The sequence below is a fragment of the Amblyomma americanum genome, chromosome 1, assembly GCF_052857255.1.
Source record: "Amblyomma americanum isolate KBUSLIRL-KWMA chromosome 1, ASM5285725v1, whole genome shotgun sequence".
Lineage (NCBI taxonomy): Eukaryota > Metazoa > Arthropoda > Arachnida > Ixodida > Ixodidae > Amblyomma > Amblyomma americanum.
The window spans coordinates 556362244-556506422 of NC_135497.1; the positions used below are offsets into that span (position 1 = coordinate 556362244).

At 47.2% G+C, this 144179-nt stretch overlaps 2 protein-coding genes and 1 pseudogene across 17 annotated transcripts; all 3 read right to left on the reverse strand.

Annotated features, from left to right (window-relative positions):
- Window positions 1-5411: 5411 nt before the first annotated feature.
- On the reverse strand, window positions 5412-115305 carry LOC144116354 (uncharacterized). 16 transcript variants are annotated; one of them, XM_077651114.1, is made up of 19 exons: window positions 115057-115258; window positions 114810-114923; window positions 114418-114565; window positions 101417-101560; window positions 100121-100178; window positions 97971-98099; window positions 94023-94155; window positions 87629-87824; window positions 76240-76263; window positions 76138-76170; window positions 71235-71331; window positions 68998-69160; window positions 50028-50141; window positions 34548-34702; window positions 30114-30406; window positions 28886-29080; window positions 18216-18304; window positions 6486-6841; window positions 5412-5955 (listed from the first exon to the last, which is right to left on the reverse strand). In XM_077651114.1, exons 3-19 carry the CDS (start codon window positions 114536-114538, stop codon window positions 5820-5822), a joined length of 2436 nt encoding a protein of 811 aa, XP_077507240.1. In that variant the 5' UTR covers window positions 114539-114565; window positions 114810-114923; window positions 115057-115258; the 3' UTR covers window positions 5412-5819. The 16 variants fall into 16 exon arrangements, with proteins under 16 accessions (XP_077507240.1, XP_077507235.1, XP_077507238.1 ...); XM_077651109.1 differs by having other exon boundaries at window positions 28886-29113; window positions 115057-115165; XM_077651112.1 differs by having other exon boundaries at window positions 114810-115305.
- Window positions 19938-21271, reverse strand: LOC144116355 (uncharacterized). Its single transcript, XM_077651125.1, has one exon. The coding sequence runs from the start codon at window positions 21204-21206 to the stop codon at window positions 20043-20045; it is 1164 nt and encodes a 387-aa protein (XP_077507251.1). The 5' UTR covers window positions 21207-21271; the 3' UTR covers window positions 19938-20042.
- On the reverse strand, window positions 43628-44310 carry LOC144116356 (uncharacterized; annotated as a pseudogene).
- Window positions 115306-144179: the final 28874 nt, after the last annotated feature.

The window sequence follows — 144179 nt, forward strand, 5'->3', positions numbered from 1 at the left end:
TTAAACAACCTTTTGGTCGGCGTTCCTTTTTCTTCATACAGGAAGTGCATAGAGCAGGCTTTGGCAGAGGCTTTACCCAAGATGGCATCCATTTCAGTGGAAGGCTAGGAGCAGGTATCGACTGGCACCAGGCAGGCTGGGCAGTAGCTTTTTTAGGGGGTCCACAGCAGCACAGGGTGTAGGGGTAGGTAGAAACGAAGTAGAAACTCTAACAATGGCGGCTGAGTCCAACAAAATGACCAGTAGGAGGTCCAGGAAGAAAACTACTAAAAAATTTAACACCAGGATCACATACATCAACATGCAAGGCGGTAGAAAGAGTGAAATCGTTATAAATAGAACAGCAGTTAAAAGGACAAAGAATTAGGTGCTTATGCATCATGCAAGACATCTCCGGGATCTAGAAGATCCACCATTTATTGATGGCTACATCTGGGAAGGAAGCAACAGAACAACAATGGAGAAGGAAAGAGGGGCAGGTATGTGATATATCAAGGAACAAACTGGCAAAGAATAAAGTCAACTTGCAAAGAACATGTCTGCGTATCAGGTACAATTGCCGGTAAAAGGACATGGCTAGGAGTAGTTTGTTTAGGGACAGGGCACAAATGCTGGCAAGAGAACGCGGATCTATTTGTGTCTCAGTGACGATATAAAGCAATTTGGACACTGTTCCGATATTATTCTGCTGGGCGACATGAATGTCCACATCGAGGATCTAGATGGATACACAGATTGTAACGGGAAGTTAATGCTAGATTTCTGTGAGCGACACAACCTAGTTATTGTAAATAGAGAAACTAAATGTAAGGGACAAATCATGGGGAAATCCCGTAACAGGCAGACAAACATGGACTACTGCCTAAAGTCACAGGGGATCTATAGCAAACCTGCAATAATGGAAATAGACGAAGAGGGGAAGTACAGCCTACGAAGTGATCATATGCAATTAGCCTACAGTTGGGAGCCCTGATCAAAAGAGAAATGCAGAAAAGTCAAAAATAGAACACGAAATGAAATGAACAAATAGCGCCAATAGCGGCCGGCATAGAGGAAGCAATAGAGACACATCCCATGGAAAAGTGGGATTATAATCACTTAGAATTATTCATTAGCACAAAAATAAAACAATTAAAAGGAGAGGAAAGACTGGAGAGGAAAGAGGAAGCCACGAAGATGGTGGAATAAGAAAATTAGGGAGGCCATCGAACGACGACGGTTGGCTTCAAGGGAACACAGAGAAGCAAAGAGGGCACAGTTAACTAAAGAGGAAACAGGCCAAAAATGGAAATTTTATTGACGAAAGAAACAGCAAGTGCAGGTCTTCGTCCAGGCTGAAATAAAGCAGTCCTCTGATCGCTGGCTGGCTGAAGTTCCCGATGCAACTAAAGGGAGCCACGAAAATTCTGGAGCCATATAAGCTGGCTGGGTAAAACAAATCAAAGAAAGCAGGAACAGATTCAAGATGCAAGGGGGAAATGTTTAGAGGGAGACGACGTTGTGAACTACATTGCATCAGTTATAGTTGTCATTTAGGAACGATAGGGTAATCTCCCCAAATGGGGGAGCAACGCAGGACAGCACAATAGAAAACAGCTTAGAACTGACCAGTCTTAACTGGAAAAAGGCAGAAGCAAATCTTCCAAAATGCACATCCACAGGAGGGATAGATAAAATTACAATCTAACTGATTAATGAACTTTGCCCAAGAGGCAAGGAAACGCTGATAAAAGCATTAGAGACAGTCATAACAAATAAGCAAATTCCACACAGCTGGAAATAGAGTAAAATGAATTTGATTTATAAAATAAAAGGTGAACATAAAATCCTTCCGACCGATTATGATACCAGTTATATACAGACTGGCGATGCAGGCGGTGAAATTAAAAATGCAGTCATGGGTAGAAGTAATAGAATACTCTGAGAACTTCAGAACGGGTTCAGAAGGGGTAGGCGCTTAGATGATAGCCTGTTCGTGCTTACCCAATGCATAGAAATAACTAAGGCGGAAAACAGATCTCTGTATTTAGCCTTCCTGGACATAAGCGGTGCATACAACAACGTGAACAGGGAACTCCTGTGGCACATATTAAAAGATGAAGGAATTGGTCATGTGGCAATTGATATTTCGTGGTATAGGTAAACGAAGGGCAGATGTACACGGAAAAGCCCGAACAGTCTCTTATAGCAAAAGAGCAAAGAGATGCTGGGGTAATGAAACGTAGGGCATTATGGGGTGCAACAAATATGAAGTACTTGGAGGTACTTGGAAAGGAATAATGGTGATGGGGCTTTTAGGGAAGTTAGGTTGGGTTTTTTTTTAATGTGGTTCTGTGCTTAAGGGCAGAAATTCAGTCGGGATTAAAAGTAAATCAGAGAGCTGTTGAAAAATTAGTACTAGGTGCCCACGGGAAAACCCGAAACGAGGCAGTACAGGGGGATATGGGCTGGGCATCGTTCGAAGCACGCGAAGCTCGGAGTAAAATACTATATGAAAAATGCCTGAGGAAATTGGACGATAACAGGTGGGCAGCTAAGTTATTTAAACACTATACAGAAAGAGCGTTGACACACAGTGGCGGAAACGAACTAGAAAGCTGGCCAGTAAGTTTGCCAGAGACGAGGAAGGAGAAAGAAAGAGCATTAAACAACAGGTTAAAAACGTCGAAGGTAAAAATTGGATAGATTCAATGGAAAACAAGCATAGTGTAGAACTATATCGATGCTGGAAAAGGCAGATCAGGAAGGAAACGTTTTATGATAACTCAAGAGGCAGTGCCCTCCTCTTTGAAGCTAGGTCAGGGCAACATTAATGGAACTAACTTCAGTTGCCAAACTGAGAGCGGTTTCGCGGCGCTGCCACCATTGGCTGCTTTGAGTGGCGCTGCAGTCGTATCAGGCTTCAGCCGGTCCGATCAGTTGCAGTACTCGTACTGTGCGCGCATGTCGTAGAGTGCTTTCGCGGCGTGGTATAGTTCGAACATTTGGTGGCAACGAAGGCCATTCAACAATCACGAACTTCACCCAGATATTCCATCTCCTAAGCTTGCATGCACCACTGAAGATGGCTGTGAGGAGCAACAACTGCACAGGTGTGGCCGATCCTGTGCCGATAGCACTCGAAGAGACACTGACGATCGAGAAGACGTCAGCTCTAGTTGACAAGGAAACAAGAAATCAAGAACTTCACAGCTTGCTAAAGGCAGTAACACTTGTAGAGCCGTCTGAAAATCCCCGCAATCATGGCTACAGCCGCCCTTCCGCTAAATTTACGGTCATCTACTATCTTGCTGGCTATGTTGCAAAGAAGGCTGACAAATTTTCCAAGTGCACAGATTGCAAAGAAACCATGACAGATGTTGAGAATGTGCCTGCAGCAGCTCTTCTTATTGAAAAGCGCTCATATGTTCGTGGATCACTAAAGCACCCTTCAAGTCACCTTACTGAACTTCTGAGTGGCATCGAGTCAGTGATCAAGCAAGAAACTAAGACTGGAAAAGTTTTTGGAAATCTGTTCTGGTTATTTGTGGATCTTCTTTCGAGCAGGAAGCTACAACGGGTGGGTTGTAGCCTGCTCTCTGAATATTTCACAGTGCAGGTAATGAAGTTCTACTTGGTAATGCGGATGCATTTTTATTCAACACTCCTGGCAGAGAGGAGTAATGTCAGCCAGCAAGTGAAGAATGCAAGGAAAATGTCTCGCCTGCTGTAATGAAGTGTGCACGTGGGAAAAAGTGCAAAATGTGTTGTGAATAAAATGCAGAAGTGTCTGCATTTGTGTCTAGCTGTAGCGCACTGCATGAAGTATCACAAAATACTTGTTGGAACGGTAGCGCACACTATAAGAACGTTACACGGAGAGCGGTAAACTCAAATACTGAAATGTCTGGAGTTGGCGTCGGGCATCCTCACTATTGCGGAGAAAGAGAAACTGACGACTCAGGGACCCGAGAAAGTTCGTCTTCGCGCGCTCGGGTTGTGAGCTGCACGCGGATTCATTCTTGAAGTGAGCGCTGTGCATAAAATCCGCTTATTTCGGAAAACTTCACAGAAATCGTAGGTACTTGTGGTCTGCTTTCGAGTACCATAAATGTGGGACTATGCACTCTGAAGCTATTGCTAATTAATGTTTAAAACACGCTGCACCAATGCCTACCAGACATTCGGGTTTACGTAAGCTGATAAGTGGACTTACGATGATCCTTGCAATGATCCGATTTCCATCTTTAAAGTGGATGTCTAATATGCTACTTTGGTGAAGAAACTCTCATAACCACATTCCTTTCAAAAATTATGACCGCCCGCAATTTCGGCCAACAGTGGCATTGGCTATGCAGTGATGATCTGTATCACTCGAGTTGCTGCAGTAAAGATTTGTGCAATACTCTCCGCACAAGGTTCAGAACTGACTGGTGGTTTTACGATAAACACGGTAAGTGCGATATTTGGGACACCAGTTACTCAACATTCCCGAAGGCAGCATGTTAAGACGCTGGGCGGCCGCGAAGCTGCGGCGTCTGCTACGTGGCCAGCGGGAGCGTTTCGACGGCAGCGCCTCCGCGCTCGAAAATTTGCGGGCCGCTGCAGCCGCATGGAGAAGGCGGAGAGTTTGGCAACTGAAGTTGGTTCCATTAACGTTGGGTCAGAGTGTCTTAGAACGCGCAGCTACAAAAAGAAATTTAACGAAGAAGATGACACATGTGCTGTGTGTGGTAAATCTGTAGAAACCATAGAACACCTCATTCTAAAATGTGATGGTATCCATCCCGATGTCGATGCGGCACAGTCACTCTTCCCGAGGCCCTAGGGTTTGGAGATTACAATGGTCATGTATATAAATCTGCAGTGGAAATGAGCAAAAAGCGATTGGAAGACTGGTGGCTCAAAAGCATGGTGGCAACTGCCATCACCTAGTTTCAAAGCGAGACGCTCCTATCTTCTATCCATTCATCCAGCCGCACAGGTGCCTAATCGCTCGAACAAGCAGCGCAAGGAACTCCACCTTGCCTTCAGGCCCTTCGAAAAGGCACTCCCTGCCTACTCCCAAGCAGCAACCTGGTAACGCCAAAAACCAAAGCCCAGCCACCTTTCTCAACTGCCCACAAAAAATGGTTGCAGTTTAGCTCAGCTAAGCGTGGTTTAGCGAAATTGTCCAGACGACATAGACTGCTCCGTGCAATGTGAATGCTGCGAGAGTGGCGCCGGCTCTTTTTGCCAGCAAACAGCAAGTCACGCGGTTAGTCATGTGGCCACAGCTGCAAAGGCGGCAGTGCACGGTTGCAGCTGTGGCGTGTGACGTGGCTGCCACACCTCCACCGCTCCTTGTGGAGCAACAAGACATGGTTCACAATCAGCATCCCAAGGCCACTAGGCACAAGCATACACACAAAGGATGAGAGGGACTTGAAATATCCAGACGCACTACAATTTATTGAGATAGAATTTCAAAAAAATTAGTCCTAGTCATAAAAGAACTGGGAGGTGATTAGGCCAGATGGAAAGAGAAGCAGCCTTTTGTGGCAACCGGAAGGAAGAGTACAAAATGCAGTGCCTTGCTGAGTGCCTTCTGATCAAGAAAGCACCCAAGCCACACAAAGGAAAGAAAAAAAAAAAAGCTGCATGGTCTCAGCTGCCCACTCATCACTGGTCTGTCCACCCACAGCTGCTCTGGCTGGAAATCACCAGCGAAAAAAAAAAGATGGTCTGGCATGACGAATCAAAAACTAGGCAAAAAGAAAATGCTGGAAATGGTTGCACACAGCCCACTGCTTCTGAGTGAGGCGCAGTCGTCCACTTTCTATCCATCGGGCAGGCAGGAACTAGATCTTGGGCAACTTGGCCGCTTTGACAACAGGGTTGTTCCGCTGGAGGATGTAGCGCCCTTCCGTCTTGTAGTCATGTGAGCAGGCGTGCTCCTCGGCATAACGGTGAGTGGCGCAGAAAATGCTTCCACACCTGCAGGGAAGAGAAACCTTAATAAGAGCAAAGCGGCACCCAAGCTCTTGAAACCTTCTTGGGCGCACTCCGGCAGCCCACCTGGATGACATTCTAACCAGACTGCAGGAAAACCAAGTGCCACACTTCAGCACTCCCCTGCTGAACTGCAGCAAAAGTGATACCCAAGAGGAATTCGACTGCACATACAGGGCAGAGAGAGGGGGCAGGAATGTGGGACAACAGAAAAGGAAGTGAACAAGGGTTGAAGGGGAGCCTCAATCCGCTAGAAACATTTCAACAAGAGTCTCTGTCAGGCCCCGATGATGACAAGTCCTGGCCTCAACCTTTGTTCCTTCTGTTTTGTGCTGGCATGCAATTTAGCAGCTTTGTTATCGGCTGGTGGTTTAGAACCACACTTGAGGAGGTAAAAGTCACGCTTGTCTTCTCTGATGCATGCCAGTGGCATCACAGGAACCTTCTCGTGCCCCAACGCACCCACTCTGGACACTGAGCAGAAACAAGAGGCGCAGCAGCGAGAGCTCCCTCACCTGCACACATAGGTGGAAGCAAGCCCAGTCTTCTTGTTACACCAGGAGCAACGCTTGCCCTTCTTCTTAGCCTTGCCCGGCGATGGGTGCAGTGGGTCGGATATTGCGTCATCAGTCTTCGACTCAGATGTGCTGCTTGAATCTTCATCCAGTTGGATGGGCACCATTCCGTTGCCACTGCTCATTTCCGTAGCAGACACAGTGCCCACGTCCACTGACAGCGCCAAATTGCTGCCACTGCTGGCCGTTGGCCCCGTCAGGCTGCTAGATGTCTCGGCCACCAGTGTACTACTGGCTGCCCCACCCCCCGTTGAGCTCACTGTGGTCGTGCTGCCTTCAGGGGGCACTGCAGCACCCTGCAAGAAGCGGCCACCACACACAAATCGGCATTGCATGGTACAGCCGGACATAAAAGCAATCACTGTGCCTTGGCTGGTCCTGCAGGGTCGAGCGGCACAAAAGCCAATATGGATACCGTATTTACTCGCGTAATGCTCGCACCCCCCACATTGGCTATCAAAAGTTTTTTTTCCCTCGCATAATCATCGCACCCCCAAACTTACTGCCGCAAGCCGTCTGCTTGTCGTAGCGATCGCCATCTATTGACTGCGGCCACAACTAACTGCCATGGTTGGGCGCGCGTGCTGATAGGCGGCGGTACTGTGCTATCATCCGCTGCCACCGCCTTTACCGCTCATCCACTCACCACCGCTACGCCATTTTGCGAAGGTGTCTCCAGCTCTCCGGTGTCTCGTAGGCCTCGTTTGCCTTGTTTGCGTGTTGCACCGTGCTCTTTGTGCCGCTTCGCCATGGGAAGCTACGCAAGCTACACAGCTGCTTTTAAGCTAAAAGCTATTGAGTATGCGTTGGAACATGGCAACCGCGCCGCCAGCAGACACTTCGGCGTCAACGAGTTTTGCGTCCGGTATTGGAGACGGCAGCACGACGAACTCAAGAAGACTGGTAAGACGCGCCGGGCCTTCCGTGGACCGAAGACTGGGAAATTTCCTGCCGTCGAATCCTCTTTACTGGAATATATCAAGGCTCAACGAGCGGATGGGTGTGCTGTGTCGATTGATTTGATACGGAACCAGGCGCTCGTAATCGCAAGAAAGGAGGGCATCCCGGTGCAAGACTTCCGCGCTAGTAACGGGTGGGCCACACGATTTATGCGGCGCAATGGACTCTCGCTCAGGAGGCGAACGACGCTTTGCCAGCGCCTGCCCGCAGCCTATGAAGAGAAAATATAGTGGACTTCCATCAATTTGTTATCAGGATCCGGCAGGAGAAAAACTTCTTGCTCTCCCAGATAGGGAACGCGGACCAAACTCCGCTGAATTTCGATATGCCCAGCAGCAGGACAGTCGAACAGACAGGCGCTCGGACTGTGCACGTCAGGACTTCAGGTGCCGAAAAACAGAGGTGCACGGTCATGCTAGGCGTGACGGCGGACGGGTGGAAGCTCCCACCGTACGTCATTTTCAAGCGGAAGACCCTCCCGAAAGGAAAGCTCCCCCCTGGTATACACGTGCGCGTCCAAGAAAAGGGGTGGATGACCACGGACCTTATGGTGGACTGGGTGAAGATTGTGTGGGGGCGGTGACAGGGAGCGCTTCTTTTTCCGTCGCTCCTTGTGCTTGATAGCTTTCGGGGCCATCTTCAAGAGTTGGTTCGGGCGAAGTTCAAGGAACTGCGCACGGACCTGGCTGTTATACCCGGCGGCCTCACATCAATGCTACAGCCTCTTGACGTATCTTTGAACAAGCCATTTAAAGATAACGTCCGGAGGCTGTATGCAGAATGGATGACCGAAGGTGAACATGCTCTGACGCCGGGCAGCAAGATCAAAAGACCGTCCGTGGAGCTGCTGTGCAGCTGGGTATCAGAGGCATGGGGGATGATTGATGTAAACATGGTGGCCAGAAGCTTCAAGAAAACAGGAATTTTGAACGCCCTGGATGCGACCGAGGACCACTTGGTGTGGGACGACGAAGAAGCATCGGAAGATGAAGAAACCATCGATTCCAGTGTCGACACGGACTCTGATGAAGAGTAGAATTGCCTGCAGGACGTACGCAACGCGAGTAGTGACGGGGAGGCTGCGCGCGGCAAATAAAGTGCTTTAGCAGCTTGAGCTTATGTTCACCCCGTACTTTCATAACGAAGGTAAGTTACGCTTGAAAGTAATGTTTTCGTTATATTTACAATTGCGGACCTGACAATCCTGATCTTGCACCCATTCATCTTTGCATTTAACACTCCGAAACATTTGCTTGAAAATTTTCCCCGCATAATTATCGCACCCCCAAACTTCGCATTGATTTTCAGGGAAAAAAAGTGCCAGGATTACGCGAGTAAATACGGTATATACTTGCTAGATGTCTTTTTTCCACCAGGTAACTGATCACAAATTAAACTTGGGCATTTAAGGTAGACCCATTCCGCACCAACTGATTCAGACTTTACACTCGACCATTTTCGATTTCTTTGGCATAGTAACGTAATAAACCATGATACAGCAGAACCTCGATTATAAGACTTTTAGGGGACCGCATGAAACTGTCATACAATTGAAAATCTCAGACAACTGACTCATTCACGTAATAAATGCGTCCGCTGCTCTGGCTTGCAAAAATTTATTAAAATTCTTTCCCCGCACGTTATAAGAGTGCCAGTTTTCGTTTTGCAAGAACTAGTTCCGAGGCCACGCAAAGTCAGGCTTTTCGGCATCAAGAAAGCATCTGTAACAAGGCGCGCGGTCGCTTCAGTCATTGCACACCAAGTAGATGTCACATGCACCTCGAAAACGATAATTTGTACGATGCGGCAAAAATTTGTACAAGAAATTTTGAAATTCTTACAGTAGCCATTCCAACTATTTTCTGAAGCTGTCCAGAAAGCAAAGAAACCAATACAATTATTTTAGACATTATAAAACTTAAGCTATGCGAGAAAAAAAAAAGATTCTAAATTTGAGAAAAACCAGCTTTCTGTGGCATATTCAGCCGTGAATTGCATAGTGAGGTGGTCCTAGTAAAAATATGAAAGGCAGTACATTCCACTGTACCATTTAATAGCATTTATTTCAGTACGTTTAACCCCAACACTCCTTGTTTTAAGCGAAAAAATAACTTTGCAAGTTGCAGCAAGCGACAGCTTCATGCAGGCCAACTAGATCGCATGCAAAGACACTTCGCATTCTTGCAATGCAGCAGCACTCACTATGCTGCTTCCCTCCCATTTAAAATAGTGTGCACAAAAATGGTGACTCAATTATGGTCAGCAAGGGATCCACTTGACAGGACATAACTACAATGATCCGTGAGGGGCATCGCACACGTTTTACACAACTTTTATAGATTACTGAAGCAATGTTCTCATTACAAATGACAAATTGTGTTCACATGAACGGTAGTGTGACCATGAATACAAGGAATGAATGAGACTGCAGTATACTGAAAGTTGTGTAATACCTACAAAAACTGACAGTTCTATGCCTCGACTTCATTCTGACTATCACCACAAACAGTGAATCTCTTGTAACTGGTTTCAATGGCCAGAAGAATTGCTTTATGTCTGAAAACAGTTGTATAGTGAGCTTAACGTGACAGCCAGCCCACACTACACAACTCTTGCACAGCATCTTAATTTATATGTTATGAAAGGACATTGCAATATATAAAATCAAAGCATATTTTATTACATTAGGTGACAACAAGTATTTGCTGTGCTTATTTTCAGTCCTAACATCAGGGTCTACGCAAGAATGAATTGAAACATGAGGTCACACTAATCTCTCCGTTCCACTAGACTAATATAGAAAGAACTTTGATAAACAGTGCCCCACATAAAAAATACAAAAATACAGGGCTCTGCTATGCATGCATTTTAAGCAGAGATTCTTATACAGCGCATGCATGTTGTACATTGCAACACAGCACAGCTATGCAGAGCTTGACTTACCTGCCACTTGGTTCTATTTTCCTCAATTGAGTGAAACTGATTTCTACTATGCAACGTTAACACTGTTGCAATGCGCAATTAGAACCCACAGTGGAGATTTCATTTGCACCAAGTGACAGTCACTGTCATATGACTAATATATGTTGAGGTGAAAAATCATGTCGCACCGGATAATACATAATATGAGACTAATGCATTAGCCTCATGAAGCTGCAATAGAATCGATTCTGATAATCCGATTTTAAAGGCACAAGGACAGCTTGCCTTATGGCTAATGTGTCGTGCATTCTGGAAGGTAGGTAGAAGCCGGGTAGAAGATAGTACTGGGAATCGAACCCCCCTTACCTATTGTTTATTAGTGGTGCATCCAGGGGGAGGGGGGGATCACTATCTTTCTATGAAAGTTGTACTCGAGTAACTCAACTCATCCACTACAAACTTGGAAGACTCCATCATATCCGATCATGAGTAAAGGTCCATTGCATCCTGTACAGATTTACCGCGTTAAGGCAGACACTTGGGGCAAGTTGGTCTGTACCAAACAATAGAAAACAACGCAGCACAAGGGAAGAGAAAAAAATCAATGTTTTTACCTCGTCCCGTGTGTAGTGCCAAGTTTTCTATTCTTTTGTACCAACCTTCCCGACAGTTCAGCACCAGGATGACCTCTACACTGCAGTGCTAATGCTAGATGCAACGGCTCATCGTGTTGAAATCCTACAAATCTAGGGGAGGAATTGCAAATGTAAGCAAGGTTTAGCTGAGCACACAGTATTCATCGCCTTTAACCAATTGTATATATACATATATGATGGGCTCAGCAGCACTAGTGTTACCGCTAAACTGGTGTCTGACCTCATTCCGTTCGCCTGTACTGTTATTACGCTCTACTACACTGTATTACACTCTAAAAACTCAACTGTTCTCAAGCGCGCCAATCCATCTTTGTTCATGAATGCTCTGCAGTGCATTCACATGGCCGCTTTTCTACCACTTTGTGCATGCCCGCTTCGTGATGCTGCTCCACAGTGTGATGCGAGCATGTCAGCACTAGCGGCGGCTTGCTCAGTCATCCCAATTGATGGTGGCAGCCATCACAGGCGATCTAAACCAGCGCTTTTGGGAAGCTGCGGCCCGGTCAACAAAAAGTCAAAAGCCACTGCTGCCTCTGCAGAAATTATCAGACATGTCATTCTTAGTCGGCACACCCTGTGATGCCAGAAATGCGTAAACACTGAAAGAGGTATGACGGCGGCTCTGCCAGTGATGACCGCACGTGGTGGGGGCAAAATACAAGAGCCCTGTCCTTTGCCACCAACGTTTTTCACATGCAGTGGTCTCCACTGCATGCAGTGGGAACCCTTTCTTTATCTCGGTGGGGTAGTAGTCTTTACTTTTGGGTTCCGTCTCCACGGGAGGGACATATGCAACGGGATTTTGGAAGATCTGCGGAAAAGCCCTATAAACCCATGAAAAGGATAGTCAATGCGAAATCTCATCAGTCAAAGTAAGGAAATGGAGGAAGCGAAATATGAAGAGTGGGAAAGAGTATTCAGTACATAAAGCATATCAGAGGTCCGACCACATTGCACGAAACATATCCAGCACATTTTTTGCAGAGTATGCTGGGTGAATTCCCGTATATTAAAGAATAACAATTAGTTTTGGTCTAGAAATAAATAACCATGAAAGTTAAAAAAAACTGATCACAAGGAAATAGGCATGTGCCTTTCGTGTACTCGTACTGCTGTGAAGTATATGTCGTGATGAGGTATCTGAACATTTTAAGGGTGATTACAGCTGTTACTTTATTTCTGAAATTTATTAGTGTTTGTAAAATTTGTCAAACCTGGCACGCAGAACGGTGTTTTGTTAACTGTACTAGTCTATATCTGAGCAAAATGAAAGGAGCTAGAACCACCAAAATTTTATCCTACATTCTAGGCAAAGTTAGTACAGTGAAAGCTCGTTAATTCGACCCCCGTTAATTCGGACAATCGGATAATTCGACCTGCACGCATGGTCCCTACAATTATATATAGGAGTCTATGGGGCAAAACTCTTGTTAATTCGGACAAATTTTACCGCCCATCGGTTAATTCGCCCTAGTTCCACGGCCCGCCAAGAGCGGCGCTACTGTAAAGTTGGAAAAAAAAGAATGTAGCGTAGGCCATCCGTACGGTCATCGTCATCAGCAGTGCGAGAGAGGGCGAGGAAAGCAAGGTTAGCAATGGCCGAAGCGCCCGGTGTCTTTCTTTGTGCTTCGTTGCCTCTTGCAGTCGTGCTCAGTCGTCGTGTTAACCCTATCTTCAGCAAGTCTCGTTTTGGCGTGTGTCGTCGTTGCCCAGTGTTTCTTGCTGCTACGACCGCGGTTATTGAACCCTAACACGCCTTTTCTGGATATTGCGTGCTTTGCCAGCGTGTTTACTGTGCTGTTTTCGAGTGCGTAGCGCGCCGTGCCTGCGCGCCTCGCCATCGCGTCCTGCTCCGATGGCGACACCGACAAAGCGGCCGAAGTACAACCAGGTGAAGGACCTAGCCACGAAAGTGGAAATATTGATGGTGCTGAAGGATGGTGTTTCACGCTCTGACGTGATGGTCAAGTATGATGTTAAAAGAACCACCTTGGCCACTTACGTGAAGAATGAAAACAGCATAATGGAGGCGTTTGACAGTGAAGCCTACGGTGACAAAAGGAAACGACTGCGGACTGCGGCCCACCCGGAACTCGAAGAAGCCGTAATGCGATGGATTAGAAACGCACGTGAGGCCTACCTCCCTGTGAGTGGGCCATTAATTTGTGCCCAGGCTGAAAGGTTCACCACAAAAATGAACCTTGAAGAGTTCAAAGCTTCTGAAGGTTGGCTTGCTCGCTTCAGAAGCCGTCACAATCTGACTTTTAAGAGTGTGTGTGGCGAAAGAGCATCCGTGGACGAAGACAGGATCGAGGAGTGGCGGATCACCGGGCTTCGTGAACACCTAGCTGCGTACGACGCTCCGAATATATTTAACGCCGACGAAACAGCGCTTTTCTTTAAAGCACTCCCGGATAAGACGATCACCTTTAAAGGTGACCCCTGCACAGCAGGGAAAAGAAGCAAAGAAAGGGTCACTGTGCTACTTGCCGCCAACATGACGGGAACAGAGCGTCTGCCTCTCCTAGTTATTGGAAAGGCTCAGAAGCCGAGGTGCTTCAAGAACGCGCGGCGCCTTCCGGTTGAATACCAAGCCAACAGGAAGGCTTGGATGACGTCCAGCATATTTCAGTCCTGGCTTCATCAAATGGATCTGCGTTTTCGAGCCGAGAAACGGAAGGTCCTCATGGTTGTGGACAATTGCAGTGCTCACTGCAAGGTGTCGGGCCTGGAATGGATTAAGCTTGTGTTCCTCCCGCCGAATACAACCGCAGCCCTTCAGCCCATAGACCAGGGCATAATCCAGCATATAAAATGCAAGTACAGAAAGCATGTATTGCAGCGCATGCTTCTCTGTATGGAAGCTGGGAAGAAGTACGACCTTACGCTCCTCAGCGCTTTGAATATTCTGGCGCACGAATGGGCCAACACGCCTACAGCAGTTATTGCGAACTGCTTTCGGCACAGCGGTTTTGTGCAACCGAACTGCGGTGTGGGGGAACTGCCGACAGAAGCAGCTGACGCAACCACAGAAGACGACAGCTGTTTCGACAGCGTTTTGCCTCCTGCCGTGCGGCTCGCGGATTACGTGTCCATCGATGATGGTGTCGCCATTGCCGGTCAGCTGACCGAGGACGAAATCATCCAAGAAGTGACAGGCGCCGACAACGACGATTCGTCGGAAGATGACAATTGTGAGCACCTGCCCCAAACGCCGAAGCGCACGGTGAAAGAAGCCGCAGAAGCCTTGTCCGTGCTGGAAGACTTCTGTGAACAAATTCCGGATGGTTCGCATGCCGCGGAGCATCTGGCAGCTGTTAGAGCTACTGTAGCCGCTCAAATTCGCCCGAAAAAGCAGACGACGATAACAAACTTCTTTGCCAAATAAAGGTATGTCATGCTGGGGCAAATTTCATGTTTTTTGTGGTTCATTCGATATTTCGACATTCGGTTAATTCGACTATTTTTCGCGGTCCCGTTAGTGTCGAATTAACGAGCTTTTACTGTAACAATTAAGCGATAAAGAGGTCAAGATATATTTTACAGATTAAGAAATATTCCTGCAAACACTGCTGAGAAGTTAGAACTTCTCTACCGGATTTACTGCAATGAAACTGCGATTAGCTCTAAAATTTATTTGCTTCCACCACATTTTATATCAAGAAGATGCGACCACGAATGGAAGATACGTGAAATGGTGTGTCGTACTGATGCCTACAAACGCTCTTTTTTTCCACATACCATCAATGAATGGAACAAGCTGCCTGACTCTGATCGAATGCCAGTCCGAGACAAAGTTTCATGCAATGTTGTCAGACCTCTGATGTGCTTTATGTACTTGGATACTCTTTCCTGCTCTTCATATTTCGCTTTCTCCATTTTCTTACTTTGACTGATGAGATTTCACACTGACGATCCTTTTCATTTTACATAACTTTTTGTACCAGAAGTTTAGCCCATGTCGCATGCTGTAAGATGTATCTTTAAAAATTGTATGTTTGTATCCCCCCTGCAATTATGCCTTCACAGCACTGCAGGAAATGTGAATAAATAAATAAATAAATAAATAAATAAATAAATAAATAAATAAATAAATAAATAAAGGAAACATAAAACATTTAGTTTAGATGGTGATCAAAAATGCTTTGCCATTTTTACGTTCTGTTCGCGTGTTGCACTTGACTTTAGATATCACTCATTAAATATGAAGTTATGCGTATGACGGAATCCCATCTGGCCGGGAGAGTACATTTGAAAAATATGACGCCGACCAGTGCAAAAAGGTTCGTTCTTGACGTTTCGGCTTCCACACGGAAGCCTTGTTCACAATGAATTCATCACTAAACACGGGTCGTTTAAATATGGTTGAACAATGGGCGCAAAGAATGTGAGTATATCGGGTTTAGATTTCTGTCGTTCCGGTTTAACGTGTGTGATGTGGTTTGTATGATTAGGGATTCCAAATGTAGCCATGATGCTGTTGCTTTTTCAGTTGCGATCATCCTTGCCTTGTCACAGTCAATATTGTGGCCATTCACGACTGAGTGCTCCGCTAAGGCGTTGTTGCGAATGTTTTCATTCTTTACGTCCTGAGCGTGCTGCTGTAATCACTTCCGGTAGTTTCCTGTTTCCCGATATACACACCGTTGCAGTCCACGCCGGGAATTTCGTAAACAACTCCGGGGAATCTTTCCTTCAGCATCCAGTTGCATGCGAATCACAAGTCGGACCTTCAACGCAAGAAAGGTGAGCTCGCCCGTGAAAATAAGCTGACCAAGCTTCTTTCAGAGCAATCAGTCAACTTCAATAACCACAGTGCATAACTTATCGTTGTACAGACCGAGCCAAGCTGAAAAGAATGTTCTGAATCATGGGTTGAATGTCAACTTAGGACCCGCACCGGACAAGAAGAAATTAGTGTGCGTGGTGGAATATGCTGCCAGCCAGGTCGAAAACACTTGCCGCGAAGAGGCCCGCACCCGCGTTGTCATGTGTTGAACGTGACGCTATCAAGAGTCTCCATGAAAATGAACACATTGCGATTCTACCAGCAGATACAGGCAATGCGACTTTTCTCCTGGACAAGTCTGACTATGAAAAGAAGATGCTACCTCTTCTGGAAGACGGTGAGACCTATGTCCGCCTCAAGAAGGATCCAACACTAAAGCTGGAAAGAGAATTCCAAAAGTTGCTGTCCGACGTTTTTCTGGCCATTCCTCCGAACCATAAAGCACTCTACTACAAACTGCTTAGCCACAACGGATCTGCACCTGCTTTCTATAGATTGCCCAAAATTCTTAAGCCAGACGTTCCTTTGCGTCCCATCGTGGATTACACTCGCTCCCCCCTGCGTAATGTCTCAAAGTTCTTGCACCGGGTCCTTTCTCCGCTCGTTGGTCAGAGTCCCAGTCACATCCGCAATTTGTACGCCTTTGTCGAGAAGGACCGCAGCACCTGAATTGACGAAGATGAGGTGATGGTGTCATTTGACGTTAAGTCCCTGTTCACGAGTGTCCCGATAGACCTTGCTGTCAGCGTTTGCACCACTGCCCTCGAGGCTGATGTAACTTTGCCAGAGAGATCACCGATAGACGTACCTGACCTGCGCAGGCTTCTAGACTTCTGCCTTAAGAACATGTACTTCGGTTTCATGGGCAATTTTTACAAACAGGTGCATGGGACCCCCATGGGCGCCTCAGTTTCAGTTACAGCTGCCAATCTCACCATGGAAAAGCTGGAACAGCGGGTGTTGGCCTCCTTTGTCCCTTGCCCGAAGGTGTTTTTCCGCTACATCGATGATTGGTTTTGCATCATCCAAAAAGGTGTGGTGAGCAAGTTTCTGACCCATCTTAACAGCCTGGAAAGAGCCATTCAGTTCACTATAGAAGAAGAATTGGACGGCAAACTACCATTCCTTGATGTCCTTGTTTCACGTAAAGGCCAGGGTCTATCTTTCAGCGTATACCGAAAGGAGACGCACACTGGCCGCTACCTCAGTTTCAACTCAGTGCACCCTGTCAGCCATAAGAAGGCCATTGTTAGCACGTTACTGCAGCGTGCGAAAAGGTTGTGCACAAGGCCTGAGGATGTGACCCTGGACGCGACAAAGGTACAGGATGACCTCAGAAACTGGATACCCAGGCGCTTCATCGACGCAGTGGAACGTCAGCTGTCAAAACTAGGACAACCGGACGCCCGCCCTCTGCTCAAAAAACGGGCTTCTGTGCCGTATATCCCGGGAACTAGTGAATGCCTAGCACGTGTCCTACGGGAGTAGGACGTGTAGGTGGCACATGTCCCGGCCAGAAAGATGCGCCATCAGCTTGTTAAGGTGAAAGACACACTGCCAAAGGAAAGATTCCCCGGAGTTGTTTACAAAATTCCCTGCGCGGACTGCAACGGTGTGTATATTGGGGAAACAGGAAACTACCGGAAGCGATTACAGCAGCACGCTCAGGACATAAAGAACGAAAACATTCGCAACAGCCCCTTAGCGGAGCACGCAGTCGTGGATGGCCACAAAATTGACTAAGACAAGGCAAGGATCATCGCAACGGAAAAAGTAGAAGCATCACAGCTACATTTGGAATCCCTAATTATACAAACCACATCACACACGTTAAACCAGAACGATGGAAATCTAAACCCGATATACGCGTGCTCCATGCACCGATTATTCAACCATATTTAAACGACCCCTGTTTCGTGATTAATTCATTGTGACCAAGGCTTCCGCGTGGAAGCTGAAACGTCAAGAATAAGCCTTTTTTCACTGGTCGGCGTCTCTTATATTTCAAACTCATTAAAGATGAGCTGCATAATATGGATGGGATGAATACCTACATATTGGCACGGTTTTCTTGTCAAGTCACAGGCTACATAATAAGAATAAACTAATAATTAATAATTACCTAATAATAAGGGATGCACTTGAGAATAAACCATAAATACTTGTCCCCAAAATGTGCTCCTGGATCCGCCCCTGCCGCATAAGAAGCAGATGCTCAACCTGCCAGTGGTGCAAGAGTCCACTCTAAGCCTAAACAACACTTATCTCTCTGGTAAACAACATGCTGTGGCCAAAAAAAAACTGCGATAGCATTCCCATTCACCAAAGAAGAAGTGCACCCACCGTGGCTGCTGGGTCAGCTTCAGTCGACGAGCCTGCAGCCTTTTCTGAGCCACCACTTGAAGGTCCGTTAGAGGTGGGCACAGCTCCACCTGCACATGACAGCCTAATGTAAGGAATAGTGCATGCTTCCCATAGCAAAGAAGTGCATATAGCAAAAAAGTGCATGCTTCCCATAGCAAAGAAGAGTCCACTGCCGTTTCTCTCTGATGAACTGAACGCTGTGGCCAAAAAACTACAGCACCACATACTAAAGAGGCAGCTGTAAGGGCCTCGTTCTGCAGAAAAATTGGCACCATCCGTTGCTGTTGCGAGCGAAAAGTACGGTATGGTCGAAAAGGTGTGGCTACGTCACACATGAAGCATCAGATTTGAAAAGTGATTAAAGCATTAGAGAACTGGTGATTAGAAGGTTGCAACAAGAATAAATGTCATTAGGACATCAGGGTTCGTAGCAGTTTTAGTTGAAAAAATTCAAGGGTTTTCAAGGACTTTCAAGGCCCTGGCATAGCAATTTCAAGGACCTCAAACTATGTTGTGTTTAGCAGCTCGGACCAAAAAAGAAATTCTTCAACAACAAAATCATTCATTTTATTGAAAAAGAAAAAAAGGAAAGAGGCATATACCACCTTAAAACACATATCAGTAAACACACACACATTTCCTTGAAGCACACACTCGTTAAGCATATCAAGAAAGCGCTTGAAGTTTTTCTGCAATCGCGCAATCAATTGCTTGAAGGTCCTGCATCTTTTCTTTCGCAGTTTTTCTAAGACTGATTTCACAATATATGTGATGTCATTTGCTGCTTCAGCTTTTTCGGAGTAACTGTCTGCAGCTGCCGTCAAGTCGACAATAGTTTTTTCTAGTTTCTTTTTCTTGTGTCTGTTGGCTTCAATTTCATTTTCAATAAGGCTTCTCTTTGACTGCCTCAACTGCTGAGCTTCTTGCTGCTTCTGCTCCTCTAGGTACGCTTGGTGCCGGTTCCAAGCAGCTGAAGTAGATGTCCGCAGCTCCTTTGTTATTGCAACTTTAAGGATGCCTCCCGCCTTATCTATGGCATCGCACACAATTCTTTGCGACACGTAAGACATTTCCTTCATGTTTTCAATGGTGATGTGGCAATTAATGCTAAATCCTCTTTCTACAGTAGCTTGACCATGACTTAATATAAGCAGAACTTTGACCACACCCCAGAGGTTTGAGCACGAAGAACGGAACTTCAAAAGATTGCAAAAAAACTCATTCAAACTTTTGGAATGCTTCTCGAATGATCCAAGGATGTGCTTTTCTTCCTGGAGCAACTCTGTGTACTCGGCGAGAACTGCATCTCGCTGGTGCTCGCACAACCGGTTTGCTTCAATGAGGGCACCCAAAACTTTCCTGAAGCCTGTAAGGCACTCATCCGGCCTTGAACACATCCGCACAGGATCTAAAGAGAGCGCCCTAACAAGATGGTATCTTAGTGGGCTTTTATCCAATATCTTCTTTGTTGCACTAATCAGAAACTGTTCGCACTCCATCTTAAATGCAAACACATCCTTTGCACTTATCTTGACAGCTTTCACAACTTGTTCTGCTGCATGACCAATGTCTACTTTTTCAAGGGGAGCATGGTTCTTTGGATCATCGATGTCAATCTTCAAGAGGCTCAAGATTCCAGCAGACGCTGCTACCACAGAGCACTTTACAAACCTTGTCATTAGTTTTCTCACAACACTTTCAAGGTCCTTTGCTAAAAAGAACACCAGAGGTTTGTCACCTTGGTATTCAGTCAAAAATGGCTTGAATATCATTGCAATTCCCAGAGCAATTGAAGCTTTGCCGGCGTCAGCGGATCAGAGCAGGCATCACACACACACGTTGGAATGCAATACACTTAGGCAAACTTACTTGTTTCACTCTGGTACATTGCACATACTTGTTCACATGGGGCCACAAAAGAATGGCGCGCTCAATAACAGGTACATTTTCAACCCAGCGATGCGAGACAAAGTTGAGAGGGTATGTTGTCTGGCCAGTAACAGAGGCAAAGTCATCTCTCCGTGCAGGTGCATCGTGAAACAGGCCACTTAGGCTTGAAAGGAGGGTATCCAGGCACCACTTGCTAGCACCAATACCTGCTCTGTACGCATTGTGCAGAGTGTGAAGACCACAAGTCCCCAACTCCAGGCACTGAACTTGATAGTTGTTCTGAAGGTGACTTTGCAAATTTTTGAAACATTTCAAATTCACATTTGGCCCATCCATAGACAAGTGAACTATTTTTGAAAATGGCAAACAATCCAAGGCATTCAAAAGCTTTTCCTGGATGTCTTCTGCCGTACTGTGTCCCATGAAGACTGATGTGTAGTACCTGGTAGTTACACGTTCAGAAACGGCGTCCCAGTACCACACGTGGATATCCATCTGCTTCCGCTGAAGGTAGTCGTTCAATGACTCATCGAACAGGACAGCGTAAGAGCCGCACTGCTCTATTTCGCGCTGCAAACACGAGAGAAAATACGGCCGCAGGCCGTGACAAAGGACGTACGCGCATTTCTTTTCACCGCAGGAGAAGGCTTTCGAGATTTCGCTGTCGGGAAACATCTTTTGGAACAGTTCCCCTTTGTGCGAAGACGAATTGTATGAGTAGTGGGAAGCTGCCACTTTCAAAGTCCACAGTACCTCGGCATCGGTCACAAGTTCGTTCATACAGCATGCATGACGCAAGTCTGATGACACTGAAGGCATGACGCTTTCCGGTCGCTCACTGACGGTAGCCGCCACGTAGTTCCGAATCGAGTTTCCTTGCGCTCCATTTTTTACGTTTGCAATGTGCTTTGCGCTTCTCATGTGGCTTATAATTGCCGACTCGCCCATGGAGGAAACGTCAAATGCTTTACAACACGCCCTACACTTTGCGCGATGACAGTCCGAGGGATCCTGAACAATCCACTGGTTATAAACATCATGGTCTAGCCAGGACCACTGAAACTTGCACCTTCCTGGCATAGCGGAAAAACTTGGGGCCGATGATTGTGTTATTTATGCCCCGATTACTAATACCGCTGATCAAGAATCCCTCCAGGACAATCTTAACCGCATTCAATCATGGTGCAATCGCTGGTTGATGATTGTTAATCCCAATAACTGCAAGCTCATGTCTTTCCATCGTCGTCGCAACCCGCATTTATTTACTTATAAGATTTCTTATTCTCCTGTCGAACTTGTCCCGTCCTATACTTACCTCGGCATCACTATTAGTAATGACTTATCATGGCGCGAGCACGTAACAAAGCTAATATCACCTGCGAATAAAAAACTAGGCTTTTTTAAACGCCACCTTCACGGCGCCCCTCAAAATGTAAAGCTACTTGCTTACAAATCATTAATCAGGCCAAAACTTGAGTATGCATCCACCATCTGGAATCCACAGCAAGCTTACCTCATTGATTCATTAGAAGCCGTGCAAAACAGCCGCCCGTTTCATTCACCGCTCATACTCATCCTATATTAGTGTTTCATCTCTCAAGCTACAGTCCCAATTATACAGTCTTTCCCTCCGTCGCCATATTTCTAGCCCGTGCCTATTTCACTAATTTTATTATTCCCACCTCAAACAACCGCCATACATCTGCGCACCGCCATCACGCACGTCTCACCGCATTGGTCATCCGCTGAAAGTTTCACGCCAACGTGCCCGTACGACTACATTTTGCAAATCATTTTTCCTCCAAACAGCAAGCGACTGGAACGACCTTCCCCATGAAATTGCAGCCATCACCTGTCCATCAACCTTTGTAGAAAAAATTACATCCCACCTGTCATCATGAAAAATGTTTGCTTCCTCATGTTAACCCCACCCCTTATGTAAAACCCCCGACAGGGGGTCTTTAAGGAAATAAAAATGAAATGAAATGAAGTATGAAAGTAGGCTATTTTCTCTCCTTGAGGAGCACCAATTTCTGTCTCGACAACTTCAACCACAGCTGGTCTCGCATGACGGCGGCAGAACCGTGCAGTCGTAGGTGTGCAGATATGTGCTATTTGGCGTCCATCGCTAGAGCTTGACAAGATGTTAAAGGACAGAACAATTTATTCCGCGGTAATCTGTGGTGTTGCATGAGAGTTGGTTTAGAAGAACTTTTTGTTGGGCTAGATGGTGCATTTTGTAACAAGTTGCATGAGAGTTGCTCGAATTCAGCGCTAACATTCAGGCCGATGCGATCGCAACCATCAGCTGCCGAAACGGCGACACCGGCCATGGCGGGGTCCCGTTGCAGACCAGTCGAGATGTGCACACAGCAGGTAGGAAAAATTATAAGCGAGCTGTTACGTTCTGCCTTATTATAAGTTCCCTGTTTGCGTAGACCCGAATGTTGCAGTTATGCTTCTTCATTCCTGTGTGCGGAGAGGGAGGGTGACAGACAAAGTGATCGCATTACAAAGTGATAAGAATTATTCACCACCATTCTTTTCATACTCTGAGGCATTAATGTTATGAGAAGCTTCAGTTCAGGTTAACTGAACTTAAAAAAATATACAGCAGCCAACATAGGCTAGCTGTTTTTCACCTTTCATTGTACAACACGCAGGAGAATTGGCATCTGAGACAAATGTTATAATACTGAACTGTCGCTGCGCAGCGAAGCATCATTTGAAAACTGTCTAGGTGCTGAACATTCATGTGAAGTAGATAAATGTCTGCGTCTCTAGCTTACATGTGATGCATTGCATGCTTGAATATAGGAATATTGCACTGAATGGTTGTCTTAATAATTGAGAGGGACTTCGGTGATTTCAAGAAGTGCTAAATGCTGCTGCACGGACGGCAGAGGCCGGTTTGGTGGTCGTTGGGTCAATTATCCATAAGGGTAAAGAGTAATAAACATGCTATAAAATTGGTAGTTTTAAAAGGCCAGGGGACACATTGTGTTCCCCGACATCCCAGTCTTTTTTCGTATCACCAGTGTCTTAGGGACGGTTTACTAAAGTCAGTTAACATACAAGCTATGCCGCAGTGCTCATGCCAAACTAAAACTATATCGGAATGCCTTTCGTGCACACGATTAGTCAAAGAAACTTGTAGAAAATGCTGAAAACTCGGATTAAGCTTGTGTGTGCTGGAAAAGCCGAAGCATGATTGTTTTACGCTCTAGCATGTCATTTATTATAATTTACTATTTGTCACTCACATCTGCATTAAACTCATTTATTACATGCTGCGCTGTATAAAATGTGCCTGCTAAAGTTTTTGCAAGCCAAAGGTTATACCACCTGCATTACCCACACGACAAGAAGAGTATCTAATTAACAGCCAATGAACATTCTCATTTTGCAGTTCAGCAGTAAAACTGCCTATGTGAAGAGTTCTGCTTTTGGCTGCGGTCTGCTTTCTGCTTTGTCTTTGTGCCCGGCTTTGTTTATGTTGTGGTGCCTGTAGCGAAACTGTGCAGCTGGCTTTGATGCTTTGCTTTCACTTGATGTTTTCATTAAGAAAAACACAAGGCAAGCTAATCTTCTGCCTAGCTGTTTGTGTTATTACTTACCTACCTTACCTTGAACACTTTGCATATAATGCATAAGTTTTATATTTCCACATTTCTGCACATATGATATGCATCAACAGCAGGACATCTGTCCATACATTGGCTGGTGGTTCTTCTTTGACTAGGCTCCGAGCACTAAGTACATGACAGCAAAATGGCTCCAGGCTGTCCTGCGCCTTGATGGGAAGCCACATTGATTTACCGTATTTACGCGCATAATTTGCGCACTTTTTATTCAGAAATTAGGGCTCAAAGAAGGGGGTGCGCAAATTACGCGGGGATTTCGCGAGCACGACTTAAACAACTCCACAAAGGTCATAACGCGCAATATAGGTATAGTGTATGTTGCTGCGTATACGTCAGCACCCGGACCCGCACCCCACGCTATACGGTTACAGTTATATGTAAATGGCATGTGATGTCCCACACCACCATGCAGGCCGTGAAATGCATTGCAGTGCGTAACTGTGCGTGGTTAATTTTGTGTGTGAGTGAGGTCCTTATGCACGTACCAAAGCCTCAGTAAATGGGTGCACCTCTCGCACTGCTGGAATAGCTGCTATATCACTTGCCTACCCATGCCCTTGACACACATTAGTAGAGGTGTTCAGTCACAAAGTCTCTGCGCATGCTCGGTGCAATTCCGACTGGCAGAAAGAATACAGTAGTGTTGAAAATGCAACACATTTTGCATGCAGTTGCATTTTTGCCTTACAGACAAGCTGAAATTCAGTTTCTAGAGGCAGTTGTTACAGGGGTGGAGACACCAAATTTTTGGTTGGCGTGTTCTTTGCTTCAAACGTTGCGTATTGCCCCAGGACGCGTGATACACGCTGCGCAATTCATATATGTGCGGTAAATAATTTTTATTTCATTATTTTACTGAGCGATTTCGGTTTCGGTTTCTGAGCGCCGGGGTGTGCTGCGACGTCACGATCAGGGAAGTGCAGCAACCCTGGTCACATGGGCCCCAAAAGTTGTGACGCACGCATTGCTGTGTCGTCTGCTCTCGTACACATGCTGTGCATAGCAGCGCCTTTCAAAATCATGTGCCGACAAACTTGGTCGATGCTGCGATATGCTGAGAAAAGCCAAGCGAGCGAGGAACGGCACTGAGTCCTGAAACCAAGCGGCTCGCTTAGGCCGATCTCAATACAGCGTATGCCAATGCAGTTTCTGCATTGTATTTCGCTTTGCCATGTCAACGCCGATGCTCGGCGGATGTCTGTGTCGGTGGCCTGTAGCAGACCCTGGTCACATTACAGCGACACGATGCCTCACTTTTCCTACCGACCATTAGCCGTCTCTGTCTTCACTTCGCGCCGCGCTGCGAGACTGCTCAGGGTCCCGTGGCTGCTGATTGTGATATCTGTAGCTAGTTGAGCAAAAAGTCCATGTATTCGTTAAATGGATGCTTCCAGACAATTGTACAGGGTTCAGAATTAACCGCACGGGTACGTACCTCCTCCAGGAATGCGCCCATGACGACGACTGCATCTCGGCGTTACTTTTGTTTACATATCTGCATCTGTATACAGGCACCAACTGCGGGTTAGTTCTCAAGAATTGCAAGCTGCGCTCTACTTAGGTTAAGCAAGCTCATCTCTTTTGCGCCGGTTGCGGGTTTACTTGTTTGTGCAGTGCGATAACTTTGCAAGAATCGCCGAAGAATGCGAGCGCCAGCCTGGGGAATGCTTCATGGCCAGGTTGTTGACAGCGCGTAGGACAGGCGTTTCTCACCTGTTGTAACTGCTTTTTTGCTTTTTTCGATGCGTCCACTACATGAATTTAAATTGGTTTATCTAGAGACACATTCAGCACCCATTTGAGATAAACAAAATGGCTTAAATTGTTGCCCTCAAGCGACACCATTGACTGCTAGCTGCCGCCGCAGGCGCCTGCATCATTGACCGACAGACTGGGTCACACCGCCTACCAGCGGCGCTTCCCGCTTGATGTATTTGCGTCCTAAGATGTAAACAATCCTTGATTTCAGGTTGCTGTTGTCAAAACTATGCTCAATGACCATTTGTATTTGCTAAAACTTGTGAAATCGCCATCCACAATCACTGACATTGAACATACAAACCTGGCGGACTCGCCAGGCCTATTCGTATTGCAGATGAGCCGAAGGGTGAACGTATGAAATGTTGTCGCTCGTTTCGCTTATTCGTATTACGGGGAAGGTGCATACAAGAGAGTCATCGTCTCATCGACGCGAAGGTTTCGCTCAGTTGCTGATATGAGGTGCCGGCTCGTGCGTGAGTAACGACATACATGCCGATCAGCACACCAACAGCTGAGTCGCCGAAGCAGCGCCTCGCCGATGTCGCGCGTCGCCGTTCATAGTACGTCACGTTACTGTGTTCTGTGTCACTGCTATTCACTGATATCGTTCCCACGGCTCTACGTCATCACCTATAGCGCTAGCGATGGTCATCCGTCGTGAGAAAGAGCACTTAGAGACTCTTTGGATCTCAATTAAAATATACTTTAAGCCCTTGTTGCGTCCAATACTTCGCCGTGGGTGACCTTACATACAGAGGAAGCCCATAACAAGCTTACTATAGCCTCAAAATTTGATGTCCCAACCCCTTTAAGCATGCCAGCTTATGCAGTAATTTTCCATAGCCATAGCAAATATTTGACAAAAGCAGTTGAGCTGACAAGAACATTAATCGACACCAAAACAGATTGTGCACATTTGCTAAGGTTGTGAAGCATTGTTAAGTACAGACTTTTGGGAGGAGCTCAACATGCCGCATGTGCCAATTTTAGTGCAGCAAATAAAACGCGGTCAACTTTGCTTGCAGGCAACGACAGCTCCGGTGCTACCGCGTGGCAAGAAACCCTCCGATGCAGTGTACGTGAAAGCTTTGTAAAGGCTACAAAATCACAAAATATTCTAAATTGCATGGTGCTACGTCTAGAAGCAATGAGGGACACCGTAGTGAAAGGCTCCGGATTAGTTTAGACGGGCTCTATCGCACAGCACACGGGCGCCTTTCGCGCTTTGCCTCCTTCGAAACGCGGCCGCCACGTCCCAAATTTAACCCAGGTCCTCAGATTCGGTAGCCGACCGCCCTAGCTACTAGGCCCCCATGGCTGGTGTAGAAAAAGCACTGCAAATACTCCGAGGATTTGCATGATGCAAGCTCTTCGCCGTCGCAGCCACTTTGCTACAATGTGCGCAGCAGTGCGTTCGTATGTAATGCTAGGCTACGTTTGCTGGTAGTCCATATATTCAGCGCCTGGTAGAGTGAAGCCTCTCGGAAATATGTAGCCTAACATATATTAGAGATCAATGTAACAGCCGCAAGATAATAGTAACAACAGGAGAACTTTTTAGCCAGTGAATGAAGCGTTCTGTGTGAACAGACGACGCACGCAGAAACGTTCGCACTTGCAACACTTTTTCGCCATTAATTCAAATACAGAACATCGAGCCCGGACATAATAATGCACGTACAGCATCCTGACCTTTTTTACGGCTTCATTCGCACGTATTAACGCATGAAGAGCCAAATTCAAGTTGGTCAGTTCTGCATTTCAAGCAAAGCACAGTACACACGCATGACACTCATCACGCCGAACGACCCGGAAGTCAGTACCCAGCATGCCCTGCGGCCGTCCAGGCAAGCCATCGCTTATTTTGGGCAAACTTTACATTTACATGCTTTTTTGCCCGTTTGTTGCAATTTACAGACAGGATATTGAATGCTTGAAGCTTTGCCGTCGGGTATTATTGTGCGCATTAATGTAAAGGGGTACATGGAAGAGGCCATGATGATTGAATGGATCCGTGTGATGTGGAATCGCAAGCCGGTGCACTGCTGCATCGTTAGAGCATGCTGGTCCTGGACGCATTTCGCGGTCACCTGACCGGAGCAGTAAAGCGTGCGCTTAGCGAAGTTGGGATGGACCTAGTCATCATGCCACCAGAGCCACTCTTCAGCCCCTCGACGTCGTACTCAAAAAGCCCTTTAAGGACAGAGTGCAGCTGTCTGGTGAAAACCTGAAGATGCCAACGGGCTGCCTGCAAAGTCCTCTGCTTGCGACAGTCTGCAGCTGGGTGTTGTCGGCCTGGTGTTCTTTGCCAGATCCCATGGTCCAGAGGGCTTAACGTCCCAAAGCAACTCAGGCTATGAGGGGTGCCATAGTGGAGGACTCCAAATAGTTTCGACCACCTGGGGCTCTTAACGTGTACCGACATCGCACAGTACATGGGCCTCTTATCCTGCATCGAAATGCGACTGCTGCGGCCTGGATCGAACCCACATCTTTTGGGGTAGCAGCCGAGCACCATAACCCCTGAGCCACTGCGGCAGCTAGAGAAAGTTTCTGCACACAAAGTTTGGAATTTTTTAAAAAGAATGATTGGGAGCACTCTAAAGCAGTCACAGATTTACTCTAAATTTTCATGCAAATCTCAAATATATTTCCAGCATTTGCAAGCAAAGGTGGTAAAAGCGGCAATGCATGCAAGCGTGGGAGCCCAGCTCATCGTGATCAAAAATATACCGTATTTATGCACATAATTTGCGCACTTTTTATTCAGAAATTAGGGCTCCAAGAAGGGGGTGCGCAAATTACGCGGGGATTTCGCCAGCGTGACTTAAAAAACTCCACAAAGGTCATAACGTGCAATATAGGTATAGTTTATGTTGCTGCGTATACGTCAACACCCGGACCCGCACCCCTCGCTGGCCGCCCCCCGAAAAAAAGTTCACTCTAAATGAAAAGCCGTGCATCCCCCCCCCCCCCCCTCCCCGCGTAAATACGGTACTTGCTTCAAAATATGTTTCTGGACAAAAACAACTGCAAGCTCCTCCTTTCAAGACAGACAATGACGTACAAAAATACTATGCAAATCCAACATGTTGACCAGCCATCCAGTGCACTGATCTTATCTGAAATTGCTCAGCAACTAAACAAAAAATAGTGAGCTATGATTGAAGTAGCATTACAAGCGGAGACAATGAGTACCAATCAGCACCCATTACTAAAGAAATTTACAAACTGAACCAACACACCACATCTGTGGAAAAAACAGCTGTCCAAAAACAAGTTTGTAGCCTTGATTGGCCTTGTGTCTGCAGAAGCAGCCCATGCATACATATGACACAGTGTGTGGCCACTCACTGGGTGGAGGTGTCTTTCGGTCATCACCCTCATTGTCAGCTGCTGCACGTGCCCAACAAGACAGGTTGGGATGCTCAGGCCACAGCTCTGGGCGCACTCGACGCAGCAAAGGTGAAGCGCGCAGCCTGGTCGGCGACGGCACTGCCGCACGACGTCCACCATCACCCAGGGCCCACCGGATGCCTTCTGCACCTCCTGGGTGACAGTCACACCACCCACCCAGCATATCTGTTTGTATAACCTTAGAAGGCAAATCAGCACATCCACGAGCCAACTGCATAGACCTTCAAGGCACCATTAGAGGACTGACGCAGAGTGCTGCCCACTGCCGCTCAGTCAGACCAGACCTCCTACCTACCTACTGGTTTCATAGCAAGCCAATGGCAGCACAATGAATGCTCCGATGCTGAGCAGTAAAATGTGCCTCATCAAATAACGCAAAGAAAAAAACATCTGGTCTTGAAACAATCAAAGCACTTTTTTTTTTTACTGTAGTGTCAAAATAAAATTGACAAGTACAGCTAATCACTGGCACCCAGCTCATGCTGCACATGCAAGTGGCTGCAGTATTTCTCTTGACAGGTCTGCGCAGTTTTTCACTGGTGTGTCCCCCATGATACAGGCCAAGCTGATGACAATGGTAGTAGCCTGTACAATGTGGGGCTTTCAAGTAGCCTGACAAGGACTGGGTCACCTGTTTACACCACACTTGTCTCACAAAACAGACAAAAGTGTACGCAAAGCAGTGCCGTGATTTGCCAATACTGCTGATCCCACCTTCTGGATGTACTCATTGTTTTTAAGCAGCCAGAAAAAGTGAAAAATGTTTCCATGTGAAATAAGCCCCACAATACTGCCACATACTGAAAAACAGACAAGTCATAGCAGCCAGCGCCGATGCGAGCTCTCAGAGGCTTGTTGCCAACCCAGCAGCACAAGGCACCAAAATGATATACAGACTGAAGTGAAAGGGTAGATCCCACCAATAACAGCAGCCACTGCAATCTCGCCTTGTGCCTACTGATTGCCCAGTACAGCATCCACCCTTTGCACTGCCGGAACAACTTGTGCACAATGTGAAGCATGCTGGTGCATGACTGCATTGATGCTGCAAGGCATCAAGTACAGCTATCACTACAGCTATCACTTGCATGGTTGCACTGGAACCTCCCCATTTTCAAAACATATCACCAGTTTTCTTCTGATCCAACAAGACAGCAGCACTCACCTGGAGGAGGGGGCCTCCGCGCAGCAGCCAGGTCGTGGCGGCAGGCATCAACTCCCGTAGGAAGCGTGTCCAGAAGTAGCGCAGCAGGAGAGGTGGGGCTGGACGCTCGGGGGCTCGGTGAGAGAGGACTCGACGAGACTGGGCTTGATGACGTGGGCGACAGGGGGCTGGACGATGCCTCGGCAACCTTGGCAGCCCCAGCTGCCGATGCAGCGTCCTGTCCTTTGTTGGGGGAGCACGGCGAAGACACCGTGGGCCGCATGGTGGAGCGGAGTACCGACAGACGCACAAACCTGCACACGCATGTTGGGCAACCCCATGCTGAGCAGGCTGGCCTCTGTAGACCAGGAGAAATCCAGCCGTGCTTTTGCAATCAACAAAAGACCGATGCATGCATTCTACTGCGCTGCACGGATAACACAGAGTGGAAAACAAGAAACTGTCGTGAATATTCACACATGCTTGAGGTGCACTTGTATGCTCCTGATGGATCCCTAAACACCGCTGTCATTTTCACCGGCTCAACAATAGTGCCTCACAATTTGCCTAGCAGCTAAAGCATACCCTTTGAACTTTCAATACATTAAAGCTCAATGTGGCTAGCTGCTGAATGGCACAACAGCTGGTGCCACCCACGCTGATGCACTTTTCTATGGAAAAAGGGTACCTGCAGCCCTATGGCACAAGGCTTTTTTCATCTACTCAAGGCACCCCAAAGAAGCCGAGCACCAGGCCAGGGGAAAGCTTGTACTCACTGCACCACTGGTGGGTACCCGGCGGCACTGGGGATCAAACCCCACACCTCCCACAGAGGCGGATGGTATACAACACTGTGCTGAACGCAGTGAAGAAACTGCTTATTCAAGTTGTTTCTGTTCTGAGGCCTCGCAAAACTATGTGCGACTACTCACTTGGCAAGGAAGTAGCTTTCCTGCAATAAACGGCAGTTGCTGCAGTATGTGTCAATGTCATTTTGTGTGTCTCCCCAAGCTTTCACACTCTGGTGCTGAAACCCAGCACTTTAGTGCCGTAACGTACAATGAAACAAGGCCATTAAGCAATTAAGCACACAAACCTGAAGGCATGATGCTTGCTGTTTTTGTTTTTTTTTATTCGAAAATGAAACTGAGCACAATTCAATATGTACAATAATAACTGGACCCATAGCCAGGGGCTAGTTTCGGGTCCAACACAACACAATACAATATATTTGCAGCACGCGGAAACGAACATTTCTATTCCTAAAATGAAAATTAGAACGTTATAAGATTTGCGGAGAAAAAATACAGGAATACAAACAAAACGCTCACAAAAAACATATTTCTCTTCGAAACAAAAAGTAAAAAATTCATACCATATACTTCACATATTCATCAGGAACATTTTGAGGGATCGTACAAAATTTGTTTCTGTTTTAACCTCATTAGGAATGCCATTCCAGATTAAAACTCCATTGAATTCTAATAATCTTTGCCCGTAAGTATTGTGACAGGCGGGCAAATTGAAATGTTTTGCACTAGCAGCCCTAGTCTCCCTTTTAGGAGTTAAAAGATACTGTGGGGAAGCGGTTCATTGAGCTGTAGTATTTTATGAATTGTCTGGGCTATCTTTAATGTATACATGGAATGGAAAGGTAGAATGCCGGTGGACTTAAAAAGTGGTTCAGTAGAGTCAGTATATTTTGAATAAGTAATTATTCTTATCGCTCTCTTCTGCAATCGGATTACAGGTTCGAGATATGTGGGGTATGTGTTACCCCATGACTCCATGCAGTAGATTAGCTGGCTTTGTATAAAAGCAAAGTAGAGTATTTGGAGTATAGAGAAATTAAAGCATTCTCGCGCTTGTAATAAAATATGGCAACCATATGCCAGCTTTGAGCAAACTTGCTTTACTTGAATCTTCCAGTGCATATCAGAATCAAGATATACGCCAAGATATTTAAAACTGCTTACTTCTTGTATTGGCTGGTTATTTAAATACAAAGCAACATTTTGGTAGTTTAATTTTTTTCCCCTAGAGCGGAACAAAGTATATTTGGTTTTCTGAATGTTAACGGAGAGGTGGTTGTTAGTAAACCAGTTAAGAACCATTTCCATCTCTTCGTTTATCTTTTTGTTGAGTTCATCGATTGTGTCTCCTATAAATATTAAAGCTGTGTCATCAGCGTACATCACTGCTTGAGAATGTTTTAGTATAGACGGGAGGTCATTTACATAAAGCGAGAAAAACATTGGTCCCAGAACTGAGCCCTGTGGTACCCCAGTCAGCACGACCTGCGCCCCAGAAATCACGTTATTCATTACAACATGCTGTACGCGGTTTGTAAGGTAACTATTAAAAAAATCTAACATTTTCCCTCGGAAGCCATACTTACTGAGTTTACCAACAAGGATTGTATGATTAACCGTATCAAATGCCTTTTTAATATCTAAATACACCACTATGGCAATCTTATTATCGTTGAGAGCAGTATTTATCATTTGCGATAGGACAAGGACTGCGGATGCTGTTGATCTATGCGGCATGAAGCCATGCTGACTTGGGCATATAATATTGGGTTAGGTAGTATTCATTTCTTTCATGTCTTTCAAGTGTTGATATGTTGGAGGATGTGCCAGCTTTGTGACCTCATAGCTAAGGCCGAATGATTCTGTGAGAGATTTAGGAACTAGAAAAGGGGAGATGATTCTTGCTTGCTTTTCTGCTACCTCACTACGGACGACGTGGTATCTGGGTGAGATTTCTTTTTGTGCAGGAACTGCGCAGTGACATCAGTCCGCACTCATTAGTGAGGGCAATCTTTTGTTGAAGAAAAAGAATCCATAAAAAAAATTTGCTATGCGGCTATGGTGGCACCTGCCCACCACGGAGCCCAACACGGGGACGGGACAGGAACTTGCAAGCAAGTCCTGCCCATGCCAGCTGTGCACTGCAACTATAGCCAAATATGCCTTAATTCAAGTTGGTTCACCACGCAAGGTTAACCCTAACCACCAGGAAAGAAGGAAAAACAAGGAAGGGAGGAGGAGACAATAAAGTTGTGAGAAAGAAGATAGGAAAGTGGAAGATGAAGGGAAGGACAGGAAAAGGAGACTGCCAATTTCCCCTGGTCGGGTCAGGCCGGAGGTGCCGTCTACAGGAAGCTGGGGCCAAAGTGGTGTGTCACCACCACCAAGGGGCCTTAAAGGACCAAACGCTTGGCATCGGCACAACCACCAGGATCCCCTTTTCCCCGGACACGGCGATACCACACAAGGCTAAGCGCGGGTGCTCGGGTCTGTGGTGACGCACTGCTCAACATCTGCCCCCTGCGGGGATGTCCCTGCGGATGCTCAAGAACCCATGGTGTCTCAACTCACCAACACTTTGTTTAAGAGTGAGCAGGAGTTTTTCCTTAACACTGCACGAAAGCAGGCACATTGAACAAGAATACTGTTTTATAAACTATGCTTTTTTGTTTATGGTTTATGGGGGTTTAACGTCCCAAAGTGACTCAGGCTATGAGAGACGTAGTAGTGAAGGGCTCCAGCAGTTTCGACCACCTGGGGTTCTTTAACGTGCACTGACATCGCACAGTACACGGGCCTCTAGAATTTCGCCTCCATCGAAATTCGACCGCCGCGGCCGGGATCGAACCCGCGTCTTTTGGGACAGCAGCCGAACGCCATTTTTAATGAGCTAAAACTAGTTTTTCTATCATGAACAGAAGGACTATAGAAATCGCACAATGTGAACAGTGGCCAGCGGCCGCAGCGGCCAGCGACCCTCGTCATAATCACCAGTCCTGTGAGCTGCAAAGAGAAGCCGACCTTTCGAGTACCTAGGGGTTGTGAGGCAAAGCGTGTGGGCCGCTGAGAAAGCAAGCACTGTAAAAGTGCAGTGAAGGAAGAAAAAAGGTGAACATTCACAATGCTGGGCAGTGCAAAGTACGAGGCAGTGGTGGCACTGTGTGGGTGGTTTTGCTGCACTTGCTGCACCCATAGATGCTGCACCAGTTTTGCTGAACCCATAAATGCAGGTTTGGTCACGCTCTACTTAACGTTCATAGATGGCGGCGAGTCCTCATACCACTACCAGCGCAATGGCGCAGCAGTTAAGCGATGCGCCACTGCACTGGTAGATGGCTGTTTCCGCAGCCACCAGTAGGGACCGTGCCAGCCATGTTGCTCTTCTCGAACTTCCTCCCATTGGCTGCAGCTTGCGCAGCGAACTTACCCGTGTGAACTCTGCTAGATGCAGCCCCCCCCACTATTCTCTCAATGGAGCCGAATGCACTGAGTCTACATGCATGCACACTGTGGCACTATTTGGGATGCTTCTAAGTGTTAACTCTCCAGCCGCAGCAAATGGCCACCATTCTTTTGGTCCGTCTGTGCTTGAGCACCACATAGCCACAAGCGAGATTCCACTCGGAGGAAGAGAGCAACTGACCGAGCAGGTGCAGTGCGGGGGCGTTCGCAGTCGGCCCAGTCCAGTTCAAGAGGCTCCAGCAGTGGAGCAGTAGCCATGTCTTGCTCAGGCGGCCGGTCACATTCAGGGTGCAGGCAAGAGCAACCCTGCTGCTGACGACCCACTGGGGGAAGTACCTGCAACCACCAACATGGTGCTTAATCCCACTTGCCCACAGATACAGTTTCCAGCCCAATAGCATGCGAGAATTGTTTTTACTAGAGGTGTGTGAATATTAAAATTTTCAAACACAAATATGAAGAAAAAATGCCTTCTGAAATAAGCAACCATTGTGGTTATTATTTTTTCTTTCAATGTAATGTACGGCCTTTGCAAATGAAGTTAAACAAAACCAGATTAGCTAAACAACGCAAAAAAGAGGCACACAGAAATGTATGCTGCTTCATTAGACAGCATAACAGTGTGCAACCTCATATCATATGGGATTAGCAACATTAATAATCTAATGGAAGGAACATTCTAGAAGGTCATGACTCATGCATACCGTATAAGGGCAATGGAACCAGATCCAACCGGAGTTTTGGCGGGAAAATAGCAAGAACATTACACACTCATTGTAGACACCATAGCCAGCAACCCAAATGCTATCACATTTTCTTCTTTCAGAATGTGGTTAAGAAGGCCCCCAAGTTTTTGACACATGAATGGCAGCTGGAAATAACACGATGGGAAGTAAAACTTAACTCACTTTAATTAAGGGAGCAAAAGAAATGCTCCAATTATCCATAGGTTGAACTGAAATTGCCGAAATGCAGTAAAGCCTTGTGAGGAGGCTGCATCTCGCAAAGAGAGATGCAGCAACCTGTGATGAGCATACAGTTTTTGGAGTGCTCGAAGAACACGCACATGAGCGAAGGGAACTCATATATTGGTGTCAGAACAGAAAGAGTGCTTCTAAAGTGAGAAAGAAATGCCCAGTGATGCACCAGTCAGCATATGTAAGCAGTGCATAGTGGGGTTCAGATTACGGGAGTAAAGCTGGGCCCCAAGAGTGGTCCACGCTAGAGGTTCCGAGCTTTGCCTAGGGCAGACATTTCGAAGCGTACCCCGTAATTTCTCCAAAATCATGTGATACACATGACTGCTACGCTCATTTTCTTTTCAAGAGGTTTTAACAAAGCGCAGCTGTGAATAAGTGATCACACTGCGGGCTCGTCCTATGCCCCCTTCTTTGTGAACGCAAAATAAAGTATGCTTGAGGCTTGCCACAGTATTTCTGCTATCAGTACCATGCATCAGGACAGTGTAAGCTGTACAGTAAGCCGAACCTATTGCTCAGGTAGGTGCCACAATATTCTTTGGACAACCCTCTTGTCAATTATGTTAACCAGTAATATTCTGAGATGATTTGATGCTGTTCACGCTTGTGCGCTCGACTGATACCTGGCTAGCATGTGTGCTATCATTCAATGCAGAGATTACTTGAATATTTATCTTCACAGCCCTATAGGATGAAAAAAAAAGTACAGTTAAACCCAGATGTAATGAACCTCCATATAGCAAATTCCTCGATATAACAAAGTTCTTTAATTCTCCAATACTACCCTCCCTGAAGCGTATGCATTTGAGACCTCCATGTAACGAAAGTGTTGCGGCGTTGACCTAGAAATAACGAACTCACTAAGCCAACCATCTGTTACCTTGTGCTGAGTTACGAAGTTCGGCAGAAAAGTTTCACGACGATAAAGAGCAAACTGGCATGAGAGGAACGTGACCGATCCCAACGGCAGTTGACACAATGCGTCGTGCTCCGACGCTGTCAAACCATCTCTGCTGGTTTCGCTTTTGGAACATCATACCAAGTGGCACTACAGCAGTCCATGCTCAAAAGTAGCGAAAAATGATAGGAAATAGCAAAAATGAAACGGCACAAGCAGTGCGCGCCCATCGCCGCCACACGGTTGCTCGCTTGATTCCAGCATGGATAGCTCTCGCGCAGGGACAGCGGAGAACGCCGGCGACGCAAGACGAAGAGTCCATGTGCAGTCCGTGCAAGAGAGACTGCACATTGACGGAGCAGCTATGCAAGGCCGCCACCGCTGATGCTCTTGGGATTTTTCAGGCACGAATGATGAGACGGAGCCGCGGTAGCCTTAGACTGTGGAGATGCCGACAACGCCAGGTTTTCTGCCTCAAGACCTCCTTAAAGCTCCAACGTTAAAACCATGATCCCGCGTTTGCTCCACTTTTCGTAACCTGTAGTTCTTTAAAGTGGCAGCTTTAAATTCGAACTTGAAAGGAACGCGAAGCCATGTCGGGTTGCAGAAATAAGCTAACTGCAACATGCTTCAAGGTAAAATGACCTTGCATGCTTTCTATGCGCGCCTGAGACCACAGCCATGAGTGAAACACGGCAAAACGGGCCTGTCAAGAGTACTCTCTCACCATCAGTCAGACACAGGCAAATGACAAGGCAAATCGAACTGCGCTCCAGCTACCATCAGCCGCCACAAACATACCGGAACATTTTCTCGACTACAGCTGGCAACGCTTCGCAGCGCTGGCATCACTCCAAGCCATGTTGTTGAGCATTCATGTTAAGTGTGCTGACGGCGGTACTTTTCGGAAGACTCAAATGCGCAGTCACGCGACAACAGTTGTATCATCGCCATGCTCATTCGTTGCTCATTGGTATGCATGGCCCGAATGCGTAGCCTTCCATCTAGAGTCCGTATAGTAACTATAGTTCAGACAACTGACGAATGCACAGCCAAAAGCCTTGGCTGGTTGCAAAGCTGAGATACCGAAACAACGCGGCCGGGCTACTTTTTGGCCTAGTGACAGAGGCCCCTCTATCGTCACCATGCCTTTCATTGCACGCACTTCAGATGTGCACAGGCTACAGTGCACCATTCAATAGGTTCAAACGATCGCCTGCCCTGCCAGTGACACCACCTCGACAGCCCCATGTGAATTTCTGCCAGGTGGGCTTTTCCATATATCACAGTTGACCAAAACGAGACTGCGGAGCTCGCTCTAGAAGAGTTGTGAAGGTGGCAGGACAAATGCCATGGGTGTTATGTATGAGACACATTATGGCAGGATCAAACAAAAACGGCATGCTTGTGCATTGAGATCGTTTAAAACAGGTGGCTGACCACGTTAACACATGTTGTAAGTGGGAAGGCCCCCTTGTGGAGCTTCACATAAGGTCCAAGCTTTTCAGCATCCAAATGGCAGGTCTGTGCGGTTAACGATGGAGAAGAAAGCAACAAGGATGCCTTAAACTCAATCATCAGAAAATTTGCCCAGATAGTGGTTTTCCCCTGGCTGGATTTACTGAAAGTCTGCAGTATAAGATCAGTGCTGAAAATTCTGGAATTTTTTAGTGTTCACAAACTTTCAAATATCAATTTCTCAAATCGATGTTTTCACACAATTGGTTTTGCATGTGCAGGATGAGCATGCTTTCTTGCAATAGACATTCAGAAGTGTTTCTTTCAAATGTGTATTATCTTTTCTTGCCGTCACGAAGGTGCAACAAGCAGTAATCAATTATCTAGTCAGAAAATGTGTTGTGTTGGGTTTAATGGCACGTAGGCAGCTAAAGCCATCATGCGCCAAGCACACAGTATAGGAGAAGTTTTCTTCAGAATTTTATAAAGATATAAGAAGTGATCGGTGGTATAGAAGGCCTAAAATGTTACTTTTACTGCCTAGTGATGACGGAAAGACATTTTAAAAATGACCACTAGAAAAAGCTTTGAAGAGGGTCGGGTAACCCCAGTGACCATCCTTGGCTGGGCAAGGATCTTGAGGCTCCCAACCAATCAAAGACGAACTTTCTCCTCAGGAGTGTGAAAGTGGCTGAGGTGTTTTGTAAAATTAACCGAAGCACCGGGTAAGAACTCATAATTTTTGAAGAAAACCTGCTTCTCTTAGAAAGCTAAAAACAATGTCAACAATCGCATTATCCCTTAAGAGCAGCGCAGGGTGAAAAGGAATGCATTCATTATAAAATTTACTAAAATATGTTTTGGACTGAGCTCGTCTCCACATCTCTCACAAACAGGTTTGTCTTCTTTCGTCAGCAAGTAGTGTGTCAAGTGTGTGTGTCCTATGCGAAGGCCACATCAGATTACTTCAGTGAAACGTTCCTGGTGTCCGCATGGCTTCCATTCCCCCGAGGTGGGCTTTATAAGGTGTAGTTTGTTGTTCAGTTCATTATCCCACTCTTTCTGCCATTTGTTCTCCAATTTATTATATATCAACTTCATGCAGTCTTTATACAAGGTATGTTCATACATTTTTGAATTTCCGAGCTCGTGCTACTGCTGAGTCGGCTCTCTCGTTACCCTCTATGCCGATGTGGCTTGGGACCCAGCAGAACCATTATCATACGTCCTTCTGTTGTGACTTTCTAGGTTATGTACGACACTGCCTACTGGCGGAAAATCTTCAAGCGCCGACCAATTGATTGGTCGGCGCTTGAAGATTTTCCGCCATGAACATACCCGACCAGACGGGTTTCCGTCGAACCCTGGATTTCACGACACTGCCTACTGAGGGTTCAACTGCATTTCTTGACTGTAGGCTCCAGGAATCGGTGTAGATTATACTGTTTTCGATGTTCTCATGTACAAAATTATTTTGCCCAGAGCCATACACACTGCATAGCATTCGGGAAGGCAGTACCATGGCGGCGATGGATCGTATCTTGGAGCAATTTCAAGTGGGGCATCTAGTATTCCTAGTTCATGACATGCATCTTCAAAGCGTAGTAACAAAGGTCTAACTGATTGTGGATTAATACTGAACAATGCCCTGGATTTGCACTTAGTAACTATGGGGTAACAATGGTGTTTAGGTAGGTATCTTATTTTCAGTACGTATGCACAAGCAAGCGTTGCTCTCCTGTTTCCAAGGGATGGTTCATTTGTTTCTACATAGACTATTTGTGGGGGACGTTCTGTATGTGCCAGTTGAGCGAATGAGACCCAGGTTGTGTATAAGATCGTTTTTTTTTTAGGTTGTGCATAGGATCTAGTTTTAGGTCTCGCAGACCCATACAACAATGCATCCATAGTAGGGGTGCGCGAATATTCGAAATTTCGAATACGAATCGAATATGTTTCATATTCAGTTCATATTTGTATTCGAGAAATGATATTCATGAATTTCCGAATATTCGGAAATTCCCGAATACTCGGCAGCGATCGTATACCGTGCAGACTTTCGTAAATCTGATTGTTGCAAAAGCGCAATATCTGGGCAAATTATCTGAATATAGAGATTAAAGTTCCAGGAAAACAATATAAAGGCCCTGTTCTCTTTCTTTTCCGTCGTTTATCGCGTCGACCTATTGCATTCCTGTGTCGCTAGGCTTGACCTTGTGCGCAATTCTGCAAGTGGGCTTTCCCACATACCACACGTGCTGCGAACAACATGGGGGACGACCCACTTCTAACAATTGCAGCGCGAAAGCGCGTTTATTTTTTTATCCTTCCGTAATACGTTATCTAATTAATGCCCACACCCATGGCATTCGTTTTGTCACCTTAGCTCTCTGAGCGTGACCACCGCCATCTTATTTTGGTCAACTACGCTATATGGGAAAGCCTACTTGCGGAATTTCGCGCGAGGCTCCCGAAAGGGCAAGTCGAGGTGTCACAACAGGGCAACCGATCCTGTAAAAATCCCGTGTATTGCATGGTGCACTGTAACCCATGCACCTCTTAAGTGGGCCTAACGGCAGGCGTGACAATGTTCGGAGGGCCCCTGTCACTAGGTCAAAAAAAGAACCTGGCCGCGTAGTTTTGGTTTCTGAGCTTGGCCACTCACCCGTTGCAATGGCAGCTGTCGGCCCACGCATTCGCCAGTAGTCCAATCTCAGCACCGTGCCGCTTTCAGACGCTGACTGACACATCGCTCGTCATTTCTTTTCCTTTTTTAGAAACAGTCACGCCATTCCGACGTCAATGCGCGTTCCCATTTAGCTTACGTTCACGATGTCTTCCAGCACGCCGAAACTCTGTGCTCGTCACGGGATTACAGGTGTTTGCACGATAGAGCCGCCTCATAAGACTTCCGCATTTTTGTTTGTTTTTTTCGGGGTCGCGGGGTGTTTTATAAATCGACCTTCAAATAACCTAGGCATTTCTGCCGGTTCTTTGAACTCCGAATTAATGAGGTTTTACTAGCCATCATGTTATTTTTGTTTCCAGTCTTGTCATGTTATGGATTGCATTTTGCCTGACCACATTACAGGTTGGATACTATAATGCAGTTCAAAAAAACAGTATACATTTTTGCACACATCATGTTTTTTTATACGGTGCTCAGGCCGTCTAGTTTTGTTTATTTCAGTTGCAAAGGCCATACACTATTTTGAAAAAAATATGAGCAACAATATTTGCTTGCTCAACATTTTCTGAAATTTTTTTGTACTGAACAGATATTCGATTCGATATTCGAAGCCATTTTTTCTTCATATTCGTATTCAATTCGTATTCGAAAATTTCGATATTCGCACACCCCTAATCCATAGTCTAAATTGGACTGTACTATGGACCAGTAAATCTGTAAAAGGCATAACCTATTGGACCCCCAGTGTTTTCGCGATAGTATTTTCAGTATATTCAGGGATCAGGAAGCTTTCTTTTTGAAGGTGTTTTGGTAGGGATCTTATTTTCGGTACGTATGCACAGGTAAGTATTGCTCTTCTGTTTCCAAGGGATGGTTCATTTGTTTCTACATCGTGGGGGACGTTCTGTATGCACCAGTTGAGAGACTGAGACCCAGGTTTTGTATAGGATCTAGTACTTTACGAATTTCTGTCAAAAGTTATGCCTATAAATTTATGTTCTAGTTTTACTGGCAGTAAAATTTCATTTAAGTGCAGGTTGGGATCAATCTGAAGGACTCTTGAGTGAGAAAAGGACAGCAAATGTTTTTTGTGGAGAGAACTTAAATCCGTTTGAGTCTGCCCAAGTGGCTAGTTTGTTCAGTGTGAGCTGTATCTCTCTCTCCCATGTTGATAAGCATGAAGATGTGCATGAGATTTGAAGGTCGTCAACATATACGGAATACATAATAGACTTTGTAATTATTTTCGATATAGAATTCATTTTCACAATAAAGAGCATGGTACTTATGATGCATCCCTGCGGCACCCAATTTTTTTGGATGAATTTCTTCGAAAGTGTGGAACCTAGGCGTATATGAAAGGAATGGTCTGAAAGAAAGCCTTTCAAACAGTTAAGCATTCTGCCATGGATACCTAGGTTTGCTAGGTCACGAAGAATCCCAAACCTCCAGGGTGTATCATAAGCCCTTTCCAATTCAAAAAATACTGCCAGTGTTGTGTATGAATGCTTCACGGACTGCGTTTTCAAGACGGACGAGATGGTCATTTGTACAACATGCTTTTTCAAATCAGCATTGGTGGATGTCAAGAAGTTCGTGTGATTCAAGGATGAACATTAATCTAATATTTAGCGCACTTTCATAACATTTGGCAAGACAACTCTTGAGAGCAACTGGCCTCAAACTACCAGCAGAGGTTGGCAGTTTTCCAGATTTCAGTCATGGTGCAATCACTGCCTTTTTCCTCGCCTCTGGCGTTTTTCCAGATTGCCATATTGTGTTGAAGAATTTCAGAAGAGCTTCCACAGCATCTTTAGAGAGGTGGGCAAGCATTTCATAGTGTATTTCATGAGGACCCAGTGCTGTCTGTTTGCTGGCCGACAGTACTTTACAGATTTCTTGTAGTGTAATTAAATTATTGTAATGTCCATTTGTAATGTCACTTGTCAGCAGTTGCTGTTTTTCAGGTTTTTCCGTCGTGTTCTTGTACTTTAACCCTCTGAGAGTTTTTTCCATATATGTACGGTGGTGGTTTTCCGTCCTGCAAGGTCTTTGCCGTGCAGGAACTCTGTGAAAGCACTCGCCAAATGTTGAACCAGCGATAAGCACATCATCCAAGTAGCAGCTTACACGCTCCAGCCCTTTTAACACATCCATGATGAACTGGAAAATAGCAGCTGCCCTTGCGATGCCATAGGGTAAGCGCGTGCACTTGAATAGCCCCATGTGTGTATTGACAACCACCATTTATTGTGCCTCCGGATGCAGTTCAAGCTGCTGATACACTGTAGACAACTCAAGCACTGTGAAGTACTTGCATCCTGACAACCTTAAAAGCAAATCTTCCATCATGGGAAGAGGAGAATGGTCAGTTCGCAGGCACAGGTTCAGTGTAACATTGAAGTCCCCACACACTCTGACTTTGTAGTTCGCCTTAGGCACAGCCACTAGGGGCGTCACTTTTCTGTACAGGCACTAACACTCCCCTGTTTACGAGAGACTGCAGTTCAAGTGACACGGCTTCCCTCAAAGAAAATGGCACCTGTCACGCCTTACAAAATACGGGGACGCTACCCTCCTCCAAAACCAGCCTGACTAGACTGCTTTTGATCAGACCCAGAGTAGGCTCAAACACTTTCATGTACTTCTCAAGTAGCACCACAACTTTGCCTGAACACACACCGCACACGCTCGACCAATTTAGCTTAAGAGCCTCCAGCCAGTCACGTCCTAGCAACGCAATGTCACTATTGTTGTGGGTTTTAACAACAATGAGCAGAAGTTGCTTGTACTGACCATTATGTTCGACTGGAACTGTCAACTTACCCATGACTGTTAGCAGTGAACCACCGTATATCCTCAGTTTTATATGGCAAGGCTCTTAGGTAGACTGGACCAGTACTTCCTGTACGAAGTTTCTGGCACAATGGAGACAGATGCACACGTGTCTATTTGCACGTTAACATTCTTCTTAGCTACATTAAGGCAGACTTCGTAATGTCCTGGGCAGCCTTCACAAGAATAGATATTGTACAACAACACTTGACCACAACCCACCGCCTCCTCAGCTACCGCATTCGCAGAGTCTCTAGTCTTGAACTTGCACATTTTCACCAAGTGTACGTAACGCTTGCAGACACAAAAGCAATACTTCCCAAATTTGCAGTTCGACATTTCGTGCACTGAGCCACATCGGAGACAGTCCCCACAATTCTGACACTCGATCCCTTGCCAGTCCTGCACCGGATAAAGTTATGCGCTCCTTCCCACCACCTGGCTTATGACGTACGGCATTGACTACTTTGCACCCCTGTCGGTTGAAATTCCAGACTTTGGCGCTAGCTCGATGCCTTTCACGATGTTGCAGGCATCTGAAAACGTCACCTTGCTTCTCTTCAGCAACTCTGCATGCGTTGTGCTGTCGCAGAGGCCCACTACAAAGCAGTCTCAAAGAGCCTAGTCGAGGAACTCCCCAAATTCGCATGAGGCTGCCTCAACTCCACTGCATATGCTGCTATGGACTCGCCCTCTTGCTGGCACCGCCGATTAAATTTGAATTGTTCTGCGATAGCCATGGGCTTCGGTGCGAAATGACTCCGCAGCACTTCTACCAGTTCCGCATAAGTCTTGTCCTCTGGCTTTTTAGGCTCTGGCAAAGTCTTCAGCATCTTGTAAGCCTTCTTGTCTATCGCTGTTGTAAACATTGAGACCTTGCGGTCGTCGCTAACCTTGGAGCGACGAACCTTTCCACGTAGGACCTGAAGTCCTCATCCCCGTCGAACTGGTCGTACCTTCCAAGCGTTGCCATCCCTATGCCTTGCCAGAGCACCAACGCTGTGATTTTTACGCAGTCCAGCAGCATCCCATCCTCGTCACCAATTATGTTATAGCCGTGGTGGGCGAAGCGGAAGCAGGGCGACTAAGCAATGTTTATTCAGCATGCTGGGCCGTACAGAAGAGACTAACCACAAGCGATCTGCTCACACGCCTTTTTACAAGACAGCAACACCCCCTCAGCATTGCATCATCACACGCCACAGTCGACCACATGTCGATCATGTGACACCACATTCCAGTCACTCACAATACGATCGCATGACACTACAATGACAAAATACAAGCCAAGTTATTAAGAGATAACAGGCTGACCCTCCAGAAGGCAGAACAGATATGCAAGGCAGATATGCAATAAATGTGGGAATGTGAGCATAAACAAGTGGATCTGGTTCAGAAGATGCGTTCAGCCCATCGTCAAGAGCAGCGGGCCTACAACTGCCAAAGATGCGCACGGACGCATGCACCATGGAGCTGGTGCCATGGAGAAGTTCGATATACTAAACGTGGCCGTGAGGAGCACTGAGGGAATGGGACTGGCATGTTATGCTAAACTTGGCACCTCATCAGTTCGCTTGAAAGTTGACACCGGTTCGCAAGTCAATATCCTTCCTCTCTGTGTTTTCAATAAGTTACAACGAAAGCCACCACTGAAGCCCAGCTGTGTGACATTGTCTTTTGGCGGAAGAAAAATTCATCATTTTGGCACCCTTTACAACTGAAGAGGAGCTAAACGCTCACAACGGAGCTTTTCATCGTACAGAAAGGGCAAGCAATATACTAGGACACCTTCAGCTTCTTTCCAGGCAAGTGCACAGCGTATCTCAGGACTCGCTAGGAAGGGTAGCAGGTGAATTCAGTCATCTGTTCAGCGGCAGCAAATGGTTCTGCGAAACGATGCCGTACCAGTCATACAGCCAGCACGACAAGTGCCACAAGTCCGGCGTGAGCCACTGCATCAGGAGCTGCAGTGCATGGAACAGGGCGGAATCACTGCCAGGGTGACTGAGCCCAGAGACTGGGCAAGCCCTCTTGTAGTACGCAAAAAGGATGGAAAGCTTGGGTATGCATGGACCCCAGGAAGATTAATGATTGCATCAAAAGGGAGCACTACCAGACACCCATGCGATAAGACATTGAGGCGGAACAGACCGGAGCAACAATTTTCACATGCCTCGATGCAAACGCTGGCTTCCATCAGATATCCTTGGACGATGAAACATCCAATTGTGCGCATTTTAATTTAAAGGCGCCAAAAACCACAAACACACACACACAAAAGAAGAGAACGAGACATAGCATTCTCTTCTCTTCTTTTGTGTTGTGTGTGTGGTTTTTGGCGCCTTTAAATTACAATGATCAATTACCAACTAGACCAACAAGAACTTTTGTTGTGCACATTTGCAATGCCTTTCGGGCGGCACTGCTTTTAAGGCTACCTTTCAAAATTCGTCGGCGCCGGAAGTTTTCAGAAGATTCCAAATGAAATCTTCAAGGGTCTCCCAGGCACGAGAGCATACATTGGTGACGTATTAGTCTGGGGCACATCGACGAAAGAACATGATGAAAGACTGCGGTTAGCGCTAACAGTGGCAGAACGAGCCGGGTTGACTTTTAACACTCCAAAGTGCACTATCAACGTAAAAGAGATAACATTCCTAGGTGATGTAATCAGCAAAGAGGGTGTAAGACCAAGTTCCTCACTGATACAATGCATAATGCAAATGCCAGAGCCGCCGTAAGCCGAGTAGTGTGTGCAAAGAATGCTCGGCGTCGCAAACTACTTCAGGAAATTTTTGCAGTCGTTAGTGCACAGAACAGCACTACGTACTATGAAGTTTACTAAAGCAGGGCACAGTATCTGAATGGATAGCGAACCAGTCCAAAGAATGGAACCAGCTATGCGACAGCATGGGCAATGAACTGCTACTATCACTTTTTGACTCTGCAAAGGAAACTAAAATATCTTACGATGTATTGCAGGATGGCTTAGGTGCTGCTTTGCTAAAGCGATAACGAGTGGAAGCCGGTCAAATACGTGTCTAAAGTGCTCATGGAAACCCAGCAGCGATATTCAGATAGAAAAAGGAGCAATAGCTATTGTTTACGGCTCTGAAAGATTCAATCATTTCACATATGGATGTAAGGTTGTTGTGGTTGTTGCGATATCCCATAAAGAAATTGGTGGCATGTCCCCAAGGCTTCAGCGCTTTTTTTTTTCGCCTGCTTCGTTACGATATTAGAAATGTTTGTCCGATGAAAACACCTATTCGTGGCTGATAAGCTGTCCCGTGCTTCAGTCACGTGCGACAAAGCTGTGAGCCAAAAAACCTTACCGCAACTGGTCATGGAGGCAAGCAAAGACCTAAGCAATGTGCTCAAACGCCTAGGCAGAGGCGAATCGGTCGAGGGCCAGCTGCAGCCATTTACTGGCGAGCTTTCGCAAGTGCAGGGTGTCCTGCTAGAGGGGTGCAAGGTTGTGATCCCCATCAGCATGAAGAGTGAAGTACTAGAAAAAATTCACCAAGGCCACTTGGGCATAACCAAATGCAAGGCGAGGGCCAGAGAAGCGGTATTCTGGCCGGGAATTAATAGCGGCATTGAAGCCTTCGTTCAGAAATGCACAGTCTGCAGGAAATACTCTTACAGTCAGCCCCGGAAGCAGCAGAAGCTGGTCCAGTTCCTGAGCAAGCGTGGTATAGAGTTGGCACAGACATTTTTTACTATACAGCGGTAGACCATATCTCTGAGTCTACGACGCACTGTCAAACTTCCCAGGCGTGGAATTACTACAAGATACAATGGCTAGCACAGTCATTGAAGCAACTAGCGCTATCTTCATGAGATACAGCGTACCTATGGAGGTGTGTTCGAACAATGGACCTCTTTTCTCAAGTTACTGCATTTGCCCAAGAATACAATTTTCAGCACATTACTTCGAGCCCCAGATACCCACAATCGAATGGCTTAGCAGAAAAGGGGGTGCAAGTGGTCAAACGGATATTAAAGAAAACCGCTGAAACCAATCAAGATTTCTGGCTCGGTCTGCTTGCTTACAGGACAGCACCACTGGAAGGGGCTGTGGCACCAGCAGAGATTCTTCAAGGCAGAAAGCTACGGAAAACACTGCCAGACATTCAAAATGCTCCTAGTCTACACATTGCCAAGCACCGTAAGACAAGCAGCAACAGGAAGCCACTATCGCCACTGGGCCAAGGCGACGTTGTGCATGTGAAGAAGTCATTCTGGGACAAAAAATCAAGGGTCGAGCTGCACAGAGCTCATCCCATGTCCTACAACACTGTCACAGAAGACTGGAAACTTGTTCGTCACAATCAAAAGCATTTCATGCAAACAAAAGAAAGATTTCGGCATGAACTTGATGATGACAGCGATGAAAAAAATTACTGGAAGAAGCACATCAGCACAGCAGCAGAGACCAGTAATGTCGAACGAATAACATATACCCCTGTGGCATTTGTGACACGGCAGAAACTAAGCTGGTGTCTTAAGCGACTGTTTTGTGCACTGAACTGATGCTGCGCTTTTTCTTTCGCTTCTTGTACTTTCATTCTCTGTTCCAAAAGGAGTAAGATTTATCGCATGGGCAATGGGCAGCATGCGCAGTGCCGCCTCAAAGCTGTAGCTGATACGCATCACGATCTGCGTATCGCAATCTTGCCGCTGGTCGGTACAAATACCTGTTGCTCAATAAAGCTGGGTCTTTCTCCTGCGGCACCCAAACCACGATGCACCCTACCACAAACATCTATTCCCCTCGCAGTACCTCTCGTGCAGTCAGTCAAGCGACAGCTCCAAACCGGTCACTTAGGCATGCCCCAAGCCATAAGGCTGCCCCCCTCTCCACTTTCTCCTCTTGGGAAGATGCTCTGTCCAGCGCGGACCTGCAAAACCAGCAATGGCTGATCGCGCGGGTGCGTGAGATAGCCAAAAGAAGAGTCCCGGAGCTTCAAACGATAGAGCAATGGTTTGGCAGCTTTTCGGGGAATAGTTCTATCACTGCAACAGTGTGCCCACTAGTTTCGACACTTTCTGTATCAGGAACTAACACTGCAGCAGCAATTCAAGAGAGGAAAAAAGCTAAGATGGTGCCACTGTCACTCTTCAAACAACTTTGATGAGCCTAATGTCCTCATTCAAGAGCACCTGATGCAGCTGCTTTACTTGCCGCAGGTATGCAATGACGAAAATCACCACCCTGACAATGCTGACAAGTGCTGCGCTCTACACTGCTCAGAATACTCCCACGCAATTCCGTCGCCCAGTTCCACAAGCGCCACTGTTGAGATGAAGACAGAAGGTGCCAGTGGGCACGGCCAGAAGACACAACCGAAGAGGAAACAGAAAAACATCTCCCACACGGTGAAGTGCAGTGGCAGCCATTGAGAAGGCTTTGGTATGACTCAAAGTAGCAAAGGTGCATTGTGTGATGCAGTCGAGACTTCAACCACCATGTGAACTCCGCATACCTCGTGTGGCTAGGCAGCAATGTGAACCTAGCGCACGATGCTACTACGGTGCCAACGGAAAAAAAGCGCCTTTCCTCAGAGTTCCTGCTTCCTAGACACATTTAATACACACTTGAATTTCAATACAAGGCCATTCGATGCACACTCATCTAGGTGACCAGCATGGTTGAATCATGCTAGGAAAAATGACTGCATAGGCGCTCATCCATGGCTACATTCGAAAAGGCTGTCATTCTTTACGTCGAAAATATGAACTGCGTGCTGGACAGCAAGTTTCAGAATTGGTGATGCAGGTGTAACGGCTCCAGCAAGGCAAAATTTTCAGTTCTCCCAAGCAATGTTGTGGTACGGTTGTTTGCGAAGTGCAGCATTTCAATGGACGATGATGTGATTTTGGCTTATGGGGGGATTAATGTCCCAAAGTGACTCAGGCTATGAGGGACACTGTAGTGGAGGGCTCCGGAAATTTCGACCACCTGGGGTTCCGTAACGTGCACCGGCATCGCACAGTACGAGCCTTTAAAATTTCGCCTCCATCGAAATAAGACTACCACAGCCGGGACTGAACCTGCGTCTTTCGGGTCAGCAGCCAAGTGCCATAACCACTGAGCAACCACACCGCAGCAGCGATGATGGCAGCACTAGTGAGGACACTGGCACAAGTGTAGAGAAGCAGTCCAGTGGCTATTACATAGAAGAGTGGAGAGTTGGGCTTGTTGGTTTACAATCATGTTGGGAAGAGCGCTAACACAGGACAGAGCAAGAACACAACACAGGTGAGAACACAACACTGACACATTTTGTTTGTGGAATATGCCCATGGGCACACTCTGCCTTTTTTTTTTCCTGACATGAGATTTTGGAAAAGGGGGTCTTACATCAGAGTCGATTCACAATTGTGTAAACGAGATACTGCATGCAGAAGCTGAGGAATCGAAATCCCCTCGATCCGTCCTATCATCTAGTGGAAAACATTTCACTTCCCTACCCACCACCTCTAGTTCCATGACTAAGCCATCGGTGACAAATAACCTGGACAAGAATTTGAGGTACTGTCAAAAGAAGGCTGACCATTTCTGTCACAGATAGCAGGAAGAGTCTTATTCCAACACATCAACACCACTGTAACAACATAAGAAACCTTGGTCTTAGTTTATAAACATCCCCTAATCTTGTCCAGTGGTCACATTACACCATCTAAGAAAAAGCAGTCCCCAAGTTTCAGCTGCACATCATTATGAACACATAAAAGCCACACTCCTTGGAGGGCGCACAGCAATGAGCACAACAGGGCTTCATTCAGCGCCCATACCTTATAGATGCGTCCAGGCTCGAGGGAGCATGCAGCGTCGTCTTCAGCCAATGAGGCCCCACCATGGGATGCCGAATGGCCTGCCTGCCCCAGTGAAGTAGTAACCAGTAGCACCTGTAAAGCATTTCAGACAGCCATGACCCCAGCGAAGCGGTGTGCTGTAGGAACCAGAGCAGAGTCCCCAGGGCTGCAACCAAACCCTGCCTTTCTCCTCTCCCTGTGGTGTCAAGAACAATGCTGTATTGCCCAAGAGCACTTTGCATGCATTTGGAAGTGGAGCACCGTCATTACACTGCAGGGTTGATGCACGGTGTGAAAACATTGGTGGACAGTAGCAGACGTATGCAAATTTCAACTAAATGCTTTTCCACAAAACATAGCTATGAAAAGAAACAAACACTGCAAACAAACTTTCTCACCCATCAGCACAGTCTGCCATACCTGAACCAGGCATTAAATAAGGGAGGGGAATCCTGTAACAGTACTAGATTGGGTGTAGTGGGACAAAGGACGGCTCCACCAGGCTGAATGAGTGAAGCTGAAATCCTAGAAATCTCCAGCGGCCGCAAGGTGGCACCACTGCAGCTTTCACCTGGGCTGCCGCTGTTGTGGCGCCACAGTTGTACGCTGGCTTGCCTGTGCTGTTGTGTTTCCATTGAATTGCATGCAGACAGTTGTACATTGCGGCTGTGTTGTGTGCACTTTTCGTGGTCTACATGCGATGTGCCGTGGTTGCTCGCGAAAAAGCCTCGACAAAGATACAGCTCTTTGCGAAGAACTCTGCAAAACCTTATTTCTTTTGAGCCCCCGACGACAAAGCCAAGTGCCGGAATTGGGAGCGGAGCCTCCATCGTGGTGACAAGTCTGTGGAAGTTACTGATTCAAACAGTACATTCTTGCGCAAGAAGACAAAGGATGAAACACATACAACATGTACACAGCGCAACTCAAAACTTTATTTTCTTGAAATACCATCCAGATCAATAACAGATGGTCAGGAAACAATTATGTGCTGGCAACCGCTACAACATTAAAGTGTTTTCTGCACCTAGTCAGCTGTCTAGCATTTATTTGTACTGTTCTGTCTAAGAAACGAGAGATGTGTGAAAAAAGGCATGAAAAGCACTATGAGAATGCAGCACCAATGTTGTATTGTATAGCCTTCCTCTCATATGTAAAAGCATATACATTGGACAGACAGGCAAGGGCGTTAATGAAAGACCTCGTGAACATGAGGACTATAAAAAACGAAAGACTCAGCCTTCCAGAGCACACTATGAATAGTTCAGAGGGACCACAATTTTGGCACACGCCAAAACAAAGCTTCAGAGGGAAGTGATCCATCCATCTATATTTCTAAGCCGGGTGACAAACGTATCAGTACTGCATCAGTTTTACTTCTCAACAAAGAATTAACCTTCTTGGATGGGCACGTGTGAACTTGTTGCACAGCATGCTTTTCACTGACTTGTTTATACGGTTAACGTAGTCATGTGGTCCTTAGTTTGAGCATGCTGGTGCTTGCGAGACTGTTGACTGGCTACCTCAGATTTTTTATTTTGTTGTCGTAGCAAGAGCAGTGTCAGTGGTAAAACCGGTACGAAAAATGTGTTTCATGATCCTTCGTCACCTACTGGCCCCCATTCGCATAGTTTTGTTATTGCTGTCCATGTTCGATTCATTCTTGACACTGCTTTCACTACGGTAAGTTTTATCATGTTTCTTTGTCACTTTTGGCGGCCAATTTTGTGTCGTCAGTTTTCTTTTTGAACCTAGTTCTGTCACTAGGAGTTGATTGCCAGTAGATCTGGATGGTTTACATGTTCTGGCATAGTTTGTAGAAAATAAACAGTTCACAGTTGCGCTCTGCACATGTAGTACGTGTTTCGTCCTTTCTTTTTGCACAAGAACGTACTTTTCAAACTATGGACCAACTTGCCCAAACGAAATTACAAACTGACTGTTTGTGGGCTGCATTTTGAAGGTAAGTACATTTTGATGTACCAGCACTTCACCCAGCGCTTCCACCAAATATGTTGCGGGAAAGAATATATTTACAGCTATGTACACCAGCGAAGGAACAGCTACGAGAGGCACTCAGAACACAGTCAGAACTTCGTTGTTGTCTTCGTCTTCGTCCACCCGTTCACTCGCTCAGTCTCGTCGTCGTCTTCCCGCTTCAATATTAATGGCAAGAAAATCCACCTTCCTCGTGGAAAGCTGGATGCCGTGCCTATGATTCCATCAAACCTCCTAAGTATCTTTCAAAGGAACCTAAACGTGTACGACCTCCCATGAAAAGAAGATATAAAGAGACAGCAAAATACAACAAAGCAAAGAAATTCTGCTTGCAGGATGCAGATGACTCCAGCAGCACGTCGGAGCCTAGCGAACTGGACGAATGTGCAGAGCCAGCCGTTTGATTCTATATTCAAAATGTGGCAAAGCCAACCAATCGATATGCCATGCACAAATTTCTAAATTATGATAGTGTTGCTTACATCCAGGCTTCGTAGGACAGCGAGGCTCACACCATCATCGGGAGAGAAAACAGTGTACTTGAACTGCGGCAGAGATCCAGAATTTGTCGAACATACTGTCTTCCTGCACTATGGATGAAGCAAAGCAACTGCTAGATGATGCAGATACCTTGCTTATTTGCAAAAGCATGGGCAAACCCACAAATTTCATTTGTGTGCCCCTTACAAAAGGACTGGAGCAGGAAACAGTGCATGTGGATGGACTTGTCCTAGCTTAGCACGAAATGCAGAGAAAGCGTGAATGCAAAAGGGGAGAGTCCTGGTTCTTAATATTGCTACGCTACTAACTACTCTAGTGGCGCCATACAGCGGCTAAACTGCATTTCCTGGCAGTTGGCAAGCCTTGAGCCATCTCGGGGCCAGATGCTTCGTCTTCTTCATCTCTCGTGCTGCCTGCTGCCTTGCGCGTTCCAACGTCTTGCACGTCTAATTAAAGCAAGTAAACCCAGCCCTGCTTACGTCAACCGTTTCTCCATGACAATATTGTGTAGTAAATTCCTTAAAAATAAAACTAGAGACTACATTACTGTGTCTTGCCTCATATTTCACTCCTGCATCTGCTGTATTTACACGATTGTAAGTCGACCCATTTTTCAAAATTTGAAGATCTAAAGTGGGGAGGGGTCAACTTACAATCGAAACGAAAGAATGGCACCATAAATAAAAACGAGACAAACGAGATACAGTTAAACCTCGATATAACGAAGTCGGAAAAATCGGCACTTTACTTCGTTAAATTGAAATTTCGTTACGCCGAAATTCGCCTCCCAGCATGCAAAGGAACTTCCAAAACGTGTTGTGAGTGCGGTGCACGCACGGCAAAACGCTTTATTAATGGTGAAAATAGACTGTTATCTTTTTCTGCGCTTTTTTCTTCATCAACAAAGGCGTCACACGTCGTTCGTAGGCCCAGAGTGACTGGATGGCATCTTGGTCTTCTTCTGCGCTAGCAAACCGCCTGAGCACGTCGATCGCGTCGGCCACTTCCCGAGTGGTTGGGATGTCGCACTCATCGTCGGCTTCGCCTTCGCTGTCGTCTTGAGAGTTTCCCAACACGTCGTTCACGATCGTTTCCACCGTCACCTCCTCCGTCGCGAGGACACAGGAGTCTCCAAAAAGATAGTCATCCAGCTCGACTCCTTCCGGGATGGCACCGTCGCTGCGAAGACGCTGCCACCTCTCATCAAGCGCCTCTTCTTCCAGCGCGGGCAAGTCCGCTTCAGAACTAGCTGCTTCAGCTGTCTTGAAGCCCGCTTTGCGGAAGCAATTCTCAAAAATCTCCTTTGAGGTGGAGTTCCAGGACGCGGACATCTCAAGGGCCTGAAACAAGTCCACTTTAGTGGGGCGTTCTAGTCGGAGGTCAAGCAGCAGCTTGTCAATTAGCCGCCGGCGATATGCACACTTTACGCTGTTTATTATGCCCTGGTCCAGGGGCTGAATTAGTGACGTGCAGTTCGGCGGCAGAAACTTCACCTCAACTTGCGACAGTTCTAAATCTTCAATGTGGTGTGCGGAGCAGTTATCCAAGATGACGCACACTTTGCGTCCAGCGGTTTTCATGTCCGTGTCGAAGGCTTGCAGCCAGCCACGGAAAATATCACGCGTCATCCATGCTTTTTGGTTGGATGTGTACTGTATTTCCAGCTGGCGCGAATTGCTGAAGCACCGTGGCTTCTTGCTGCGCCCTATCACGAGCGGCACATGCTTGTCGCTGCCATCCATGTTGGCACAAAGCAAGACCGAGATGCGCAGTTTGCTATGTTTCCCACCGTGACACTTTTCACCTTTTAATGCCAATGTACGACACGGCAGCATCTGATAGAACAACGCCGTTTCGTCGGCGTTGTAGACGTCGGCTGGATCATAATGCGCCAAGATCTTCGGCACTTCTGTGTCGACCCAAGAAGCCGATCCTGTCGTGTCAGCTGATGTTGATTAACCACTTAAGATTTTGCCCACGATAGCATGACGGGCTTTGAAGCGGTGCAGCCACCCGCTGCTGGCCTGAAAATCGTCGTGGCCGAACAGACAGGCAAAATTCCTCGCCTTTTCTTGCAGTAATGCGCCGCATATGGGAATGTTCTGTTCCCTAACCGACACAAACCATGCAAAGACCGCCTTATTCACATCTTCGAAAGTGGGAACCTTCAACCTTTTTCGTTGAGTGTTTGTTCCGTTCTTCAGGGATTCGAGGATAGAGTCTTTCGCTTTCAAAATCGTCGAAAGGGTGCTCTGCGGTATGCCGAACCGGACGGCGACATCCTTCTTCTTTTCACCATTTTCCACGGCTTTGAGCACATTCGCCTTTTCTTCAAGAGCTAGGACTTTGCGTTTCCCACTCATTCTTTCCGAGATGTCAGGCGCGCGCACAAAAACACAGCGCGAGACACATCGACGCGTACACTTCAGCAGCACTAAACCGTCAGAAAACTTGCCGTGCACGCTTCGGTGGCAAGGCCTAGACTGCGTGGGCGAGAAAACAGCGCGACTGAATGTGTCGATGCTAGTGTCCTCTAGCGGACTTACTCGACACAACGTTCGGCAGTGTCACCCGTGCTACCCCAGATGGCGCGCCAAACGGCACCTTGTCATCATCATCGCGATTGCCAGCCATGTACAGCTGCGCCGCGGCCGTTTTTAGGGGCGCAGGTTAGTGCGCGCACACTTTTCAACCACTAAACTTCGCAGTATACTTTTATTAAATTATTTTGGTTCATCTCGAGCCAGCAACAAAATTTCGTTACGTTGAAAGTGCGCCAGAACTACTTCGTTATACAGAGGTTGAAAATACATTGTGTTCTATGGAAGCGAAGTTATAGAAACTGAAATACTTCGTTACATCGAGGATTTCGTTACACTGAAGTTCGTTACATCGAGGTTTAACTGTACCATGGATGCTACGGCATGGTTGCATTTTTGCCGCGTGGCTTCGTCGCATCGCTCTTGGTGGTGGTCATGAGCAGCTGCTATGTCAACGCGCAGAACCGGCATCCCTTCGCAACGCGGGGCGGCCAATGGTGGCTGTCGATAAGCAGCTAACCCACATCCTCTCCCCACACCTGGCTGCAGACTGTGGCTGCTGATAAGCGTCCTCCATAAGCGTCCTCCAAGTTTTTTTTTTTTTTTTTAATTTCAACTGCGCATTCAACGCTCAAGGGAGCGTCGATAGTTGATGGAAGGGCCACTGTTCCAATCATAGCGGCACTGCCACTTGGAACGGCAGTGGCACTGGGGAATGTTGGTAGCTGACGGAAGAGCCGATGCCGCTCAAACGTAGCATCTCTTTAGCTCTGCCAAATTTGGCCTTTTTTTATTTAATTTACTACATCAAGTATTTAATGTAGCGCTTCAGCAGTTGTCATTTGTGCTCCGGGTCCGGTAAGCGACCAGCGCTCCATCACGGCTACATTCAAGACGCCTGTCATTCTTTGCACCGAAGAAGGAACTACGTGCCAGGCCACGTTCAACATTCACAACGGATGATACAGGTGTGGCAGCTGCTGCGGGAAAAAATTTTCAGCCATTCCACGTGATGTCGTGATGTGGCTGTTTGCGAAGTGTGGGATTTCGCTGCACGACGACATTAGAACGACGTGCTGGGGACCACAGCAGCAGTCACGACGGCAGCACTAGTGAAGACGATGGTGTAAGTGTGGAGTAGTAGTCCAGTGACTAATACATTTTCGTTATGGAATGTGCCCACGGGCACGCCCACGCACGGCAGCCGATAGCAGCTGGTGATAAGCGGCGGTCACAGGATAATGCTATCGCGTTCCATTATTACAGGCCAAGCTGAAATGTGATAGCTGAAGTGTGATAGTTGAAATGTGATAGTTTTTCTGAAATGTGATAGTTGAACCCGCTACAACGAACGCCGCTTCAACGAAATATTTCAGATTCCCCGTTAGCTAGCCATAGAAAACAATGCATGCTAGTTCTCGTGACAACGAATTATCTTTTCAGGTGTGTTTCCACTTCAACGAAATTTTTGTTCAGTGAAGATGGGCTTAACATTTATTTTATGACAAAACAAGCATAACGTCACCCGTCCGTACGTTTATGGAGTTTTAATTTCACCAAAAACGCTTGCTGGAATCGATGTGTGCCCCAGAGTGAGTTGAGTCCTAATGGGTGGCGCCTCCTCAGAGGCCATTGCAGCGTGAGCAGCACTTCGAGACGCCGGAAACATGCCAGTGGATGTCGACCTCGATGAATACATTGCCGTTGATGTGGACATGGTAGGACACGAGGAGCTAACTGATGAAGCAATAATTGAACAGGCCCGCCACAACGACGCCTCGTCCGAAGATGGGAGCGAAGTGCAAGATGCACCAGCCTCGCCGTCTGCACTGCATGTGATGGACACATTTGACACCTTTCGTGCTTTCATTGGTGCGCATGACGATGACATCGCAATGCAGTTGTTGGCCAAGTGTGAAACTCTCGCCACGACGCTCCTGTCCACTAAAAGGACACAAGCCATGAAGACCGAATTTTTTGGAAATAAATGATATTTTTGAACAGTGCAGTCAGATCATAGTTTTTGGGCTGATTTCGCCACAACGAAATTTTTCGCGCACCCCGTCAATTTCTTTGTAGCAGGGTTCAACTGTATATGGGGGTCAACTTACATTCGAGTCAACTCACAATCGTGTAAATACGGTACGGAATATGTTACAAAGTCTAGCATATGTTTTGTGTTTATAAAATCCTTTTTACTGGAACAGCATGCATATCTTGAGAATATCTGAGGAAGGCCCTGCTAACAAGAACGAGTGAGGTGGAGCGAAGAAGGCTATGCAGCACGCCTGCAGCTGAAGTGCAACTGCTTAGAAGAATCGCCGTGCAAATGGAAAATTGGTTATCTAAAGCTTAGCAGGAGTACGTAAACACCATTTGCTCAGTGATCAGCTTACTCCCTTCTCTGCTTTTTCATGCTTACTTTTGGTTTAAATAAATGGCGTTTTCACCGTTCTTTTTTTTCACTGGCTTTGCGAGGTCTTATTATGACTTCATATTTGCAAGTGAAAATGCCTTTGTGGTAACCTACGCAACTAAAAGTACTACTACTACTAACGATAAGAAAGATCATGAAAGGAAATACGGTACGCTGTCTCACTACTGGTGCACACCTCACCCACGCTGGTAAGGAACGTGATGAAGAGAGATGGTCTGGCTTTATTGTGGGGTTAAACATCCCATAGCGACTCAGGCTACGAGGAAGGTATGACTCTCGACTACATAGTTGTTTAACGTGTGCCAACATCGCATAGTACATGGGCCTCCATCCAAATGTTGCGAAATGCAAAAGGCCTGTGTACTGTGCATGCCAGTGCACATTTAATACTGCATATTCTCTTGAAGGAATATATGAAACAATCATAGTACAAAAGTTCTGAAATGCGGCTGCTGAGTCGGGCAGAACGGCAGCCGGAGAGTGCGGGAAATGACTCAGGGGAAAGGGACTGCAGCGCCATCTACGAGAGTCCAGTAATATAACCTCACAGCGGATCCAGTTCTCGCCCCATTACACCTAATATAGTACACTATAGTAACAGTAATACACCTTGGTGGTGGTGGTAAACTTTAATGAATATTAAGCCATATCTTAAACTATTCTTGGGTTGGCTCTTGGTCGCGTGAAGTGGCCGGCAGTCGGTGACGTCCGGCGACTTCCAAAGCCCAGCCCACCAGCTGCTTTTGGACAGCTGGGTCGGAGCTGGACACCGCAACCTCCCATCGCTCGAGGTCAGTGAGTTGCCACTCTGATGGCGGCTGGAACTCTGAGCATATGTATAGTATGTGATGGAAATCAGCTTTTGGGGCTCTGCAAAGGGTACACTCTGGAGAGAACAGCCCTGGGTGCATTAGTGCTAAAAGGGCGGGGGGAGAGAAAAGTGTGAAATTGTAGCTGGCACCACGTCACCTGCTCTAATTTAGTGAGTGATATGTGAGACGGAGGATAGTGGAGTCGTTGCTCTCTGTAGTGGAGTGAAATTTCGTGGTATGTGATCATTCGGTCACGGGCGCTCCCTGGCTCGGTGGCTTGCCCTGCTTGACATATGCTCGAGCAGTGTCATGGGTGGCTTCGTTGCCTGGATGGCCCGCATGCGCGGGGACCCATATGAGTTGAATGGGCCTAGTGGGGGGCTGAGACGAGTTCAGAATTTTATGGGCGACTGCATGCGTCCGCCCTTATGCAAAGTTTCTGATCGCAGTTTTTGAGTCACTAAATACGAGTGTGGCAGTGGTGGAGGAGATCGCAAGGGCAATTGCAGCGTCTTCGGCTTCTAGCGAGGTGTGCGTTAGGACCTATGCAGCTGCTAGAGGTGAAAGATTGTGGCCGATTGCGGAAATGGCAAAGGTCGGCTGAGTGGTGTATGCCGCGGCATACACCGCTCATGCTGCAGCCTGTACGGGTGGAGGAGGGACGTTCAAGTTGTGCCGTGCGGTGAGCTTCTGTAAGCTCAGCTAGTGTGTTATGTATACCCATGAGCAAGAGCCGTTCGTTGGAGGTGTGTCGAGGGAGGTTGAGTGCGGTCTTGTATGCCTGGCGAATCAGGGCGTTGATTTTCTCTTCTTCTGCTCTCGTGAAGAAGAGATATGGGAGAGAGTATACTATGCGGCTGACGATGAATGCTTGAACTAGGCGACGGAGGTCATGTTCTCTCATGCCCGTGTGTCGGTTGGCAATTCGTCGTATGAGCTGCATGGTCTGATGGACGGTGTTTGTGAGTTTGGTCATCGTGGCAGTGTTCTTGCCGTCGCTCTGGAGTAGGATACCTAGGATTCGGACCTTTTCCACTTCTGGGATGGGGGTGCCGTCCAAGTGAGTTTTATTGGAGGCGGGGGGCCTAGGTCCGTCCTACATCTAGGTGGTCGAAGAATGAGTAACTCGGATTTGGTAAGGGAGCAGGCCAGGCCGACGGTTGCAGCATGCGCTGCCACCAGGTCGGCGCCGGCCTGCAATATTTCTTCTATGGCTCCGGCATTTCCTGTGGTTGTCCACAATGTAATGTCGTCGGCATAGAAGGAGTGCGAGAGATTAGTTACTGTGTTTAATGCCTTGGTCATGAGAATGAGTGTTATATTGAAGAGCAGCGGCGAGAAGACTGACCCTTGCGGGGTGCCTCTGCTGCCGAGTGCGAAGGTTGATGAGAGAGACCCGAAGCAGATTTCTGCTGTGCGGTGTCTTAGAAAAGCTGAAATGTATTTGAAGGTGCGCGGGCCGGTTCCTAGTGCCGAGAGCACTTCTAGGATGGCAAAGTGGTTGACGTTGTCAAAGGTTTTGGTTAGGTCCAAAGCTAGTATTGCTCACGTGCGTTTTGCATTTCGGGGGTGGAAGGCCTCTTCCGAAATCTTAAGCATAATGTCCTGTGTGGACAGATGTTTGGAGACTAATACCCCTGTCGCACGAGCAAGTTTAGTGACTTCAAAAAGTGCATCACATGGAAAAAAAACGAACAGAACTACCCCAAGCTACTTTTCAGAGCTTATTTGAACATATCATAACATGTGGTTCACTACAAAAACCATCACGATGCAAGGCTAGTAAGAGGTCAATACATCAACAAGGTAAACAATGGAATGCACAGACAGGACGACTTCCAAAACATTATTGGTGAGCCCAGCTCTCACTGCATTGATGCGGCCTGAGACTGAGTTGCAAGCAAGCGAGTCAAGCCATCGCGCAGGTCACGGAGACACATCGATACTGACCAATGACAACCGCTGACTGAGTGAGAGTACTCCCTCTTCCTATAGCCAGCGTACCCCCACCAGCTATTGCCTATATTGCCTATCGGCGTGACGGGCACAAATGCGGGGGGGCTGCGCAGGCGCCACAGGCAGCATGCAGGCAGTTTCGTGGCTAGCATTGCGTTAGTAGTTCATTGCCTTCTGGACAGTTGATTTCAGTCTTCAAATATGGAACACAAAATACAGACAGACAACCATCCTTAATGAGAGCAAGAACTCTAGCGCCGATACGTAGCGTGTCATTTTTTGGCGAGGGTGTACTGCTGTTCTGAGTGTAGTCTCCAGGCCAGAGCCTTTTCTCTCTGGTTGTACATTTCTCTAGCCTGATTTCTGTAGTCTTGCCGTGGTATTCTCTTTGCTGATCCTGTATGTATGCCTTTGTCTTGTTTTGTACATGCCTGTATTTTTGTATTTTGGTAGAGCTATGTTACTATCTGCAGAGTTGATTGAGTGTGGCAGAAGGCTGTTCAACATTCACAGCGTTTCCACTGGCAAGTTACAGGTCAAGACATTTTGACATTCTTTTTTTTTTCTGGAAAACAAAAAATTCCGGTTCAAAATTTTTGCATAGATGTATTTAGACTGAAGAAAATATTATGCAAGAAAATTAAAGCAGGGAAACCAAGAATGTCTTGACCTGCAGTGTGGCCCTAAGAGTGCAAGAGAACTAACACAGTCAAAATACACGAAACAGCCGCAAAGAAATCGGGTGCGCAAAATGAGCAATAAGCGAGAAAAACAATAGCGAGAAAAAGGCATTCAAAGTTGACCACCATATTTACTTCTCCTGAAGGCACCAGTCTTTGGCGTCCTATTGACTGCAGTGTTTCCTGGCAACCGTGGAGCGGACCAGTCCTCCACGATAAATTCACTCACAGCAGCCCGCAGAGAAGTCCTGTTGACATTCCTGCCCATTGGAGACTTCAGCTTTTGGCTGGCGCAACAATGCGCCATTTTGTACTTTTCTTCAAAGGAACACCGGTCTATGATCACAACAGTCTGAACCCAAAACCAGCACCTCCTTTTTTCTCCGATACCACCAGGACAGCGATAATACATTGTGAGATGAGCAAACTAGCAAGCAATCAATATCTCAAAGTGGATGCTGCTTCACTGGCTTCCTCAAGGAATCTGCCATAGCATAGCGATACCTTGAAACTTTTGCTTTTTGTATGTTTGCTTCTTGAGGTGGAGTTGAGCTGGGGCACCAGATTTGAAAGTGAGGAACAAGCTTTCTGCCAGGCCCACGATTATGCTGATCGATCGCAGTACCGCAAAGATACCAAGGCTCGAAAATACCCATTTTTAGTGCGAAAGGTTCACAGCCTAACAAAATTATCAAGCATCTGTCTGTCCGAGAAGCATAGAAAATAGTGACACGGGAAGAGCAACCTGGATTGCACAAATTCCACCGGTGTCAGCACCTGCCATCCCAGGGCACGGAAAAACATGCCATGCTTTCGCACTGTATACGGATGTTGTAAATTACTCTTTCAAGGCATACAGCATGCACCAATGCAGTTGGTAAGACAGTTTTTTTGGACAAGAGCTAAACCCCACTACAACGAACGTGGGTAATTATTTTCCCTCACCAGAAACAATTTTTGAAGCGAGGTTCCGCTTCAACAAAATTTCTGACTAAGCAGCCGATTTGCTTTTTTTTGCACATCCATACATGCCTTTATCTCGTTAGGTTTCACCAAAAACGGCTTCCAAAGACGGTCTGCACTTTCAATAGCGCAGTTGACAATCCCTGTGCAATCAGAAATAGACATGTGCACATAAAGATGCGATGTGGCACACGACTGCTTGTGACGGCTTTGCCCATGGCTCATACTCAGCGCTTGCGAACTGCAATCGATGGTGTAAAGCAGCTTTCGGCTTTTTCGCTCCTTTCGCTGGAAAAGGCTTAATAACGAAAATCAGATCTGCAGCATTCTATCAGTGTGAGGCTATTGTGTCAACAGAAATCGGTGAAAACCTTAAACGTTTTAAGATAAGTGGTGGCTAGTTCCAAAGCATTTTTTTCAGAGTTCACTGCGGAGCATGTTAGGCCTAGCGACGCCGAGCAAGAGGCACACAACGAACCACTATCGCCCGACATGCTGGTGGGCGGTACGTCGCTGCAAGAAGATTGATGCCGGCTAGGATGCGCTCTAGTCTTACTTTTGTGCCGCAGACGAGCATCGTGATAGCGTTCTATTTTTTTTTTTCCTGTCTGGTGCACCCGCGCACTGACCTCATACAAGCACTGCTAATGTCTGTGGCCCTAGGCAGAGTCTCAACAGAATGACGCTCTGCCAGTATGTTTGTATCACACAATGCACGTGTGGAGCAACCACATTTCTGGCACGTCGGAAACATAGATTCCGAGGTGCATGTGACTGCTACTCAAAGCATAGTGACGTGGCCACACAGAAATGCCTCCAGACAGCATGGTCTCAGTATGGGCTCTCGCAAGATGAAAGCAGGGGCGCTTGTAAAACGTGTGCAGAAAAAATATTAGCTTTGATCACAAATGTACCAGGTGCTTTTATTACGCGGAAACGTCCATTGTCTCAGATTTCCAGAGTACCAAGAAAATCGTGCCATGGCACAGATTTTGAAATGGTAAAATTAAACCTGAAGCTGACAGATTTCTGGAAAATAATCTGTCTATGCTCTGGCCGAATTCCACAACAACAAATCATCCGCTTCAACGAAATTTTTCGCAGGTCCAGTGAATTTTGTTGAAGCGGGATTCGACTGCACTTACTGGTAGGTTTCTACAAAGCAACTTTGTGACAGCATAGAAAACGAGTCATACGAAAAGGTATTTTGACTTTAAAAACCTAATTTCAGGTCATTTTTTGTAAGTTGAAAGCAGCGCTCCTCGAGAATTTTTTTCCTTTAATGATGAAGTTATGGAGCTGAAATTTGCTCAGCTGGTATAAATCGAGCTCCTCTTATGGTGTATGTAATCAGTTTTTGATAGCAGCAGTGGTTGGATTTCCACGCTCTATAAAAGGTATAATGGATATCTTTCTTTCGCACACAATTTTTTTTAGTAATTATTATGACTGAGCATTTTCAAGTAGCCTGGCTGGTTCACTATAAACTACAGAATGTTCAAACTTAGGTGAAATAATTTATCTCTCATTTTTTACATCAAAAAATTCGAAGTGTGTTATTTTCTTTTGTCTTTCCATCTTTATTGACCTTGGCCAGTGACCAGTACATCTCATCACCATGATTCCTGACCAGATGGTATGCCGTCAAACACTCGACTACGCCAAATATTTTTCCTCGATTGATTTAAAGAGCAGCTACTGGCAGACTGAGGTTGATGAACAGGACCAGGATAGAACTGTCTTCATCACTCCCGGTGACCTATATGAATTAAGGTGTGTGGGATACACTGGTATCCCCTCCTCGTCCCCCGCGCCAGCGGCGATCGTGACTTACACGGGCGCGCTGGCCACCAGGAATGTGGAGAGAAGGCACCCCTGCGACTCTGCTCATTTCCGCCCCAGCACTGACGCGACGTCACGGCAGCGCGCTGCCTTCTGCGGAGAGGGTAGCACGCCTAAGCTTGACTGCAACGATTTGCTGCCAGGAAGGCAATGACGAGGGGATAAAAGGGGGAACACGCGGCGGGAAGGGACTCTCGCTGCAGGACCATACCTAAGTGCCCCACGGACCCCTTCGCTGCCCGCCGGCCCCCGAACACCAACGCCAGACGACGTCAATGACCTGGTGAGCTGCTGAACATCTATTTTACGGATAGAACATTCTTCCGCAGTGTGCTTTACCTTGCGTTAGGATAATAAACTGTTTCCTAGCGTGCCCTGCCGTTGCCCAGTTCGTCCAGACCTGCCGTGGCTGCGACTCTGCGCCACGGGTTGGGGAAACGTGTTGCGTACCTGAATAACGCCTGCGTGTAGCTTGCACGGAAGCTCGCCTTCCCGGCCGGCTGGACGCAGATTGACCCCATAGGTGTTGCCCTTCGGTCTCTGTTCAGCGCCCGCGACATTTCAGCACATGAGGGACACTGTCCTCGCTGGCCTCAAGTGGCAAACCTGTTTACTGTATAAACGTTGTGGGATACACTGGTATCCCCTCCTCGTCCCCCGCGCCAGCGGCGACCGTGACTTACACGGGCGCGCTGGCCACCAGGAATGTGGAGAGAAGGCCCCCCCGCGACTCTGCTCATTTCCGCCCCAGCACTGACGTGACGTCACGGCAGCGCGCTGCCTTCTGCGGAGAGGGTAGCACGCCTAAGCTTGACGGCAACGATTTGCTGCCAGGGAGGCAATGCCCGAAGGGATAAAAGGGGGGATCGCGCGGCGGGAAGGGAGAGTCTCGCTGCCGGACCTTACCTAACTGCCCCACGGACCCCTTCCGCTGCCCGCCGGGCCCCGAACACCAACGCCGGTCGACGTCAACGACTTGGTGAGCTACTGAACATCTATTTTACGGATAGAACATTCTTCCGCAGTGTGCTTTACCTCGCGTTAGGCTAATAAACTATTTCCTAGCGTGCCCTGCCGTTGCCTATTTCGTCCGGACCTGCCGTGGCTGCGACTCTGCGCCACGGGTTGGGGAAACGTGTTGCGTACTTGAATAACGCCTGCGTGTAGCTTGCACGGAAGCTCGCCTTCCCGGCCGGCTGGACACAGAGTGACCCCATAACATGTATAAGGGCCACACTTTTTTTTTTTTTTTTCAGATATGAGGGTCAACATTCGAGATGTGGCCCATACACACAATTTTCAAAAAAAAAAATTAAAGTAAAAACACATCAATCTGGAAATTAGCAGCATTTACTCTACGTTCAATCGCCACTCGCGATGTATTCCGACTCCGAGCTGGTGCTGTGCTAAAAAGTTCTAGCCACCCTAGCTGTGCTCTGGTTGCTCTGGTGCACGCTCATCCCACAAAAGTCGCGCAGCACGTCCGCAGCATGGCTTGCCTCGAAAAGCGCACTTTTTGCAGCTTGTGTTCCTCAATGTATCCTTTTGGTTCCACCATCGTCGGATGCACTTCTCAGCCACGTCAAATTTTCTGCTCGCCACGTGCTTGCCATGTTCGACAGCAACTCCCAGCCATGTAACTATTAAGGTGCTTGCCCGTCGTGCTAAAACTGCTAAAACTATAACGCTCGGCAGCAGCAAGCGAAAGCCACAACTATGGTGAACCACAACTCCGATGCCCCATGCCCGTGCCTTTGAGAGCCACAAAATGCTGGACCTGGTGATACTAATGCCGATATAGATAGCGGGAGCCCGCGGGAGCTCGCAGTGAAGGAAAAAGTTGATGATAATGACAATGAGCTGCGGCCTCTGGCGCCATCTGTGGGCGGCACCTGGAAGCTCCTGTGCGCATGCGTCGCCTCCGAGATCAAAAGCACCGTTCCTCGCAGCCTGAGCCGATCTCAGAGGCCACGGCGTGTGCATTTCGAAGGCTATTCCGGCGTGGGTCATGTGGGTGCGGCCCTTACACCGATATTTTTTTCTAATATTTCTTTCTGGAAAGCAGGATACGGCCCTTATACCGATATTTTTTTCTAACATTTCCTTCTGGAAAACAGGATGCGGCCCTTACACGCCTTTATACCATACTTTACCTAGATAAAGTGGTCATATTCCTTTAAACCTTTGACAAGCATCTTGAACACCTGCAGACTGTACTAGATGCTATGCAGTCTGCCTATTTTAACGCTCAAGCCTGAAAAACGCCACTTCAGCTAAGAACAACTCCAGTTTCTCGGCCATGTTGTGAGTGGCGACGGTGTCCAACCCGATCCCGACAAAACTGTCACCATAGACGAATTTCCAGTCCCTAATACAAAAAAAAAACACTCGAACGCTTCCTTGCTTTGTGCGCCTGCTACCGTCGCTTTATCGCTGACTTCTCCCAGATTGCCGAACCCCTGACCCATTTGTGGCGATACCCCGTTTATCTGGACTACCGAGCAACAGGCAGCTTTCACAGAGCTACGCCGACACCTGCACACAAGCTCTGTTCTTGCTCACTTTGATAAGGACGCTGTCAGCGATATTCACACCGACACCAGCAGCATCGACCTGGGTGCTGCCCTATGCCAACACCAAGATGGCGTGGAACAAGTGACTGCATATGCGAGTAGCATTCTGTTTCACGTCGAAATAAACTACTCAACCTCGGAAAAGGAGTGCCTCGCCGCTGTGTGGGCCACAATGGAATTTCGACCTTACCTCTACGGCCACCATTTCAAAGTTATGACAGACCACGACTCCTTGTGCTGGCTGGCACATCTACAGGACCCAAGCAACACCTCCACCTCCAGGAATTTGATTACACAACTGCATATAAATCTGCACGCAAGCATAAAGATGCCGACACTCCTCCCGCGCACCGGTCGGGCACATCTACAGGACCCAAGCAACACCTCCACCTCCAGGAATTTGATTACACAACTGCATATAAATCTGCACGCAAGCATAAAGATGCCGACACTCCTCCCGCGCACCGGTCGAGCTAACCGATGATAGCACGGAGGACGACAGTAGTTTCCTTGGAGTCATTAGTGATTCCGACGTAATGGTGTGGCAGCGAGATAACATGAACTTGCGATCTGTCATTGACCATTTGGAGGACCACTGTGCTACTGTACACTGGGAGTTTTCTTGAAACCTTTCCTCCTTTTGTATGCTCAATGGCATCCTGTTCAATAAAACTCGAGCCACAGTGCACGTGCTTACCTCCTTGTTGTGACATCAGACCTCAGTGCAGACAACCTTTTTGCCCCTCACGACGAGCCCACCCCTAGACTATTGGGATTTACATGCACCCTCGCTGAGTCATCATCATCATGATCAGCCTGACAACGCCCACTGCGTCTGGGGTTGCCGTGAATGCCAGCACCGCAAGACACCACCTCCCCTAAAACCTGCGGGTTTGCTCCAACCAGCTGCACCACCTTGCACACTTTTTGACCAAGTCGGCATGGATCTTCTGGGTCCATTCCCTGTAGCATCGGTCGGCAATGAGTGGATAATTGTCGCGAATGACTGTCTGACACGCTATGCAGAAACCAATGCGGTGTCACGTAGCACAATGTCCGAAATCGCACAGTTCTTCATGCATCGCATTGTTTTACGACACGATGCCCCATCCTATGTAATCACCGATCAAGGAACAGCTTTCACAGCGCAGCTCATGCATGAGGTATTCCGGTTGAGTCACACAAGCCACCGCAAGACTACTGCCTACCACCCGCAGTCTCACTGAGCGACTCAACAAAACCATAGCGGATATGCTCGCAATGTACGTAGACGTCCGGCACAAGACTTGGGACAAGATCCTCCCATATGTGACTTCAGCGTACAATGCGGCCGTACAATAAACAACTTACTTTACGCCATTTTGCCTCGTTTATGGGTGTGATGTGCACACAATGCTGGATGCCATGTTTCCGTGCACTACCTACGACCAGGCGCTCACGCCACACGACGAGAAATTTGTCAAAAACGCGGAGGAAGCCCGCCACCTCGCCCGCATGCACATCAGGTGGAAACAGGGGACAGATGCACGCCGCTACAGCCAATGGCATCGACACGTCGAGTACCAACCCAACGACCAAGTGTGGGTGTGGACGCCTGTCCATCGCCCAGGCTTGTCGGAGAAACTCCTATGCCGCTACTTTGGCCCCTACAGAGTGTTGTGTCGCATAACAGATGTGACTTATGAAGTTCTGCCCGACGGCTCTGTGCAGAGTACGCGCCGTCGACCCCAGCCTGAAGTAGCGCACGTATTGCATATGAAACCGTACTTCACACACTGAGAGCGCTTCCACAGGTGTTTTTTATTTTCTTTTGTAGCACGGTGCCTGTTTGCCTCCTGTCATTTTGCCCCTTCGTTTGTTGTTCTGCTACCACCTCCAGTTAGCTCGTAGTGCCCTAATGGTTTTCAGATTTCATTCTATGCATTTTCGAGTCTATTGTGACATCATTGTAAATAGGTTTGGTGTATTGTGATGTATGTTGTTCCTATTATTTGTGCGTTTCTTTTGTTCTGTACGCTATCAGGGTTATACTGTTGTTGTCCTTTTTCTTTCTTTGTTTTGATGGGGATATTAAGCTTACCTTAAGCCTGATGTTCGCGAAACACACTGCTGTCGATGTAGTCTTGGGGCACTGGGTGCTACTTCAAGCTGCATTATGCAGCTTTTTGCCCAGTGTCCCCTTTTCCCACTGTAATGTGTGTGGAGAAATAAACCTTCAATTTCAATACGAAACCAACAGATGTATCAGTCAAAAAAAGAAAGCTTTGGCCACTTCCTGCAAATGGTCGCTATGGTGGCCGGTGCCGGTGTCCTGAGTGGCGGCAGCTCAAAGATGGCCAAAATTTGGCAGCAATCATGATTTTTTCAGTCACCGAGAGTCATTCAAACACATTAACTAGCTTCTAGTTCAAATCTTGGTTTCATATTTTCCTGCACGAAATAGGATGTTCACGCAGGAAAATATGAGCCAAAAACAATAGAAAAATAAGTTTTTTTCAACCCGCGTCCCCCCTTAAATCACCAGACTTACAGCGAGAGCTTGAAACGCCATGACTGTACTGTGGCTTCCAAAAGATCTACAGTGAAAGGCTTCTTTGACCTTTCACGGCTCAAAGTTTCTTCTTCCTACCAAGCGAAGCAAACCCACCTTGCGGCAACGTCCCTGGAAGGCGGCGGTGGACCGGCCATGCAAACTTCCCACGTTTGGCTCGACACGCTTTGGCTCGATGCGCTTGGGCACAGCCCCGGTGGCTTCAGGCTTGGCACCAGCCGACTGTGGTGGGGGAAGCTGGCTGGCCCCACCATCGTTGCTGCAAGCACACGACACCACCAGTGGGCTCCTTGAATTGGTACGACCCGCTGCTCTGACAACAGACGTAGCAGGTACTACCCACCATACTCAGAGCTTCGTGTGCGGCTGCCACGGTTAAAGCTAATGCCAGCACTTTTACATGCCACTACCAGTGAGGACTACTTGCCCTTATCTTTGGGCTGTAATCCAGCTGCACCAGATTCCTGCACCCCCATCCCTTTGCCAGTGCCTAAAGCTAAAGACATGGCATGGAAAGTACTTTTTCACAAATAAATTTATCGTTTTTCCCAGTCATTCGATAATCTGAACATCTCTTCTGGTCCCTTGAAGTTTGAATAGCTAGCTTCAACTGTATTTGAAAATACTCGATTTGCAACCAATTTTATTATTTGTACTTGCTTTGCAAACAAAAATTTGATATTGTCACATGGTAGTGACATTATCAACAGACGAAAAAACTGATACAGCACTGTAAGTAAACTCTTTATTGGGCTGACTTGCACCCATAAGGAGTCTAAAAACTCGGCTACAGTGACAGCAACTGACAACAGCCAGTACACAGTCATCAAAGAATAGAACCATCGCCACTCTTGGCTTCTCTCAATTTAAAGCTGGCAAAGAACTTTCTATAAAATGCAAAAGCATCTATGATAACCTCGAACTATGTAGAAGCAGCTGCACGTGGCTGCGATAGTTCAGAGATAAATATGCAACACACGAAGTAATAACACCGTGTGCCAGCTGCCTTGAGCACAAACATTAGAGATTGCTCCAATATTCATCAGGGTGTATTGTTGGGCAAGTTGGTGAGACATTCTGTAGGACAGACTCGAGCGCTGACTAACAACAGTGTGTGTTTAGTGCGAGATTGAAATATATGCACGGCAAAAATGACCGATGCGCAGGTGTGGAAAAGGAAAAAACAACAACGCCAAGGCAAGGGCACCAAGCTCGTCAGTCTGAGTTCAGCTCATGGCACAATAATGAAACAGAAGGTTTGCTGACACATGAAGATCCCTTGCACGCGATAACAAGGGCTTCATAGATTTCCCTCGTGCGTTGCTCGGGGTAGCATCTGAGAATTTTGCACTGTTCAAATAGGGGGACGCAATTCTCGCACAATTTATAGTGTACGACCAGGTTGCTTTTGGGAACAATGTCCTCCAAGGATGAGGCGTGCTCCCTGAGGCGATCATTTATACAGCACCCCGTCTGACCAATGTACGAGTCTCCGCAAGAAAAGGGCACTTCATAAACTACTGTGTACAGCAATCAACAAAATGCTTCTCATGCCTTTCGCCGCATACAACCCTTGGGGGGCCAGAAGAGTTTACCTTTTTGCACAAACGCTGCAGTTTGCATGGGGCACTAATCATCGCATGTACTCCCACTCTGCGTGCTAGGCACTTAGGTTTGTGTCAGAACTGGTGAACCTACGGGATGACTGCGACTTTCTGTCTATTCGCACACCAAAACATAGAGGAGAGCTATCTGTATGGTTATGAGTAATGCAAGCACAGTCTTTTCCAAAGGTAACTGTGCAGCATGGTTTGGTTTATGGGTTTATGGTTTATGGGGGATTTAACGTCCCCAAGCGACTCAGGCTATGAGGGACGCCGTAGTGAAGGGCTCCGGAAATTTCAACCACCTGGGGTTCTTTTACGTGCACTGACATCGCACAGCACACAGGCGTCTAGAATTTCGCCTCCATCGAAATTCGACCGCCGCGGCCGGGATCGAACCCGCGTCTTTCGGGCCGGCAGCCGAGCACCATAACCACTCAGCCACCGCGGCGGCTAGCAGCAGCATGGTTTGCTTCTCGATCATATAGTGGAGCCCTTATGCCATCCCCCAAGCTCTGGACCTCTGCAAGAACCCTCATCCTCGCCTTTAAACACCTGGCTCCACTGTAGAAATTAGAAGAAAACTATGCTGTACTTTCGGCAAAGACAGTACAGCCAGCTACAGAAGTTTTCTCAATACAAAAGCCACCACGAAAAGGCTTCATTTCATGGAAGTCCGACCACAAACTAAAAGGGTGCATTTCCCTGCGCCCCTCCGTGTGGTCTCACCTCTGGCAAAGGGACCTCCAGTGGCGGGTGGTGGGTGAGCTGCGGCTAGATGATCCCGGAGGCAGCAGAGGCAGTCCCGTGCCACAGGCCCTTTGGGCTGCAGGGCACGGCCACAAGAGCTCAGAATAGGCCAGCTGTGCACAGTTGGCAAACATGAAACCTGGGCCTCTATTCTGGAAGTGTCCACTTTAAGGTGGCAACAGGCAACCTGTCTTTTCTGCTGCAACTACCACTGCACCAATAAATGCAGTGCAGACAACAGTAAGCAGTTCATTTGAAGGGGGCCACTCACATCAAGACATGTCAAGACTTCCAGAATACAGACCCTGGTCTTGCGCCATGTACCACATCTGCTTCTGCTCTGGACAGTGCTCCTGCCACAGAGGAACACTACCCATTTGTACACGGTCACCAACCGATTTTTCCAACTTGACAGGACCCGACTTTACATACATAGTTGAAATCAGCTTAAAAAAAAAAAAATTGAAAATCTTGCCCGCTGACATGTTCCACCCACAAGCGATAACACCAGCTCGTATTTCAGCTAGAGTCGCGCTTCCGTGATAACCGGTCCCCATGAGTCTCCGGCACACTGCACGTTACCCATACCATTTGCATGACCTGCAAGTGATGTCGCAAACCATTCCATAATGAAAAACTGATCAAGCCAGATACGTTTCATTTAGATTGGGCCAAATATAAAAAAATTTTATGGCTCACATCCTCCCTTAAGATAATGCGTGCAAAATGCGGTCGCAGAATGCCCAGCCGCGGAGAATGTCATCCCCCATTATTGGATGTGGCTCAATTCAGTTATAACTATTAAATTGAGCCAACTTTTGACCCAGAAAGTTTCAATTATTGTGGTTCTATACTGTACAAACAAACCAGAAGCATGGATATTGACGCCGCTGTTATAGTCAGCGTGAGTGGGGTCTGTGAAAGTTATCAGCTGTGAAGCTTTCAAAACCTTACCGCGGTTATACACTGACCCATTGGGCATGTGGCAGTGCTGCGAAAATGACCAATAAATCTAGAAGGACCAAAACTCAGCACTATTTAAGCCTGTCAAAAGTGTTTTTTTTTTCGTTCCAGGTGCATTCGCCATGTTTGTTTCGGCCAATGATGGCAGCACCGTCAAGGCAGGGTGCAACTGCACCCATGCCAAGTATCAAGAGTAGGCAACAAAGGGCTAGAAAGAAAAACTGGGCGGGGTTGCATTCCATAGGTGATCTTCTTCCACGACATGGATCGAAAGAGACCACGGCAACACCTGCACACATTATGCGGTTGCCCCGGCCAGCCCACATTTGCTGCAGCTTTTGGCAGCTGAAACAGTATTTTGGTGAAGCATTGGTGCAATTTCACTCTAAACCACCTTCTTTTAGCATCATGTAGCAGGTTTAATGCAATGATGCAGGTTGGTGCAACTGGCACAGAACACCCATCACTGCCTATGAGTGCACAATGCCAACTTTCATACTGTTGCAGCAAAAAACACTGACGGATGCAAGACTGGCAGAATAGTGTTTCAACGAAGCATACTTTCCCAAAAAGCAAAGTTTAAAGGAGAGGGTGTTTCAATAGGCAAAGATTTTTGCAAAGCTACCCGTCAATCGAGGAAAGCTGTAAATAACTTTGGAAAGGCTAGCGGTCAGTCCTATTCTTTGCGACATAACAAACTAATCGTAGGTATAATAAGTGCTAAGTGTATAAGCGCAGCCACAAACGAAGTATGCGAGATAGGACCAGCAAGGAACGCGATTGAAACCAAAACAGTCAACACATCCCCGGTTTCACCCTCTTCTTCAGCTTCAGCATAACTATCTCATGCTCGAAGGCAAACAAACTCCATATCGCTTCTTTTCACGAATGTTCGAAGTATCGCCAACAAATGCACATAACTGTCATCCCATATTGATGCATGCTCAGCTGATATAGTTGTGCTTACTGAAACGTGGCTCTCGGCAAAAATAAAAGATAGTGAAATATTAGGCTGTGAAAAAACATAACTTTTACAGATTCGATCGCGTTTCCATGCTGGCGGAGGCGTACTCTGCTATTGATTCCTTTGCAATCCCCATTGATTCATCGCTAGAAATCGTCTGCACTCATGTAGCTTTCCCAACAGGCGACCTTTATCTTTTGTGCTTGTTATAGATCCCCATCCTCACCAGCTACTTTCTGCACTTATCTTCATGGTGTTCTTAACAAATTAATTGTCCGATACCCAAAATCACATTTATTCTTACTGGGTGATTTCAATTTTCCAAATATAGTGTGCAAAACTGGTGTTCCCTCTCTTAAGCAGCCATCCTCCGAATGCATCCATTTTTTAGACATCTGCGCCGATTTCAATCTAACACAGCTGATCCATGAACCCATACGCACTACTAGTAGCTCCTCCAATACTTTAGACCTCTTTTTTACCACCGCTCCCGATTTGGTCTCTACTCCAACGTACAATAAAGGAATCAGTGACCACTCGCTTCTCCACTTGGCAATTACGAAGAAAGTTCGTTCTACGAAAGTCGTTAAAACTATGTCATTACAATGCCGCCGATACCACATCCATCACAGCTGAACTAGAATCATTCCTTACTGAGTACACACTAAACTTTTCCAAACGTACCGCTGAAGAGAACTGGTTATTGTACAAGCACAAACTGCTTACACTAATAGATCGCCATGTGCCTAAAAGAAAGATTGTTTCAAATTCTGCCTCACCGTGGTTTACTGGAACCCTACACCGCCTACGCAACAAAAAGAAACGCATTTTTCCTTCCTGAACGCTGGGCCGCATATCATCACAATCACGCAGAATACGCTATCGCAGTTAAAAATGCAAAAAAAGATTTTTGATAACACCCTTCCATCAGTTCTACAATCTAATCCATGCAAATTCTGGAATATTGTTGGTTGCAAAGAAAGCAAAGTAATCAAACTAGCCGTTCGGACAATGTCCCAATCCCTCTGAACCAGTGCTGCTCCGTTTTAAATGATGTATTTTGTTCTGTTTTTCTCTGAAGTGCTCCCACTGGTCTTCCGTCTGTACCTAATTGCTCTTACTTGCCAATGAATTCTATTTCTATAGATTGGGCCGGCATAGCAAAGTTGATTGAAAGCCTGAAAATATCTTCTTCATCGGGTGAAGATTCAATCAATTGTAAAATGCTCAAAATTACTCAACCGTATTCTGTAATTATGCTTTCGATGCTTTTTTCACAGTCTCTAGGTTCCTCAGTACTCCCAAGCGATTGGAGGGTTGGCAAGGTTGTTGGTCCCTAAATCAGGTAACACTCATTCCCCTGATAACTATCGTCCTATATCACTCAAGTATTCCACGTAAACTTTTGGAGCATGTTATATATTCAGATCTGGTCAATTTCCTTGAGTCTAATTCCTTCTTTGCGGCCGAACAACACGGTTTTAGAAAGATGTTCTCATGCGAAACACAACTCCTATGTTTTACTGATGACCTGTTTACCCATGCTGACATGAGCTTCGATGTAGACTGCGTGTTTTTGGACTTTGCAAAAGCTTTCGATACTGTTTCACATGATCTCCTAATTCAGAAAATTTAGCATGCTTAACATTGATCCAAATGTTCTAAACTGGATTAAAAGCTTTCTGTCATACCGAGCTCAGTACGTTTCTGCTAACGACTGTTCCTCTTCTCACATTTCCGTAACATCGGGCGTACCCCAGGGATCGGTACTGGGACCTCTTCTCTTCCTTATCTACATTAACGACCTCCCTAAATGCATTTCCCATTCATCTATCAGGCTTTTTGCAGATGACTGCGTCGTTTATCGCAAAATAACTGACCACACTGATTCTATCAAGCTTCAAGAAGATCTTAACAGCATATCTAACTGGTGCGATAAATGGTTCATGCGACTAAATGCTAACAAATGTAAAGCAATGCCTGTGTCGCGTCGCAATAACATCCCTGACAACACGCGCACTTACTTTCTTCGCGACACTTCCCTTAAATCCGTCAACTCATACAGATACCTAGGTGTTCATATTTCACGTAACCTATCATGGCATATGCACGTCGAACACGTCACTAATAACGCTAACTGGGTTCTTGGGTACTTACGTCGAAATTTCTTTGCTGCGCCTCTGCCGATAAAACTAACACTCTACAAAACATTAGTGCAGCCAAAGCTAGAATATGCATGCGCCGTATGGGATCCCAATCAAATCACACTAATAAACACACTTGAATCCATTCAAAATCGCGCAGCACGTTTCATCTTATCTAACTATTCACGTCACACCAGCATTACTTCCATGAAAAGTACCCTTGCCCTGCCGGACCTTTCTTCGCGCCGTAAATGTTTTCGACTTTGTATTTTCCACAGAATGTATCATCACAATCTTGTATTAAAGGATCATCGTTTTGCTCGCCCATCATGCATATCCTCCCGTTCTGACCACGTTTAAATTTGCTGTTCCATTTTTCAGAACAAAAGTGTGTCATAATTCATTTATTCCCAAAACTAGCGCAGACTGGAACGACCTTCCTCTCTCCATTGCTGCCATTTCTGACATTAACAATTTCAAGACCACTGTATTTTCTGCCGCTTTGTAAAATAATATTGTGTAATATGCACTGTTTATGTTATGTACCATCACCACTCCTTTCTGTAATGCCTTTGGGCCTGGAAAGTATTTGAAATAAATAAATAAATAAATAAATTAAGGGAAGCCTTGGCCAAATTCAGCTGGTAAAGAATGCACTTAAGGGTGGCACAATTACCAGAAAATTTAACAAATCGCTTGTGGACAATTTTCCCCCTCAGCAAAACCCACCCAGCATGGCTGCATTTTGATGTAAGACCCCACACATGGATGCATGCATGCATGCATTGTTTCTGGTGAAAATGGCACTTACCCTCTTCCTTTTTGAGACTCCGCTCGCGCGCTTCTGCAAGCCAAAGAGTGGTACGACAATCGGGCACAGTTTTTGCACAAAGCTTTGTTTAAGTGTACTTACTTTGAATGCAGGCTCTTGCATTACCTGTTGGAAACGAATAATATGTGTCACAGTGGCAAGGCTTCAGTACTGCACTCGCACACAAGCGCATCCTGTCTACACTTATCACAGAAATTAAATTTATGCTCGTGAAACTCTCACAAGACTATGCCTTCAAAGTGGCACAGCACCTAAGACTGCACTCATCTCCAATCACTCTTGGTTTTTATTTCAATCCAGCACAAGGGGCAACGACAATTGAAAAATGAGCTCACTGTTGAAGGTAATTTCATCGAGAATGAGCCATAAGCATGTCTAGAGGCACTAAAGATGAAATCAAGCATGGAATGCGAACTAAGAGGTGTGACTGGCTACTTTGTGCACCTGCCGAGTGTGACAAGATCTTATCACAGAAAAGGTGACTGACAAGCGATGAGAGTCTGTTCACAAATGCGGAAAATCTCACTAATGACTTGATGTCAATGTACGCCTGAGACGAGAAGACACATAGCGTAAGTGTGGGGAAACCGTAGGTTTGCACCACCTCGTACTCCTCCAAAAGAAGAGATCAGCGAGTATTATGTCAGAAATCCGATGGCATTTTTTCCATTTTGCAGAAAGACGAAGCAGTTGTGTCCTATTTGATTACCTACAGTCGAACCCGGCTACAACAAAATTCACAGGACCCACCAAAAACTTTGCTCAACTGGAAATTAAACATTGTTAATTCAGCTGAGAACAGTGACAGGGTAGACTAGATAGCTCCGAGATTACGTTTATTTCCATAACCTAGTCAGTTTTGGCAGCTTTAGCTGCTTCTACATCGGCGCACTGTAGAGAATTTCGCCGTTCACCGTTTCATTCAGACCTTGTTCTACAGTATGATCTCATTACAAGAGACCATGATAGTGTTCAAGATTTCGGTCTATTGTAAGCCAAGTCTACAGAATCGAAATACAGTAAAAGCTCAATTTAAACCCCGTTAATTCAGAAATCCATACAATTCAAACTGCCACCTCGGTCCCGGCCAAAGCCAGTGTAAATATATGGAGTCAGATGCTCGCTAATTCGGATGCTGTGGCTATCTCAGTCGGAGGTGCTTGCTTCTGCTCACGTGGGGGATCCCTCCACGAGTTTCTCTTCCTTAATGGTGGTTCCCTCGCGACTGCCAGCCTTGTCGTATCGCACATTCTGGCATCGGTGACACGAGGTGGCACAGACAAGTGCGGGCCGAACATGATAAAAGCTCACTCTGTCTCAAATGCAATCTAATACAGTCGAGCCCACATATAACGGCCCCACTTAAGACTAACTTTCGCTTATAACGAGCGAGACCTGCGCGCGACCGTCGAAATACACATTGTTTCAATGGCACAAAATCACACGTATAACGAACGTCATTAAGCCCTGCTGATCTGTTACAGCGAACGGACGGCGTAAACCCGGTGCCGCGATGCACGATAACTTGACTCCGACCCCTTTGTGCGTCTGGCGTGCGGCATGTTTCCTTGAGTCTCATCCAAGGCAAACTGCCTGCCCTGTTTCGTACCGCTCTGAAGCAGGCTACCCTTTCCGTGCAGACGCACCTTCCCCACCCCCTCCTCGCACCTCCACTCCCATATCCTCACTCTCTTGCAAATCCGCGCGTGGCCTCCGCGATGAACTGCACCGCCGCCGGAGCCGATCGCGAAGGCCATGCTCCGTCTAGCAGGCTTTCTGTGGGAGCCAAGAGGTGGCTGCACTGACGCTCACGGACGGCCCTCATTGGTCTCTCTGCTGGTGCTGTGCATCTGTATATCTTTAGCTTGATTGGCTTGATTGCCGCCTGTGCACGTTGAATGTCTACCCCGTCACGCACTTTTATCAATCTTGTTGTTTATCATGTTGCAGTGCAGGCGTTTCGTTGGCTTCGTTCAAATCTCGGGGCCCTGGTTGTTGGCGAACAGGAACACCGTGCCCATTTGCCATTGTAATCAGCGGTAGAGGTGATGAAAGCGGCCAGGGCAAAGGTGACGGCCACTGGCGTGCGGGACTGCTTCCGCAAGGCCGGCTTCGTCGACACGGAGTCTGATGCCGAGCCTGATGCTTCGGAAGATGACCAGCCCAGCGGCGATTTATGGCAGCGCGTCGTCAGCTCCGACATGGGGGGTCATGACATTGGTTGTAATGATTTTATTTCTGTCAGTGACGGCGCCGATACCACGGAACCGTGCACGGACGAGGGCATCGTTTCTGAAGTGCAGGACGAGAGTGACGCTGAGGAATTGGATGAGGATGAAACTTCAGAGCCAGCACCCATAATCGCGCCTGTAGCAATGTGCTACATCGAGAGCCTCAGACAACTTGTCTATGCCAAGGGCCTCGGCGATAGCATGCTTCTGCTTTAAATTAACTGGAAACCTCCCTCATCGGATCTGCGCTGCAAAAACAGACGTCCATCACGGACTTATTCGCAAAGAAAAAATTTTACGTTTTGACAAGCAACTGTCTTTAAAGCTGTGGTCCACTTACTACGAACTTCGGTATATAACGAATGGACGCCGCATGACACTCATGTTCGTTATAAGCGGGCTCGACTGCATCACTCTCAAACAAGACATAGGAAAGAAAACTTCAAAATTCAGTATTTTTAAAGTTTTTCACACCAAAGTGAAAGTTTTAAACGTGACGGATTTTCAGACCATTCAATCACTCGGTCCGTTTTTCGGGTCCTGCAGAGTCTGAAAAATTGGTAGGCAGCTTACCATCACGTGCAAAGGCAGCTCTTATTATTTTGCAGATTATGAAGTGCACATACGGCATTCATTGGTACTAAATAATTCAAATATTTCCACTCTACCTGTTGCCAACTGTCCTGGTGTACTGTTTGAACAACATATGTCATGAAACAAGCATACTGACCTTGTCATCTCTAAATTCTCGCGTGTAACTGGCATCCTTTCTAAACTACAATCTTGTTTACCAAAAATCGTCAATTTCTTAAAAGTATTTCTGCCAAATATACACTTGAATCATAAAAGGGCAGCGCAAACAGCACAGAACACAGCAGAAACATTGGACGGGCGCTGTATGCTGAAGTTCTGTGTTTGTTCTGTGCCATTAGTGCTGCCCTCTTATGATTCAAGTATGAACCAACTAGCCCAAACACAAATTTTAGTAAATGCACATTACTGTCATTTGGTGTGGGGCAATACCACTAACACGAATATTATCACACTTTACAGATTACGGAAAAAGGCAATTCGAATAATCATGAATGTTTCATATGACAGCCACACAGACCCAATCTTTATAGAACTGAATCTAACATGTATCCCTGAAATGTACAGAACAATGTTAATCACAATGTTAATCAAGCGTTACAAGGCAGGTATTAAATGAGAACAATGCTCGCAGCAGTATCGAAAACTTATCTCCTAAAATATGCACATGCAATACTCGCCAAGTTCAGCAATGGGAAATTCTGTGCCTGCGCACTACAGTAGAATCTCAGTGATACGAACCTGGTTGATACAAATTTCGCGATTATATCAATTCGCGAAATTCCCCGTCTAGAGCTCATTGTGTACGATGTACAAAATTTCGGATGTTCCGAACTCTCTCCCTCACCTCTATGGATGATACGAACGTGCGAGCCACGACCGAACCCTCGAGCACTAAGCGTTGCCCGCACATCGGCAAAGTCATGATCGCTAATCACGCAGCACGGAGTGGGCAGCGGTGCGCGACCCGCACATCGCCAAAGTCGCGATCACTAATCCCGCCGTACACATAGCACGCAGTGAGCAACGGTGCGCGACCCGCACATCGCCAAGGTCACGATCGCTAATCACGCTATACACACAGCGCGCAGTGAGCGGCAGTGCACGACCTGCACATCGCCAAAGTCGCGATCACTAATCCCGCCGTACACATAGCATGCAGTGAGCGGTGGTGCGCGGCCCGCACATCGCCAAAGTCGCGATCACTAATCACGCCGTACACACAGCGCGCAGCGGTGCACTACCCGCACATTGTCCAAACATTCACAGCGCAAGACGAACACGGACACGAGGGGAGACACCACAAAGCGCCGACGCTTTGTGGTGTCTCCCCTCGTGTCCGTGTTCGTCTTGCGCTGTGAATGTTAGCATGAAGTACCAACTCGCCCAGCAACTGACATTGTCCAAGTCTCAATCGTTAATCGCACGGTACGCACTGCGCGCAGTGAGCGGCCTCTATTTTTTATTGCTTTATTGTTCTTTGAAATGGTCGATGAGTAGCTGCCTAAAGTTGGAAGGATTAGTCTCAACAACGTTTTCGGGCAGGTTATTCCAGAATTCGATCCCACAAGTAAGAAACGATTTGTTGAATGCATTGGTGGAGCAATGGAAGTGCTGTATGCTAAAGGAATTAAATAAGCGGCGAGATGATTGTACCGGAGTGAGCAGAAGGTTTTCCCAAAGTGCTGGAAAGTTAAATTACAGTTTGCGGAAGAGGCAGAGAATAAATTTTTCGGCGAAGCGCTAATGATTTGAGACTGAGAGCGCATAATTTTGTTATGTGATCTACCCATGTTAGACTGGTCGTTATCTCAATGCCAAGGAACCTGTATGAATTAGTTTGAGACAAGGCTATGGAGTTCAGGGTGTATGGAAAATAGATTGGAGCATTTGCGTGAAATGTGCATGAATTAGCATTTTGAAACATTGAGCTGCATTAGCCAGTCAAAGGACCACTTTCGGATTCTGCTGAGATCTTCCTGTAATATTGTATGATCACTGCTTTTGCTGATGCGGCGATAGATGACAATCGTCCGCGTAAAGACGGGCGGTTGATGAGATGCCAGAAGGTAGGTCGCTGTTAAATATTAACAGTAATTGAGCAAGCATCGATCCCTGTGGGACCCCAGAGATTACTCTAGTAGTTTCGGATGTATGACCGGCGAGGACTGTGAACTGTTGGTGGTTAGAGTGGAGAGCTGGGTGAATCGGTACATGATTGCAGAAAGAAAACCAGCGCGAAGGACATACACAGAACAGGAACACAGGACGACGCGGTTAGTTAAGAAGCAGTGACAGACGGGAGAGTTTGGAAATTAGACGTTGGTGGGGGACACGATCGACTAATCTAAGTAGATGATATCGGTTTGAAATGAAGTGAAGATCAGTAGTGAGCTCGAAGAGTTGTGTTTCGCGCAAAAAGCCTGCCCTGAAGCCATGCTGATTGGGAAAGAAAAAGGAATTCTGATCGAGGTGAGTTGCAATATGCGAGTATAATATATGCTTGAAGAGTTTACACGAAATACATGTCAGTGAAATCGGTCGGTAATTCGACGGGTTGGTGCAATCTCAAGCATTGAAAACTGGCACAACTCTGCTCGCCTGATCTTTTGGTTGACTGAAGTCTCTAAGGTTATCCTGACTATTAGCGATTACCTTAGTAAACACCTTATAAGCAAAGGACAGTAAGCTGATCAGTCTTGATGTCTCCTTTCTTATGGATTAAGATGATGTTAGTGTACTTCCAAGCTTCTGGTATGCTTGAGGTCATAAGGCATACAGGGAGGCTACTTTTCCTAGCACAAACACCCTTCTGTCCTTCAGCAGATCTGCTGTTACCTGATCCTGATCAGCTGCTTTCCCGCTTTTCATTGCTCCTAAAGTTTTTTACTTCCTCTTTCATTACTGGCAGGATGTCCCAGTACTGTGCGCTACTGCCTCTCTCATTAACGTCCTGATTACACTTGCTACCATATAGATTTGTGTAGAACTCTGGCTACTTTACTTACTTTATCCAGTCATTAGCAATAACTAACGACATTGCCCTCTGTCTCTTAATGCCTACATCTGGCTTTTGCCTATGCCAAATTTCCTCTTTGCTGCTTTTAGGCTACTTCTATTCTTTTGAGCATGCTAAATTCTCTACATATTAAAACTTCATGCCGGCTATCTTGCACTTAATAACTTTGATAGCTCTGCCATTTCTATTCTGTCTATAGACACGTTCATGGTTTGGAGTTTCTAAATGAGACCTTTTGTCTCCTGAGATAGCTTGCCAGTATCCCACTGAACCAACCTACTGCCTACTTCTAATGTGCATTCTGTAATAACAGCTGTGAGACTATTGTTCACTGCTTGAATATTAAGGTCATTAAGAACATGAACATTGAATATCTGTACTGTAATGATATCCTGAATTCCTATACCTTCCCCTTAACCGCTAACTCGTTAATAGGCTTCGCTTCACTTGTTTCTTCTGTTCCCTCTTCATGTCTAAGCTAATTCGAGACCTTCCCATTCTGTGGTCGCTAAAATGCACCTTTCCAAGGACCTCCACATCCTGCCCAATGCCAGGGTGAGCAGATAGTATGACGTCTGTTTCATTTTTAGTCTCACCATTGGGGCACTTCCACGTCCATTTACTGTTTTCTCGTTTGCGGAACAAGGTATTCATGATCCATAAATTATTTCTCTCTGCGAACTCTACTAATAACTCCCCCCTGCTATTTTTAGAGCCTATGCCATAGTCTTGTACTGCCTGGTATCCAGCCTGTTTCTTCCCTACCTTCACACTGAAGTCTCCCATCAGTACAGTGTACTGCGATTTTACTTTGTTCATTGCCGATTACACGTCTTCATAGAAGCTTTCAACGGTCTGGTCATCACGGCTGGATGTCGGTGCGTAGGCCTGCACCGCCTACAGCTTGTACCGCTTATTAAGCCTAATTATGATAGCTGCCACCCTCTTGTTAATACTACACAACTCCTCTACGTTGCCAGCTATATCCTGATTAATAAGGAATCCCACACCTAGTTCTTGTCTGTCCGCTAATCCACAATAGCATAGTGCGTGCCGCCTTTTAACACTCTATACGCCTCACCTGTCGTCCTAACCTCACTAAGCCCTACGACATCCCATTTAACAGCTAGTTCCTCTAAGAGCATTGCTAGATTAGCCTCACTGGATGAGGTTCTAGCGTCATTACACTGTGTCTCTTAATGCATACATCTGGTTTTTGCCTATGCCAAGTTTCCTCTTTGCTGCTTTTAGGCTACTTCTATTCTTTAGAGCACTGTAATGATATCCTGAATTCCTCTACCTTCCCCTTAAAGGGACACTGAGGAGAACCCTATCAAAATTTTTTTGTTAGCAATATCTGATAGTGCGGCATTTCATGGCTTTGTTGCCGCTTGTCCGGGAGCGAAAGATGCATTTATTTCAAAGAAATTTGGATTCGAAGTTGAAAAATTTTTTCCCGCCGCTCCGATTCAAACTCGAGAACTCTTATGACGACACAGAACGGAGTGACGTGAAACGTGACGTCAACGGAGACTCCGTGATTTCTGGCCGCTAGCAATGCGGTCTAGCAGCTGCCGAAATGAAAGCTACCGCCGCCGCACATTGAAGGCATCTATTGGGGGTCGCTACCGTCGCTTCGTTTACGTTTGCACCGGCGTCTTGCCAGCGTTACGATGGATCCCGTTCCCGAACCCGACGACGTAGTTCTCGCAAAAACTCCGGCCTGCATTTCAGCGACCTCAGCCCCACAGAGCGTGCGATGCTTTTGAGGGAGCACAGTTAGGTTAGGCGCCGGCGGGTGGTTTCCCCCTTCCTCAGAGAGCAGCCGTTGCAAACTAAATATCATAACCCCAGTGCGGGGAGTCGCAAGGGGCCAGGACAAGGTCGGCGCTTGCGCCCATCGGAGGCTGGCCGGGGCTTTGGGGCCAACGGATTGTAATTCCTTGAACGGCGCGGTTGCACGGCGCAGCAGGCGGCGTCGAGGTCTCCCACGGTTGCAAGGGCCAAGTTATTTATTTATTTTTTTGCCACAAAAAACAAATGGGTGCTCTAGGGCGGTCACGTTTAAAGTCGGCGGCTTGAAACTAAAGCCGGCGCATGACGATTCAACGGCTTCCGCTAGATCCAACGGGTCCACTGGATCGGGCTCTCTCGCCCACTTGCATGTACCTTCAGATATGTACTGTGAATGGATTAAATTAGCCGAGCTCGAAAAGAACAGCTCCGCCCAACTGCCGCAGCTATTGAATACAACGCGCACCTCGCCGCGGAGCCAAATCAGTCTTGCCGGGCCGGCGGCGGTTGGCGCACTCGGCGCGAAATAGTGACATGCTCCAAGTCTCCCTGCCAGTGCGGTCAGAGTGCGCCGAAGCTGCCGAACGTGTCGGCGGTCAAGCGCAGTTGGAGTATAGAGGGTCTTCGCTTTGACCGACGTGACTTCGCCGTGCAGCGCGCGCGCGCGCATCGCCACAGGATAAACGCGCCTTAGCCTGCGCTTAGCCGCGAACCAACGTATTCGGCGGCGGCATCCATGGGAGCCACTGAAACCCCCCGCCCACTCACTGAATAAAAGAAAAGAGGTCCTGTGCCGAGGTTCGGAATCGAACCAGGGCCTATCGGCGTTTAAGGCGGAGACGCTGCCACTCCGCCACTCCGCCACGACAGCTCAAGGTACAGCCGTCAATAAAGGCGCTTCTAGTGAATGCACTCTTCTGATGCAGAAATCTCCGTGCTTTCGCTAGGTATATCCTGGCCTAACAGAGCTAGCCATCAGAAATTTTCCTGAACTGCCTTGTACCTTGTCTCCCGTCCCTAATAAACGATTTCCGTTAAGTAGTTTGAAGTTGACTGGCACATACGGGAATGTTTCGCCGGGCAAGCGTGCGAATACACAAGTGCTGCCTTGTACGATCACCGACCATCGTGCCACCATAGCTTTTCATCGACCATGGCGATCATCTGACAAGCCTTAACAGGCTCCTTCAAAGGTTAACTAGAACTTGAAGCGGCACTTGGAGTTCCTCTGCTGTTCGGCGCTTGTAAAACGAGGCGCGTCAAAAATAAAACCACGGGGCACGCAAAGCTCAGACGCGAAGCGCCATAAAAAATCGAAACTCTCCTGGCCGCCTGTGGCGCCGCCAAGCATCGGTTTTCTTTGCTTCCAACATTCAGGTTGTCCTTTGCCGGCCTTCCTTGTGTGATAAAAGTTCACTATTGGTTTTAAAAGAAAACTTAGTTCACTATTGGTCTGCACAACCGACCTTCGTCAGCCTCAGGGATTCGCGAATCCATGTAGGATGGAAAATTCCTCCAAGGTGGCGTCTCTTGTCCTATGGCGTCACCACGCTTGTACTTGCGAGATTGGCCTGTGGTGGCGATACCTGTATTTTGGTTCTAGCTATTTTCTACCTTACAAGAGCTTTGTTTTCAGTAAGAGGGGCGTTTTTGTAATCAGGAGCTGGTATTCTATCGATACAAGCCAACTACAATTTCTCCTCAGTGTCCCTTTAACCACTAACTCGTTAACAGGCTTCCACTTCACATGTTTCTTGTGTTCCCTCTTTAAGTCTAAACTAATTCGAGACTTTCCCATTCTGTGGTCGCTAAAATGCACCTTTCCGATGCCTGTCCAGAGCCACAGATTCCTAGCACACTCCTCTGCGTCCCAGGTCTGACCGCCGCCTTGGTCAATTGCTCTGCAGCCACTGGGGACTGAGGGCTGATGGTTACCGTATTTACACGATTGTAGGTCTACTTATTTTTCAAAATTTGAAAATCCAAAGAGGGGAAGGGTCGACTTAAAATCGAAACCAAAGCATTTCACCATAAATAAAGGCGAGACAAACGAGATATCAGGCATGCTACAGCGTGGTTGCATTTTTGCTGCACGGCTCCATCATATCGCTCTTGGTGCTGGCCTTGAGCTGCTGCTATGTCAACACGCAGAACCAGCATCCCCACCCCGCGCGTGGCGGCCGATAACCAGCAAAACCGGCACCAGCCCACTCCCCACATGTGGCCGCAGATTGCAGCTGCTGATAAGCAGCGGCGGCCCTGTAACGCATTCGCTTTCAGCTCTTTTTACTTTCAACTGCGCCCTCGGCACTCAAGGAAGCGTCGATAGAAGATGGAAGGGCCACTGTTCCAATCACGGCAGCACCCCCACTCAGAACTGCAGCGGCGCAAGGGAGTAGCGGTACCCAACGGAGGAGCCGACAACGCTCACACGTAGTTTCTCTTTGGCTCTCACAAATTTGACTACTGCCGGCCACGTTTCATAAGTGTTTAATGTAGTCATGCTTCGTTACTTGTGCTCCGGGTCCGGTAAGCGACCGACGCTCGTTCATGGCTACGTTCAAGATGGCTGTTGTTCTTTACGTCAAAGAAACGAACTGCGCGCCAGGCTGCAAGTTCGACGTTCGCAACGGGTGATACAGGTGTGGCAGCTGCAGCGAGGCGAAATTTTCAGCTGTTCTACGCGATGTCGTGATGTGGCTGTTTGCAAAGTGTGGCATTTCGCTGCACGACGATGTTAGAACGACGATCTGTGGGGCCACAGCAGCGATCACGACGGCAGCGCTAGTGAGGACGATGGCGCAAGTGTGGACACGAGCAGCCCAGTGACTAATATATTTTTGCTTTGGAATGTGCCCACGGGCGCTCTAGCACGCAGCAGCCGATAGCAGCTGGCGATAAGCGGAGACCGCAGAATAGTGCTATCGTGTTCTATTATTAAAGGGCGAGCGTAAACAACCTCCATTTTTTTTTTTTTTTCAGAAATGTGATGTGGGGGGATTGACCTACATTCGAGTCTGCTTACAATCATGTAAATACGATAACTGGTTTGTTCATAGAAGGTTGTGGCCAAGTAGTACACCAGGGTGGTCAAATCCTGTTCTGGTGAGGTAGTGCGTTGTCGGTTCTTGTCACAGAGATCAGGCCACACCCCAGGGCTGGTTATGCAATTCCACGGTTCGTATAGACAGTATTAAATTCATTTGCAGCCCAGTGGGCAGGCTGCCACTGTTTAATGACACACAGCGCTCGACATTTCTGCTTGCACAGAGCCTGCTAATGATAACACATTAAAAAAGAAAGAAAGGTGCTGGCAAGTCAGAAGAGGAAAAAAAAAATGACCCTGCAGGCACCAGACCAGATCAATCTATATGTGAGCCAATCGATACACCTGACTGACACAGACCTGGGAAGCCAATCAGTCGATGCTAGTTCATGCTGCAAAAAAGCTGTTGCAGCTTCACTCCAGAAGAAAGCAAGACGGAAAATTGACAGCTACAGTACGTAAAGTTGGCAACCGAGGCTGGACCAGAAGTTTTAGCGTGAAAACATTTCTAGCCGGACTCCCCGGCTTTCAGTGGTGTCTGCGTGAAGCCTCCGAGTAGCGAGTGTAACAGGCTCAATGGATCAGTAGACCCCTCAATCGCGCGTTAAGGTACGCGGCAGCGGTGTCCACCTGCAAAAAACCGTGCTTTCACAAAATATTTCGAGCTTAGCAACACTAAACCGCCAGCCATTTTTTGCTTCAGATACCTTCCGCCATCACCAAGAAGAAAAATGAAATGGTTTAGAATAGAGTCCCAGTGCAGTGGATGAGCTCCACCCTCCCCCTTACCGGGTGGGAAGGGGTACCAGGGAGCCGAAGCAGAAGGAACTGGTGTCCCATCAGGCATGGTCTCCCGACGCCTGGTGTTTCGGGGCTGAATTGGTGGCAGGACGTACTCAAGAGGTGGCAGCTTCACCTCTGTTGTGGTGGCATCCTCAGCTGGTGCTGGTTCCTTGGCCGCACCACCAGACGCCTTGTGGCCCTCCTACAACAGGCAGATATGCTTCGTTAACCCTGCCATTCACCAGCAGTGAAAACACTGATCATCCACTCCCAGTGGTCCGTACACTAGAGGAGAACGGCTAGGTTTAGAGAGAAAAAAGTTACTGTATAATAATAATGACCAAATTCCTGAAGATAAAAACTTAAAACTGCATGCAAGCACGCACATGCACACACACCATAAGTGAGCAACAATATCCAAGACCACGCAATCATCTACAGGTGTTGGAATTTTAGGTGGTTGTGCCAGGAGGGCCATCTTTTGCAGTAATTTTTTAGGACGTCCCCTGCATCTCTGGTAGTTGACACAGATGCTGACACTGCCTCAAGGAAAAAGAACGAAGGAAACTCAATTTATGCAGCCCTGCAAGGACATGATATCTTATGTCTCTCAGAATAGGCACCCTGCGCATCTAATTTACACTGCGACATGGCTGCCCCTGCCGAGAATGCGGGGGCATCTCCAGCAGCGTTGTGCATCTCAAGCAGCTGCATGCCTTTTTCTTGGTCATCTACTGCACCCGAAAATAGCTGGACCCAACGCACTGTGAAAAATTCTCTAGGAAGCCATTTTTAAGGATTGCTAACACGACAGTAGAAGACAAACACAAGCATTGAATTCAACTCGTTTATCGTCAGAAGCAGTTTTGCTTCTATCTTTCTTCCATCTCATTTTAAGGATACAGGCGCTTTGCTAGACTACAAAGGGGGTATGAGTATGCACTGTAGGTTTTCAGCTGCATGCAAATGGCTCATGCGCTATCAATTCATTCCCACAGGGATCCCTCAGAGCAGCATAAACTCTTGGAATTCCAAAAGCCAGCTTCCCTGCACAGCGAAAACTCCTTTACCATGGGGGCATGGCCCATTCTAGAAACAGAAATCTCGAACCCCATTGCAAGCCTTGTACTCTGCACGCACCTGGCAAGCTACCCTTCTTCCCCTTGTCCCAGCTGCTCCGTGTGACTTAATCCCTTAATTCCTTTACCAGGACACCGTAGGAGTGCGCATGAAGCATCATTCCGAATCCAGCAGGCCTCCACCTCCAAATGAGGCGCGGCCACCATGGCCAAGAAATTTTCACTGCACATGAAACGTGGCTACAGTGCACTAGAATAGGGGCCCTTTCAATTTTGGTCCTTGCACGTGCTCTGATAACCGTTCACGAGTAGAATGGTTTGCACCCTTTGCAAGTCTTGCAACGGTCGTCCAGGTGCCCGCCGCTTTTGTTCCATACCTTCCGGCGTGTTCAAGCAATCTCTCGTTGAGGCACCTGCCGGTTTGCCCAATATACACGCTTCCACACTTGAAAGGTATCTCATAGATGACACATGTAGCACAATGTGTGAATGGATCTATGTGTCTTATAGGGCAAACCTTTCTCTTTTGCTCTGACAGCAGGGTACATACACACGGTCATTACTGAGGCACGGATGATCACCAATGCAGGAGACAAGTGCATGAGCATGCCTTCAATTTTACTTTCAGACAAGGAGTCCAGTTTTCTAGGCCCACTGTAATTACGACTCTGTTTTGCATGTCAATTGGAATAAGTCTTGTTCTTTAGAACTTTTTAACTTTTCTTTGACTCTGTAAGGCTTTGAGCAGTTGACTCAGCTTTAGCGTAGCGTTTTGTTTGTTTTGTTAAGCATTTCGCCCCTTGACTCTGCTTTGCTTCGAGTTTTGACGCAGTTTTTGAGGTGACTATGTTGTTTTCGTCTTTGTTTTGGTTGTCTGTTCCTTCTGTCTGTCATTTGCCTCGTGCTGCGAGGGCGTGTATTCTTCTATCGTATGGCTCTTCCTGGTCCTGTAGTTTTGGGTTCGGGGCTGACGTTGCGTAGCCTCGATGTGCTGTTACTTTGATATTGTGGGCAATGATTTGTATCCGTTTTATCACGACTGCTGATTTATTTGGTCACATGGGTTCTGGATGGCATTTTAAAAGCTGCTCTTTTCTCTGAATAAATGTGTTGGTAGTCAGCGCCAGTCCTGTCCATTTCCTCATTTGTCCTTGTCTTTTCACGCTGCGTTCTTTAACCATGATCACTAACCAACAAGCCCAAACAGCTGCTTTAGGGAATGTTATGTTTTCTGCAACTTTCACTTGAATTATTTTTTCTCATTTTGGAATGTCAAACATGTTTGCAAGTATGCAGCACGTGGCCAGTGACAGTTGGGACATTCCGTTTGAGCAGCACTGCAGTTTTCAGTTGGGTGCTCATGGGCGACATGTTTTGGAACCACACCTGTACCTTTGGCAGTTAAAACATCCTCTCGGGTTGGAACATATGGGCAGACTTTACAGTGGATGAATTCTGTTTTCACAGCATCTGGTAAACGAGACCTTCAAATGTCAGGACAATATGGGGTGTCACCACCTCTTTGTCGTTCCATCTTATGGAAATGCGGCGAAGGGCAATGACAGAAGTCTTCAAGGAGGTCACAATCTGCTTCACGGATCAGATCACGCTCTGATATAACACGTTGCACTGTGTTTAGACAGCGGTGGGTGGGAAATGGATACCAGGAGGTGGGCGAACTGTTTTTGCTTGAGTAGGGCGTCTGAGTGAACAAGGTCACCAGATGAGAGTTTTTTTTGCTCGTAGTTTTTGCCTATCATTTTACCAAGGCTCCTAGCAATAAGCAAAACAGACACTGCAGCAACTGGGTCGTTACCTACAAGAGAGTGGATGAAGCGAGGAAAGTGGTCAGAGTCTGGTCGGGTTCTGGTGAAGCTTTCATCGGTGCGGCCCCTTTTCAGGGACCAATCAGGTTTTTGGAAGTACGCATATGATGGGAGGGAAAACAGCAGAAAGGAATTCGGGGGTGTAGAGCGTGGAGAGATAGCGGGCTTGAAAGGCTGCATGTCCAGCTGCGACAGATAGCTTGCCAAGACTGGCTGTGTTGACCTGAAAAACTTTGATAAGGGATTAGTCAACATGGCGGAACGAAATACCAGGAAAACATATAATCAAGGAAAAAGAGAAAATAGAGAAAGCATGAAAGGAAGGAGGGCGGTGGAAAGAAATGCAGAAGCCAACTTGAGAAATGATGGCAAGAGAAGCAGGCCACACGCTAAAGGCAAAATTGAACAAAGAAAGGAGAAAAAAATTGTCATTGAGGCTGTAAAGGACGAGTTGGGGAAGAAGGGTAGGGTGAAAGAAACAACTGAGCGGCGGCATGAAGTGCTGGTAAATGCTTTGACCATGTGCAAGACCTGTTTAAAGAATTACGCCAGTGCCAGACTGTGCCTGAGAGATTCTAAGTTTCCTCTGGATATGTTAATCTCTGCTGGTTGCAAGGTTTTAAATTCATGAATTAGGAATGCCTCACTGTATTTTCTGTCTCTCGCAGATTTGAAGGATGAACAGTTTAAGCTCATCAAAGTTGCAACCGCGTTGATTAAATTGTTCTACCACTGGCTTCTGTAGGCTCCTTGCTGCATCAGCTCGATGACCATTTCGTCTGGCGCTCATTGATTTCCCGGTTTCTCCAATGTATTGTTTCTGACAAGAGTAGCATTGAAGCATGTAGATAACACTGGACGATACGCAATTAAAGCTAGCCTTTATAGCAAAGCTGAAGTCACTTTCCGTGCTACTAGTAGTAGTGTCGCTTTGTAAATGCTTGCATATCTTGCATCTAGGTCGAGAGCATGGTCTTAATGTCGGCGGGGGTTTCTTATCAAGCCTAACGTGTCCTAGGATGTCTTCCAGGTTTGTGTTGAGTCGGTATGTTACCCTTGGTGCATCGGGAAATATTTTGTTGAGACGACAGTTGCCAGTTAAAATAGGGTGGTATTTCTGCAGAATACTGTTTATGTTCAGAAAGGCATTCCCCTCTTGTCAGAAACAATACATCGGAGAAACTGGGCAATCAATGAGCGGCAGACTAAATGGTCATCGAGCTGACACAGCAAGGAACCTACAGAAAGGCAGTGGCAGAACATTTTAAACTATGCGGTCACAACTTAGATGACCTTAAACTGTTCATTCATCAATCAGGCTTCAAATCTGCAAGGGACAGAAAACACAGAGAGGCATTCCTAATCCACAAATTTAAAACCAGCAGGGATTAACATATCCAGAGGAAACTTAGAATCTCAGGTACATTCTGGCACTGGCGTAATTCTTTAAACATGTCTTGCACATGGTCAGAGCATTTACTAGCACTTCATACCCCCACTTAATCGTTTCACCCTACCCTTCCTCCCAGACCCATCCTTTAACCCTTTAATGACAATTTTTTTTCTTCTCCTTTCTTTGTTCAATTTTGTCTCTAGCTTGTGCCCTGCTTCTCTTGCCATCATTTCTCAAGAACACTTGCCTTTTGAACACCTTTACACCCCCCCCCCCCCCCTCCCCTTCCTTTCTCTGAACTCACCCCCATGTTTTCTCTCTTTTATTTTTTTTTTAGGTATTTCGTTCCACCATGCTATTTCCTTATCTGTGTTTTTCAGGTCAAGGCATCCAGTCAAACCAAGCCATCTGTCACAGCTGGACACACAGCCTTTCAAGCCCACGACCGCTATCTCTCCACGCTCCCCACCCCGGGATTCCTTTCTACTGAGCTGGCCTTTTTCTTTTCACAGTTTTGCAGGTCAACCGGTTGATCAACTTTAGCAGCCATCATGCCTGGACAAGATTCACCCTCCCCATTATAACACCATTCCCACTTCACACCCCCTCCCCTCACCGGCCTTCCTCCTCGGAGGGATTACCCTATTGAAACCCCGCCAATGATGAACGCTTAGCCCAGACGAAAACAAGTTCACTTGTCGAAATGTTGGCAAGCACCTGTATGTTTTCCCTCCCTTATTTACTTCGTGATTATCAATAACCATCTGACCAACCTCTCTCTACCATGGACTCGTATGATATAGGTGTGCTAACGGTTCCTAAAATGTCTCCCGTGTTTCACAGTCTTATTCACAGGAAGCTCCAGGAGACCGCCCCCCAACTGGTAGACAGATGGGGAGCCCGTCGGCCGGAGCTTGACAATGGCCCTGACCGCCACTGTTCATGGTTTATATCCTTCACCTTAAAACCTTTCTTCGCCATGAGCGGACAACATCTCAATATGGGGATTAAGTGTCAGTGGTGGCGCCATGCACCATCACCCTAATACTCAAGGTGCTCTTGTGGGAAATTTGTCAAACTCTTCTTGTTTTCTGATGAACTGAGCACCGTACAATGCCAGACCCCTTAGCACTTGCACCAGTACAATTTTTTTTTTCCTCTTTTTCAGGCCAACTTTCCCGGACTCACTGTTCTACCAGAATTTTTCCCTCCAGTCATCTATGTGAGCGTACAGACCAGCAACCGGCTCACTATGTCCCACGGCTCAGGTTGTGAGGATCAGCCATATCTGGTGTGGTGTTTAATACTTCGGGAATAAAGCCTCCTCTAAGTGTAACAGTGGCCCCTCAGTGACTGAAAAAACAATCATCTGCTGTTCTAGAAATAGGAGACCACAGTACAAGAAATGTTTGCCCTGGTCAAACCATCCTTTTGACGTGCCAAGTGATGGTTCACATAAGACAATTTCTGAAACAGCTGCATTTCTATAGCAGGGTTTCTCAATCTTTTCAGCCTCGAGGAAACCCCAACCACCTCAAGAGCCTTGGCTACCATCCCTTCGTGCATGACATGCAAGTAGCACACTACTGCTCTTTTTGCAGCCCCTCAGAAAATGCCAAATTCAACTGACTGGCTCTAAATAGGGAAACAGTCTGCTATGTGCTATAACTGTGTGATTAGTCTCGAAAACAAAGGGGATGGAAGCATGCATAAATTTGGGTGCTTCGGGAACCCGAAAAGCACTTCAAGAAGCACAAGTGTTCCGCTGAACTACTAAGTTTGAGGACCCCTGGTCTATGAGATAGCATTCCCCACGGGAACTACAGCAATGTACAGACAAGTTACGAAACATAATGCATTTCTTTTGCTCACATCACTTTTCTTTTCAAGTCATCCTGCTTACTTTGGTTTTGCTCTTTTAAAACATGAAGTGATTCTGCACCAACTGCTCATAACATATTTATATCCTCCACTCATCACTTCTGCACCCTCCACTGTACACCAAGCAACGTTACCAGCCATGACGTCAAGTCCAAAGGGGGGGCTCATGGTCCAATTGCATGCAATGCACAAAACAAACACTGCCAAAAAAAGAGCATCACCTTGCGGAGTCGGCAGGCGTGCATTTTCCTCTGCAGCTGCTCCACCTTCTGGCGGGTGAGCAAGTTCTCTCGGTGCCGCCGGCTCTCCGAGGCACTGTCCTCATCGCTCAGCTCACGGGGCGTGTTGTCCTCACTGCACCTCGCCAGTCACATACGCACTTAGGGGGCGCATCAACTCTCTCTCTCCCCCAGCCAGAGCGCACAGCACAGTAGACTAAAGTCACAGGCAGTACACAGCGACGCCCATGAGTCTACCTGTACGGGACCTTGGAAGCGAAGCTGCCTTCCTGCTAGCCAAGTCACGGGCGGCTCAACCACCCTGCTTCAATCACAGAGACTGTGATAGCTGACATAAGTTCATGTGCCTGTTTCCACTTGGCTCTGTGCCAATGTTCTGCACCCCTTTCTCCCCTGCACAGCTGTCCTTAACTCAAAACATGAGACAGCATCTCATTGCCATTACTCCCTCTTACTAGACTGTTACCTCTGAGCACACCTACTGCACAACACCAGCAAAATGAGGTCTAAAGCAAAACAGTAGGCCAGACGACAGTACTCACTTTTTGCTGTTGTTTGCAGCAACACTGCTTTAAGCATGGCTAGGGAATATAAATATTTAGGAGTTTATTTATCAAGTGATTTGAGGTGGACCAGGCACGTTCATTACATAAAAGTTAAGGCTGCACGTGTTTTGGGTTTTCCCAAGACGAAATTTCAGCGAACTTCCATCTAACTTAAAAGAAAAACTGTATTTCACTCATGTGCGCTCATTGTTAGAATACACATGTGTTTGCTGGGACCCGTATACCAAAGAGCTGGCCGATACGCTTGAAAAAATACAGAATAGGGCAGTGCGATTTGTTTTAGGTAATTGGGTTCGTCAACTTAGTATGAGAGAAAGCAAAAGTAAACTTAAATGGGAAGACTTGAACGATCGTAGACGAAACTTCAGGTTGAAATTCTTTTATAATATCCACCATTCCAAAACTGGAATAGATAAGGAGAAATACATCCAAGCGCCGTCCTACATATCCCAAAGAAGGAACCACAGTCTCAAAGTAAAAAAATTTCCCTTTAAAGGTGACGTTTTGCACTATTCATTTTTTGTTAAATCTATACGTGAGTAGAATGGTCTTCCGTGTATGATTGTATCCATTGTTTCTAATGATGATTTTTACCGCGCTTTGTATAATTAGTTTCTTTATTTGTCTCAAATGTGATGCTTATTTTCATGTATCCCCCTGCTGTAATGCCTACAAAGGCGAAGCTGGTATCAAATAAATAAAAAATAAATAAATAAATACCTGACTAGACATATCAACCAAGACATAGACCCCTTATGCAATACCCCGAAACGGGTCTTCAAGACAATAAAACGAAACATATACTGAAGCTTGTTGTTGGAGAAGTCCCTTAAACACGCCGCTAAAAATGTGAGGCGGTAATTATTTGGAGCAAGAGATGTCCACTCAGTCTAGGGCGCCATAGTGCCCACCATGATTGGCTGTGTGCACACAGAGCTCCAGCAAAATCACGCCTACATCTAGGTTCCTGACCTCTGATCACAGCCATAATTTTTACATGAGTGCTACTCCATTCCCTGCACAGCTGGTCATTAAAGTTTCAAGCGTTTCGCACAGTCTTCTGGCCAACCAGCACCTGGCCAGCCACCCATGCCGGGTGTGCCACATGAAGCCTACACCTGCACCCCTGGCCCCAACAATGAACAACCCACTTCCCACGGCACAGGGACAGATGGCCCTCTTCTTTCCTTTCCTTTCCTGCCTGGAGGGGCTTCGCCACTGCAGTTGTGACTGCATATAGTTAACATGAATTGAGAATGCACAGTACCAGTGGAGCTGGAGGAGGAGAGGCATGTGAAAAAGGCGAATTCTCAACAACCTGGCTGACACTCCTCCACATGTTCAACTACATCAAACACTTGTGTGAAAATAAAGAAGTGCCCACCAAAAAGGTGTAGTCAAGATGGCATCTGTCATCTTGACTACACCTTTTTACTGTCACCTTGACTACACCTTTTTGGTGGGCACTTCTTTATTTTCACACATGTATTCACCCGACTAGACGAGATTTCGTCATACCTTAGATTTCATCTTTCTACATCAAAGACTCTTACAGCAACACCGGCCCCAATGGCACAACACACAGATCCGTTCGTTTACCTTTGGTTTTCAACCTGGCAATGAAAGAACTGCTCCACAAACTCTCAAATCCTTGTCCTGTGCGGATAATATTTTCCGTTGGTCTACCACTGGAAACACCAGTGAACTAGATTCCACTGTACAGCCCCCATCTGCGGCGCAAAAACCCTTATCCACTGTGCAGCACGGCTCCAACATCATTCAGGAGCATGCATGCCACATCAGTCTTCATTCATGCGCTAAGAAGGCAGAATACTCCGATTTCTGATACTCCCATAAAAAACCGCTTCTTCCTACTTCAGCTGCCCTTCGCTCAAATCCCCATCCCCCTATGTAGCCACCCCACTTTTCAACAAAATGGCAAGTGCAACGTGCGACTCAGCCAGTCATATCACTTATCAAAAGCTGAAACACTCGTTTATTCGAAGGTGTTGTATGCCTACATCTATCAATGACTTACAGCTCCTGATAAATTGAAAGCTCCTCAGCACTGCTCCACTCTAGTAGCAATGGGGGTTACCACAAATGCCCTTATCGCAGATGCCGCCCTTTTCAACTCCATCAAGGAATGCACTGCACACCACCAAGCCCAGACTCACAGTCTTTCTAGCTCAGAGCAAGGCAGAAACCTCCCCGGCCTTTTCAAACATTCAGTCACCCACGTGCTTCAACTTCAGCCATCTCCATCTCCGTGTCATAGCCTCTCGCGTCTCACCGTTAAACCCATCCCACAGCACATGTCACTAACCAGAAATCCTGGGCAGCGTGTAGCAGTGCCAGCCATCTACCTGCTCTGGGCCTCGACACTTTTGATACAGATGCCCACATCCTCCAGCACAAAATTGTTACGGCAGCAGTTGTCAGTCCTCGAAGCACCTTTACACAGAAATGCCCTCCTAAACCAACGCAGAGACTCTGGCCACAGCAGAGGGATCACCATTCGCAACTGCTTGTCGTCCACCATCCCCATACATTCAGACTGTCACGCTGCTCTACGGGCATTTGAATCTCAGAAACTGCCCCCACATATCTTAAACTCTGCTACAATTCCTGTCCACCCACCCTATGCTCCACTGACCACCTTGAATAGATTCCTGGGCACCAAGGTATACTGGAGAATGAGCTTGCTCATGCTCTGGCCCATGAAAAAAATCATACCATGCTCTCAAACCACCTGACCAGCGCATTATAATCCCAAAGCAGGCCATGCTGCACACCGGCAGGACCACCACAAACACCACCACCTGCAGCACCTACGGTGAACCCTTGTCCTGTGCCGAAGCCACTCTCAATCAGCAGGCACAGACAAACTCCCTTCCCTGCAAACCGTATACCCACTATATCCTTCACACACCTGGCAACCCCGCCTGTCTCATCTGGGGTGAGCATCTCTCAAAAATTCACACATTCGCTGTGTACCCACCACACCTCCCTCACATGTGGTGCCTCCCTCCTATCACCTCACATGGGACCAATGGACCACTCCGCAAAACTCTCTGCAGTCCGTTCTCTGGCCGTTGCCCAATCCGGCAAATCCCACGTGTTCCTACACTGCCCCCACCACAACAGGCGACAAAGAAAGGAACTGAAAGTGGCGTCTGTCTCTCTCCATTCCATCAATGTTACGGAAAATTAACTTCCTACTAGTACTGCTAACTTGCTGCCTTTTCTCGCATAGCAGAGTGAGCAAACTAGTGCTGAAGGTTCTAAATGCCACACTGAAAGCTGCAGACGTCACACAACACTAGTCAAGCAGACTTTCAGAAAGAAAAAGCAAGCGCTTCACCTGAGCAGTCCTGAGGGTGGCCTGGTGGCACCATCCACCACCGTGTACAGGTGGACCTTGTCCCCGTCACGCATCACTACCATCCGGACTGCCCGCAGCCGAGGGGTACTCAGGCCTCCTAGCTCGTCACTAGCATGGCAAAAACAAAGCACCAGAGCCCAACACATGTCAGCCTTGCACCCTTCACTTCAGAGGGTACAGTGAAGCAGCATGCTCTAAGCAGCTATGGTACGATTAGTCCCAAAATAAAGAACAGGTGGCGATTGAGGCATGCATGAATTAGGTGCTCCCAAAAAAGGCACTCTAAGAAACCCAGGGGTCCCAGAGAAACCAGTCTGAGGACCCTACCATAGATAGCTATACCAAATTCTTCACTCAGTTGATGCAAGCATTTTCTTATTGTCCTACAATTACACAGAATTAATGAGAATGGCAAATTAACTTCTTGGAAAGCTTTCTATTTGGTAAAAAAAAATTGTCTACAGGTTAATTGCAATAAAACCAAGGCTGCAATTTTTCAAACTCAATGTAAAGAAATCCCACAGCATTACATTGTAATGTTCGAGTCCATACATACTGAAGTTGTTAACATAGTTAAAATTCTTGGGTGTAACTAACCTCCTCCAGCAATTTACAATGGGATGACCACACAGACTCAGTCCTCAAGAAGCTCAGCAGTACAGTTGCAAGTCGCAATAAACACATTTTTTTCTACTTCTGGTTTGGTTTATGGTTTATGAGGGTTTAATGTCCCAAAGAGACTCAGGCTATGAGGGACGCCATAGTGAAGGGCTCCGGAAATTTCAACCACCTGGGGTTCTTTAACGTGCACTGACATCGCACAGTACACGGGCCTCTAGAATTTCGCCTCCATCAAATTCGACCGCCGCGGCCGGGATCGAACCCGCGTCTTTCGGGCCAGCAGCCGAGCACCATAACCACTCAGCCACCGCGGCAGCTTTTTTTCCCTACTTCTGTGAAAATACTAATATACAATGGTTTGTTTGCCTTGCACATTTGTCACTGTCATTCAGTATGAGGTACAACAATGCAATCAAATCTTAATATTATATCAGTCATGCAGAAAGGCCGCTAGGTCTTATTGCCAATGCATCCTAGACTGAAAACACACCCTCTCTTCGGGAGGTACCACACAAGAAAAATTCACTTTTACACATATGGTCTCATATGGGAGTTTAGTTCTACTCTAGTACAAAGAAACAATTTTACGTTAGTGGAAATCGCCAATTTACATCACAATGTACTCGCCTACAGAACACTGTGCACAGAAATGTAGAACGCTATAAGAAATAGGACTTATTATGGCAAACAAATGCCTGAGAATAATTTGCCGACGCTATTAAACAGCAGAGGTTATTAAATAGACATTGATATCCAAAATATGAACCCTTCAGAATTTAAGGCGTTCCTACGTTCCTACAAAATGCGTACAAGATGTTATATATTCTCTATTCATTCTCTCTCCTATATGTTTGAATTTTTTTCTAGGCAAGGCAACCTGTACATATTTGGTTGTGAAAGCATCACAATATACTTTGTATGCCATGCTTATCTCAGTTGCTGCATGTAAAACGGGTCGAGGGCCTCTCAAGCTCCGTGTATTAGCAGCTTTTATCTCCGCCTCCTCCATTATACAGTAATGGAAATCAATAAAGAAAGAAATCTCAACAGCAGTAAATTAATTTGGACCGCCTCTTGACGCACAAGAGGAAAACAATGTCCACAAAGGTTGTGAGACATCTTCCAAAGAAAGCATCACCTGGTGTGAAATCTGTGCCTTAAAAGCAGCAACCTACACAGCTCCCCTTATGCCCAAGCACTACATATACCGAAAGAACATTTACAAAAGTTTCCAGAAAACATTTTGCAAATGTGGGAATTTGCTGTTTTCTCGCATACAAGTTTATGCAGCAGTTCTTCCAAATCGAATTAGTGTAAACGTTGTTAGGAGTTACGTAAAGTGCCGGCTAGTACCAAACAAAGTCATTAGTGTTACGTTCCGGGAGTCAAAGTAGTACATTCACAAAAAGACCAACACAGCGGATGCCTTTGTTCACAATGTGTGAACCCTTTTGTGACGAGGTGAGTGTTTACGTTTGGCGGCATTTGCGACTAAAAAAAGCACTCACCCTTTGGTGTCCAGATACTTGGCTACGTCATACAAGGTGGGGCGATCTTCAAGGGAGGCTGCACAAATGCCAACCAATTGAGAGCTCCTTAAGGCACGTGACACTAACGCTGCAGAAGATCATTTCATTTCTCTTCAAAACACCCTGCACTACACAACTATACTGTTTCGATCGAAGCCAGCACACAGGCAGCAAGAAATGCCACTGTGGACTCCGGGTTAGCTGGGAACAACTGAGGCTCTCTACAAAATGCACAGTGACCTCGCAACATTAGCGCCTTTTGTGTTGTGGAGACCTGTTTCCCCCCTCCATTTCCACACGGCCCATCTTCATCGTCGGCCGTCAGGACAGCACCGGTTGGGTGAGGAGGGGAGTCTCCCTCATGGGGGAAGCGGAAACAGCCACGTGAGCGCCACCTCGTAGGTGACGCGGAATTCTGCGGAACAGGAGAGGGTCTCTTCGGGATCCAGCCAGTGTCACGAGCGATTGGAGCCGCACGCTCTCGTCACTTTCCGCGGCAGGCGCACGGAGATCCGTCGTACCTTGCCACTGGACTTTGGTTCCAGGCAGCGAACCGTGGCGCAGCAAACGTGCGCTCTCGCTTTCCCCAGCAAATGCTAGGGAACGGCTTTGCCCTAAGAATGCGGCGCGCATGGGAAAACCCGGCCGCCATTGTCGGCGCATACAAATGGTCGCCGCCGATACTTCTGAAGTCGCGCCCCTGCCCCAGCCGGTAAGTCGGAAGCTCTTCTTATGTAGCCTTCTATTTCCGAGGAATGCCTCGATGTTTTGCTGCTAGCTGGCCCTCTCTGTGTATTAATTCCAACTGTAATAAATAGTATATGAGTGTTCCCGCTTTGTCGTCCCATCCCTTTGTTTCCTTCGAGCACGAACCCTTCCGCGGTTAGCGAGCGGGAACGCTGCATTCGCGGAGTGGGAGTGCGGTGGGGGCGGAAGGCTGTTCCCCTTGTATTTCCACAGTGTCCGGCCTATATATTCCAAACACGTAAAAATCCCATTCATCTTGAAATATCTCTGACATAACTGGCCTATGGGATTTCCCTCTTTGACATCACTTTCTTGCATCAAGCCCACGAGTGTGCAGACCCCAGGCAACGCATTGAATGCATTTAACCCCTTTCGCTTTAACATTTCAGCTCAGGACATAACTGTTACACTTCAAAGTAAACAGCAAGTGCCAAAAAACTACCGAAAAGCACGATGCAACTGCGCCACCTAGTTGTGTCACTTATCCCATTAATGTGCGAGCACATGACTGGCTTTCACACAACACACCTTTGCGAGTGTTGATGGGCCCACCACGCATGCCAAGCACCAACTTGAGTGTGGCCCCGTCAGTGATGTTGCAGTCGTGCAGAGAAGACTCGTCCGGAAGTTCCTGGCATTGCCAGATTAGATGCTGCTGTGACACAGGGATGCCTGCAGGCAACAAGGCGCACAGTGCTTGAACCTGGAGAGCCTGCCTTCCCCACCCCCACACACACACACTAGGTGCAGCACTGTACTTCATTTAAGGTCATTCCAGGTCAAACGTCCCAGACGTTGCCCTCGACCATTGTCTGTTGCACTCTGTCCTGTTATCTCTCTCGTGCGTGTGTGGTTTTGGGGCCTTTAAAGTACAATGATCTATTAACAACTAGCCCAACAAGAAGTTCTTTAAGCCTATTTATTCAGCAAAGTTCACGGAAACTCATCGCAATGTTCTAACCCTCAAATATTTTTTCCGAAAAAAAATTCATTCGTGAGAGGAGCTCAGTTGAACATTTAGAAAAGGCGTGAAACTAGGCACCGCTAAATAAGCGATAAAATTCCAAATTTTTATAAAACACTCCACAAATTTTTTAATGACATTTGCACAGATTCTGGCTTTCAAAACAATTCAGATCATTTTTGGAAGGTATAAAATATTTTTTTTAGATTTTAAATAAAAGGTAAACATTATGCTATTTTGGCATTTTTTGAAAAAAAAAAAACATCAACTTCCTCTCGGAAGTTAAGAAATGGCCATCTTGCTTCCCAAGATGTCTATTACCTATAAAAAATTTTACTGCTGATGAAACTGAATACATCGAAGTGAAATAACATACTGAGGTTGCAGAAATAAAGTTTTGGACCGTAAACATCTGTTTATTATTTCACCCCGAGATCGTCCAAGTAACAATACAAACAATGGCAGGTTTAGTAGAAAAGTTTATTGCCTTTCATTTCTGAAGTTCTAATTTTGATTAAAGCAACAAAGTTTAGATTAAAGCAACAAAAAAATCTTTGAAGTTGAGCTCTTGAACCGTAAATTGTGTAGTCTCTTAACGCTTCTTGACCGCAGACCACAGCGCCGTTGACACTGTGGCTAGGTGAAATGTACAGTCGTCCCTAAGTGAAATTTACACTCCAGGCAGGCATCACAAAATTGTGTAGTAGAACATATATTTGTGGGAAAATATTTTCTTAGCACTGCCAGGGCAGCACATGAACCAGTGAGATTGTTACCCACAGTGTTCATGCGGTACTCAACCATTACAGATGTGCAGAGGACGAGAGAGGGAGGCAATGCTGTGTACCAGTGCCGCGGTATGGTCAGCCACTCAAGAGCGAGGCACCTCTACGCCGCTAGCGCGTCTCGCGTCACCCGAAGCCGTGGCGAGAAGTGCACATCCTGTCACGTCACGTGTGCTTCGAGGTGGGCGCTCTTCATGATCTTATTTCGGACATAAAGGACTAGTGTTACGGTTGCTATGCCCTGCTGGCTGGTCGTTCCTTCCTCGTGGTCCACGCGAGACAGTACATTGAATACCCTCATTTTTCTGCTCTTGGCTGCCTGGCGCCATAGCGGGTCAGTTCAAACTTCGAAAACTATCTCCCTTAACTTATACCACCCGCCGAATGTCATGCGATATCTGCCTTAGCTCCAGCCCTAAAGATGCACGACTGCGACTAAGGGCAAACAATAGTGGTTATCTGGCCATGAATGTGCCATGCTTGGTGCAGTGCTCTGCGGTCAAGAAGCATTAAGAGACTACACAATTTATGGTTCAAGAGCTCAACTACAAAAATTTTTTTGTTGCTTTGAACAAAAATCACCTCAATTAGAACTTCAGAAATTAAAGGCAATAAACCGTTCTACTAAACCTGCCATTGTTTGTATTTTTCCTTGGACCATTCAGGGTGAAATAAACGGGTGTTTACGGTCCAAAACACTTTATTTCCGCAACTTCAGTATTTCACTTCAATGTATTCAGTTTCATCAACTGTAACATTTTTTTATAGGTAACAGACAGTTAGGGAAGCAAGATGGCCATTTCTTAATTTCCGAGAGGAAGTTGATTTTTTTTTTTTTAAATGACAAAACAGCATAATGTTTACCTTTTATTTAAAATCTAAAAAATATTTATATCGCCAAAAAATACATGATCTGAATTGTACCAAAAGTGAGAACCCCTGCAAATGTCATTAAAAAATTTGTGGAGTGTTTTGCAAAACTTTATCAATTATTGAGCGGTACCTGGTTTTCACGCCTTTTCGAAACATGCAAACCGAGCACAACTTACAAAGAAATTTTTTTCAGCAAATATACTTTAAGCTTAGGTTACGCACATTGCGATAAGTTTCCAAGATTTTTTTTTTTTTTTTTAATAGGAAATGGTCAGGCACGTGTGGGACATGCGGCGTGGAATGGCCCTTTAGCATACCGCACACCTCCTGAAGCCACACTGATGTAGGGCCCTTCACAGTTACAACAGTGAAATGCAAAACATAATTTTTTTCCTGAAAGCCATTTTTAGACTGTGCTCACACCCTGCTTTCCATTTAACAGCACATCAGTCAGTGCACCAAAAGTGCACAAACATTCAGGGTACTCTGCTCTTTTCATTGACCACATCATACGACAATCTTCAAGCATTGCCATTTGCCCTGCTCCCTTATCTCAGCTTGGCATGCATTCCCCAGTGGCAGTAGCTCAAATAAGCACTTAGAAATCACATCCAGCAAAATTTCATAAGTAATTTTCACAGCAAGTTTTGAAAAGCTCTACAAAGTTGCCCACAAGCTTCACGGGGTGCCAACAAAGTGCTGGAAAGATCCCAAGTCATTCTGCCACAGCCTCTAAAAAACATGCATGCAGGAAGCATATATGGCAATGAAATTTACTGCCTGCTTAAAATTAGGCTAAGAGCTGGCTTGATGCTCTACCACCTTCCACCTCGTATGGGGGCAGTGTAACAAAACTCCTGCACCACAATAGACCCATCAGTTTTCCCTACATGTACAAGCAACCCCAGTCAGACGCTTCACTTTTAAGAGGGTCAAACACTTGGACACAACTCCACCTGGCCTCAGTGACCTAGCTGCTGGCATTCATCTCATGTGCAGAAAGTACAGGGTGCGAACAGAGATTCAAACTACTCCTCCCGCATAGCAGCTACCAACTGCCAATCATGCATTGTTTGCAAGGCAACAGTGTACAAAGGCCAACAATGAATCCCGTCCCAACATCAATCCATCACATACATCTGCTTTATGCACAGCTAGTCAAGAACAGAAGATTTCACTCCAGTCTGCAATGGCTCTGACAAGCGGCAGAACTTCTCCTCTGTTTTCTGTAGGAAGGGGGTGCAGTCCTTTTTGAGTGCACCTCCTCACATCACATGATAGTGAAATAAAGGCATTTTGGCTTCACGGAGGTCAGCTCTACAATGCACAGCTGTTATCAAATAGCGGAATTTTTCCCTGATGCCATGCACACGCTCGGGTCGAATAAACTGTTGTCCCCATTATTAACGCAAAAGCATTAGATGACTCATCGACAGAAAAAACTAGCGTCGCCCACAAAACTCAGTCAAAATGGTGCGGCGTCGTCAAAGGTGGGCAAATATGAATGTACTTACAACTGTATTAACTACAAAGGAATAGAGCAGAATTGGAATAGCACTGAAACTAATCACAGTTGAATTAGAATGGACTTGGAATAGAATTGTAACAGAATTGAAATGCTTTCACATTACTCGCACGTAACTTTCTTAAGTGCCCTCGGTAATTTATCCTTTCTCACTCAAAACAAGTCAAGGTTCAATGCTTCCCTGAAAAAGTTGGCAGGATGTGCCGTAACACCTTACTATCAGGACAATGGGTGCACAGAGAGCCCTGGGCCACACTTCATAAGCAGCAGCAACTAAGCAGCAAATATCCTGTCTAAAGTGCTCCATCCCTAAATGAGTTTGTCACAGACGCTGTCAAGATTTTTGCAGAGAATTTTGCTATCACAGCATGTGCCTATTTTATGTATTTTGATGCTGGAAACCATGCTCAGCGAGCACAATGGCGAGTGCAGGTCTGCAAAAGTGATGCACCAAAAATAGATAAATCTCAAGCACCAGGTAGTAACTAGACACTTTTAGAATTGAGTAGCATTCATTTTAGTTTCCACACCCAAAGCTGTTATGGCACAGCAATGTATGCCTCGTAGCGAAAGTATTAGTGGACCGTAGTTGTAGATTCCTCCAAGAAATGCAAAACACTGTGGTGCCATCTAGTGGCGAGCACATCACTGGCGATGCGAAAGGAGTGTACACTGGAATCGGAAAAACACCGTGCATCCAAAACAAATGGATGATATTTTGCAGAGACGTGGTCACGTGGTAGGGTGCAATAATGGCAGGGTTTCACTGTAAGATGGCATTTCACCAAATCAAAATTATAAATTCTTGCCTCTTGCAATACTCGAGTACTCAATTCTTACATCTTTTCATTAATTTCATGACACGTTTTGGTCAGCGGTTGGTAAAGGGGCAGAGAGACCAAATTTCAGTTGTGTGCTTTCTTTTTTAATGATGTGTGTGACATCACTAAGCCCTTCTGCACAAGCTGAGACAAAGCTTAGGCTACATGAGGCATACAAAACCAGTGATGTAATGTCACTTAGTTTATCTGACCTGCCACCAATTTGGGGGGGCTGGCACGAGAGCTAGACAACAAACAATTGGTGCCCCTACACTCTGCATGTGCCTTTACTGCAAAAACATAATACAAGCAAGAATGGTAGCAAAAAAAAGAAATTTTACTCTGCAGATCTACAGCACAAAAACTGCCCAATAAATGCCATCCCACAACTGCAGACCTAATGAAAATGTGTTAAGGCCAACAAGGAAGAGAAACAACCAGAGATAGGAAACCCTGCGTTTATCACAGACATTTCTGCCCAGTGCCTCTCGGAGTGTGGAGATTTTCCAACACAGCTACATAAAAAAGTAAGATGTCGTCAGCCATGGATGACACCGGAATTGATGCTTCCGCTCCAGAAGGCTCACACATTTCAGGGCTATCTTGCGAGCAAACCATGAAGCCAGAACTTATCCAACACTCTGTGTCAAGCACCACTCCATTAGCAAGAAAATAAGTTTTCTGCCAGACCATGAGCAGTTGGGGACACAGATTATGGGAAGGCTATGCAGCACATGAATGAGCAACACCACCATGCTACTGCAATGAGACCAAGCTCGCACCTAAAACATCCTAAAGCTTAATTCTACCACCACCGATACATTCAGTTTTACCAGTCACAAGTCACAAGTGAACCTGCACACCTTCATACTGGATGCTTTTATCCACCTAACTATTCCCAATGGCACCAGATAATGTGATCAGTGTTCATGAAAGAGAAGGGAGGCTACTGGGAAGTAGTTAATATGGATTATGGGGGTTTAATCTCCCAAAGTGACTCCGGCTATGAGGGGACACCGTAGTGAAGGGCTCCAGAAATTTCGACCACCTAGGGTTCTTTAATGTGCACTGACATCGCACAGCACACGGGGGCCTTAGCGTTTCACCTCCATCGAAATTCGACCACCGCGGCCAGGATTGAACTATAAGCACAGTGCGGTGCCAGTGCTATGGGGCACCTACCCTTGGTGTGGGGCATGCCTGCCTACTGGGAACTAGACAGGCATGCCCCACACCAAGGGTAGGTGCCCCATAGAATTGTAAAGAATGAATGCCTCCAACGGGAGAGGCTCTTTTGAGAAACTACAACTAGATGTGGTTCAACAAATACAACAGTAAGCCAGCTGGCCATACAGACAAAAGCGCAACACAGCAGTTCTATTTTTGGCAATAACTTTTGCAGCTAGGCCCACTCTGCCCATTCGCTTCACAGATGATTTAAGTGGCAGCTAACCAAGGGGTGCAGAAGTTGCTTGCAAAGGGCGAGCGGGAAGCAAAGGTGCTTTCTCAAATGCACTCCAGTATTAGCAATTATTACAAACAGTGTATTGGATGACACTACAGCGGAGGAGAAAATGGCCCAGCATTGACATGTCTTTGCACTTGGGTTCCCTTGCACACTTCTCTAATAAGGCTAACGTCAAATCAGCGGTCTTCGGCCTGCCGTCTACACAGATGGACATGAAGGTGGCAGTCTCATAGATTGCACCATATGTTGCACGTCACGTGCTGGGTGAAATAATACCAACACCTTTTCACTGTCACATGCACAAATAAGATAAGGGCTTTCCGGCATCCGTGTTCTTTTGCGGAACAGTGTTAACCTTCGGGCAGTGGTTGTCCAATTAAAAACCATGCACCAAGTTTGTTGAAATGCTAGAAGTATGCACACGTCTATTAACTTGAATGTTCTTCTGAATGACAGACATTTAAAGAGCAAATGACCAACTAACAACAAAAATTGTCAGGTATGAAAATTTAGTAAAGCTGAAATCAAAACCAAAAAATAAGAGACTATCACAAAAGAAAACAGTTGGATAATATGAATCAGACAAAATACCCGGTGCTTTTACGCACCTCCGGCTCCCTCTCTAACCCAGGCCGCCCACTAGCACTCCAGACCCCCGTACAGCTCTCTGCCCTATTCTCCTTCATGCCTGTTACCCTGATCAGTTCTCCTCCTGTAAGCTCTTCACGTCCTCCTCACATGCCCTACCTTCCCACACACTCCATCCCCAACCAGCATTAGATAATTACCCACCCCAAAGCGGAGAGCTCTCTAATGGTTGACTCATGCCATTTAAGGGGGGGGGTTTGCCTCCTCCTCTGCATTGCTTGGCAATAAATGTATCCCCCACCACCACAAAGTGTTTTCCAACTGAAGTGACTCAAGCGCTAACCGCATGTGGCGATAATTTGTGGCGACACGCTTCACACTTGCATTGCACGATGAGCTGAGGGCTGCGGAACCACTGTCACTCATTGCGTCGCTCAGTTGCTGGGTTTGCAGACAATTTCACTCATCGTCTGGAAGCAGACAAGCCAACAGCAGAAGGGCTTGGGAGTACGCAACTTCTGATCTCGATATTTTGCGAGTGAAGTTTGTATTTCTAGTGCTGCTTCAGCGAAGAAGCTGCAGGCACTTGCTACATCTGAGCCACGCATCTAATAGCTCAAACCTGTGCTACACGGGTACGTTGAAATGACATTCGAGTCGAACGGCATTCGGACTGGACGGACCCGCACGGTGCTACACGGCTATTCCAAAAGCATTCGAAAGCTTCAGTATTCTGCCGCCAAGCTACAGGGGCGCTGCTGCCGTAGAGACATGGAGCAACCACCCTGTAACCCAGACTGCGCATGGGAATATTGCAATAGAACAGAGGGCAGCCGAAAGGGAGGTGGAATTGGGGCATTCATTCATAAAAGTATGAATTTTCAAAGGGTTAGACTGGGATGCAGGGAACATTTATGGCTAACAAGAACAGTGGCAGGCAAGCAAACACTCCTTGGCTTTGTATACCTGTGGACAGGGGTTAATGCCAAAGAGGAAAACAGGAAAATGTTCGAATGTATTGCAAGCGACATTGATGAGCTAGGAGGACAGGGCGAGATAATTATATTAGGCGACATGAATGCACACATAGAAGACCTGGATGGTTACACGGATTCGACAGGAAGCATGCTGCAGGACATGTGTGACAGGCATGATTTAGTTGTATGCAACAGCACCGAGAAGTGTGAAGGGCTCATAACATGGGAGGCGGGGAGTCTGCACTCGACGATAGATTATGCACTAATGTCACAGAGGATGTATAACAGATTAGGGGTAATGAGCATAGATGAAGATGGTTCCAGAAGTCTAGGTAGTGACCACAAGCGTATCAAGTTGAGCTTCAGAGGAAAAAGCAATGTAGGACTGAAGCAAGATGAACAATCAAGGGGAAATTTTTACTCAGCAAAGCAATTGGAAGTAGCAGCCAAAAGAATCGAGAAAGTAATTTTTGAGGATAGTGAAACAGAATGGACTTATACCAAATTAACTCGATTACTGGAGCTAGAGCTAGCTAAGGTGCGAGTAAAGCTAAAAGGGAAAAGATGCAAACCCAAGAGTTGGTGGGATGAGGAGGTCAAGAGGGCAATAGAAAAGCGCAAGGAAGCATCCAGAGAACACAGATAATCCAAGAAGAGGGGGGAACCAAAACCCGAAGTAGACAGAAAATGGGATACCTTCATAAAGTGTAGAAGGGACGCATCCTATTTGATTAATGAGAAAATTAGAAGAAAGGGTGCCCAATGGATGTCAAAAGTAAATAAAAAGGATAGAAAAGCAGCCCAAAAATTCTGGAAACATCTAAATGCAATGAGTAATAAAACTAGGCTAGAACAAAGGTTTATTGTTACAGATGAGGGTATTCGACTAGAAGGGGATGAAGCAATAAAACACATAGGAACAAGGATGACGGAAAAATTTTCAGCAAAGCACGTGGTACATAATTTATCGAAGGAGGATAGACCGGTTACAGCAATAGCTTCACTTGAGCAAGGAGAGTGGGAAAGGGCAGAGAAGAAGGTTCCTAGTGGCACATCAACAGGACCAGATGGTATCCCGATTATGTTGATAAAGAAGTTAGGACCAAAATCCAAGCAAACATTAATACAGGTAGTGAACAAAATGATAGTGGATGAGAAAGTCCCCGATGAATGGCGATTAAGTAGAATGAACATGATATATAAGGGAAAGGGGGACAAAGCAGACGTAAGTAACTATCGCCCCATAACAGTGACATCTGTGGTTTACAGGGTGGTGATGCAAATTATAAAGGATAGACTGCAGGCTTGGGTGGAGAACGAGGGGGTGTTAGGGGAACTACAGAATGGGTTCCGGAAACAAAGGAGGTTGGAGGACAATCTATTTTCATTGACACAGTGTATAGAAATTGCGGAAAAGGAACATAGGCCCTTATTGCTAGCATTTCTGGATATTAAGGGAGCCTATGACAACGTTACTCAGGAGCATTTGTGGGACATATTGGGCACATTGCATGTGGAAAATGGAGTAATTAATCTTTTAAAAGATATATATAGAGGTAACAGAGTGCTCATAAAATGGGAAAAAAATGTATCAGGGCCTGTAGAGATACAGCGGGGGCTTAGACAAGGATGTCCTCTGTCCCCTTTGTTGTTCATGTTGTACCTGCAATGTGTGGAGGCCAAGCTAGAGGGGAGCGGACTAGGTTTCAACCTATCTTTTTTCAAGCAAGGGGAATTGATTAAACAGACATTACCGGGACTAATATATGCGGACGATATAGTGATAATGGCTGACAACAAGGAAGACCTGCAGAAGTTGTTAGACATATGCAGTACAGAGGGAGATAGATTAGGCTTCAAGTATAGTAAGGAAAAATCTGCAGTCATGATATTTAATGAAGAGGGCGGCGAGCATAGAATACAGGAGTTCGTGCTAAAAGTAGTGAATGAGTACAAGTATCTTGGGGTGTGGATAAATAACAGTGTTGAGTATCTGACAGAGCATGAAAAATATGTAATGAATAAAGCTAGTAGGAATACAGCTGTCATGAAAAATAGGGCACTGTGGAATTACAATAGGTATGAGGTGGTAAGAGGGATCTGGAAAGGGGTGATGGTCCCTAGCCTGACCTTCGGGAATGCGGTCCTGTGTATGAGGCCAGATGTTCAAGCAAGGCTGGAAATTAGGCAACGGGGAGTAGGGAGGTTAGCTTTGGGAGCACATGGCAATACACCAAATCAGGGGGTACAGGGTGATATGGGATGGGCGTCTTTCGAGAGCAGAGAGGCTAGCAGTAAGATAGCATTTGAGGAACGATTGAGAAGGATGGAGGAAAAGCGGTGGGCTAGGAAAGTTTTCAGATACATGTATATAAAGAATGTTGACACGAAATGGAGAAAGCGAACTAGAAAATTGACAAGCAAATATCTGGACAGCAGTAAGGGGGCAAATCAGCAATTATCAGTTAAGAAAAAGGTTAAAGGAACAGAGAGAGCTTTGTGGAAAACAGGTATGCTGACGAAATCGGCACTAGAAACATACCGGACCTTTAAACAGGAAATTGTCAAAGAAAATATCTATGATAATTGTAGGGGAAGTTCTTTGTTGTTTGAGGCCAGGACTGGAGTTTTGCGGACTAAGACGTATAGAGTCAGGTACCAGGAGATGGACACTTTGTGCATTGCGTGCGGAGAGGAGGAGGAAACAGCTGAACACTTGATACTTTTCTGTAAAGGGCTTCACCCTACAGTGGAAGGCAGCGGGGCTGACTTACCCAAGGCATTGGGGTTTAGGGATAGTGAAGGGAAAGTGGATTTTAAGAGGTTAGAAGTAACCAAGCGAAGGTTATCTGATTGGTGGCTAAAAGCAAGACAGGAGTAAAATTTCACAAGACATGGCTAGGTGGCTTGAGCCACCGCCCGATGTAAAGGGTTCAGCCGTATCCATCCATCCATCCATCCATCCATTTGTTTTAAACAAATATAGCAGCAAAAATTAATTTGTACAGTTACAGCCCGCTATAAAATTGCTACTTTTAAAAGTAATGTCATTTATAATAAATTTTGCTATTTATTCATTACTAAACGCCTCTGTTCTAACAGAGGCCCAAGCCCATAGCCCTGCCATTTTTTGCGTGCGGTCTGTTGGCTACAATGGGCTCTATCTCCTGCGTGTGTCGCAAAAAACGAAAAAGTGCAATAAACTTCACTGAATAAAAAAAAAGCTCACTTAAAATGTACACACATACACAGACGCACATGCACACAAAATAAAAAGACAAAACAAAGCAAAAGCAACAGCATAAAGTGAAAAAACTGGCACCGGGCCAAAACGGCTGCCTTTCTTTCCTACGATGGGTTCCAGAGTATGCGGTAAATATTTGCTTGCTAACAAAACTTCTGGAAAAGGTCAGTGTAGTGTATATAAATAGTATTTAGAATTTCATCGTTTAACGAACGTATTTGCTCTTCAAAACTTATGCTGCCACCTATGGCGCAAAGACGCTGCGGTAGAGAGTAGTAGCGCTTGCGCCTCGAAGGCATTCCAAAATCTCGAATGTCTCCGCGGAGCTCCGTCGACTGGAATGTCATGTGAACCGAATGCCATTCACAAATGTCGTGTAGCAGCGCAGGTTTGGCAGTCGAGTCAAATGACATTCGTTTGGAAGGCATTCGAAACGCCCGTGTGGCACAGGTATCAGTCAAAGCTTGGTAGAAATAATAGAACAAGAAAGACTGTTGTCGAACATGTACTGTTAATAATTATTGAAAGGTGTGGGAGAGAAACTTTATGCAAGTCTCGACACCCCGCAATGTTGCATCACTGCACTGTGTGGCTTAAAAATGCAATGTATTACCAGAAGAATTTTCATCAGCGCATTTACCAAACTTTATGCTGTCACTAGTTCACTGAATGGTGAGGCGGCAGCAACAGAGCAACACTGAAAACATGCCGCTCTATCGCCAAGTCTCGTCGCCTCGTGCGGGTGTACCAGCAGCAGAGGTAGCCATCACACGCCGCATCACCAGAAGCATCACTTCATGCGGCTGCCGCTTAAAGGTTAGGCATAAATACAGCTTCAAAATAAACCTTCAGTAAACAAGGCTCATATGTTACTGAGTGAAGCCTCTCCATAGTGACATACAACGAGCTCAGAAGAGCAAAGGCCAGGAAAACAGCTGTTATCATGCTGATAGTGATGCAGTGGTAGGAGCTTGATCACCTCTTATGAGAAAAGCTTGAGGCAGTGCCTGCGACTTTTTTGTGTGTCATCACTTTTAGCTAATGGCTGGTTGCTCAGGATGAGAGTGAATACTGTTGACTGAAATTTTGTTGCCAGTATTGAGAAAAATATTCACCTCATTACCTTTTTTGGAGAGAAAATGGATGCCTCTATAGATGTGGTATGACCAAATCATGGTCACGCAGTGCTGACAAACAGCAACAGCTATAACAGAGGTCATTCACAAGACTGTGCGGACGTCGAGGAGTTTGATAAGCTTGCTAAGAAAAGCTGCGCCCCGCGCTCTTCAATCCTGCGCCAAAATTCAACGCTTCGTAGCAAATTTACAAACTGCTTCAAAACTGAAAATTGACTTGTTGAAATGGCAAGACAAAGTGCACTGGCACTTTGAAACAGTAAGCGATATTTATGGGTGACCCATGCTCAATGGGCTCGGTAAGGAAAGAGTGAACATGACATCGGCCGGCCAAAGCAGCTGGCTGGCAGGGTGCCGGAAATAGCAGGTCGCAGCAATGAGCTGAAGCACGAAGCAAGCTTCGCTGCCCACTGCACCACGTCATCAGAGCCTGCATGTTACACTGTGCAGCACACAACCATTGCAAGGCCACCCTGGAAGGGCACCTGTTTTCCCTGTCGCCCAAATGCAGATAGGCAAGCACCACCACTCACGCACAACGAGAGGCACAAGACAAACTCCAACAAGCTTGGTTGGAGTGTGCCTTTGCGAGAGACAATCGTTGGCACTACTGCAGCCACCCAAAAGACAACACGTACTGGAGAGGTTGTGCACAGCTGCAGGCGAGGCGTCCGGGAGGGGAAAAAATCGCGACCGTGCAGAACGGCGCGGGGCAGCGGCCGGCCACCGGCCAGGTCGACGGATGTCTGCGTGCGTTCGGCAGCGCGAGCCCGGCGCGCTCGTGACGCACGCTCCACCCACTAACCCTACCGCCCCGCTTCCACCCGGACTGTTTGCCAATCTGATATGGCCCCTGAGCGCCGTTTACGTGCCGAGGACCATTCGAGCAGGCTTATTGAATATCTCGGCGCGAGACATGTGACGCGCCACGGAGGCCTAAAGGCATTCCACGCAGCACCCCTTGGTTTCGCTTAGCTGGGGTTACCGGCGTTTCCTGCAAGAAACAGACGCCTCCCTGGCGCGGCGTTCCATGAGTAGCGGCTCGGACGCGCAGTAGACGCCTGCGGGGCGACGAATGTCGCCTTGGTCGTTCGAGTGCGCAGCCTGAATGCGGCGCAGTCGATCGGCCAAACGGAATGAGGGCTCACCTTCGAGTCTCGAAATCCTGGACTTGATCGAAACGACGGTGTCTGCTGGCGACACCAGCAGCTCGAAGGCTGTGCCGTGCAGAGTTTCGATGAACACTTCAATCACGTCACTGCTCGCCATGGTCGGCTTGGGGCAGTGACACGGCACCTGCAGGCCGCACGGGTCGGGTTTCGAACGGTCGGCCCGTGACACGCAGCGCGGGGCACGTTCGCCGCGTGCTCGGTCAGCAGCGCTGGCCACTGGACGCCGCCCACGGCGGCAGAACCCTTTCGTTCGACCCACGAGCCGCCGACGGACGCCGCCGCATAGGCCTTCGCGGCTGACCGCGCCCGCCCCGAAATACGCCTCACGCTACATGATCCCACAGCGGAGAAAGAAGAAGAGCGCTCACCAGCGTCGACGACGAAAAAGTGAGCGCCTCCAACCTTGAACTTCGGGCTCTCGTTTCGCCGTAGTCCGGGGCTCCCAAATAACATCAGCCCGCGACGGACGAAAACGACGAGGACTTGGTTTCAGTCCCGAGACAGGATGCAAGGAAAATGCGACGCTAAATGCTAGCGGCCGACGCTACAGGCGCGAGTGGAAACGCATAATCGCAGCTAGGATGGGTTCGCTGTCATCTGAGGAAGCATGCTCACCACACAGCGAATCAAGACAGCATCCGCTGTTGCTACCTCCATTGGTTAGGGCCTGGTCTTGTTGCCGGCACGAAAGCTGTTTAGTTAACTCGCGTCCCGATCAGTAGTGTACTAGGCACGTTAGTCTCTCATACATCCACGGACTTTTTTTCGCGTAGAATAAAAGGAGGCCACACGTATTTACTAAACGCTACTCCGTACTAGAATGCGCTCTAGTGAGCCACTCCGTGTGACGAAACTGTGGCCGCTGTGGCCGAAAGCGCTGCAATCGCAGTGCCGCGCGGAGCGGTGTGAAGACGCGTGCAACATGCACGGGTCCACGAGACTGACGGTAAATGCGTTTTTAGGTAGGTGCTTTTATTCTAAAGGCTTATTGGCACGCTGTCGAGCAACGAATAGCAAAGGAATCAGCCTCGCTGCGTCCTATTCAAACCCCATTTTCATCATCTCGGCAAAAGTGACGTCTGCTACCGAACGAGCGGTCTGCGCGCGCGCGGCTTATGAGCACCGCAATTTTTTAGCAAAATAATAAGTGTCAACCTCTTTTCTTATTCTCAGCATAAAGGTCATGTTGGCGTTCTTTCGTCCAGCGATCGAGTTGCTTCGATACGTCTTTCTCGTCATTACATTTGCTCAGAACGTCGATCGTCTGCTTGCGCACGTTCGCTCCAACGACCAAGTTTGTTTCATATGAACGAGGTTCTTCTGTGGAAATAATGGCATATTGCCGGAGTTCTGGAACACAGGGCGCCCTATATAATGTTTGCTCAATCGCTCGAAGGTGATGAAAATGAGGACGGAATTGGATGTTCAACACAGTTCGGTTTCCACAGACGCGTACCGCTTCCGGCATCTGTCGCGAAAGGCCTTCAAATTACAACAGGTGCGTGCGAACCCGTGTACCCGTTCGTTTTTCTGCGCCCCCGATAACTGCGCCCCGCAAACAACGTATACGATGGAGGCCATAAACCCCGCAATGCTATCGCGGCGAAATAAACTTCATGCATGCATTTCCTTTGGGCGTGCCTCCCAACAGCTTCAGCGGCTAGCCAAAAATTAACGTGCTTGTACCTGGGCTCGCTGCGCTGCAGTATGGGGGGGGGGGGGGGGCAAACACACTTACAGAGCAAGAAAAAGTGCGGACGCATTCGCCGATCGAACAGAACTGGAGCTATATATTGCTGCACAAGACACCGCATGCACAAATTCGGCTTCGAATTGCGTAGCTGGCAACGACGAGGACGAGCAGTAATTTTCTACGATGCTAGCCCAAGGATGGATGGATAAGGCTGAATGAACCCTTTAAATCGGGCGGCGGTTCAAACCACCTAGGCATATATGACTTGTGAAATTTTACTATCTTGTCTTGATTTTAGCCACCAATGAGATAACCTTCGCTTGGTTACTTCTACCCGCTTAAAATCTACCTTCCCTTCACTGTCCTTAAACCCCAATGCCTTGGATAAATCAGCACCGCTGCTTTCCACTGTAGGGTGAGGCCCTTTACAGAAAAGTATCAAGTGTTCAGCCGTTTCCTCCCCCTCTCCGCACGCAACGCACAACGTGCGGCCAAGCCAAGTCGATCGCAGCGCCACCATGGCATTTTCGCTGCTGGTGGTCGTTCCACTTGACATCTTCCACGACCGGTCTCGAGTAGCGGCGGCGGCATCTACCTTGGCTACAGTGTACTAGAATTCTAGTACACTGTACCTTGGCGGCGGCGCGCGCTTTGTACCAACGTTACTAGATTCTTGCTTTGTACGGCCTGCGCGCTGGGGGTGTTTCATGTCTGCCTCCGCTGAACGATCGTGGCGCTGCGACCCTACCGCTATTGGGAACATACCGGACCTTTAAACAGGAAATTGTCAAAGAAAATATCTATGATAATTGTAGGGGAAGCTCTTTGTTGTTTGAGGCCAGGACTGGAGTTTTGCGGACTAAGACGTATAGAGTCAGGTACCAGGAGATAGATACTTTGTGCATTGCGTGCGGAGAGGAGGAGGAAACGGCTGAACACTTGATACTTTTCTGTAAAGGGCTTCACCCTACAGTGGAAGGCAGCGGGGCTGACTTACCCAAGGCATTGGGGTTTAGGGATAGTGAAGGGAAAGTGGATTTTAAGAGGTTAGAAGTAACCAAGCGAAGGTTATCTGATTGGTGGCTAAAAGCAAGACAGGAGTAAAATTTCACAAGACATGGCTGGGTAGCTTTAGCCATCGCCCGATGTAAAGGGTTCAGCCGTATCCATCCATCCATCCTAAAACCCCTTGATAATATGAAAGTACAGCCAACCATTGAACTTTGCCGCCGCCGCGCGACATCCTCGCCCCTAGCTGGCCCTTCCCTGAGGGTCGGCTCTCTGCCCGATTTCCTTAATGACGATTGGTCTCCCTGCCGTTGCCCTTGGAAACGCGCGGGTCCGGCGTATTGCTTGTGTTTTAATTTTTCCTCTTCTCCATTTTTCTCCTACGCTCGGCGAGCGAATATTACAGCGCCGTGCTTTTATTGCAACGTGCAAGCGCTATGGCGTGTTGTTGCGCGTACAACAGCAGCAAGCGGCCTGATGATGGTTATGCGGTATTAATGATACCATATATATTCTCGCTGGGGGATTTTCACGTTGTTGAGGTCGGTGCTTTGTGGTGTCTCCCCTCGTGTCCGTGTTCGTCTTTGCGCTGTGAATGTAAGCATGGAATACCAACTCGCCCGGAAACTAGTTTTAAGGATTAACCACGATGTCATAAAAAAAGGTTGACACCGTTGGTTGGAAGGCATCATTCGAGGGTTGTTTGCTGCTTCGTTTTTAAGTTATTTTGCATGCGAGGCCAGAACGGAACGAATCTCCAAAGCATCCGCGCATTGCATCTTCTCTGGAAATAGCGACTGGGCTCAAAACGTGCTAGTTCTTGCACCTGTAGCGTCGTCTTTATAACAACAAATAGGCAATTTTTAACAGACAGTCTTTTAGCCTAAGATCCCATTGTCCATTAACTTTCGCTTGCATGAAACTGCTGCATAGATGTACAAAGTGATGTTGATTTGGGCTATGACATACACCACTGTTGTATTTCCTTGAGCATGTTTTTCTCAACTGTCATCAATACTGCATAGCACATATCTACACTAGCGTGGATGCTGAATATTATGTGATACTGCCGTCTGTTACGTGTATCTTATCAATCAAGGTTCTTTTGCGTGCGCGAAAATAAATCATCCTGCTGACCATGCTCTCATTTTCTTTAATGATACATTTTAGGTGATGCCTAATCAAAATACCAGCTTTATATCCCCTACTACATACTGGAACGAAATTTCAGTGTCAAGTATATCATTATCGAGAGGCGTTCATCTTGCTTAGAGATAAGAATGCGTTCTCTCATAGGTATACCGAGTATATTCTTACGCTTCCTTGGCACCAGTGCCTAATAATGTTCGATGAATGGTTGGTTGTCCGCGGTCCTTGATCGCATTGAAAGTGCGCAATTAAATGCAAAAGCAAAGAAAAACATTTCGAAGCCGTTCGTGTTAAGCCTAGATAGAATGTTAGCTCTGTTTTGTGAGGTTTTTCTTTAAGTTTGGCCAGCTAGCATAACGCGTTTACACTTGCCCTTAGTTTTCCATCTATAGTGAAAATTTAGGATTTAACTGCAGTTAAATATTCGGCACTAATTAATATGTGCCGGTAACCATCAGAACTCATTTGCACTGAATCTAAGCTTTTGAAAGGTATATGACTCGATACTATAATGCAAAGGGTGGTTTTGATTACATATAGCTCAATAACGCTAATTAATAGGTATCGCAAACTAATCCAGAGCATTTGCATTCATCCTAAGCTTTTCAACGGTATATGACTTTAGCAGGGTGGAAAGTTGGGCTGGTTGGTGCATGATTTTGCGGCAGGAACAGCGCAGCACGAGACAAAGCGTCGTGTCTCTCCTGTCCCTTCTTTGTCTCGTGCTGCGCTGTTCCTGTCGCAAGGTATACGACTTCATCGTCTAGCTCATTGTTTGGTTTTGTAGCAAATTAACTAATTAACGCAGATTAATGTGGATCGCTGACTAGCACGGTGCCATTACAGTTGGCCTAAGCTTTCCAACTATATATGACTCGATGATGTAGCGCAAATTTGGGTTTTAATTGCAATTTACTAAATATCAATTAATATGGCTTCCAGTAATTAGTCATAATAAGTATATAATTAACCAGTGATCCAAACTCACGGTTTACCACGTGACATATACTATGCCTAGACTCATAGCTTGACAGTAGCGAAACAGACTAAGTCCCGCTTTGACCTTCTCTGATCTTGAAGTTCAGAGCATCAGCCCGGGTCGTTTTCCGAAGTTTTACTGCGGCGACAGAGTTCACGCTATAAAAAAGAAAACACAGACAAAGTCAGAGGCAGTACTAAATCAGGAGCACAAACTAAAACACCTTATCATGTGACTTAAGTGTCTGCAGTACCGAGCTCGCCTGAAGGCTTTGTTTACGTCAGTATTCCCCATTCAAACAGTTCTTAGGAGAAACCATTGTCTTCATGAACGTTACTTTCGGCATTCTCAATGCTTTTGTTGCAATTTTTCAAAGATTTTGTGCACTCCTGGAGCGCAGAGCTGGCCCAAAAACGCGCTTCGCTCACTGGTGCGGTCGGCCGGCGGGCGCCAAGGAGAAAAAGCGTGTCGTGCGCAGAGCTCAAAGCCGCCGCGCGAGGAGAATCGAGGAGGAAAGCGCGGCGCGGAGGAGAGTGTCGCTACTTTCAAATTATCAAGGGGCTTTAACCGCTCCTAAAGCCCCTTGATAATAGGAAAGTAGCGATACTCTCCTCCGCGCCGCGCTTTCCTCCTCGATTCTCCTCGCGTAGCGGCTGTGAGCTCTGCGCACGACACGCTTTTACTCCTTGGCGCCCGCCGGCCGACCGCAGCAGTGGGCGAAGCGCGTGTTTTTGGGCCAGCTCTGCGCTCCAGGAGTGCACAAAATATTTGAAAAATTGCAAGAAAAACATTGAGAATTCCGAAAGTAACGTTCATGAAGAGAATGGTTTCTTCTTAGAACTGTGTGAATGGGGAATACTGACGTAAACAAAGCCTTCAGGCGAGCTCGGTACTGCAGACATTCAAGTCACATGACAAGGTGTTTTGGTTTGTGCTCCTGATTTAGTACTGCCTTTGACTTTGTCTGTGTTTGTTTCTTTAGAGCGTGAACTCTGTCGCCGCAGTAAAACTTCGGAAAACGACACGGGCTGGTGCTCTGAACTTCAAGATCAGAGAAGGTCAAAGCGGGACTTAGTCTGTTTCGCTACTGTCAAGCTATGAGTCTACTACAGGTGCAAGAACTAGTCCGTTTTGAGCCCAGTCGCTATTTCCAGAGAAGATGCAATGCGCCGATGCTTTGGAGATTCGTTCCGTTCTGGCCTCGCATGCAAAATAACCTAAAAACGGAGCAGCAAACAACCCTCGAATGATGCCTTCCAACCAACGGTGGTAACCATTTTTATGACGTCGTGGCTAATTCTTAAAATGAGTTGCCGGGCGAATTGGTATTCCATGCTTACATTCACAGCGCAAAGACGAACACGGACACGAGGGGAGACACCACAAAGCACCGACCTCAACAACGTGAAAATCCCCCAACGAGAATATATATGGTGTCATTAATACCGCATAACCATCATCAGGCCGCTTGCTGCTGTCGTACGCGCAACAGCACGCCATAGCGCTTGCACGTTGCAATAAAAGTTGCGCGTGAGTAATTTGTTCTTGCTATCTTTTGGTATGCACATACTGAGTGATTGCCCGTTATCTGACACTCGGCATTCCGTTGTCAACTTCCTTGCGTCCGAATATTTTGTGTTAGCAGATAACACAGGACTAGCACTGAGCCCGCTTGCCCGGCAGTGGACCCAAAGGCCCGGAGGGAAAGACTCATCTGTTTTTTCGTAAGTTCTGCTCAAAAGCTCTGTGCAGATCAGCAGAAAAGAGCTTGCGCTGAGCGTGTTTATATCTTTTGTCAACCCAGCCCAACGTGTCTCATGGTCATGTAAAACGCGCATAAATACCAGCTTTTGCGTGCTCCCGAAAAAAGGCGGGAAACTTTTTACAACAGTCCAGTTGAACTAACCGTTTGTGCGATGAGTTTTTATTTTTTTGTGGCCCCGCGGCTGGGAAAGTCTGTAGAGTGTTGACTTAATGCTGCACTTTACAATTGTGTGCTGCTGTTACAATTCGCTTTCTAAAACAGGTGCAAAAATTGCGGCGAGATGAGCGATTACGCTCTGGTGTCTGCAGCGCGAAAGATGTTCTTTTAAATTCATATTTATTTCAGAAAGCAGGACTTAAAAATGGAAGTTTTGTGGTATGCACGGACCTTCCCGATTCCTGCTTCGAGTCCGGCGTTGGCTTGCTGGCGCAGAGGCTGAACAAATGGGACGTTAAAATGCTGAGGCAGCAAAGGCTCTAATGCGCCACAAGGTGAGCCCTCAACCTTCTGTGAGAATTTTAAAATGAGTGCTGTGCCACCTGCGCCGAGCAATGGTTTTACGTGGGAAAGGTGCTTGGACCCAGGTAGCCAAATAGAATGGAACGCATGAGGCAACTGGAGAAGCAAGCTTAATTTCAAGGCCTCTACATTTAAGACCTTTTTACAGCTGATGGTGTAAAGAGCCCTTAAAGAGATGAACATTGTGGGCAATGTGCTTGATATCCTTGTGACGACCCCCCATAATGCGCAGGTCCACACGGGACGGAGAGGCAAAGAGACACCGTATGGCTCAGTTTAAACAAACAGATATATTCAATAATTATACATGATTATGATTCAGAGGCTGGGGCGTCCGAGCTTACGTGCCGACGACTTCATGAGGACGATGGAGGGGCTCCGGAGTTGAGCTCGAACGGTTGCTGGCAGAAGCTGCACGCCGTCGGGCTTCGGCGCTGAAGGCCCCCTTGGCGAACGATGTCGTCCTGAGCGTTTTCTCTTCCGTACTCCTTGTAGATTTTTATATCCTCTTATCCCCACATTCCCTAGGGTGAGGACGCCCACGCCGGAGTGGGAGGGGCCTAGGGCTTTCACTTGGGCGCACAAACACACCACCGCAATTATGGTCTCGCCCCCCTCACGTGTTGAGTCCGAGGGAAAGAAGGTTGTCTTCGAGGTAGCGTCGGCTGTGGTAGACGGTCTATGGCCCGCTGACGGTTCCCGCGGGTCACCGACCTCCGTTCTCCATCAAATGACACTCGCCACTCAAGGCCGGAACGCGAGGTCACTAAAAGGCCGGGAAAGTGGTCCCTTGTCCTGGGATGTGCTCGGGAGGGTTGATTGATGATGCCCGCCGTCTTGCCACGGGGCTAGGCCCGCCGAAACGAGGTCCTTTGTCCCTGGCACGGCCACGGCAATTGGGGAAGATAACGCCCGTCTCCCCGCGGCGGCGGCGGCGGCGTTCGACACGTGCCGACACTATGGAAAGGGGGTCCGGTTGTGCTTAAACCCCTTCGTTTTGGTCGTTCACTCTCAACAAGTATGGCTGGGTAATTGATGATGCCCGCCGTCTTGTCACGGGGCCAGGCCCGCCGAAATGAGGCCCTTCGTAGCACACACAAGGAACGTCACACTCGCTCTCCCTCCAGAAGAATGTTCTCCGAACATTTGAGTCCATGCAGCTCCCCTTCGCTTTCTGAATCGCCTCGCACAGTGCGTCCGACAAAACACTTTTCGCTGCACTCAACACCACTGCACAACACCATATGCCTCAGCTGTCATAACTGGCGTCTCCAGGGGCAGCACTGATCTTCTTTTACAGATAAACATGAAACTCAGCACCCAAGCCTCTCCTTTCTAGTCCAAACTGGACAAAATAAATTTACCACAGTTACAGAGGAGCTCCCACTTCTAGCACGATCACGGCACAGACAAAAATATAGATAACGAAAGGAAGTAGGGCAGGTTCTGCATGCGCTCCGCATGCTCTCCTGTGAAGGTGTTACTTAATGACAGAAAGGTTTAACTACCAACTCCGCTCTGTTTACGCCATTAGTCCGACTTAGCTTTCCGATTTCGCAGCGGATATCGGCCTTCATGTGTCATACCAAGTAAGTCTGTGACCCTTTGTCTGCTTTGAGACTCGCGAGGGCTCGTGGCAGGAGCCTCTCCTGGCGTTATCTGCGCGGCAACCTCGCGCGCTTCTTCTTCTTCTAGCAATGCATGAAGTAAATCCGGTGGCATTCCGGCCGTCGCCTCTGGCGCCTGCCGAACAAATGCAGGAGAGGGCGTTTCTTGCGAACTATCTGCGCGCTCCGCTTCACTTCTGTCCCCATCAAAATCCGCGCTTTCCCTTTCCTCATTTCGTGAATACTGAACCGGTGCCGACTTGAGGCGATTTGCGTGTATCCTTATCAAGCGCCGGTTCACGTCTCGGACTCTGAAGTTTACCGGAGAAAGCTTCTCGACAACCTCGCACGGTCCTCTCCACTTCGTCTGGAACTTACGAGCTAGCCCAATCTGCCTTTGGCAGTTTTCAATGTACACGCTGTCCCCCACATCAAACGGCGCGTCTCTAGCACTGCGATCGTGCACCTCCTTCCTGCGCTTCGCCGCTTTCTTTAAGGCCTCTTTTGCGATGTCCCTCGCCACTTGCAAGCGCGATTCTAGCTCAACCTTATAGTCGTCCAGTGAAGCGTATGGGACACGACGGGGGCCCTCTGGCACTTCACTAGGCTGGTCCGGGTCTCGGCCGTAGAGAAGAAAGAATGGCGATTCGCCCGTGCTCTCGTGTGCTGCGGAATTGTAGGCAAACATTGCATACGGGAGCCACAAGTCCCAGTCCCGCTGGTCGCGCGAAACAAAATGCGACAGGAACCCGGCCACGGTTTGGTTCAGTCGCTCCACCGCGCCGTTGCAAGCCGGATGGTACGGTGTTGTCTGCTTCTTAGCGATCTTAAGCAGCTCGCAAACTCTCCTCATTAGCTGCGACACGAAGTTCGTTCCCCGATCTGTCAAGAGTTGCCTCGGGGGTCCATGTCGGAGCACGATCTGTTCGACAAATGCTCTTGCAACCGTGTCTGCCTTCTGATCTGGGAGTGCTACCGCTTCCGCGTATTTTGAAAGGTGATCGACAAATACTAAAATGTACCTGTTTCCGGAAGTGGTCGTGGGCAATGGGCCCATTATGTCCATACCTGTCCGCTCGAAGGGAGCCGAAACCTCAGGGAACAGCTGAATTGGAGCTGGTCTTCGTCCCTTGGGTGTTTTTCTTTCGAGACAGGAATGACACTTCGCACAGTAGTCTCTAACATCCTGTCGCATGCCACTCCAAAAGTACAAACGCTCCACACGCCTGCGTGTCTTCGCTACGCCAAAATGACCGGCGCATGGCGCATCGTGAAACGCGCGAAGAACCCTTTCTGTCCACGACCGAGGTATGACGACTCTCTCCCAAGCGGTTTTCTCTGGTCTCCCTTTCCTGGTTGGCCTCGTGCGCCGACACAGGGTGCCGTCTTTGCCAATGAAATAACCTAGCTGTTCGGGGTGAGACGGTGCGCCCTCTAAGCTTTCGATTATTCGCTTCAGGTCAGGATCTTTGCACTGCTCTGTGCGTAATTCGGCGGGGTCGACTACGGGGACAAACTCATCTATAGCTGCCACGGCAGCTGTGCGGCTGAGTGCATCTGCATTCAGATGTGTCTTTCCTGACTTGTGCTCCACTTCAAAGCAGTATTCCTGCAGGTGTAGATTCCATCTAGAGAGTCGCGAGCTAGGGTCCCTGACACTCATCACCCATTTCAGAGGATGGCAGTCTGTGACTAGCTTGAATTTGCGGCGGTAAAGGTAGCATCTGAAGTGCTTTACTGCCCAGACAACGGCGAGACACTCCCTTTCCATAGCTCCGTACTTTTGCTCTGTGGGGCTCAGCTGTCGGCTAGCAAAAGCAACGGGATGTTCTTTGCCCTCGATAACCTGAGATAGCACGGCACCAACTCCGAACTTTGACGCACCTGAGGCCATAACGAAGGGCAAATTCAAATCCGGGTGGCGCAACAGCGGTGCACTCATTAGCTTCCTTTTCAGGCCCCCAAAAGCATCCTCCGCGTTTTCGTCCCAGCGAAAGGCGACATTTTTGGCTGTTAAGGCGGTGAGCGGCTTAGCGAGCTTGGCGAACTCCTCTATGTGCCTTCGGTAGTAACCGTTCAGGCCGAGAAACTGCCGGACCTGGCGGACGCTGGTCGGGGATGGAAAATCCGAGACACACCTTAGTTTCTCAGGGTCCGGTCGCACGCCGTCAGCTGAAACAACGTGCCCGAGGTATTTCACCTCGTTTTTGAGGAATTGGCACTTAGAGGGCTTCAGCTTGAGACCCGCTCCTCTTAGTCGCACCAAAACCTGCTCAATATCGCGCAAATGGTTCTCAAAACTGTCACTGCATATGATTGTCATCCATATACACGAAGCACAGCCTCCCCAGAAGACCTGCCAGGATAACATCAGCGGTTCTCTGCCAGACAGCAGGGCTGTTGGCCAGACCCATCGGCATTCTTTTCCATTCATAGTGCCCTGAGGGAGTGTTGAATGCCGTTTTCTCGGCATCTGCCGGATCTATTGTTATCTGCCAGAATCCCGCCGCCATGTCCACTACCGTGAAGTACCTGGCAGAGCCCAGCTGAGAAAGCGTCTCCTGTATATTGGAGATGGGGTATGGATCGATGCGAGTTACGGCATTTAGTTTGCGGTAGTCCACTACCAATCGATACGAGCCATCTGGCTTTTCCACCAATAGTGCTGGTGCTCCCCAGGGTGACTTTGAGTGTTCGACAATGCCGCGATCAATCAGGTCCTGCACCTGCCGCTCCATCTCCTCACGTTGGGAGTAAGGAATCCTGTACGCACGCTGGTAAACGGGCGATGAAGTGCCGGTTTCTATCCTGTGCTTTATAACGCCACAGCAGCCCAAATCCAGGTTGGACGCGGCGAATACCTCCGAGTAGTCGTTCAGCAAACCAGCCAGAGCCTCCCTCTCCCTGGATTTTACGTGAGAAAGATCGAACGACGCCTTTGGAGCAGCCGAAGGACTAGCATGCTCTACAGTTGCGAGTACCGTATCGGTGGGCTCACGTTTCTCTATCGCAGAGGTGAAGAAAGCCAATGTTTTGTTCTCGGGAAGGCTCAGTGGCTGCTGGCTACAGTTAACCACCCGTAGGGCACTCTGTGGGCGTCATTAACTGTCACGAGGCACGCGGCTGCCTTCAGGCCATTGCTGAGAGAGTCGACCCGCTCAAGCACTCCCACGGCGCCGCTCTCTACATCTGAAGGCACACACGCGTACAAAATGTGCTCCGACCAAGGAAGGACGACCGCCTCATCGACCAGCCTGACGGCAACCTGCGAATATACCTTCTCCAATGATCCCACTGTTTGACGGGTGTCAATATCGGTAATGCGAATCTCAGCCCCTCTCCTGTTCAAAAACGGAACTTTTGAGCCGCCCGCATTAACCTCTTCCTCAGAGAATGAGACTACTACCTTCCCTTTTCTAAAAAAATCCTGCCCTAATATACCTGACACTCCGTTTGGCAGAGACACCGTGTCCGGGCATACGTAGCAGGGGTGCTCCAATGCAATTCCGCCGAGAGAGAAGTGTAACCGGTAGAGTCCACTTATGCCAAGAGGATCCCCCGTTATGCCTACAAATTTGGTTGCCATACCACCAGACGCTTCCAACACCTCGCGGTCCCCCTTCCTTCGAAGCGTGTTAAAACTGCTCTCCTTAAGCAATGTCACCTTTGAACTTGCTTACCTGTGACCCCGCATCTATCAACAATTCCATGCAGCAACAATTTAACTTGCAACGCACAACAGGGCATGCCTCGTCGGCCACACAAACCACCACCACCTCATCATCCACTGCTCCCTCCCCACGCTCCTCAGGATGGGGAGGACTATCTAGTTTTTTGTCTCGGTATCTGGAGCCCCGCTGTAGGCTTGCTTAGGGCGTGTCTCGCCTGCTGCTCTTTGTGGCTCCCCACGGCGCACGTTTTGGCAGAACCTGGCAAGCGAAGCATACGATTTCTTCAAAATCTCGCATCCCGCGCCTGTAGCTTTGTGCGGTCTCCGGTTTCCAGCGAATGGGCGCTGTTGAGCGCGCGCTTCAACCTGGCGTTCCACCTGCTGAGATAGCAGCTGTTCTAAGCGATCCAACCGCTCTGCCAAGAGAGCAACCTCAAGGTTGAGCACCGCTCTATGACGCGTACTCTCGCTGCGGCTGTCGTTAACGCCTCATTTCGTTCCTCATCCAATGCGGCCGCCACGGCTTGGTCGAAATTGCTCGGCTTGCGCGAGAGCACGAACCGGCGCACGGGGTCTTGCAGACCAGCCACGAACAAAGCGGTCATTTCCTCTTTAAGTAGATCCTCCGCGTATTTCTTCTTTAGCTGGTCTCCTTCCTCCTCCCTGCTTAACGTATCTTTTCAAAACAAAGAGACGCCGACCAGTAAAACGAAAAAATTGTATTGACGTTTCGGCGCCCAGAACGGGGGCCTTGTTCACAATGGAAACACACCAAGAGGGTTCGTCTTTTTTAAAAGCTATAGTAATCGCCGTAAAGATCGCGCGTAAATCGGGTTAAGATTGCCCTCGTTACGATTAAGCGTGTGAGCCGTTGTCTGTATCACCAGGGACTCGAGATGAAGCCGTGATGTTGTCAGTTTCTCTTTTTCGATGATTCTTGCTTTTTCCCAATCTATTCTGTGATTTGCCGTCACCGCGTGCTCTGCCAAGGCGTTATTGCAGGTATCTTCTTTCTGCACATCACGAGCATGTTGCTGTAGGCGCTTCTTGTAACTTCCGGTTTCGCCGATGTAAACACCGTTGCAATCTGCACAAGGGATGGCGTAGACAACTCCTGGGAACTTCTCTTTTGGCAACTGATCTTTGACGTTCATCAGTTGTTGTCGCATTTTCTTGACAGGGACATGGGCAACCTGCACGTCATACTCTCGTAATACACGGGCGAGGCACTCACTTGTTTTCGGCACATAAGGAATAGCCGCACGTTTTTTGGGCGGAAGAGGGGCGTCCGGATGACGAGGCCGTGACAGCCGTCGTTCTGTGGACCTGATGAAATGGCTTGGGTAACCACAGCTAGTGAGATCTTTTCGTACCCTTGACGCGTCCGCAGCGGCGTCAGTGGTGTTTGTGCATATCTTCTTGGCCCGCTGCATTAAACTGCTCACAACGGCTCTTTTTTGGGCGGCAGGATGGACGGAACTGAAATGTAGGTAGCGGCCTGTATGTGTAGCCTTTCTATACACGCTAAACGACAACTTCTGGCCTTTCCTTGAGACGAGGACGTCCAGAAAAGGCAGACTGCCGTCCACCTCTTCTTCCAACGTAAACTGAATGGCGTCTTCCTGGCTGTTCAGGTGTGTCAGAAACTGGCTCACCGCGTCCTTGTGCAGAATGCAAAAGCAGTCGTCGATGTAACGGAAGAAGACCTTGGGGGCAGGGTGAAAGGAGGTTAACGCGCGTCGCTCCAATGACTCCATGGTGAGGTTAGCGGCCGTCACCGAAACAGAAGCACCCATGGGGGTCCCATGGACTTGCTTGTAGTAGTTTCCCCTAAAAACAAAGTAGGTATTGCTCATGCAGAAAGCAAGCAGCCGGCGCAGGTCCCGTGCTTCTATTGGCGATCTTTCCGGTAGAGAGGCATCGCTATCGAGCGCAGCGGTGCATACGTCGACAGCAAGGTCAGTCGGTACACTCGTGAACAGGGACTTCACGTCGAAAGACACCATCAATTCACTGTCTTCGATCAGGGTGTTGCGGGTCTTCTCAACAAAGTCGTATGAGTTGCGAACGTGGCAAGTCCCATGGCCAACAAGCGGGGAAAGAACACGGTGCAAGAATTTGGAGAGGCTGTGCAGAGGGGAGCGGGTAAAATCCACGATAGGTCGCATTGAAACTCCTGGTTTATGTATCTTTGGCAAGCCATAAAACGCTGGCGCGGAACCATTGTGGCATAGTAACTTGTAGTAGAGCGGTTTTTGGCTCGGCGGGACGAACTGAAATACGTCGGCGAGAAGCTTCTGTAGTTCCCTCTCCAACTTGAGTGTAGGGTCCTTCTTGAGGCGGACGTACGTGTCACCGTCTTCCAGGAGAGACAGTATCTTGCGGTCATAGTCAGACTTGTCCAAAAGGACTGTCGCGTTGCCTTTGTCTGCTGGCAAAATTACAATATCTTTGTTGTCACGGATGCTCTTCATAGCGGATTGTTCCTCGCGAGACAAAGCAGAACGGGAAGGCCCGCAATGAATGGCGTTGAGAACGCCCACCACCCGTGTGCGGGCCTCTTCGCGGCGAGTGTTCTCAACTTGGCTGATCGCATTTTCCACAGCGCATACCAACTTCTTCCTATTCGGTGCAGCTCCTAGGCTGAAATTCAACCCCAAATTCAGAACAGCCTCTTCAGCTCGGTTGGGCTTATACGATGAAAGGTTATGCACAGCGGGTTTTGAAATCATCGTCTGCCCTCTCTGGTGCTCGGATAGGAGCCTGCCTAACTTATTGTCATGAGCACGCTCACCTTTCTGGCGTTGACGTTCCATCTTCTGATTTGCGTGCAACTGAATGCTGGTGAACTCATTAGGAGATTGGTGTTCTAGACGACGACGAGCAAAAAACGCTTCGTTCTCCAGTGCGCGGATTTTTCCTTTGCAGTCCAAGATTCTTGCTTGCAGGAGCTGATGTTCCGCTTTGCCAACCACACTGAGCCCAAAAGGCGTCGACACCGGTCTGTTGAGACGCAAGGAGCGGGGAACCAAGGCGCGGGCTTTGCATGTTAGAGTAAAATTGTCTGGTGATACAGACAACGGCTCACACGCTTAATCGTAACGAGGGCAATCTTAACCCGATTTACGCGCGATCTTTACGGCGATTACTATAGCTTTTAAAAAAGACGAACCCTCTTGGTGTGTTTCCATTGTGAACAAGGCCCCCGTTCTGGGCGCCGAAACGTCAATACAATTTTTTCGTTTTACTGGTCGGCGTCTCTTTGTTTTGAAATGTATCCCCCCGGCCAGACGGGATTCCGTCACACTCTCGACTTCATCAACCTTCGCCAGGCCCATGGCCAAGGAATCATCACCAAGATTCGTCAGTATGTTGGCCTCAACTGCCGTATTGCCTCATTCAAGGCTCACCTGAATTTTACTCTAACATGCAAAGCCCGCGCCTTGGTTCCCCGCTCCTTGCGTCTCAACAGACCGGTGTCGACGCCTTTTGGGCTCAGTGTGGTTGGCAAAGCGGAACATCAGCTCCTGCAAGCAAGAATCTTGGACTGCAAAGGAAAAATCCGCGCACTGGAGAACGAAGCGTTTTTTGCTCGTCGTCGTCTAGAACACCAATCTCCTAATGAGTTCACCAGCATTCAGTTGCACGCAAATCAGAAGATGGAACGTCAACGCCAGAAAGGTGAGCGTGCTCATGACAATAAGTTAGGCAGGCTCCTATCCGAGCACCAGAGAGGGCAGACGATGATTTCAAAACCCGCTGTGCATAACCTTTCATCGTATAAGCCCAACCGAGCTGAAGAGGCTGTTCTGAATTTGGGGTTGAATTTCAGCCTAGGAGCTGCACCGAATAGGAAGAAGTTGGTATGCGCTGTGGAAAATGCGATCAGCCAAGTTGAGAACACTCGCCGCGAAGAGGCCCGCACACGGGTGGTGGGCGTTCTCAACGCCATTCATCGCGGGCCTTCCCGTTCTGCTTTGTCTCGCGAGGAACAATCCGCTATGAAGAGCCTCCGTGACAACAAAGATATTGTAATTTTGCCAGCAGACAAAGGCAACGCGACAGTCCTTTTGGACAAGTCTGACTATGACCGCAAGATACTGTCTCTCCTGGAAGACGGTGACACGTACGTCCGCCTCAAGAAGGACCCTACACTCAAGTTGGAGAGGGAACTACAGAAGCTTCTCGCCGACGTATTTCAGTTCGTCCCGCCGAGCCAAAAACCGCTCTACTACAAGTTACTATGCCACAATGGTTCCGCGCCAGCGTTTTATGGCTTGCCAAAGATACATAAACCAGGAGTTTCAATGCGACCTATCGTGGATTTTACCCGCTCCCCTCTGCACAGCCTCTCCAAATTCTTGCACCGTGTTCTTTCCCCGCTTGTTGGCCATGGGACTTGCCACGTTCGCAACTCATACGACTTTGTTGAGAAGACCCGCAACACCCTGATCGAAGACAGTGAATTGATGGTGTCTTTCGACGTGAAGTCCCTGTTCACGAGTGTACCGACTGACCTTGCTGTCGACGTATGCACCGCTGCGCTCGATAGCGATGCCTCTCTACCGGAAAGATCGCCAATAGAAGCACGGGACCTGCGCCGGCTGCTTGCTTTCTGCCTGAGCAATACCTACTTTGTTTTTAGGGGAAACTACTACAAGCAAGTCCATGGGACCCCCATGGGTGCTTCTGTTTCTTGAACAAACAGCGCGAACAAAGACGAGCACAAAAGACAAGAAAGCGAACGACACGGCGCTGACTAACAACTGAGGGTTTATTGCTGATCACACAAGTATAAATACATGAATGTCGGCAATGAGGGAAAGGTTTACAAAGTGCAAAAAACCAAAAACAAAACGTAAATGTGACAACAGCAACATAAGCACGCTAGAAATCAGCAGAGATTATCAACCCCCAGGAGTGACAGCTCTTTTTGCAGAAGTGTTAGCGAAGGGGTACTTATACATGCATTTCCCTGCTTGAATATGTTGTATGCCTCGATAATTTCCCTCGCAGTTTTTTCCCGATTTTTGGCAATGACCCTGGTTTCATGATATAGCGGTACGCACTGTTTTTTCTCTTTCTTTGCCCATTCACAATCCCGGCAATGAATGCCGAGATGACCTGAAACTACTTTTGACACTTTATAGCTGTGTTCGCTCAGCCTTTTATTTATGCAACGTCCCGTCTGTCCAACGTACTGCCCTCCACAAGGCAGAGGGATGTTATAAACAACCCCCTTATCACAAGGAACGAAGCGTGACTGGTGCTTAGTTGTGCACTTCGCCACTTTTCCTTTGAACTCATTAACAGATCGGCACAAACCGGCCAGACGATCAGGCGCGGAAAACACAACATCAACACCTGCTTTTTTCCCCACTTTTTTCAGGGAGTGTGAAATTCCATGTAGATATGGAATCACAGCGACACGTTTGCGGTTGTTGTCCGATCCCTGGCCGTCTCGTGTAGCTGGTTCTGACTTGCTCTTCTTTAGGGCCGACTCAGCTACTGACGTGATAAGTTCTAGTGGGTACCCTGCCGAAAGCAATCTTTTTACCTGGTGTGATACGCTGGAATGCATTCTGTGGTGGCAGGATTTTGTTAATGAGCTGTTCAAACAGGATCCTATGATACCCCTCTTAATGAGCTTGGAATGGCAAGAACCATAGGGAAGAAGGGGCTTGTTACCTCGGGGTTCGAAAGCCCAGCAAACGTGGCTAGGAGTGAAGTACAGGCCAAGGTCTAGAAACTTGATGTGGTTGTGAACAGGGGTTTCATAAGTGATCTCAAGGGGGGAGAGAGTGTCAGAAAAAATGGACAGACTACGAGACACCTCCGTTTTAAACTCCAGTCCAGAGCACTTGACAATAACAAGGTAGTCGTCGACAAATCTAAATGTTTTTACGACCTTTGTTTTCCCAAGGCGTCCGTTGAGAGCACGGTCGCATCTGGCGAGATAAATGTCACTGAGTATGGGAGCGATACAGGAGCCTATGCATATGCCGTTTTTTTGAATGAAGATGGAAGAGTTCCACTCAGTGAAAGTTGATTGCAGGTACAAGGAAAGCAGATGCAGAAATCTTGCTACGGAGATACCGGACGCGTTTTGAAAGGCAACCACGCCATGTCGGTCAATGCATTCACAGACACTAGTTAGCAGTTCGTCATGGGGAATCGAATAGTACAAGTCTTTCACGTCAATAGAAAAAGCTAAAAGTTCATCAGCATTGTGCGTCGTCAGGAAATCAGTTACTTGGTTCGAATTTTTTACCTGGAAAGGATCGTCAACAGAGATTACGGCGAGTTGCCGCTTAATGAATTCAGCGAGGCACTTCTGCCAAGTACCCCTCTCTGAGACTATCACACGAAGCGGGCATTCAGGCTTGTGCGTTTTGGCGGAAAAGAACATATTAAGACTTGGTTTATCGCTATTCGCAATGTCCTGAGCAAGCTTAGTGAGGTTGTAATCGTTGCAAAGTTTTTTTGCACGGCCCCTTGCCTTCTGTAAAGATGCCGTACTGCATTCCCTGAACACGGCACACACAGCTTCGCCTGCTTTTGACAAGAAACGATCGTTGGGCAATACAACAAACCCCCCTTCCTTATCCGACTGTAACAGAGTTAGAGACTTGCCCCTCAGGAAGGGGGGTTTGTTGTATTGCCCAACGATCGTTTCTTGTCAAAAGCAGGCGAAGCTGTGTGTGCCGTGTTCAGGGAATGCAGTACGGCATCTTTACAGAAGGCAAGGGGCCGTGCAAAAAAACTTTGCAACGATTACAACCTCACTAAGCTTGCTCAGGACATTGCGAATAGCGATAAACCAAGTCTTAATATGTTCTTTTCCGCCAAAACGCACAAGCCTGAATGCCCGCTTCGTGTGATAGTCTCAGAGAGGGGTACTTGGCAGAAGTGCCTCGCTGAATTCATTAAGCGGCAACTCGCCGTAATCTCTGTTGACGATCCTTTCCAGGTAAAAAATTCGAACCAAGTAACTGATTTCCTGACGACGCACAATGCTGATGAACTTTTAGCTTTTTCTATTGACGTGAAAGACTTGTACTATTCGATTCCCCATGACGAACTGCTAACTAGTGTCTGTGAATGCATTGACCGACATGGCGTGGTTGCCTTTCAAAACGCGTCCGGTATCTCCGTAGCAAGATTTCTGCATCTGCTTTCCTTGTACCTGCAATCAACTTTCACTGAGTGGAACTCTTCCATCTTCATTCAAAAAAACGGCATATGCATAGGCTCCTGTATCGCTCCCATACTCAGTGACATTTATCTCGCCAGATGCGACCGTGCTCTCAACGGACGCCTTGGGAAAACAAAGGTCGTAAAAACATTTAGATTTGTCGACGACTACCTTGTTATTGTCAAGTGCTCTGGACTGGAGTTTAAAACGGAGGTGTCTCGTAGTCTGTCCATTTTTTCTGACACTCTCTCCCCCCTTGAGATCACTTATGAAACCCCTGTTCACAACCACATCAAGTTTCTAGACCTTGGCCTGTACTTCACTCCTAGCCACGTTTGCTGGGCTTTCGAACCCCGAGGTAACAAGCCCCTTCTTCCCTATGGTTCTTGCCATTCCAAGCTCATTAAGAGGGGTATCATAGGATCCTGTTTGAACAGCTCATTAACAAAATCCTGCCACCACAGAATGCATTCCAGCGTATCACACCAGGTAAAAAGATTGCTTTCGGCAGGGTACCCACTAGAACTTATCACGTCAGTAGCTGAGTCGGCCCTAAAGAAGAGCAAGTCAGAACCAGCTACACGAGACGGCCAGGGATCGGACAACAACCGCAAACGTGTCGCTGTGATTCCATATCTACATGGAATTTCACACTCCCTGAAAAAAGTGGGGAAAAAAGCAGGTGTTGATGTTGTGTTTTCCGCGCCTGATCGTATGGCCGGTTTGTGCCGATCTGTTAATGAGTTCAAAGGAAAAGTGGCGAAGTGCACAACTAAGCACCAGTCACGCTTCGTTCCTTGTGATAAGGGGGTTGTTTATAACATCCCTCTGCCTTGTGGAGGGCAGTACGTTGGACAGACGGGACGTTGCATAAATAAAAGGCTGAGCGAACACAGCTATAAAGTGTCAAAAGTAGTTTCAGGTCATCTCGGCATTCATTGCCGGGATTGTGAATGGGCAAAGAAAGAGAAAAAACAGTGCGTACCGCTATATCATGAAACCAGGGTCATTGCCAAAAATCGGGAAAAAACTGCGAGGGAAATTATCGAGGCATACAACATATTCAAGCAGGGAAATGCATGTATAAGTACCCCTTCGCTAACACTTCTGCAAAAAGAGCTGTCACTCCTGGGGGTTGATAATCTCTGCTGATTTCTAGCGTGCTTATGTTGCTGTTGTCACATTTACGTTTTGTTTTTGTTTTTTTGCACTTTGTAAACCTTTCCCTCATTGCCGACATTCATGTATTTATACTTGTGTGATCAGCAATAAACCCTCAGTTGTTAGTCAGCGCCGTGTCGTTCGCTTTCTTGTCTTTTGTGCTCGTCTTTGTTCTTCTGTTTCGGTGACGGCCGCTAACCTCACCATGGAGTCATTGGAGCGACGCGCGTTAACCTCCTTTCACCCTGCCCCCAAGGTCTTCTTCCGTTACATCGACGACTGCTTTTGCATTCTGCACAAGGACGCGGTGAGCCAGTTTCTGACACACCTGAACAGCCAGGAAGACGCCATTCAGTTTACGTTGGAAGAAGAGGTGGACGGCAGTCTGCCTTTTCTGGACGTCCTCGTCTCAAGGAAAGGCCAGAAGTTGTCGTTTAGCGTGTATAGAAAGGCTACACATACAGGCCGCTACCTACATTTCAGTTCCGTCCATCCTGCCGCCCAAAAAAGAGCCGTTGTGAGCAGTTTAATGCAGCGGGCCAAGAAGATATGCACAAACACCACTGACGCCGCTGCGGACGCGTCAAGGGTACGAAAAGATCTCACTAGCTGTGGTTACCCAAGCCATTTCATCAGGTCCACAGAACGACGGCTGTCACGGCCTCGTCATCCGGACGCCCCTCTTCCGCCCAAAAAACGTGCGGCTATTCCTTATGTGCCGAAAACAAGTGAGTGCCTCGCCCGTGTATTACGAGAGTATGACGTGCAGGTTGCCCATGTCCCTGTCAAGAAAATGCGACAACAACTGATGAACGTCAAAGATCAGTTGCCAAAAGAGAAGTTCCCAGGAGTTGTCTACGCCATCCCTTGTGCAGATTGCAACGGTGTTTACATCGGCGAAACCGGAAGTTACAAGAAGCGCCTACAGCAACATGCTCGTGATGTGCAGAAAGAAGATACCCGCAATAACGCCTTGGCAGAGCACGCGGTGACGGCAAATCACAGAATAGATTGGGAAAAAGCAAGAATCATCGAAAAAGAGAAACTGACAACATCACGGCTTCATCTCGAGTCCCTGGTGATACAGACAACGGCTCACACGCTTAATCGTAACGAGGGCAATCTTAACCCGATTTACGCGCGATCTTTACGGCGATTACTATAGCTTTTAAAAAAGACGAACCCTCTTGGTGTGTTTCCATTGTGAACAAGGCCCCCGTTCTGGGCGCCGAAACGTCAATACAATTTTTTCGTTTTACTGGTCGGCGTCTCTTTGTTTTGAAATGTATCCCCCCGGCCAGACGGGATTCCGTCACACTCTCGACTGCTTAACGTATCGCGTGCTAGGCGCTGAAGCCGCGACGCAAACGTTCGCACGTCCTCCCCTACTATCTGTCCGGCGTCACGGAACCTCTGTACCCGCACGTGACGTGGTTCAGTGTCGAAATGCTCAAACGCGAGCTTCTTAAATTCCGCAAATGATTTTGTGGATTTTACTTTTTCGTCTCGCCATGCAAAATCATGAGCAGCTCCTGCCATCTTACACCTCGCCATTCCCAGCATTTGAGCATCGGACCATCCCCCCATTTTCCCAATCTCTTCTAGCATGGAAAAGAAATCGCAGATTGGAACCCCTGTCCTATCTCCCGTAAACGTCGGAATGACGCTTACTAATGCCAGCATGCTTGCTCCGAGCGACGGCTGTGGAGTGGGAGCTCCCTCAGATAGACATTTTTTTTTTTCGCTCAAGCCCTCCGGTGCCTCAAGCCTCTCAAATGGGGGTAAAAGTCCCACAATCAGTCCCGTGATTCCCTTTTGATTACAATTTTGAAGTCATGAATGTCGCAGCATTCAGAGGACATTTGCTTTTGAGACCCCACTTCTGACACCAGTGTGACGACCCCCCATAATGCGCAGGTCCACACGGGACGGAGAGGCAAAGAGACACCGTATGGCTCAGTTTAAACAAACAGATATATTCAATAATTATACATGATTATGATTCAGAGGCTGGAGCGTCCGAGCTTACGTGCCGACGACTTCATGGGGACGATGGAGGGGCTCCGGAGTTGAGCTCGAACGGTTGCTGGCAGAAGCTGCACGCCGTCGGGCTTCGGCGCTGAAGGCCCCCTTGGCGAACGATGTCGTCCTGAGCGTTTTCTCTTCCGTACTCCTTGTCGATTTTTATATCCTCTTATCCCCAGATTCCCTAGGGTGAGGACGCCCACGCCGGAGTGGGAGGGGCCTAGGGCTTTCACTTGGGCGCACAAACACACCACCGCACTTATGGTCTCGCCCCCCTCACGTGTTGAGTCCGAGGGAAAGAAGGTTGTCTTCGAGGTAGCGTCGGCTGTGGTAGACGGTCTATGGCCCGCTGACGGTTCCCGCGGGTCACCGACCTCCGTTCTCCATCAAATAAAGTACATCTTTATTTTCCAGAAGACAACTGGATGGTCTCTTGGGCTAAAAGCTACACAAAAGCTTGACGAGGCCCAAGAGACCATTACAAGGCAGCAGCGTAAAGAATAGAAACATAATAGATGAATAGTACATAGGTAGACAGTAATAGGGAAATAATAAAACAGTTACTGTGACAGGTAATAATGATGTCAATCACATAAAGCTACCAGTAATGAACTGAAACCAAAATAAAACAACTGGCCACTCAAGGCCGGAACGCGAGGTCACTAAAAGGCCGGGAAAGTGGTCCCTTGTCCTGGGATGTGCTCGGGAGGGTTGATTGATGATGCCCGCCGTCTTGCCACGGGGCTAGGCCCGCCGAAACGAGGTCCTTTGTCCCTGGCACGGCCACGGCAATTGGGGAAGATAACGCCCGTTTCCCCGCGGCGGCGGCGGCGGCTTTCGACACGTGCCGACACTATGGAAAGGGGTCCGGTTGTGCTTAAACCCCTTCGTTTTGGTCGTTCACTCTCAACGTGTATGGCTCGGTAATTGATGATGCCCGCCGTCTTGTCACGGGGCCAGGCCCGCCGAAACGAGGCCCTTCGTAGCACACACAAGGAACGTCACACCTTTGACTGTTTGGAAGCTTGTGAGGTGCATAAAGCTCACAAGGCACTGTTGCAGTGTGTGACAGGTCATTGTGGTGTTTTTAGAAGAAGACATAGTGCAGCACAATCGTATAGAGAAAAGGAGCGCACAGGATAAGTGCTTGTCCTGTGTGCTCCTTTTCTCTGTCCCATTGTGCTGCGCTATGTCTTCTAATATGCTATACGAACAAGCCCAAACTACAACTTTGTTAAGATTGGTCATGATAGGTTTCTTTGATTTGGCTGCACACTCTGCACTAGTTCTGTGAAGTTCCGCAGTGGTGCCGGCAGCGTGCATCGTCAGCTCTGGCAGTTCAAATGCAGCTTGGCACTGGCCGCTTCCAAAACGAATGGTCGAGTGCAGGCCCGATTGTCCAATAGCCTTGCTGTCGTCATGAAATTGCAACCAACTGCAAGCCGCCAACACCAACAACCACCAAAATCCTTAAACACTTGGAAGAATTTTCAAGCAGCAAATCGCAATGAAGTTTTATCATGAGCCTGCTCTTGGAAATGATCGTTTCACAGAAGGAAAAAAAATTGTTGCATGTATATTACACAGGCGACTTACGAATTAGCACTGAAATGCTGCCCATGCGACTCGACTTCACCGCTTAGGTTTTCATTATGACTCCTCAAACAGTCACTCACCTCCTCTATATGTAGGTCGAAGAAGCAGAGAAGGTATGGCTCGAGCTATCTAATGAAATGGTGACAGTTATTTGCTGAAAGGTTATGGCTTATGGGGGTTTAACGTCCCAAATCGACTCAGGCTATGAGGGACGCCATAGTGAAGGGCTCCAGAAATTTTGACCACCTGGTGTTCTTTAAGGTAGCATAGACACCCAACTTTTGGGTGCGTGGTTTCTTCTTTTTAATGTAATGACGCCACTGCGGTGGCTCAGTGGTTATGGGGCTTGGCTGCTGACCCGAAAGACGTGGGTTCGATCCCGGCCGCGGGGTCGAATTTTTAATTTTTATGGAGGCGAAATTCTAGAGGCCTATGTACTGTGTGATGTCAGTGCACGTTAAAGAACCCCAGGTGGTCGAAATTTCCAGAGCCCTTCACTACAGTGTCCCTCATAGCCTGAGTCGCTTTGGGACGTTAAACCCCCATAAACCAAACCAATCTTTTTTTGTAATGGGGTGTAAGGCATTATTATACACGGATTACCATGTGCTATGCTCCTATGACTGCTAAATAATTTATAACTGAATTTCTTTCTTGTACTGTTTCAGTCTCACTAGCTGAATGATGACTGTGACCTCAAAGAGAGGTTGTAGGTCATGTGAGGCGTGAAAAACTGCAATATAATTGGTGCTTCTACATTTGTTGTCATTCCTGCTCTTGAGGAAGGCTGGCTTCAGCACTGCTGTAAACTAAAATGATAAAGCAGCAATTATATCGCAGTTTTTCTATGCCTCATATGACCTAAAACCTCTCTTTGACGTCACAGCTCTCATGCGGCTGTTGAAACTGAAACAGCATGGAAGAAATGTTCGACTATAAATTATTTAGTGGTTGTAGGTGAATACCACATCGTGATTCATGCATAGTAGTGTCTTCCGCATCATTATAAAGAAGAAAATATGCCACCAAAATTAGGTCTCTATACTCCCTTAACGTGCACTGGCATTGCACAGTACACGGTACCCTAGAATTTCGATGGGGGCGAAATTCTAGAGGCTCGTGTACTGTGATGTCAGTGCATGGTAAAGAACCCCAGGTGGTCGAAATTTCCAGAGCCCTTCGCTATGGCATCTTTCATAGCCCGAGTCACTTTGGGACGGTAAACCGCCATAAACCATAAAGCTTTCAACAAAGAACTGTCATCATTTCATTTAATAACTAGTGCCATAGCTTTTCCGCTTCTTCGACCTACACATGGGCACTGCCGTATTGCTGCACCGCAGCTGCGCTTCCATTTCGGCAAGTGCAAGCCAGTCTAGAACTCATGCTGCACTTCTTCAACAAGTGCAGCCAAATGGAATGGACCTTATGATTATGTGGCTATTTCCTTTGCATTGGGTGGGCGACAGTTTTTGTCCTAGCCATTACATAGAAAGAAGAAACAAAAAGGAAACGTGGAAGCATTCACTATTAAGACAACAGCTTTCACCTGCAGACCCCAAATGAACAAAGCCTGCCTGTATAGTGAACAAAACAACTAGGCTGTCACGGATCTAGCAAATTATAATTTTGAAAGTGGGCCTCCTGCTGTGAAACTGGCAACGTTTGTGCCCCTAGAGTCAAGCAGTGGCGAGAGGCGAGAAGCCACAGACGAATGTATGTAGGACAGGGAGCTGAACGAGGAAGTAGTTCCCATAATTGAAGAATACATGGAAAGACAAGGACGAGACATGTTTATGTTCTTCCTTCTATGTTTGTCATTTTGTTTTCACAAGTTAGGAGTAGATGTTTGTTGTAGTTTCACTTTTTGAGGAAAATGGGAAGGGGGTTGTTCATCTTGAGACACGTAGCCCAAAAGACAGAGCACAGGAGTGACTCACACAACATTAGTGTTTGCGTTTTGTTCCTACTGTTCTGTGTGCTTGCACTCCTTGTCCCCAAATGAGGCATTGACATGATCTTACGTGGTGCTATGCTGGTAAAAGGATGTCTGCTGCATGCATATGGGTGTGTGGCATTCAGATTCAAGCACCAACACACGGCTTCTAGTGCAGTAAGAATTACGGGAGGAAAAAAGCCTCAAGGATGTAGATGAATAGTTTAGTTCTTCAGTTTGCCTTTTCTGAAAAATTCTGTGGCAGGAGGTTTTAATACATGTCAGCCCACCCCTCATGTAATACTCCCTTGTGGGCCTTTGAGGTACAAATAAATAAAAAAAGTAATGCCCTTTCAAGCAGTGTAATTTGCAGCTTTAGTGCAAGATTTTCGGTGGCCACTTCAGGGAGTGTTTGTCCAGAGCTTGTAGCGATTGCTAAATGGCGCTTGGTCCCAAGAACCGTACAGTTAACCAATTGCCCTTGTGCCTCTTGGTGAGAAAATCTGGTAGCTCAAAATGGCAATTTATCATAGCTGTGAACAATAATGACCTGGATGTATTGCCGAAGAGAACCGAGGTCATCTGCTTGACAGTGGTAAGAATTTTGGGTTGGTTAGAGCATAGATGGCTTAACACCATCTTCCATATCTTAATAGATGTGGCATTGTTGGCATGTGTGATTAAAAATTTGTTTCGATGTGTGTGGCTGGTGAGCTGTCAGCTCGGGCATGACGAAATTGTAAGCTCAACCAGAAGTACCTATGCTGTTTGAGCTCAGGGCAAAGGCTTTGAGCGAGGCCACTGCACTACATCCTTGTTGTACATTTGGCTTTCATGGTGCTCCAACTTCCTCCTTCCCCCCCCACCTCTGTTAGGAATGTCGCCATGGGGCCGAGCGAAAGTGGTGGGGTGTAATTAGAGCAGTGGGGTGGCCATAAGGTCCATCCGAACAGCATTGCGTAAGACTTGTTTGCTGGATTGGCCCCGCAGTCAGAACTGAGGTGAGTTATGAGTGGGCCACTGTGGAGAAAGATAGTAGAGCAGCGGAAAACATGCCACGAATGGTGGAGAGCTATAGTTTGGAGGCAACCTTTGATGCCTTTGTTGCCATTGTGGTCAAAGTTATCTGTGCGACCATCAAGGGCAGCACCTGTTCTGAATGCATCGCATAGCAATAGATCAGAGCTTCAATTTTATAGTTGGATCATGGGCCTTACTGCAGGAGGTGTATGAATCGGTTCAGATTTCACGTTGAGACGCATCGAATTCAGCAACGTTAGTACTCACAGGTACAGTAAAACCTCGTTAAGGCATACCTCGCGGCACTGTGGAAAAGCTGTGTGCAAGGCGGCAAAATTGTGACGAAGACGACGGAGCTGGCAGTGGTGCGGGAACGGAAAAGTCATGTTATAGGCGAGCGGCCATTAAAATCATCTCACTGCCATCATTTATCGCCGCTTATTATTCGGCTGGTCGCCACTTAACATTTGGTGTGAGATGCGGGGTATCATCCCCATCCTGCTCCTGGATCTTCGGAGTCCTCCGCCTGCCGTTATCGTCGGCCGTGTGCACCTGGTTCGCCCCGCTGTGCCCCAGCCCGCCGAACCTGAACCGACCTCGCCGCTCACCCCAGTCCCGTCCCCCGCCCTGACCACAAGACACATTGACATGACAACGCTGCCGCGACCTGAGACACTGCCCACACGTGAGGACACCATCCCCCTGCCCATGCCATTCGGTGCATTCAAGGGCTTCGTCCGTCGGCTACTGGCGACCTGTGTCCCGGAAGCTTCGTCGACCAGGATTCATTCACACATATCTTTCATCGTGGCGGCCAGCACTTCCCCCCATGCCATTTCTGTCGTACCGTCCTCCACTGAGCCGTCTCTCCGTCGTCGTCTTCTATTCACTATCGGGACGATCGCTCGGCAGCCCCAGGAATACCTGCTCTATTCCGAGGCCTGGATTGGGAACAGTTGGGGATAAGAGTTAATGGAGAATACCTTAGTAATCTATGATTCACAGGTGATATCGCTAAGTCACTCAGGAGATGAACTGCAAAGCAAGATCAGTGAGCAGAATGGTGGGTCTAAAGAATTAAAGGAGTATAGACACCTAACATTCGGGTGCTTGTTTTTTTGTTTGTAATGATGCGTGAGGCATTGTTAAACATGGATTACCACCTGGTATTCTTCTATAACCATTAAATAATTAATAATCTCATTTATTTCTCGTTCTGTTTCGGTCTCAGTTTCAACAGCCGAATGAGGACTATGACACCAACGTGTGCCTACAGGTCACGTGAGGCATGAAAAAACTGCAATATAATCACTGCTTCCACATTAGTTGTCATTCCAGCTCTTGAGGAAGGCTGGCTTCAGCGCTGCAGTAAATTATAACAATGAAGCAGCGATTATATGGGTGTTTTTCTATTCCTCACGTGACACAAAAGCACTCTTTGACGTCGCCATTATTCGGCTGTTGAAACCCAACCAGCATGACAGAAAAAAATTATAAATTATTTAGTGGCCATGGGCAAATATTACATGGTGATTCGTGTGTAGTAGTATTTTCCACATCATTGTAGAGAAGAAAACATGCTACCACAATTACGTGCCTATACTCCTTTAACATGAAAACCAAATGGAAAATGCTCTTGGCCATTCTCTCCATGCAAATGCTGTGTGGTGTATAATTTTGTTACGTGGTGGCCGGCCAAAGAGCGGGACGCAGTGAACGATGGCAGAGATATGATTTGCATGGAGGGAATGGCCGGGTGCTCTGTAGCGAGTGCTCTGTACCACACCACTGCCAGCTTTGTCGTCTTTGTCACAATATTCCTTTTTCTCATGAACATTGTCACATGTAAGAAACTGGATGGTGTATCATCGTTTGTGTAAGAACTTAAGGACATTGACAAGTTCCCTAAGCAGCCGCTGACCACATACATGGCAAAATTACTTTTGAAAAGTTATTACAAATTACTGCTATCAAAAAGTAATGACATGACATTACAATTACCTGCCTTAAGTAATGAAAATTACTTAGTTTTGTTGCTAAAATGTTGCGCATTGGTCATAGTTTACGCAAAATTTCTAGTTTTTTGCTTGCACTGCCACTGAGCTTGAAAATGGGCGTTGGATATTTTGCCCCTCTTTAGTCAATTTGAACAACCACTTTGCAGGTGTAGATGGTCTTTCTCATATCACTCTTCAAGCAGAAGTACATCATTCAATGTGTAATATGGTCCCGCCATCCTGATTTTGAAGAATTGGTCATCTGCGTAAACAGCGGGAGTACATTGATTGCTTATCCACGGATCATGCCAGAAGTGCACAGGGGCGCAGAGAAGCTGCCAATTCTGCTGATGTTCAATTAATTTGTTCTGTAGGCAAGTTGGTGGAAGTAAATTGCATATCGCTGGGGCGCTGTTGC

Excerpts from the sequence above, each read along its gene's own strand:
- LOC144116354 (XM_077651109.1), bottom strand. The coding sequence starts at position 114,538 with ATGGCGAGCAGTGACGTGATTGAAGTGTTCATCGAAACTCTGCACGGC. Across the intron at positions 30,407-34,547 it reads CCCCGCACTGCACCTGCTCG|GTTTGTGCGTCTGTCGGTAC; the intron begins GTCAGTTGCTCT and ends ATGCGTGTGCAG. Across the intron at positions 6,842-18,215 it reads AAGCTGACCCAGCAGCCACG|GGTGCTGCAGTGCCCCCTGA; the intron begins GTGGGTGCACTT and ends CGCTTCTTGCAG.
- LOC144116355 (XM_077651125.1), bottom strand. The coding sequence starts at position 21,206 with ATGCCAGGAAGGTGCAAGTTTCAGTGGTCCTGGCTAGACCATGATGTT.